The following is a 126,252-nucleotide window of genomic DNA, read 5'->3' as shown; positions in this document are numbered from 1 at the left end:
GTTTACGTTGGTGGAGCCCCAGGCCCCCCAGGTCCCGCGTCCGGATAGTGACGAACGTGACAAATATCACATCCCCTCTCACTCAAGCTACGTGATACAGGCAAACGTCAACACACAACTGTGTTAATACTACTAACAGTGACCGTGTATAACTAAATGAGATAGGCACTCTGCTAAACATCCTAAGTCCTATTTGTATGCCCATCATCCAACCCAAAACCTGGCGTATACTAGATGCCCATTAAATACGTATTAGATGAATGAGTCCTGCTACAGCCCTGCAAGGTGGTTAATGTTACTCCCGTTTATGGATGTGAAGATTATACGGTGGGAGAACCGGGGTCCAGTTTAGCAGTCCTGCCGGTAATCTGAACACCCCTCAGACCCCCGCCCCTCCTTCCACAGAAAGAGAAGGCTGAGGTGTGCAATCTGCTACAGACAGAACTTGCACGAAGAGATTCACCAACACCAGAACATCACTGTTCTAGAATTCGGCCAGAGATGTCACATTTTTCTAGCTTCTTATGTGAAGGAAAAATATTGCCTGCCATATTAACAAACAAAGGATGGTCATTAAGCCATCAGGCACTACCAGCCCCCGAAGTCACCGATAGTTGAGTCCTGAGGGAACTCAGAATGATGACAAAGGGGGCGCCAGCTGCCAAGCTCTCAGCCACTGCAGCCACCCCCAAAGGTGCACCCTGAGGGGACTCAGGATGGGAAAGAAAAGGCCCCTAAATAGCTGGCCCTAGGTAGCTAAGGTGCAAATCAAAGGAATGATTTCAATGAGCCCAGATTCTTGCATCTTCCCATACACAGAAAAGAGCTAAATTCAGTAACTTGAGATGTCTACTTAATCTTTTGATTTTCATTGCAAAACTCCTATATATCGTGGCTCCTCCTCCCGTATCTCTTCAGAGCCGACCCTCAGAGCTACCTGAGAGGTTGTCTTCTGGGTTTAAGTCCTCAGTTTTGTCCGCCAAATAAAACAGAATTCTCAACTTTTAGGTTGTGCTTTATCTTTTTATTTTTTTCGTTGACACTTAGCTTCCCGTGCATCAACACTTGGCTGTCGTAAAACAAAGAGGCAAAATGCCATCTTCCAGGATGAGTAGGTATATGTACAGGTGGTAGTTGTGGGCATGGGCTCTAAAATCAGACAAAGCTGGATTCAAGGATCCCTGAATTCCTGTGTGTACTGGAGTGTGTACTGACTTCCTCAGGGAACTTGCATTCAAATTAGGAGGGGAGATTAAACTATCCAATAATATACAAATAATCGTTTACTTACAAAGGAAGTGAGGGTTACTAAGAAAGTGTTTTAACAAGGAGCACAGACCTGATGTGAGAGGTTAAGAAAAGCTTATCTGAAGAAAGGACATTAAATCTAAGAACTGAGGAGACAGAAGCTAGAAGATGTGAGCTCTGAGCAAAGAGTAAATCACCTGCAAAGGCACATAAGGAGCTTGGCTCTTTCCAGGTGCTCAAAGAGGTGACACTGGCTCATGGCAAAGTGGCAGGATCTTGGGCCTGTTACAAATCTGAGATTTTATCCTGAGGACAATGGGAAGCCACTGAGGGTTTTTAAGCAGTGGATTGATGGGAACAGTTATGTGTATTCCTGCAATCATTCTGCGTGACTGCTTTGTGGAAAAGAGTTTGGAGCAGGGAGGAGGGTTCAGAGTCTATTGCAGAAATTCAGACAAGCGTCATGCTGGCTTTAGATACAGTGCATTGGCGCCCGAGAGGAGCAGACAGATTTGAAAATATTTTGGGAGGGAGAATCAACAGGAAATGGTGTCTGACTATTGACTCCAACACAGGGCAGGAGCTCTTGGAGCAACAGCAAAAGAAGGGGCCCTAAATTATTTTGGAGAGGATTTGATATTCTTTTTAAAAGCATCATAATAGTCACTGTGGGAAAATCAGAATTTAAAAGACTTACTTTAGTTATGATATGCTTTAGTTTTTTTATTTCAAAATATAGTTAAGCACATTTTCCTGCTGAGCACTCCCAGAGGGATTAATGCAACCCTATTCCCAGGTTCCCAAATAAGCAAATAGGTGGACGGTGACCCTGTCTACTGAGATGGGGAACGCAGAGGAAGAAGCAGGAAGGGTTGACGTTAAGTAAGTAGAGGGGAGAGAACTTGACAGTCCAGCCTTGTCCACACTAAGACATCAAAGTGGAGGCACAGAACTGAGTGGGCAATTGGTGAGCAGAAACTCCAGGTGGAGGGATCCATTTGGAGGATGCCTGGGTGTACATAGTGATAGCAGCTTTGGTAAAGACTGCTAGGTGAAAGACGGCAAGGTGACTATAGGATGAGAAGAAAAGAGAGGCTAGGATGAGTTGTGATGAAGACTAAAATTTAATCACCCAGGAACAGGTGATGAAGCTGTAAAGGAGACAGTGACCAGAGGGGAAAAGCCTATAGCATGAGGTTTCAACAGGACAGTGTGGGCAATATTGTCAAGTGATGCTGAGAAATGAAGTAAGGTGAAAACTGTCCACTGAATTTAGCAACACAGAGATCATCACTGGTGTTGAAAATAGCTGTTTGGTAGATTGATGGAGGAAGAACCGTATTGTATGGATAGTAGTTGCAGAGTGGGGAATGCTGAGGGAAAGAAGTGAGGGTGAACACTTTAGAGACAGGAGATAGAGTTGGGACAGGAGAGAGGGAGAGCACAGTTGGAGGAGGAAGGGAGGCAGATGGAAGCCCTTCACAAAGGCTGGAGCGACTTGGGAATGCTCAGGGGCAAACTGAATAGAAGAGGAGAAAACACAGATTCAGGAGAGTGAAGGAATAATCACTAATGTAAAGGAGGAAGAGATGGCATCCAGATCCCATATGGAGGGACTGGCTTTAGCAAGAAGAGACCCTAGGGCTTCCCTGGTGGCGCAGTGGTTGAGAGTCCGCCTGCCGATGCAGGGGACACGGGTTCGTGCCCCGGTCCGGGAGGATCCCACATGCCGCGGAGCGGCTGGGCCCGTGAGCCATGGCCGCTGAGCCTGCATGTCCGGAGCCTGTGCTCCGCAACGGGAGAGGCCCCAACAGTGAGAGGCCCGCGTACCGCAAAAAAAAAAAAAAAGAGACTACTTCCAGCATAACAAGAGGAAAGGAAGAAAGCGTCCTTTCACAATATACTACTGCTATATATATATATACACACACATATACATAGAGACAATAATCTACATATTGTTGATACATACGATATAGCTATCATACATGTCATGTAATATAGGATAATACTATTGTCTATCTCAGAAGGTTGTTGTGAGGTACTAGGTATGGAACAGGGAAGAGCCAAATCGAACTCCACGTTGGATCTGTTCCTTTTACTTTAACCTTTGCTATCCACTGCTTTTGTTCACTAAAAGGATACTGTCTATACATAATGACCTGCCTCGGGGAACCCTGCCCTTCTGCCCGAATGTTAAACCAAAGTGCCTTTGTTCAGGGAAACATCCCGACCCTGCTCCACCTGTGGATGGCTGCAAGAAAGAAGAAATTAGCACATCCCCTCCCCGAGGCTGGCGATTCCAGCGGACATTTGCAAAACTTATGGCCTTTTTACTTTACTTCCTCATCTCCTCCCCATCTCTGTGCTACAAAAGAAACTGACATCCAAACCCCGATAAGATGGTTATTTTGAGACTTTAGTCTGCCATCTTCTCGGTCTGCTGCTAGCTTTCTTAATAAAGTCGTATTCCTTGCCTCAACACCTTGTCTCCGATTTATTGGCCCGTTGTGCAGCGAGCAGAGCAAGCTTGGCTTGGTAACAGGTAGAACTTACTGCTTGGTGCCTGGTATAGAGTAACACGCAACAATGTTAATAAGGCAGAGTCCGCTATGCTTACTGTATCAGTCAGGCTATGCTTACTGTAACCCAGGCTACGCTGCAATGCAAAAAACACCCAAGTCTCAGTGGCTTAGCACCAACAAAAGTTTCTTTCCCACTCATGGGTTGTGTCCAATGTGGGTCAGTGGCCGGGGTGGGGGGTGGTCTGCTCCACCTGGTCATTCAGAGACCCAGGCTACTAATTCAACTATCTTGTAGTTGCACCCTACGTGACTCCTGGCCTCTTCAGTGGCTGTAGCAGGCCAAGAGGGAGCTGAAGCAGGGAATTAAATGTTTCAGACCAGCGGGGACACGTTTCTCCTTCTTACAACCCATTAGCCAGATCTAGTGTTCGGTGCTCCTGACTGCAGGGTGGTAGAGGAATGTGAGAACGCCCCTGACATTCAGTGAGTAGGAAATACCTCTGCCACATCCCTGTAGCCAGAGGGTTTCAGCCTGTGGAGTTACCTCCGTCGTGTTGAAGGCAGGGAAATCGAAAGTAAAATTTTATGACTGCGGTCATGTGCTCTTTGGTGCCCCCTTCATACATGGCCAACCACTCATACGTGCCTCAGGAAATCATTCTGATATACAGAAATCATCACAGTCTGACAACACATACAACTCTTGGCAATTTCCCTATTAATTCTTGTTGTTACTCATTTCTGGAGCATTTTGTGTCAACTAAAAATAGACGCATCTATGAGCAAGGAAGACATTTGATGGATTATGCATCCTAGCTGAACTAGTTCCTTTCTTGACGGCATTCAACAAAATTTCCAAGGCTTTGCATTTTGAATTGTATCATAAAGCGGCCGTCATTGCTGTTTATTTCTCTTTGGAATCAGATAAACAGGTATGTCTCCACTTTGAAAACCTCTCTATGAAATCCCATAAACATCCAAATTTACAAATCAGATTCTAATAGCTTCTTTGATTTCTGAAATTTTGTAGTGCAGCTCCAGGATATATGAATTGAGGACATACAGGTCCAAAGCGGAAGTTTTATTTATTAAGAAGAAGCAGAAGCCAGGTGGGGATTACTGGGCTATTACCCCAGGAAGAAAATTTGCATTTGTCTTGATCATTTAATCTAGTATTTAAAAATCTTTCATGCACATACAAATCATCTACTGGTCTTGTTAAAATTCAGATTCTAATTTAGTGATCTAGACGGGGCCCTATGAATCTGCATTTTTAAAACAAGTTCCCAGATGATACTGATGCTACTGGTCCATGGATCACACTCTGTGTAGCAAGGGATTAACTCATGGAAAAGCATAAGTAGTTTATAGAAGCAGTAAAGGAAAAGACTGGTAAATGTGATTATGGACAATTTAATGGATAAAGGATCTAGTATTCAGGACATGCACAGAATACCAACAAATCAATAAGAAAAAGACAAAAATATAAGAAATAAAAAATGAGCAAAGGGTATTGCATTAACAGAGATAAAAATTCAAATGGCCAGTAAACATAAAAAGATGTTTAAACTTACTGGAAATGAGGAGAATGCAAAATAAGGAATAATGATATAACATTTTATATTCACATTATTGGCAAAAATAATAACATTAATAAGTGTATTTAGGAATACAGGAAACTTGCTACTGAGAGTGTAAATTAGTACAATCACATTAGAAAATAATTTGCCAGGGAGTTTCCTGGCAGTCCAGTGGTTAGGACTTGGTGCTTTCACTGCCGTGGCCCAGGTTCAATCCCTGGTCAGGGAACTAAGATCCCACAAGCCATGCAGTATGGCCAAAAAACAAACAAACAAAAAAAAAACAAAAAAATTGCCAAAACTAAAGTTGAAAAGATAACCTGTCCCAAAGAAAAAAGTGGAAATAACCTACATGTCCATCAGTAGAGGAATGGATAGACTGTTTATTCACACAGAGGAATATCATATAGCAGTTATAATAAATGAACCAGTTTTACATGTATGGACATGAGGAATTCTCAACAACTTCATGTTGAGAAAAATGAAAAATGTACTCTATGATGCTATTTGATCTTAAAAGTTTTAAATACATGATAAATAAAATACTTGTATAAAGACGTACACATATACAATTTGATCATTCATGGGAATGATGAACGTCATATTAGGGAGAGTCATTTCCTCTGGAACAGGAAGGAAGGGTGAGGGATGAACAGTGAAACTTCGTAAGTATCAGTAATGGTTTGCTTCTTTCAAAAGAACAGAGATCTCAAACAAATATGGCAAAAGGTCAACATCTTTTCAATGAGTGGTGGTGCGTGAGTGGCTATTATACTATTTTCTGTACTTTAATACACAATGAAAATGTTTTAATTAGAAACAAAACAATTTTTTTATCTCTAAGTCAACTTGAGTGGGGCATAATTTACATAAACTAGATGCACACATTTTAAGTGTATAGTCTGATGGGCTTTGACAGAGGTATATACCCTTATACCATTTAACCACCGTCTTAAGCCAGATATGTATTTCCCTCCCCCACTTCTACCTTCTAGAAAAATACCACCATTTTGATTTTTCATCGGTCATAGATTAGTATTGTCTTTTGTACAGTTTCTTTTGTGTCTGGTTTCTCTCACTCAGCATCATGTTTTTGAGATTATTTCATGTTGTGTGTATCGGTAATTTGTTCATTTTTATGGATATACCTTTATTTATCCATTTACCTATTGATGGACATTTGGGTCATTTCCAGTTTGGGGTTCTAAAAAACAAAGCTGCTATGGATATTCGTGGGGTTTTTGTGGACAAATGCTCAAACTTCTTTTGGGTAAACATCTAGTGTCCTTTGTCAGTTTATGTATTGCGATATTTTTTCTCCGCCTATGGCTTGCCTTTTTCAAATCTGAAAGATAAGAAAAGGAAAAAAATAAATAAAAAGACCCCCCTCAATGGACAAAAGTAGGGAGCTTGTACAAAAAGAATCCAAATTTTAAACATTTGAAAAGGCAATTTACTATTAAAAGTGCAAATAAAAGAATAAAATTTATTTTGCCTATTAGGTTGGCAAGGATTGAGAAGATCGCCAGTATCTAGTCAGCAGGAGAAAAAAGCACATTTCTTTACAGTCTGTGGGAATTCGAAAAGGTATGACCTTTTCAAAAGGCAATTTGGCAGTATAAATTATGTATATATATATTTAAAAGGCATATAATTCTTACTCATCATAACCACTTCTGTAGATAAGTGCTTCCAGAATTTTTTTACAGAGTTTACAGAAATACACAGATTTGCACCAAAAATATGTACAAGGATGTTTATTGCAGCATTGTTTAAGATAAAATTAAAGACACCTAAATGACTTCAGTAAGCTAACGAATAAGTAAATTATCAGCCTTACATACAACAGAATACTACGCAACCATGAAAATCAGTACAATAGTTTTACGTGTACTTATATTGGAAGATTTCTAAGACCAAATTTTAAGTGATAAAAATAAGTTGCAAAATAATATGCAGAGCATTTTTCTACTATATATAAAAGTAAATTAATAGATCTGAATACATGGATAGGTATGATATACACATAGGTAAAAATACGGACTAACATTTACTGTGCTGTGCAGTAGTAGTTACCTCTGGGCTGTGGAATCTCAGGGGCCTTGTAATTTCTAATTCATACATATCTATATGGCTTTAATTTTTTAATAATAAACACAATTTGCTTTTTCAATCAAAACAAAAAGGTTTGAAATGAAAAATAATAAACAGAAAAACTAATAGAAGCTGACAACCATAATAGCTAATGTATAGTGAGTACGTATGATGTGGCAGGCATATTTCTAAGTACATACAATAACTTACTGAATCCTCACAAAACTCTCTGCGGTATATTTTATTGAGTCTCTCCATTTTACAGATGAAGACACTGAGGTACAGAGAGATTAAGTAACTTGCTTATGGTCAGTTAGTAAGTGGTGGAGTCAAGATTTGAACCCATCCTGTCTGGCTACAAGACCCTAAGACTTGGGACTATGCCATCTGCCTATTTAGGAAAAGTTAAAATATGTTAGGAAGAGTATATGTTAGAAGATCCTAGTTCATAATATTCCTGAACAAACTGGCTATCCGTATAAGTTTTAAGCATAAAGTAGTAATGATTGTGTCTCTTTATTGGTTTTACTGTATACCAGATACCTGATTGAGGCCTTTTACCTACATTATCCCTTTTGGCTATAAAATATATCTGCAAACTCCTCATGTCTCATCACCTCCATTATTACCTCCCTGCTCCAAAACACCATCACCTGTCACCTGGAGTACTTCCATCACTTCTTTTTTTTTTTTTTTTTTTTTTTTTTTGTGGTACGCGGGCCTCTCACTGTTGTGGCCTCTCCCGTTGCAGAGCACAGGCACCGGATGCACAGGCTCAGCGGCCACGGCTCACGGGCCCAGCTGCTCCGCGGCATGTGGGATCCTCCTGGACCGGGGCACAAACCCGTGTCCCCTGCATCGGCAGGTGGACTCTCAACCACTGTGCCACCAGGGAAGCCCTTCCATCACTTCTTAATTGGTGTCCCTGCTTCCATTCTAACAGTTTTCACAACAGAATGATCCTTTTAAGGGCATGATATGCCTTCCCCTTTTCAAGACTCTCCAATGGCTTCCCTTCTCTTTCAAAATAAAAGCAAAAGTCCTAACAACAGCCTACACCATCTGGCTCTCTACCTCACTGAGCTCATCTCCCATCTCAAACCTACAAACAAGGAATCATTAAATCACTTTTTAGATGTTATTGATCTGTAAGTGATTCTATTAGCAAATATTGAACCAGGAATCAAACTTAGTTTTATTTGACACTGGTGACTGGAATCCCTACAATACAATATGTTCTAATAACATGGTTATTTTTGCAGGAATATGAGCATTAATTTGTGAGACAAAACTTTGACATCCAAATGAAATTTCTCCTTCTTTGGGAGGTCACTTAGTCTAGCATTGCTGAAATTGCTGGGAAGGTGCTTTGACTCTTTTGGAAGAGCCTCCAAAGCTTGAGGTATGTTCTTGTAAAAAACCATAGAAGGGAAAATCCTAAATCTTTGTACTTGTATTAGATTTAGAAAATAGATTTGTTCTGAAGAATAATTTGGAACTTAAATTGATGAAAAATATAAAAGAATTTCAAGGAAAAAAATATGCTTTGGGGTGACAAAGAGTTGACTATAAAGACACGGATTTGATGATCTCCGGTGACTCACAAACTAACTCAGGAGACAATTCCAAAAGAAGAGTTGTGAGGGGTATTTGGCAGTATTTGTATGACTAGGTAATTTCCTAGATGGCTACTTTTTTTTTTTGCGGTACGCGGGCCTCTCACTGCTGTGGCCTCTCCCGTTGTGGAGCACAGGCTCTGGGCGCACAGGCCCAGCAGCCATGGCTCACGGGCCCAGCTGCTCCGCGGCATGTGGGATCTTCCCGGACCGGGGCACGAACCCCTGTCCCCTGCATCGGCAGGCGGACTCTCAATCACTGTGCCACCAGGGAAGCCTGCTAGATGACTACTTTTAAGGCTCATGTAATGTGATGATAATGGCTTAGATGATTATACTCTTGTTTGTGCCAGACATTGGTCAAGCATTCTATGTCTTAATTATTTAAACTTTCCTATTACAGAAGAGAAAACTGAGGTACAGAGAAGTTGTTACCCAAAGTTTGCTAAAACGTGTTAGGGCTGAGGTTGGAATACGTGCAGTCTAGTTCCAGAATCTATGCTCCAAATCACTACACTATATTGCCTTTTTTTTTTTTTTTTTCTTTTTGTGGTACGCGGGCCTCTCACTGTTGTGGCCACTCCGGTTGCGGAGCACAGGCTCCGAACGCGCAGGCTCAGGCTCAGCCATGGCTCACGGGCGCAGCCGCTCCGCGGCATGCGGGATCTTCCCGGACCGGAGCACGAACCCGTGTCCCCTGCATCGGCAGGCGGACTCTCAACCACTGCTCCACCAGGGAAGCCCTATACTGCCTTTTGAAAGAGCATGGAGTCTTCAAACTTGTAGATCACATATCCTCATTCATAACCAACCAGAAGCCAGAAAACATAAGAGCTCACTGATGAAGCAGATGCACATCAACTTTCCTGGGTAGATATCTAGCACTTGAAGCTCTCAGCTGGTGACAGAATCAGTGAGAAGCTGGAGGAATGAGTTTCAGAAAAAAATAAAAGGCAGAGATGGAGAAAAGCTGCCCAGCAGAAGCAATATGTGTGTATGTACATGTTTGTATGCATGTACTACTGTACCAGTGTATTATGCATATTGTAAAATATACACAAAAAGAAGATTTAAAATCATGAGATAAAGAATAAACATAACTGACAAGATGGATTGTCTTGAGCATCCCCTGGGGGCGTGTGTCACACACCTCAATTTAGAAAATAGGCTTGGGATAACATGGTTTTGAATTCTGGCTTCACCACTTGTTACCTGAGTCATCTGGGCAAGTTGTTTATTCTTTGCCTCTGATTCTCCATCTGTTAAATCAGGATAATAACCCCTAACTTGCAGGATTGTGCGGTTTAAATGAGATGGTGTGTACAGAACCTGTAGTGCCTGGCTTTCAGCAATCTTTTTCCAGATGATTTACTTTCCCTCATAATTTAAAATTCCCGTTATTTGCTTCATGGTCTGTTTTTTTTTTAATTAAGAAATTAATTAGGCTGCGCCGGGTCTTAGTTGCTGCCTACGGGATCTTTTAGTTGCAGCATGTGGGATCTAGTACCCGAACCAGGGATCGGACCCGGGCCCCCTGCATTGGGAGCGTGGAGTATTAACCACTGGACCACCAGGGAAGTCCCTCGGTCTGTGTTTTAAAAATTTCACTACGTGCTCCTATAATGAAGCTGGAGGCAGCCCTGCAGTTTGACTTGGTGCATCTAGGTGGCGCTAGATTAATAGCTTTTTCATGCTGCATCGTTCCAAACATGGTGCAGCTGTGTGTCTGACAGCAAAGAAAACTGCGCAGGAGACATGGGGAAGAACCAATGTACATTTTCCTTTGTGCAAAACACTATAGGGACTGGGAGGAAGGGAGGACTTAATGACTGTCCAGACACTTAAAAAATGAATGGCCTGACTGTTGAGCAATCGTATGTCTGTGAACAAAAGTTCCCTTTTACATGAGCTGTTTGCCATTGCCCTTTGTGATTGGAATTGGGCTTGACGACTCTACGTGTATTTTGAACTATTTTTATCTGTGCCTTTCCACGGGTAACTTTTTCCTAACAGGGTTCCTTGGCTACGTTCAGCCTCATTTATTGCCAGTGACTGAAAATTTCACCTCTGACCCCAACTGTGGGCTTTTGTTTCTTCTTTCCCCTCCTCTCAGAATGCTAAGACGGTTAGATTTCGTTGGCACAAAGCTAACCAGAAAATAAATGTACTTGAAGGCATATCAGTCAGATTTCTGACAAACAGATGACATCTTCTTATTAGGATAATTTGAAAAGGGTTTGTTTACAAAGGAACAAATTTCAAAGGGTTGGAAGGGGGCTGGGTCACAACCACAAGGCATCGTGCAACGACCCAGGGCTAACAGCAGGGGAACTGTTGCCCTCCCTTGGTCCAAAGAGATGTAGGGTTCATTACAACTTGGAAGGAGAGCTGTGTAAAGTAGGCCATCTTGACAGAAACAGTGAATTTCTATCAAAGAACAGCCAGCCCAAGGCAACCTCATGGGAAACCAGAAGAATAAATCTTCTGACTTCACTCTACTCCCTCCATTCTCCAGCTGGGGTTCCAATGGCCAAATCCAACCAGAAGCTAGAAGACATGGGAGCTCATTGATGAAGCCCATGCACAGCAACTTTCCTGGGTAGATATCTCACACTAGAGGCTATCAGCTGGTGCAGAGAATCAGTGGGAAGATTGGGGAATGAGGCTCATTAAAAAAGGCAGACCTACTAGAGATTGAGGACATGGGGAGGGGGAAGGATAAGCTGGGACAAAGTGAGAGAGTGGCATGGACATATATACACTCCCAAATGTAAAATAGATAGCTAGTGGGAAGCAGCCGCATAGCACAGGGAGATCAGCTTGGTGCTTTGTGACCACCTAGAGGGGTGGGATAGGGAGGGTGGGAGGGAGGGAGACGCAAGAGGGAAGAGATATGGGAACATAGGTATATGTATAACTGATTCACTTTGTTATAAAGCAGAAACTAACACACCATTGTAAAGCAATTATGCTCCAATGAAGATGTTAAAAAAAAAAAAAAAAGGCAGAGATCAAGGAAAGCTACCCAGCAGGAGCAATCTGACTAGGACGCCACTGCTGGATGAAAGCCCTGCTTTCACTATGCTTCTAATCTCATGCCTTCATCTTCTGGTTGCATTCTTTTTTTTTTCTTTTTAACATCTTTATTGGAGTATAATTGCTTAACAATGGTGTGTTAGTTTCTGCCTTATAACAAAGTGAATCAGCTATACATATACATATATCCCGTCTTGCGTCTCCCTCCCCCCACATCCCACCCCTCTAGGTGGTCACAAAGCACCGAGCTGATCTCCCTGTGCTATGTGGCTGCTTCTACTAGCTATCTATTTTACATTTGCTAGTGTATATATGTCCATGCCACATCGGTTACATTCTTGGGAGCAAAGTCCTGGGTGGGAGCATCCAATTGGCTGAGGCTAGTTCACTTACTAGTTTATTCCTCTTTGCCAAGGGGTGGGGACAGGAAATATTGCCTCCTTTGGCTTCCCTGATGGGAACTGGGCTGCTACCTTCTTTTAAGACTCGCACATTTGGGGATTTCTAGATATTCAGAAAGAGCTCAAAAACAAGGCAGTTTGGGCTTCCCTCGTGGCGCAGTGGTTGAGAGTCCGCCTGCCGATGCAGGGGACACAGGTTCGTGTCCTGGTCCAGGAAGATCCCACATGCCGCGGAGCGGCTGGGCCCGTGAGCCATGGCCGGTGGGCCTGCGCGTCCAGAGCCTGTGCTCCACAACGGGAGAGGCCACAACAGTGAGAGGCCCGCGTACCACAAAAAAACAAAACAAACAAACAAAAAACCAGGCAGTTTCACTGCAACGAGAAGCACACCACAACAAAGAGAAGCCCCTGTTCGCCGCAACGTGAGAAAGCCCACGCGCAGCAGCAAGACCCAACGCAGCCAAAAAAACAAATAAATTTAAAAAAAAAGACAAGGCAGTTTTCTGTCTCCTCTAAAAAAAGACAAATCTCCATTAACAAGTAACCTCCTAAATATCCTTTATAATCTGCAACAGCAAGCCCGTCAGACAAGAGTACAGAGATTTGGTTTTTATTTCCAATTCTCTGTCTTTTCTCTCTCATTTCCTTCCTTCCCCATTTCCTGATCTTAGGAAGGTCCCTTTATCTCTCTAGATTTTTTTTTAAGTTTTCTTTTAACTTGTTTATTTATTTATTTTCTTTATATTTTTGGCTGCGTCGGGTCTTAGTTGCAGCACGCGGGCTCTCTCGTTGAGGCGTACGAGCTCAGTAGTTGTGGCACACGGGCTTAGTTGCCCTGAGGCATGTGGGATCTTAGTTCCTCGACCAGGGATCGAACCCGCGCTCCCTGCATTGGAAGGAGGATTCTTTACCACTGGACCACCAAGGAAGTCCCTCTCTAGATCCTTATACAAGAAAGCAGGCCTAAGATTCTCAAATCTAGTCGGGGGTTCAACTGTTGGGCCGCCAAATAATATAATCAGCCCATCCAAGAGAAGGCCCTAATCAATGTCTTCCTGATAGAACCCCTTGGGCTGTTAATACCTAAACTTCATTGAGCATGTATTTCTCTCAATACAATGTTGGGTGTTTTTTTTTGGTTTGTTTTTTTGTTTTGGCAGCTGCTATTTATATAGGAAGTGTTTATATTTATGTCCATAAAATGCAGTGTAGCATTTTTTAATGGATAGATTAATAAATGAGACAGACATAAGAAGCTTCTGCACGCCGTGCTTTTTGGTGTGCATTCACAAAGAACATCAATATTTCCTCTGAGAAGCCCACTCACATTTTTCTCGAAACCTCCTTGTCTCCAGTCTTGAATCTTGTTCCTTCCATGCCCCTAATCATCTGGCCGTACCATTAACTACTGCTCATGCATTGGTATAGACCCACGCCTCAGGGCTTCTCTCCCTCCAGGTCAAATGCCAGGGAGGTGTAAGGCTTGAAGTTTTGCCTCCTGGGAGCATTTCCCTTCTTCACCCCTTGCATTCAGTATAGCTGCTCAATCTACAGTGAATCTTGCATTACTGGATCCAGACCAATCCAAAATTACATTTCTCATCCTCGATCAAGCATCCTCACACACAGATTTCCCAGATTTCTCCAATATAAACTAGAAATCTAGGAGTTCTTTGGCCTTCTCTGGCTTTTGACTTTGTCATTGCCAGCCCCCTCCCAGGGTCATGCTGAAATCTGACAATCTTGGGGATTGGTGGGGAAGGATGAAGAGAACTGGCTTCATCTGGCAAGGCAACTCCCTCAAGTGAAAAAGCATCTTCAATCAAGAAAAGGACCGTTTCATTAGACAAGCTAGGAAAGATTTCTTGAGCTGGCAAGGGAGATTCAATGAGATTTAAGGGTTTAGCATTCTTAGGGTCCTCTAAATCCTCTCACATATTTCCATGGCAATTTTCCAGCATTCAGTCTAACCCAATAATGCCACAATATGCACCTAAAAAATCTGTCAGGGTTGTGAATACCACCGATACTGTAATTCATCAGCACACAGGATCAGACCAAAGTCTGAGTTTATCTTTGACCATCTCAGATCAGCGGAGGCAGGTGACTTTTTTCACCATTAAGCTATTCACTATAAGAAGCAGCCATCTCATTGGCCATCCCTGAACTCTTAATGCCCTTCATACTGTTCTCCTTAAATCATATCCTCAATCAGCATTCGAGGTGACCATAAGCAATGGTTCAAGCATCTGTTTTGCCACTGTATTTCTAAGGGGGAGTTTTAATGTCATTCAACCATTCCCAATTTTATCACTTTTCCTGAGGGTCAGTTGCCTGCAGCTCACTCTGTGGTACCAATTTCTGAATCAGTCAGAGTTCTTGGGGTAAAAGAAAAAGACAGTGGGAAATCATCAGGAAACTCATAGAACTGACAGTCTGGAGAGGAATGCTTGGATAAGGTAGGGAAAGTAGGGAGGCAAGGCAGCCACCGTTGGGCCTAGTCACCATGGCAAGAGTGTACTAGTCCCTGGACACAGCCAGAAATGCTGGTAGATTACAGCACTATAAATCTCACCTCCCAGGCTCTTTTTCTTTAGTCCTTCAAGATTCAAAGCCCCAGGTGAGAGCATCTGCTGGATCATGTGCCCATGACCTGGCTTTTTCAGGGGATGGAGAGAAGGAGGGAAGGTTTTTACACTAAGGCTCTACACTAACACTCACACAATGAGAACTGGAGAGGGTTTGGGATGCTGAGTAGTGAAAATCCCTCCTTGTCTGTCAATCAGTCATGGAAAGAGCTTTCACCAAGAGTCCAGAAGCTATTTTCTATCTCTCACTCCCTCCCTTACCAGATTTTGAGAAAATCAGTGTACCTCTCTGGTCCTGAGACAGTTGGACTAACATATTTACGGTTCATCTATGTCTAACACTCAGTGATCTCAGACCTCTCAAGAATCTAGTAAGAAAGGTATTATGCTTACATTAGAAGTTTAATAAATGAAGAATCCAACATCTTTCCTTTTCTCTGAGTAATTTTAAATGATCATTTTATTATTTATTTATTTATTTATTTTCGCGGTACGCGGGCCTCTCACTGTTGTGGCCTCTCCCGTTGCGGAGCACAGGCTCCGGACGCGCAGGCCCACCGGCCATGGCTCACGGGCCCAGCCGCTCTGCGGCATGTGGGATCTTCCCAGACCGGGGCACGAACCCGCATCCCCTGCATCGGCAGGCGGACTCCCAACCACCGCGCCACCAGGGAAGCCCTGAATGATCATTTTTGACCCAGTTTCTCATTGTACATGAAATTTCTACATATGTCAGCAAATTATAATATTTATGGAATTCCTCCCATAATATTAGATATTGAAGTATTTTGACCTTACTTGCCTTTTGACATTTCATGTTGATTTCAACAGCTCCCTCGGTACCCACGCCCACTAAGTTAAAATGCATATAAAAATCAAGGTGAACCATAGGAAGAACAGTGATAAAGGAAGTTAATATTCCAAGAGGCCTTAGGGTCTTATCAAGGTTGATGCATCAGTTTTACTTTAAATCTCTTATCTATCTAATTATTTCACCAGTTTGATTAAATGAAACTAAAATTGGTATTGATGAAAAGAGAAAGCACAATCAAAGAAGCAGATAAGCAAATAACTGAACGCAAATAACTTTTAATTATCCTCACTTGATAAAGTTAAGGAATAGTGTCAGGTGCCAACATTACTTTGTCAAATCAAAGGGCAGTGTCGGGATAAAAACAAAAAATCACAGAATGTTTTTAAAGTTGCAGTCAATTTCAAAATTGTTAAACAATTTGATATGAATTTGGTTTCAAAACAACCCTGTATCCTGGGTCATGAATATGTTCAGACCCTCTAATGGAAACCCAATTCTTTGAATCACTCCATATGTATTACTCATTTGTAGAATCCTACTAAAGTCCCCAGGCTTCCCCAAACACAAAGAAATAGGTGGGCTTCCAGGTATGGCAGTTATACCTGGCTAGATTAAACTACTATATATAAAATAGGTAACCAACAAGGACCTACTGTAGAGCATAGGGAACTATATTCAATATCTTGTAATAACCTATAATGGAAAAGAATCTGAAAAAGAATCTATATATATGTATATGAATCACTTTGCTGTACACCTGAAACTAACACATTATAAATCGACTATACTTCAATAATTTTTTTTAAAAAAAATGCTGTCCTATATGGAATCATAATAGGAAAACTAGCAAACAGCTTTTTTTTTTTTGGCTGCGTTCGGTCTTCATTGCTGCGTGCAGGCTTTCTCCAGTTGCAGCGAGCGGGGTCTACTCTTCGTTGCGGTGCGCGGGCTTCTCATTGTGGTGGCTTCTCTTGTTGTGGAGCACGGGTTCTAGGCACGCGGGATTCAGTAGACGCAGGGCGCATAGGAACAAACACTGGGTAGTGATATAAAGTAACAAATACATGCAGAAGGGATGTGAACAGCACATTCATTGCAGACAAAGAGCTTGCAGGTGAGGGAAGAGTCAGTAATGTCATTACTAATATCATCATGATCATTAGATGATGATCATGATGTGTTATATTCTCATATGGACTTTGCACAATGGATTTGCTCATGTCTCTGGAGTCATTTTACGTTCAATTGATTAGGGACACCTACTTTAGAAAATGATTGGATTGTTTTCATGTCCCTCGTGGCTTTGAACAAACAGGCTATAGTTGTAAATTTTAACTTGAAAAAAGAGTAGGGACCATAGTAGCAGAGAGATTTTATGATCAATTTTTATTATACTGTTTTGTTATACTGAAAGGCAATAATGACTTTTGGCATTTATAGAGTCCTTTGTAGTTTCAAAGCACTTAGTAATCATTAATTTCTTTATCTCGTTTCCATCTCAAATGAGATAGGTTGGTTAGCATGGCAGGGTTGCAGAAGGAAAATACAATCAGACAATAAAAGATTATAAACTTGAGGGCTTCCCTGGTGGCGCAGTGGTTGAGGGTCCGCCTGCCGATGCAGGGGACACGGGTTCGGGCCCCGGTCCGGGAAGATCCCACATGCCGCGGAGTGGCTGGGCCCGTGAGCCATGGCCGCTGAGCCTGCGCGTCCGGAGCCTGTGCTCCACAACGGGAGAGGCCACAGTAGTGAGAGGCCCGCGTACCGCAAAAAAAAAAAAAAGATTAGAAACTTGAAAAGTTAGGCAGTTGAAGTACTGAGGGTGAATAAGTCCCTGGTTTTTCCATCATTGAGGGGGAAAAGGAAAAGAGAGAAGAAAACACATCATAGGTCTCACTGAGAAACACTGTTTTTGTTTCTTTCTTATTTCAGGGCACCTCAACATTTCTATTTCTAGGAAAGTGACTATAATAAGCCAACAACTGGGACAGGCATGGGGCCTCTCACCACGTGTACTGATGCTAGTAACTAATAAAAGCTAACATTTATTGAACACCGAGCCAGGTACTGTGCTACAGCACTCTATATCCATTACCACGCTTCATCTAAACAACAAAGCCATGAGATAGGGGCTGCTAGTACCACCATTTAAAAGAGGAGGCAACTGAGGCTTAGAGAGGCTGAGGAATTTGCTCACAATCAACGGTAATGGAGTGACTCCCACATCGCTGGATTCATTCTTCTATTGCTTGCCAGGTGATTTGCTTATTCCTTAATAGTAACACACTGTGTAACAATTGAGGATGACCTGGGAATCCATGAACTCCCTGGTTCTCTGGAAGAAAGGATGCCGAACTCCAGTTAAAGAATGCCGGAGGGTGAAATTGGTAATGGTGAGTGCCCAGTCCGCACGACCCAGACTCCAAATACTCAGAAAAGTTCCAGGAAATAGGGCTTGTTTCTCTCTTGTTCTGGAGACAAGATTCCCATAGTTTATCTTCTGGACCCTGAGTAGGTCCCATCTTTATAAGCCATAGAATTGTTACCAGTGGAGCAGCCTTAAGAGAAGAAGGGTGTGTTTTCCTATTTGCTTAAGGTGAGGGCAGAGCCCTTGCTTAGCAGATGTGGTCAAATACAACGATCATAAGCAGGTCACGAGGACTTTCCAAGTAGTATCTAAAGAGAGGCACCCACCACAGAGATGACTGGAGCTTTCACCAAGAACTAGAAACGAGCAGGAAAGGCGTTCACTAAACTGTGATTTTTGAGAACATACAGTATATGTGTCCTAAGCTCAAGGGGAAATTATTATTGGGACAGTGCTTCTAAACCAAGCCCTGGGCAGCCGTAAACAATGTCCACAGCCTCACAGGGCCCTCACGTCACTCAGACTCTAGAAGTATCCGGCAGTCCTAGGGAGCATCAGGGATGATTGTTGAGACAGTGGTGAACTTTGAACCTCTGTGATTTCCCTGTTTGCTTAATGCCTGATAGCCTCTGATCTGCTAATAAATCTCCTTTATGCACAGCTTGACCTCTGTGCTTCCAAAGGGAGGGATTGGAATCAGCCTATGGGGGAAGAGATGGCTGTAGGATTCTGGGTGGGAGCTTGAGCAAACGAAAGTGTACTCAAGAAAGATAACCTCGCCTTTTGCAACTCATCTGTCTCTGACATAAAGGTTGGATCATATTTATTTACCCTTTTTCTACCTCCTAAATTGCGTGTGAATTTCCCAATCTTGTTTTCTAACGCTGACATTTACCAGAACACAAAATAAAAAGCCTCAGGTTTGAAAACTTGAGATTTTTGTCCCTATCTAAGCTCTGAAAAATTCTAGGCTCTGTTTAACATCGACAGCTGCCAGAGTAAATGATTAACAGAAGAATGACTTCGATGGAAACGTGGTTTATATGACAACAGAGAAGAGAGATTACCCTTGAATGTGATGATCAGCATTTCACGCTCTAGTTCCGATTTTGGTCTTCATGTAGGACCCCGTCTACCTTCTTCATATGCCTCAGTTGAAAGGGTAGGGTGGGAAAGGGGGTGGAGAGGGGATCAGAGGTAGTCTTCACTGATTTCACAATTTCCCCTAGGGCCTGAATGTTTGAACAAATACTTAGCAGTTACATAGCAAGAAAACACCCCCGAATCAATATTTTGACAAAGTCCCATCACCATCTGTTAAATAAAAAGTAATGTTCAGATTATCAGGAGTTCTGTAGTTGACATATTTTACAAGTGGAAAGGAATATAATAGTAGCCAGCTGATGGGTGATTTACTTCACTATCATAATTCTAATTTATTTTCTTTTGCCAATTCCCATGCAGATCCAAGCCACATAAGAATACATTCTTACAACAGGATGCAGGTTTATAGCTTATGAAGCACTCCAGGGGCATTAATACAAAAGGATTTTTTTGATTTTTCAGCAAATTAGGTATGACCTAGGACATAGAGAGCTCTTAAGAAAAAGGAAATTGGACATTCTTATGCCCCAACCGCCCCCCCAAAACCTAAACCTAAACCTCATACCTTAGACAGAACTTAACTCAAAATGGATCATAGATCTAAATGTAACTTGTAAGGCTACAAAATTTTCAGAAGACATAGGAGAAACTCTTTGTGACCTTGGGTTAGCAAAGAGTTCATAGATATAACATCAACGGTGTAATCTACAAAAGGAACTTGATCCAAATTTAAAACTTCTACCTTGCAAGAGAATGAAGAGACAAGTTATAGTCTGGGAGAAAATATTTGCAAATCACATATCCAATAAAGGTCTTATATCCAGAACATATAAAGAACTCTCAAAACTAAAAAAATAAGAAAACAAACAATCCACTTAAAAAATAAAGTAGGTCAAATAGGCACATGAAAAGATGCTCATTTCGCTAATTATTAGAGAAATACAAATCAAAACTACCTCACACCAGTCAGAATGGCCATCATTAAAAAGTCTACAAATAATAAATGCTGGAGAGGGTATGGGGAAAAGGGAACCCTCTTACAGTGTTGGTGAGAATGTGAATTGGTGCAGCTACTACAGAAAACAGTATGGAGGTTCCTCAAAAAACTAAAAATAGAGTTGCCATATGATCCAGCAATCCCACTCCTGGGCATATACGCAGACAAAACTCTAATTCGAAAAGATACATGCACCCCAATGTTCATAGCAGCACTATTCACAATAGCCAAGACATGGAAACATCTTAAATGTCCATTAACAGATGAATGGATAAAGAAGATGTGGTACATATATACAATGGGATATTTCTAATCCATTAAAAAGAATGAAGTAATGCCATTTGCAGCAACATGGATGGACCTAGAGATTGTCATACTGAGTGAAGTAAGTCAGACAGAGAAAGAGAAATATCGTATGATATCGCTTATATGCAGAATCTAAAAGAAATGTTACAAACGAACATATTTACAAAATAGAAACAGACTCACAGATACAGAGAACAGACTTTTGGTTGCCAAGGGGGAGGTGGGGTGCGGGAGGAATGGATTGGGAGTTTGGGATTAGCGGATTACATATAGAATGGATAAACAACAAGGTCCTATTATATAGCACAGGGGACTATATTCAGTATCCTGTGATAAGCCATAATGGAAAAGAATATGTATATGTACAATTGAATCACTTTGCCATGCGGCAATTAACAATTGTAAATCAACTATACTTTAATAAAATTTTTTAAATAAATAAATAAATAAATAAAGTAGGCCAAAGTATTAACAGATATTTCACCAAAGAAGATATATGTATGGCACATGGAAAGATGCTCGGCATCATTAGCATTTAGGAAAATGCAAATTAAAACCACAATTAGAAACCACTACATACCCATCTGGGTGGCAACTATGAAAAATACAGACAATACCAAGTGCTGACAAGGCTGCAGAGTAACTGGAGCTCTCATGCATTCCTGGCGGAACTGCAAAATGGCACAGCAACTCTGGAAGATATTTTGGCAGTTTTTTCAAAAGTTAAACATGTACTTACCATATAATCCAGCCATTCTACTCCTAAATATTTACCCTAGAAATAAAATTTATGTTCACACAAAAACCCATACTTAAATGCTTGTAGCAACTCTGTGTATAAGTTCCAAAACCAGGAAACAACCCAAATGTCCCTTAATGGGGAATGGATAAACAAACTGATATATCCACACAATGAAATACTAGTCAGCAATAAAAAGGAACAAACCAATGATAAACACAGCAATACAGATGACTCTCAAAGGCATTATGCTGAATGAAAGAAACCAGTCTCAAAAGATTACATAATGTACGATCCCATTCATGTTACATTCTTGAAATGGCAAAAGTATAAGGAGAAAGATCAATGTGCCAGGAATTAGGGGTGAGAGGAGGGTGTGACTACAAAAGGATTTAAGGGAGAGTTCTGGGGGGACATGGAACTGTTTTTTTTTTTTTTTTTTTTGTGGTACGCGGGCCTCTCACCGTTGTGGCCTCTCCCGTTGCGGAGCACAGGTTCCGGACGCGCGGGCTCAGCGGCCATGGCTCACGGGCCCAGCCGCTCCGTGGCATGTGGGATCTTCCCGGACCGGGGCACGAACCCGTGTCCCCTGCATCCGCAGGCGGGCTCTCAACCACTGCGCCACCAGGGAAGCCCGGATGGAACTGTTTTGTATCCTGATTGTGGTGGTGGTTACACGAACCTATACATGTGTTATAACTCATAGCACCATACACAACAAAAAGGTATTTACTGTATGCTAATTTAAAAAATTAAAAAACAACAAAGCATATCATATGTATTCATTTAACCAAAAAAAAAAGAAAGAAGAGAAAAAGAATATTGTTTTCATTTGCAGATAAGGAAACTGACTTGCCCAAGGTCATTCAACCAATAAATGATAGGTTCTGAAGTAGAATCCACACCTTTGAAATACATCATTCTTTCCCTGTTGTTACAGGAGAAATAGACCTTCAAAAACCTAAGCCAAATTTTTATTAGTTAGCATGCATTTGGTTGCAAGTAACAAAAATCCCAATTCAGAGTGACTTAAACAAAAAGAACATTTAGTATTTTACATAACAAGGTGTCCAGTGGTAGGGAGAGTCATGAGGTTCGTTGATTTTACAACTCAATGATGTAATAAATGACCAACATTCCTTTCTTCTTTCACTCTGCCAAACCCCAGTTCCATTCTAAGGCTGCTTCTCCTCATGGTCACAGGATGGCTACTGTTCTCAGACAGAGATACATGCTTCTTTATTCATATCCAGTGGAAGATAGACTACCGGCAACAATCCCACAGAGCTTGTGACTAATGTGTGTACTGCATGCAAATGCTGTGGTTTCTTAGGATCTTAAAGACTCCAGACAACCAGCTATAAAAAGTATTTATGTAATTAGCAACACTCTGAAATAAACAGAGCTTCTCACTGCAGTAACAGCCATATGTCTTATTTGTACAGAGCTCAAATTTGCATTAGATCCTTGGCAATAGCTATGTCAAGGCTCTTAGACACTGTACCTCATGTTTGGTTAGCATGTTAAAGTTTCCCAAGCAGTGTAATAGCCCAAATTTTTAAAACCTTTAGTTGGACAGATGAGGACTCTGAGGGTCTTAGAGGAGTCAAGTCACTTGGCCAATTCACCATCAGTTAGCGACTCAGCCGGAGATCCCATTTGATCTTCAAACGTCCTTCCCATTTCCTTTACATAACATTGATTCCCTCTTCAGTGCTTAGATTTCACTAGGGAACCACAGTAGCAATTTCAAAGAAATATTGCAAGTTCATATATGATGTTTACAAGCTCTAAATGTCAGAAAACGAACATTTTTCTATATCCCCAATGGTGACATTTGGCTATTTGGAATTTTAGACTTAAGTGTGATAGAATAAACTTGAAATCATTAACTTTTCCATCTCCCTTCCCTCACCATCCAACCAATTGTCCCAATAGGTGGATTCTAATTCCTAGATCTCTCTTGCATCCATCCCTACTTTTCTATTTCCACAGCCCCAGTATGCTCTCAGGCCCTTATTATAACACAGTAACTTCTGCCTCTTTGCCTCCATTTTCTCCCCACTGCACTTCTTACACAGTGGTGCTGGATTAAGGTTTTAAAGACACAATGCAGATAATGACATATGTCCCTTTGTCTGCCCCAGCTCTAAAACTTTAATAATCTTCCTTTGACTATAGATTAAATTCTTAACTCCATAATCTGGATTTCAAGGCCCTCAACAATCTGGTTCCATTATTCATTTCCATCCTTGAGAGAATCCTCCTTTCTGGGTGAGAGTCGTTGGCAGTGGTGTACCTGAGCCAGCTCACAATGGCTTGCAAGAGCCAATCTTACGCCTCTCTTCCCAACTCTGTGCTCAGCGATGTCACTTTGGTAGCTTGAAGCTGTCCATGGTGGGAGCATTTATACCACACAAATTGGTCAATGCCACAAATCAGAGCTTTTTTCTCTTTTTGAAGAGCTGGTCATTAAATATTTACCAGAACACGACCAGTTGCAGGGTAACCAGGACCAAATCTAAGAGTGAGTGTTCGATATGGTATACAGGATACAAAGATGTTGACACTAAAAGCCCAAATCAGAGATGGGAGGGCCTGGGAGAAACGAATAAGAAGCAGAGCATTGAAAAATATTTGAGAAGGTAGACCTGGGCAAAGATTGGGTTCCCACAGAAGCAGACACTGAGAAAGGTATTTGGGTTCAAGTGGTATATTTGGGAGATGATCCCAGGAAGCACTGGTAGGGGTGTGAGGGAAGTGAGACAGGGAAGGGAAGGCAGCTAATAGAGGGTGAATTGACAGACAGTTTACTACCGTGGGCAATCGAGGCTTAGTCCCACTGGGGACCTTCGGAGGAGCGTGTAAAACATGCCTCATGGTCGCCCACACAGGAGTGAGGAGTTTACCCTCAGCCAGACAGCTGTGGGCACGGGCATTAAGAAGTAGCAGGGGGCTTCCCTGGTGGCGCAGTGGTTGAGAGTCCGCCTGCCGATGCAGGGGACACGGGCTCGTGCCCCGGTCCGGGAAGATCCCACATGCCGCGGAGCGGCTGCGCCCGTGAGCCATGGCCGCTGAGCCTGTGCGTCTGGAGCCTGTGCTCCGCAATGGAAGAGGCCACAACAGTGAGAGGCCCACATACCGCAAAAAAAAAAAAAAAAAAAAAAAAAAAAAGAAGTAGCAGGTATGCTTCCCCAACAACAAAAGTCATTACCCTCTCACCATGATTTCTGTCCTAGGAAACACTGAAAAATGATCTGTTAAATTTATTTCTATGCCAGTATTATTGCGAATCCTAGCCAGTTGCTGTTTTATGTATTTTACATAATAAATTTCATCTGAAATAATGCTTAATTCCAAACAATGATACTACGGATGAAACTTTTAGGTAGAAGAAAATCTTTTTGGGCAGGAAGGATTTTGTACCTAAAATCACACCATAATAATAATCACTTACTGTATGTAAATGTAATAAAAAATAATAATCATTATTTATGGGATAAAAAGCAAAACAAAAACATCATATTCCAATTGTAGACTTATTTTGAATAAAGTGTTATGTCAGGAAATTAAAAAAAAATATTTATTGGGCTTCCCTGGTGGCGCAGTGGTTGAGAATATGCCTGCTAATGCAGGGGACACGGGTTCGAGCCCTGGTCTCGGAGGATCCCACATGCCGCGGAGCAACTAGGCCCATGAGCCACAACTACTGAGCCTGCGCGTCTGGAGCCTGTGCTCCGCAACAGGAGAGGCCGTGATAGTGAGAGGCCTGCGCACCGCGATGAAGAGTGGCCCCCGCTTGCCACAACTAGAGAAAGCCCTCGCACAGAAACGAAGACCCAACACAGCAAAAATAAATAAATTAATTAATAAACTCCTATGCCCAACATCTAAAAAAAAAATTATTTATTTATTATTTATTTTTGGCTGTGTTGGGTCTTCGTTGCTGCGCGTGGGCTTTCTCTAGTTGCGGCGAGTGGCTACTCTTCATTGCGGTGCGCGGGCTTCTCATTGCGGTGGCTTCTCTTGTTGTGGAGCACAGGCTCTAGGCGCGCGGGCTTCAGTAGTTGTGGCACACAGGCTCAGTAGTTGTGGCTCGCAGGCTCTAGAGCGCAGGCTCAGTAGTTGTGGCGCACGGGCTTAGTTGCTCGGCGGCATGTGGGATCTTCCCAGACCAGGGCTTAAGCCTGTGTCCCCTGCGTTGGCAGGTGGATTCTTAACCACTGCACCACCCGGGAAGTCTCTTACGTAGGAAATTTAAAAAAAAAGTGGCAGGTATGTAGGTGAAGACAGAATGCCAAGGGGATACAGACAGGACATGGACACTCATGGTTTTGTGCTTTTCATATTGGTCTTGGTGGTGGCAGGGCTTCATTTAAATGGTCAATGATAGAGTGAATCCACCCCTCCAAATGTTGTTACCCCACACACCCTATTTGTTCCTTCCTCTGGGTCTACTCACAGCTTCCATCCTTTGCTGTAATATCGTTTGTAACCCCCTCCAGTTTTGACAATTCCCTAATTCTTCCCAATTCATCAAGGACCAGTGCCACTTCCTTCAGGAACCCCATCTAATCCCCAACCCCCATTGATGGAAGCTGGATGATGGACACTCCAAGCTGGAGGTCCCATAGGGCCTGAAGCAAGGGAGCAGGGAACAACCCCTACCCTCTTGGTTAGAACGCACAGGGTCAGGGGACAGAGACAGAAGTTGTGCTCTGGAGTCATTCCAAATGGTGAACTCCATGTGAGAAAGGACTCACCATTCCTGGTTATCACTCTATCCGTCACAGCCAAAGCAGGCAGTTGAAGTGGAATTAAAGGAGTCAGGGGGCGGGTCCATAAGAGCACCTGTACAAATTCTGAGGACGAATGGAAAACCCTGTATGGTGTTTTTCCACCTGTAACACAGATGTCTGTTGAGATAGTTTGTCTTTTGAGATTTAGTGAAATTACCTTTAAGCTCATCCCACTTGTGGTACGGTGCCTCTCTTGCAATCTCTCTGGGGGTTATGGGGGGGGTAAGTTTTTCTTAGTCCCTTCTGGGGAACTGAGCTCTCACCTCCATAGAATGACGAGGGTTTATGAGTCACTTTGGAATCTCAGCAGTGCTGCCCACATTCCCCGCCACACCACGGCAAACACTTCTTGATTTTTCCCCGAGTGTCGTTCAGGTGAGTTGTTTGTGTGGGTAGCACATTCGACTGAAGATGTGGGCTTTATACTAGCGTTCAGTTGAATGCAGTTTATCGTCTTCTCTTCCAGTCTCCCTGCAAACATCCAGTTTCCTTCCCTGTATTAGGTAGAGTGGATTTACTCTCTAAAACCTATCCAACAACTGGCCCGTTCTGCCTCTTCAACGATGCTTTAAGGTGATCTTCTCAAACAAAGCTGCCTTCTCTTCTCCCACGTGGAGCATTCATTCTCTACCTTCTCACCTCTGCACCTCTGCAAGCAGTCTGCCTGGAATAGTCTTTCCAGAACAGATTTGCCAGAGGTTTGGAAATCGCAGTCTTTCCCTCTCTTTATCCCACCTCATCCTCTGTGAGTACAAGGGAATCGTGTCAATAAATTTCCCTGCTGATATTAATTATGACATCACGACCATCCCTGCCCCTGAAGTGGCCATAGTTGGCTTTTAAATGACACACTTTTTTTGCATTCCACAAACATCTAGCAAGTGCTTACCTTGCCCTCCCACCCTCCCCACTTAGAGTTCTCTCCCTTCCCTGTGATGTGGAGGCACTTTATCTGGACCTCCCCATGGGCTTGTATTATGGATATTTATTTACAGATATATGACCCTTACTGAACTGTAAACTCTGCAAAGGTGAGATCATCTTCCTTCCCTGAAATTCCAGTCTAGCCCAGTATCCGATGCAGAACAGATTTTGAAAATAACTGATTTCTAACTGTGGATGAATGAATGAGTGTGAAGCTTTGGATGGCCCCTTAGTGATCCGGAGAGGCTGCCAGGGGAGGAATATTTGGTACCCCACCTCCCTGCTTCTGCTGAGTATGGGTTTCTGCTGGAATTATTAGGCAACCCCTTATTTATTGAAGACCTACTATGTGCAAGGCACAGTGGGAGCTCCAGGACAGAGATCTTTTTACTCCATCTCCATCCTCACTCCAGCTTTTTGCCACACACACACACACACACACACACACACACACACACACACAAGTACCTTCCAGGGCACATCTTTCTATTTCTTTTTGTAGAAAGGCTGGGACTTGGAGGAAAGTGATATCACTGGAAATACTCAGGGATGTCATGTCTACATCTGGGGTTTTGCACTGCCAATTCCCATTTCTGGAATGAGTTATTTCTATGTTCCTTCACAGCAGCCAGCACTGCAATGTCTTGCATATATTATATACCCAACGAGTACTTGTCAATTGATTTTGTACAAGTATGTGACAGCATAAATATATTATGAAAAATGAGGAGTCTGTGCACCAAAAGAGTCAGGATTCCTTCTCCAAGAAAAATAAAACAAAACCCAAAACAAACAAAAAACCCCCACAGTGGTGGATTGGAGCTTGGCTTAAAGTTCAAAGGCTCCTGGACCCTGCCCTGCAGTATCTCTAACCAGGGGAATTTGATAAGGTAGTTGAAGGGTGATATTACCTTTGCTCTCTCACTGTAATCAAAAGGACTCTTAGCTTTCAGGTGGACCCCACTGGCTACCTTGGTGCGGCGTTTTCAAGAGCACAGAATCATCCTTTTCACTATCGAAAGAATATGCTGTTTAATTTGAGGATCCTGTTGAACAAGGCAGCTCTTAGAAACGGTCACAGTTTCGCGGTTCGAAATTATCGGTAAGTGATGGCCAGAGATTTGAGTCTGACTTAGGAACCGTGGTGATAAATGAAACTCTATTCTGCAGAGAAGTGCAGCCTCCTAAGGCCTCTTTCTGCAGGGTATAGTGCCAGGTTCTACCCTTGTTGGAGACAACTGTCTCTAATTCCAGCTGAGCTTTCATTTCTCGGTCCTCTGTAATCAGATTTCATGGGGCACTGGGAGGTGACGGCGGGGTGGGGGGGCAACTAACCGTGGCACGTATGACAGACTAAATGTTCTGGACATCTTCCATTTGTGTACATACTAAAGGAGTAACTGGCTGAAGGAAATGAGAGGAACTAATCTCCACAGGGCCTTCAGCTTGTATTTGGGTTTGCCTGAAAACAATATATCATTCTGGGGCATGGTGATTGATTCGATCTTTAAAAAAACAGACCCCAAAAGAACGACTACATAAATATTTACAAAGTTGCATCCTCCTCACAGCCAACTGGCCATGGCTGCGGTCGAAGGTGGTGTGGAGTGTGTCCCTGGGGAAGAGGACAAGGGTGATGGGTTAATCGGGGAAGCAAGGCCATCAAATCTGGACATTGTTGCCAGTGTCTTCCCAGTGCCTCTTGACAACCGAAACCAACCTCAAAATGACCTCAATGACTCTTAAAGTTAGAAGCTTCTAGTCTGAAGGTTTCTCCCACTGTTAGGAAGTGGCCCTGTGATTTGTGGCCCTGGGCCTCCCTTCTCTGGGCCACCTGACAGCTCTGGACTCTCTGGACTCTACCATTAGCACCACTCAGAAGCCAGAACAACATTGTAAATGATATTGTAAAGTTGGGACCTCAGAGCCACAGAATAATGCCTTCTCCTATTTTACAGATAAGGTAAATGAGGCCCAGAGAGATTATGGGGTCTACTAGTTAGTGCCAGAGTTAGACTATATAAACCAAGCATCTGGAGGAAAGCTCAGGTTTAGAGTCTAAAGAACTGGGTTCAAGGCCTGGCACTGCCGCTTGCTGGCTATATAACCTTGAGCAAGTCACTAAACTTTTCTGTGATGTTGCTTCACTTATAAAATGGGAGAAAGAGTAATACCTGTTCTGCCTACATCACGGGGTGCTTCAATCATTTATTTAATAAACACCTATTGAGCACCTACTTTGTGCCACGCCCTAAGCAAGGTGTTGGAGATACGGTGGTAAATAAGGTAAATAAGTTATTTCATTCCAGACACATGAAATCACAGTCTAGCAATAATCAGTGAGATAATGTGCGTGAAAACTGTCAAGTGACAGGCAAATGTTCATTATTTTATCATTCCATCCCGCTGAGTTACATCAGATAAAAGTGCGATGAAATTTCATTCCACGGTTTTTAACAAAGACTCATCACTGAGCTGGAAATAATCAACTGAATGAATAACCAAAGCTTGGAGCTTAAACTTACACTCTTCTTTGAAAATCACAGTGATGACTGATTTTTTTTTTTTTTTACCATTATTACAGGCTACATTTTTGCAAGTAAAAACCTCTTCCAAATATTTAGGCATTTTGGGGCACTTACTAAGATTCTATTTTCTCTATCCAGTAGCTAGACTATGATCCTGAAAATCCCGGCTAGCCATCTCTCACAGTGAATGGGGACTGAGGCAAAAGCATGGCTAAATCAGCCCAAATCCATACCTGCTATTTGAAAATATGAAAGCCTCAAATTACCCATGTCATTAGAAACTACAGAGCATGAGTCTCTATTGAAAAATGGCATAACACTGAAATGGTGTCCTCTTCAGGTGGCGTGAGTATTTTTCTTTCCTGCTCTTTTTGTTAGCCACCCTGCCTGCCAGCTAGATGATTTCAGAATTGCTGATCTCCAATAAGACCTATAATCTTTGACGACCCCTTAACAATAGAGAAAATCTCCCCATTATCTCTGCCTGTATGGTACTTTTACTTTGATTTTCAGCTTTCTGCAGAGATTTGGGTTCTTCTGCATCCCCCCACTCCCCCATTCTCCCCTCCCCACCCCTGTCTCTCTTGGGAAAGGCGGAGGGCGCTTGTTACATACCATGTGAGTGTAGCGCTAGAGAGTAGTAGGAAATATGTGGTTAGGGTTTGGCAGTGCCACAAAATAGGGACTGCACAGTTTTGAAGCGAGCAGCCATATCACATGGGCATGATAAAATGACTGCTCAAGTGAGGCTGAAGCCATCTACACAGGCTCCCGGATCAATCATTTTTAGTCAGTAATTTTTTCTTTTCTTTTTTTTTTACAAAATCAATAGGATCAGACACCAAGACTGCCGAGAACACCCAATCCATAGGCTTTTCATCTCACAAACAAGGCTCTAGAGCCTGGCTGTGTTTGGATAATAGACAGTGTCCTATGATTTGTTCCTATTAAGGAAACCACTTATAGCTTTTAAAGAAACCACTAAAATAATATCTTTCTTTATCAGAGAAGACCAACTTGTAAGTGCAGTTCAATTTCATCTCACAAATAGAAATTTCTTCAGAGAATATTGAGCTAAGCCACCCAATTCTGTGGAGGTTATGGATTGGAGCTGGAGGTGACTGGTTTTCAGGTATTTCATTCCAGGCCTCTCTAAGGGCTTACAGAACTCATTAAGTTCCCTTCATCCCACACACATGCCAATCTATACATACGTGGACATGCAGACGAAGCAATTACAGGCCATCCACGCTCTTGTGTAGAGGAGAGAAAACAGTCCTCTTTGATTATTCACATTTTCCATCATAATTGAAAATGAGTGCCTTTTAAAAAACATATTTCTTGGGGCTTCCCTGGCGGCACAGTGGTTAAGAATCCACCTGTCAATGCAGGGGACATGGGTTCAAGCCCTGGTCTGGGAAGATCCCACATACCGCGGAGCAACTAAGCCCGTGCGCCACAACTACTGAGCCTGCGCTCTAGAGCCCGCGAGCCACAACTAGTGAAGCCCACGTGGCACAACTACTGAAGCCTGCCCGCCTAGAGCCCATGCTCCGCAACAAGAGAAGCCACTGCAATGAGAAGCCCGCGCACCGCAACGAAGAGTAGCCCCCGTTCACCGCAACTAGAGAAAGCCTGTGCGCAGCAACGAAGACCCAATGCAGCCAAAAATAAATTAATTAAAACAAAACAACAACAACAACAAAACATATTTCTTCACTTCAGAAAATTATACAAGGCATGAGATCAGGAATGCAATGGGGTCATTATGTTTCCCTTGGCCAACAGCAGAATTGGGGTTTTATTTCTAGTTTGTTATTTTTAGTAATTTAATAATTTAACTAAGATAAAAGAAGTAGAGGCGGCCACAGTTTTTCGACAGTTTCGCGTTTCCAGCCCTTTAATAATAGGTCTGCACGAATCCTCATCCCCCTCTTCAATTTTCAGATGAGGGCAAAGTTTTACAGTTTTAGAATACTGACTATCTAAGGTATCCTAGAAACCATCTAGTCACCCAGTTATCAATAGTAATTTATACCACATATGAGCATGTGGCAACAGTGACAAATGTTGCAGGTATATTTTTATTAATAATTATTATTGTTAATAATAGAGAAATTTGGAAATGATTTGTGCTTTTATTTTCCAAATCAATAGGATCATATTCAAGTGTTTTGTGAAAAGAGGGTCACTCTCCCTGCCATGCGTTGCAATATACCTTTCTGAGATGGAAAGAAAGGGATGAAATTAAATTTAGGTCATTGAGAATTCAGATGGCTCCAGTATGGCCTGTGGGAAATCTTGTATTTATGAACTTCATGAATGTTGTGGAAGACAAAGACATGAAGGATCACTGATTTGTAGTTCATTTTCTTACCTTTTCAGATGAGGAATTAATGCCAAAAATGGAAAATGATCTTCCCAAGGTCATAGTTGAACTAGGACTCGAATTTGAATATTTAAAACCACTGCTCTTTTCATTCCACTGCTTTGATGACTTCGATCCTTCCAAATTGATCAAATTGGCCAATCTCCCCTTGCTCAATATCCCCCCATCCTCTCCCCCACCTTGTTTAAAAGATATAGCCAAAATCTCAGTAAAGAAGAAAAAAACACCAAGAAAATATGCCTTTTGTATCAGTCTGCAATGTTAAAGAAACACCAAAATCTCTGCCCTAAGGCCCACTGGCCCTCTCTTATGCCTCCAGAAGCTAAAGTCTTTATCGCAAGCTCTCCATGGGGATCAAAATATCATTTAACACTGAATTTTTTCCTACTCTGGCAAAGTCAGTTTCTGACTGACCGCATTTTACTCGAATTAAGCACTTTCTCTTCCAACAAAATACAATTATACAAGGGAACACATCCAGGTTGCCCCCGCTACTCCAAACAATTTACTAGAGTTGGAAAAGGCAGACTGTAGCAATGAAAGGTTTCATTCTGCCAATAGAGAATACTCTTCCATTTTCTAGCTAGGAAGATATTTGGGTGAAGCTAACACAAGGGTCTACTATTACCTTGGCCTAACTTCTTAGCATTCAGTGGTTTGGGGTGAAGAAATCTCTGTAATTATTTTTTCAAGGGATAAAATTAATGTAACGAACGAGTCTTGCCTTTTTCAAAAGCTCTGCTATAACCGACTGCCATGACAGTTTTGACAGAAAATCTGCATGTGGTTCCCATTGTTTTCTCCAATATTGTATTCTCCCCGTTATGTGTTGGCTGAAGAATGATAATGTGGTTTAGGTCTGGTTTACCAAGGAGACACACTTGAGTACAAAGAGACCAAGCATTTTATGGGAACACTAAAATAGTGATTCTGGCCTTGGTCTGGCTCATGAACTAGAGTAGGCTGCTTCCAACTGAAGCACTGGGTCTCTGTGAGAACTTAATAGCCCTTTAGGCCAGCGGTTTTACCTAGCTAACTCGCGTGTGAGTTTATCACCAGAAAGCAAGAAATGCTTGATACGGACAGGAAAAAAGGGGTCTGTGGAGGAGGCATTTCAACATGGTACAATTGTGGAGGCTTTTTACTTTTCTCTAATTTTTAAGTAGCTTAGGAAAGAGGTGTGGCAACTCCATTTTGGAGCAGAGGGGAGGAGACAGTAAACAGGATAGGAATTTAAACTGGAACCATTGTGTTTGCTTTCCTTCCAGTGATAAATTTTCCTGGTTAGCTCTTGATATCTATGAAAAACAACTCTTTTTCCCAAGACAACATTTCCTGCCCCGCCTCCTGGACAGAATTGAGAAAGGTGGTGGCTGCTCTAATTATTTTTCAATGGTGTAAACAGTACAACCCCCTTCACCAGGTGAGATACAGTTTTTAAAAAATTTTCCAGTTAATTACTCCAACTCTCACAGGCTAGTATGACAGATTTACAAGATCTACCTTTCCACTCTTTTTGTCCCCAAGAACCCAGGGGACTTACTCTGTCCAAAAGGGGTTCACGGAAAGAGGTAACCAAAATATTGGTATAGTTCATTATTAATGTACTTTGGATTTGGCCCTCATAGTGCTATGGGTAAAAACTTATCCCACCAGGTCCTCTCACCAGTTTTCCAGGTTTTTGCACTTGACACAGGCTGCTATGCATAGGATCCAAGGTTATAATGCTTTTGTTTCACATGCATATGTCCAACCATTGTTCCTAGTAGTGCAAATACAATACTGGAGGGGTTGAGCCCTAGAGGATTTCAGCTTTAGCAACATACTAGACCACAGTCAAGTATCCTCCATGACTCTTAGGTCTTGTGTTCAGCTTAGGCCACAGGCCATACTTGCTCTTGCCTCAACATTAATTCTGTTTGGGGGGGCTCTTGGTATCTTTTTTGTCTTCAGACTTTAGTCATGGCATTGAAAATCCATCATGGTGGATCTCTCTAAATTTATTCTCAGAAATCTGCTGAATTTCTTTTTAAAAAAATTTTATTTATTTATTTTATTTTTGGCTGCATTGGGTCTTCGTTGCTGGGCACAGGCTTTTCTCTAGTTGCGGCGAACGGGGGCTACTCTTCGTTGAGGTGCATGGGCTTCTCATTGTGGTGGCTTCTCTTGTTGTGGAGCATGGGCTCTAGGTGCGCGGGCTTCAGTAGTTGTGGCACGAGGGCTCAGTGGCTGTGGTGCGTGGGCTCAGTAGTTGTGGCGCACAGGCTCAGTAGTTGTGGCTCGCGGGCTCTAGAGCGCAGGCTCAGTAGTTGTGGTGTACGGGCTTAGTTGCTCCGCGGCATGTGGGATCTTCCCGGACCAGGGCTCGAACCCGTGTCCCCTGCACTGGCAGGTGGATTTTTAACCACTGTGCCACCAGGGAAGCCCTGCAGTACATTTCTTAAAGTTAAAAAAAAATTCATTGTTATTATTACACATGCTTTTACTGAGACTCTTTGAGGGCATAAAATAAGCAGAGGACTTTTTTCCCCCTAAAAGTTAATAGAAAAGCCACAGGGTCCATTGTATCTGACCAGGGACAATAAAGAACAAATCTTCAAGAATAGATCTGAAGGGCAGTAGAGGGAAAAGAATGAAATTGTTTTCTATTATATGTACATAACAAATTCTGTTTGTACCACTGAATGATTTCAATGATAATAGCTAAAATTTATCAAATACTTATTATATGCCAGACACTGTCTGATTTCCATGTATTAAATCATTTCATCCTTACAACAACCCTATAAGATTATTATACTCATTTTCTAGGTGAGAAATTTAGGTGCAGAGAGAGTTTAGGTAACTTGCCTAACTAATACATAACAAAGCCACTCATATGGTTATTTCCAGCAGAGAAGAATTCAGCCTCTTTCCTCAAATTTTTCTTTTCTCTCAACATTCAGGATACTGGCTATCTAAAATGTAAACCACAGCCATATCAATTTTAAGGCATTAGGACTTTGCAGAGACACATGAGGCTACACATTTGCAATGTTGCTATGTGTTTGCTATGTTTTGTGTCAAGAATTAAACAATGAATTACCATAGGACATAGATTTTGTTTTCTTAAATGTATAGTTCTTTTTCTTTTTTGTAGATGTGGACAACCACTACAAAATAAAGTACAGCTAAAGGGTCGTGACCTCCTCACTCTAAAGAACTTTACAGGAGAAGAAATTAAGTATATGCTATGGCTATCAGCAGATCTGAAATACAGGATAAAGCAGAAAGGAGAGGTATGTAGCATTTCCACATTACTTCCACTGCTACCAATCAGCCTTTTTAATGACAGCCTTTCCAGAGAAAGAGGGAAAAGAAAATACATTAAAATTCCTAAACAGTAGCAAAGTAATGAAACTACACAGGCAAGGTAATTGATTATCACTGAGTGTACAGGCATATAAAAAGCATAAAAATCAGTTATTCAATGATAATTCATTGCATTTCTTTCATGTGGAATGTTGAAAGTCATTATTAACTGAATCAGGACCTAAGGAATCATTTCTCTGGAAGGATTTTATTTTTATACCTTTTTTCTTTTCTCTTGTGTGTTTTCTATCAAATGAAAAATAAGGATGATACATTTTTTCTAGCAACAAATTTCAATTGTGGATGAATATCAGATATACCATCATTAGGATAATTTCAAAAAATTCAGGATGATGTGACAGTGCTAAAAAATTTAGATTAGCAAAGAAACAATTAAATGGTAACCAAGTAGGAGAAGAGATGGGATATGGTGCCCGCGGGAAGCATTATTCTGCATTTTAAGCAATTCATGTTTGAAACACGCTTAATTAATGCAGCAGCTTCATTTAGACTGCTTAATTGTGAAAGTGTTTTCGTATTCCAAGCTTGTTCAGAAGCATTTGAAAGAGCTGGTTTCAGGTTGAGAAAGTTTTACACAACCTAGATTTTCTTATCTAGTTCACTAGCTCTCCAAGTTCCTAAGAACGAACTGAAAATAGGAGTGACTCCAACTGCTATGGGTTCCTATAGAAGACCTTGAAATAAGGAGAAAATGTCCCCCAAGATCCCAGGCTTTTTGTTCTTCACACTTCGTGGTGAGGAAGGTTAGCTGGCAGGAATGTGTTTGTTCTGGAACTCATCCTACCGGAAAGTCCATCTACAGAAGAGGAAGGAGGTAGAGCTCCACTCCACACCCAAACTCTCCAGATTGTTTCCACATGACTTCTAGGAACAAAGTCTTTGCACTCTCACAAGGATGCGTGATGAAAGTGTAGCTGAAACTCTGGAGCTTCATCTTTAGGAGTCTGAGTACCCCACGTTGTGACAGAGAAGCACATTCCTAGCTGAGAAAACACTTCTGAACCAAGCATCTTCAAGGGCATTGAACACTGGTAGAGGTGTTCACGGATTTAAGTAAGAAGATGGCTCCAGTATGAAATATTAATAAACTTTGGAACAAATGTTCAGGTTGAACCCAGAGCAACTAATACTACTTTCTCATTACGTGTCAGTGAGCTGTGGAAGTTCCTGTTCCCTTCCCCCATTTGTATACAACATGAAAAAAAACACTTTAAATTCACTGTTTAAATAACATCTGAACACTTGTTTGGGAACAGTGTTAATTATTCTACATTTTCTGATAATGTAAAGAATAAGTTTTGAAACGTAATCCCTGCTACTGGATATAAAATGTACATTTCATTTTAATTGTATTCTTGTCCTTGACTTTCAGTATTTGCCTTTACTGCAAGGAAAGTCCTTAGGCATGATTTTTGAAAAAAGAAGTACTCGAACAAGATTGTCCACAGAAACAGGTGAGTCCATAGACAAACTTGGACTTGTGTTGAAGAGGGGGCCAGAGGGTGAGGACCTGGGAGGAGTAGCCCAGTGGGGGGATTTGTTTGTCTCTTTGGCAACACACAGGATCTGAGCTATCTCTTGGTTTGGCTCTCTCAACCTCTTGGCAGCTCTGCACGCCACAGTGGGCACAGAGATATTGCAAGGCTCTCTCTACTCTATCGTTCCTTCCTCTTTCTGGGTGCTAGGCAGTTCTAGAACATTTGCTCCCTCCTAGAACGCTGTCTTAAAAGCAAGACACAGGTGATCTCAGCTCTGGGGTTCCCCAAACTCATCTGAAATTTCCATCATGCTCCCCACCCTTCACTCCTTGGCTTGGGGGACCGACAGCAGGGTACAGTGTCAAAAGTCTATTTCTGTTGCTTCTTCGCTCTTGCAGCTTTTCTTCCCCTTCCAGTTCCCAGGTGATAAAGCAAGAGGAAAAACTGGCTCTGACTATCCATGTATTCTTTCAAGTCTGTTGTTTGTGCCTGAAATCCTAAGCTGTTGAAACTCAAAATTTCTTTTTTCTCAAACTATGATCTCTGTAATGAGTTTCAAAAAGTCTGTTTTGAAACTCATAAGCCATACATCACCTCTTGTTTCTCTCTGCATTTCTGCTCCATCAGACCTCCCTTGAATCAATAATATGACTGCCCAAATGGGCAAATGGATAGGACTGAGGAAAAGGTGCCACAAATAAAAACATATTGGTTGATCCTTTGCATATCTTATCCTACTTACAAGCATCAGAGCTTTCTAGGGTTCAGAAGCAAGCAACTACTTCATGCAATTCTTGCCTTGTAATGATCAGCAATGAGGTGCCTCAAATACATAACAAAATGGAGTTTAGAGTGATCAAGTGACTTGCTAAGTTCATGCAATTAATACAAATTGGCACCAGGATTCAGATCTCATGTTTACTGTTCTTACTAATGCACTCCCCTTGCCCTTTGAGAGAAGGAAGGAGGAAGAAAGGAAACATATAAGGTGTCATCTAATCTTTAAAGTCCTAGGAAGAAAACTGCTGAGAACATTTTGCTCTTTAAAGCTGGGTTGTTCTTTAAAAGGTCACAATGACATCTGACGTTTAGTAAAGGAAAAATGAATATCGCATAAGCCAGTCAGTAATTCTGAAATTCTGCTCCTTTTCAACATTGGTTATCACCTTTTAAAATCATTAGTACTTAAGAGAGGTGTTGTTTTTTGAAGTCATCAAAAGAATCGATTAATATGGGCTTCCCTGGTGGCGCAGTGGTTGAGGGTCCGCCTGCTGATGCAGGGGACACGGGTTCGTGCCCCGGTCCAGGAAGATCCCACATGCCGCGGAGCGGCTGGGCCCGTGAGCCATGGCCGCTGAGCCTGCGCGTCCGGAGCCTGTGCTCCGCAACGGGAGAGACCACAACGGTGAGAGGCCCACGTACCACAAAAACAAACAAACAAAAAAAAAGAATCGATTAATATATAGAAATTTCTCAATTTTAAGTTTCTTTCAGATTATTTTTTCTTGGTTCTTAGTGTTGTCTACCAGGTTTCTCTGTTCAAATGGTATTTTCGATTTAAATACCCCTGAATAAGCGATCAGTTTTACCATGCACATATCACGTGGTAGTTAAGCTACTAATAAAACCAAGAGTGAAGATTTAATAAGCTTTTGGGTGCAGACCCTGTGCTAAGTGCTCTACATTAATTACATGGATTATCTCACTTAGTCCTCATGACAACTCCATGAGGGTGAGACCACTGAGGAAAACAGGCTGAAATAGGTTCAGCAAAAGGCCCACAGACATATAGCTAATAAATGGCAGACCCAGGATTAGAAGCTATTATTAAATGTATTTTTAAGTGTCTAATTTAATTCAGACATTTATTAGTCATGTTTTATTCCAATAAAGCTGTTTCTACAGGTGGCATTAAGCATTTTGTTAAATGATGGTTTTCTATAGAGAAATGCTCTGGGACTTCCTTGGCGGTCCAGTGGTTAAGGCTCCACGCTTCCACTGCAGGGGGCACAGGTCTGACCCCTGCTCGGGGGACTAAGATGCTGCATGCCGTGCGGCAAGGCCAAAAAAAAAAATGCTCTGAAATCTGCACAAAATTACAAACTATAACAAATATATGAGAAAAGGAACATATGACCATAAAAAGTTATGGTTCACAGGATACTCATCACTATCCTCAATAAATACCCATGGGGCCCACTGCATATGGCAGCCTGCCAAACTCAACAGTAGGAGGATCAGTCAGAGTAAGGAGCTGATTTAAATGCGTACAGAAATGGTAAACCTCAACCCCCAACATGGCAGAGCATTTCTACTGTGTACATGTGCATCTTAATGGTTGTCGGTTAACACAATTTTTCATCAAAACCTGTTACCTTGGTATTTAGAATGAAAATAGGATGTAATTAAAACTGTCAATTGCTACCCCAGATTTGTGTCAGCCTCTGGGATGGGGTGATCCTCAGAGGACAGTCCTTGAGGCTTCCATCCCAGGCCTGAGTTGCAAAGATACAGCAGCATTTATACTTATCTCGGGGGACAAAATAAAATTCTCCACCCAATAAAATAGATAACTAATAAGAATCTACTGTATAGCATGGGGAACTCTACTCAATACTCTGTAATGGCCTGTATGGGAACAGAATCTAAAAAAGAGTGGATATACGTATATGTATAACTGATTCACTTTAGTGTAGAGCAGAAACTAACAACATTGTAACTACTCTCCAATAAAAATTAATTAAAAACAATAATTAAAAAAATTCTTCACCCAAATCAAGCCATATTAATTGCCCATGTAATATTTTTATTAAAATGTAAGACAGCTAGAGAAAAGTGTGCAAATCATTAAGTGTCCAGTTCAATGAATTATTACAGTAAACACATCCTTGTAACTAATACCCAGATAGAGAAATAGGATGTGAATAGCACCCAGAAGCCCTCCCTTGTATCTTCTTCCAGTTGCTACTCCCCCCGCCCAACCCCTGCTCTGCCCCCAAAGGGTAACCATTATCCTGGCTTCTAACCTCACAGATTAGTTTTGCTGTTTTCGAACTTTATAGAAATGGAGTCATTCAGCATATGCTCTTTTGTGTCTGGCTTCTTTTGCTCAGCACTATGTTTGGGAGCTGTATCGATGTTGCTGTGTGTGTAGTTGTAGCTTATTCATTCCTCACCCACTGTTTGTGTACAATTCTCCTGTGTGTCTACTGATGACTATACTCTTTTATTGCAAATTAATTGAGCAGATAGGTGGATACATTTATTAATCTTGGTAAGTGCGGCAGTTGATGGAAAAATGCACAGGGCATCCTACGAGATGGTTCTTTTCATTATTTAACACTGGTATTTGACTTTCAAGGTGAAATGGAAGCTAGTGCTTTCCAAGCTGTTTCAAATTCATCATCTTTACAGAGGTGGCAATATAAAAAACGTGATACTATGCTGCAGGAATGAAAGTGAAGCACAGAGAGAGGTTAATAGCTGCCTTAGTTCTACCAGCAAGAGCTCTCAGAGCCTTTACATTTCCAGAGCGTGAATTCTATTTATACCCCTTCCTCCAAAGCTTGCAGAGATCCGTGAGGAAAAGAAACAGTAAAATAAGATGTACTTTTATTTTCCCAGACAGAAATTAAGATATTAACAGGTGAAATCCTTTGTTCAAAAATATCTGATGTGTACGCATAAACAAGTGAAACAGATAAAAACAAACTCCTCTGGATGAAGAGTGAAGAGAGAGTAGAGACCCGTCCAGCTGTCCTCCTCTCCTCAGCAATGGCAGCTCCTGGTGGCTTCTCAGAACCTCTGACACCTTCCAGAACCACTTAATGCCATCCACGTCTGATGAACTGGTGAATGCTCAACCTGTACTTTTGGACTGGGGTCTGAGGCTTCTTTTCGATCGGTGACCAAAAATTGCAGAGGCAATTCCTTCTTAGAAGCAATGTCCTCCCATTTAATCTTCTTCAAGAACTGCTGAAGGCTTTGTCGACTGAAAAAAATTGCACAACCTAAAAGCTGAGAATTACGTTTTATTCAGTGGACTTGCTGAGGACTTAAGCCTGGAAGGCAGCCTCTCAGGTAGCTCTGAGGGACTGTTCTGAAGAGGTGAGGGAGGAACCAGGATACACAGGAGTGTTTGCAACAAAATCTAGGTAGTCGGAACATCAAAAAATTACCGTTAATGAAAGAAAACCAGACATCTTTTTTATGTATGGGAAGAAGCAAGAATCTGGGCTCATGGAAATCATTCCTTTGATATGCACCTTAATTATCTAGGGCCAGTATCCCATTCTTTCCCATCCTGAGTCCCCTCAGGGTGCACTGCTGGGGTGGCTGTAGTGACTGAGGGCTTGGCAGTGGGCAGCCCTTTTGTCTCCATTCGGAGTTCCCTCAGGACTCACCCTCGGGGTGGTGGTAGTGGCCGATAATAGCCCACAGCATCATTTGTGTGCTGACAGGGCAGGCAACATTCTTCATTCACAGCTTCCACTCCTATTTCTTAACACTTTCTGTAACCTCTCTTCCTACCCCTACCTCATAAGTCCAGGCTTGACGGGGATCTTCGTTATAGCACAAAGAGAAAAATGAAAAGGCAACAAACAAATCCTGGGTTGTCACAGCAAAATGACTTCTAGTCAAAGTAAGAGTATGACTTCAAGCAGACTTGCCAGGAGGCCTTAAACTTTCTCTGAAATCTTCCTCCACAGTCCCCAACCCTCAATGGCATTCATCCCTGTGCCAGGCACATCGTAGGTGCACCGTAAATGCTTTCTTGATGAATGGGCAGTATTCATTTTTGTTTAGGTGACTTTCCCTGTTTAGAAATAGATTAAGGGCTCAAGAGTGATTAGTGATTATAATCGTCACTAAATCGCATTAGCTCACTTCACACGTAATAGAAAATTCCATTAACAAAATTAGGAGATGTTTGCAAGTGAAAAGAATGGGTCCTCTCTCCAGAGTCAAAATCCTTCCTGCATTTGTTCAGTAAGTATTTGTTGAATACTTACTATGTACCAGTGTTTATTCTAGGTTCCTGAGATTGATATATCAGTGAAAAAAAGAGAGGTAACTCCCTGCCTTCATGAAGCTGACATTCTAGTTGGTACACAGACGAAAAACAATAGACATAATACATTTTAAGTGGATGATATATCACGTTGGAAGGTGATAAGCGCTCTCGGCAAGGAGAAGACTGCCTGGAAGTGAGGGAGAAACATGTACTCCATTATTTGGACTTTGCCTTTTACTCTGAGTACAATAGGGAAATCTTTGGAGGGTTTTGAACAGAGGAGGAATGTGACCTAACTTGCATTTTAAATGGATCTCTCTGACTGCTCTGTTGAAAATAAACTTCGGGGCTGGGGGTGCAGATGAGATAGAAGCAGGGAAGGCTGTCAGTAGGTTGCTATAGTACATAGAGGCTGGGGCCAGGGTGGTGGCAGAGGAAGGGGTAGGAGGGTCAGATTCGGGATATGTTTCGAAGGGAGAGCCAACAAGATTCCTGATGTATCAGGTAAGAGAGAGGCATCAAGGACGACTTCAAGGTTTCTGTCTGAGCAACTGTGGGCAGGATGGAGCAGGATAGAGCAGGTCAGGCAGGATGGAGGGGAAAATCAAGAGTTCAGTTTTGGAAGTATTGAGTTTGAGATGTCTTTTAGACACACAAGCAAAGATGTTGAAGAGGCAGCTGGGTATTAGTTTGGAGTAGGGGAGTGAAATTTGACCTAGAATACTTGGGAGTCATCAGCATACAGATGGTATTTAAGGCTATGGGACCAGATACAATTATAAAGGAAATAAGTGTAGATGGAGAGAAGAGGACCAAGGACTAGCCCTGGGGAACATCGACATTAAGAGGTAAAGGAAAAGAGAAAGAACCAGCAATGGCGATTGAGAAGAAGCAACTACCAAGGTAGACGTAAAAGCAAGAGCGTGTGGTGTCCTGGATGGTGTGCGAAGAAAGTTTATCAAGGACAAGGCGGTGAACAACTTTGTTAATTGCTCCAAGGTCAAGAAAAATAAGAACTGAAATGGCCACTAGATGTAGCAATGTGAAAGTCATTGGTAACCTTGGTGAGGGGAGTTTTGGTGCCATGTTGGGGGGCCAAAGACTTATGGGAATAGATTTGAAGGAAATGAGATGAGGAACTGGAGAGAGAAAGAAAAAACAAGAGTTTGGCTGCGAAGAGAGCAAAGAATTAAATGGATACCTGGCAAGGGAAATAAGGACAAGAGAAAGTTTGCATTTTTAAAATTAATGAGTGAAAAAATTAGAATAGCCTATTCACGATGCAGGTAATGTAAGAGAGAAAGGGAAGAGTTGGTAGAGCAACATTCTTGAGTAGGTGAGGGGGCATGGCTTCTAGTTCATACATGGGGTATGGAAAGTTCATCTGTGCTGAACAGGAAGGGAAGCAGAACATATGGGTACAGATGCTGACAAGTATGGAAATGGGGTGATGGAATCTGGAAGTTCTCTGTTACCATTTTTTTCATTGAGGTGGGAAATAAGGTTATCAACTGAGTGCTGGCTCTACTCTCAAAATATATCAAGAATCCAACCATTTTCTCATTGCTTCAGTGGTTACTATGCTGGTCCAAGCTATCGATTCTCAGCCAGATTTTTGCAAGTGTCCTGACTGGTCTCCCTGCTCCTGCCCTTGCCCCACTATGGATGTTCTATTAAAACATATGTCCAATCATGTCATCCTCTGCTCCAACCCTCTCATGGCTTCCCGTCTTACTCAGACAAAAGTCAAAGCTGTTGCTTCCTCCCCACCTTCCTTCTGCAGCCTCACCAACTATTACTCTCCTCCTCACACACTCTATACCTTCCATACTAACTTTGTTGTTGTGCCGTGAATCCACCAGTCATGACCCTTCCTCAGGCCCTCAAGACATGCTCTTCCCACTGTCTTGTATGTTTCAATGCGGCTTCCTTGACCACGTTAAAATTATAACTCCTATTCCTTACATTGCCTATCCTCCCTCCCTGCTCTATTTTTCATGTAGCACTTGTCAACATCTAACATACAAGATATTTAATTTACTCATTCAGTTTATTACCTATCTCTCCCCCATTAGAATGAAAGTTCCAGGTAGGCAGGGACTTGTACCTTGCTGTTTACAATGCTTTTCACAGTGCCTAGAACAGCACCAGGCACATACTTTTAGAATGAATGAATAAATTTTAGAACCATGCCATGAGGCTAGGACCTGTTGTGGTCACTCCACAGAGACAAGATGTGCCTCCCACCAAAATTTGGTTTGATTGTTGACAGTGAGGATAACATACTTGCACCAAGAGGGTATGAAAAGGTTTACTATTCACATAATGTGGCTCTCTGGGGAGAGTAGGGCTAGCTCCAAAATTGGTCCCAAAGTGGCGTTAGAGAGCAGGAAAATTATATGGCTTGTGCTTTTATTGTGGTTGTGGGGTGAGGCTGGGGTGAAGATGCCCGTGCACAGGGCGGGAGGAGAAGGGAGAGTGATGGTGGGTAGCAATCAAACATCATAAATTGAGTCAGATTCTTTATTACAAGGCCCATAGCAAGTAGGACCGTTTGTGTGTTTCATGTTCTCTCATTCTACCTGGGATGTAGCACATCAGATCTGCAAGGGATCTTAGGGCTCTAGGCAAACTGCCTGATTTTCAGATGAAGACTGAATCCAGTTCCACTATGTTGTCCTGTCTCTGTAGATCCCAATGTAAGTTGGCTTAGGGGCTGGCTCTCCTAGGAGAAAGCTCTAGGTTCTTAAAAACAATCTTGAACAAGTTTTTAGACTCTTTGACTCTCAAAACTCCTGTCTATAAAATTCTTATAATAATATCTAATATGCTCTTTGTCAGAGTGAAGGATTCAATGGAAGAAAGTTTCTGAAGTGCCATCACCTGGTAGTGCTCTGTGACTAGTCATTGCTAGAGTCAGAACATAGTGACCTGTAGCTAAAAAACCATTTGGTCGGGGCATTTATAAGAGAATACTTTTAAGTATGAAATAGGTAGAATATAATTATTTTTTAAATGTAGTAACAGAAATGAGAATTGTTTTGTCGTGGATTTTTTGTTGTTGTTTTACTTAGGAAAGTTTTCAAGTGAACAGAAAGTAGAGAGATAAGCATAATGAGCACCCCAATACCCCTTACATCAATCAACTGTTAATATGTTGCCTTCTTTGATTTATCTGTTCATTTTTCTTAGTGAAATTTTTTTTTTTTTTTGGCCACGCAGCATGGCATGCGGGATCTTAGTTCCCCAACCAGGGATCGAACCCGTGCCCCCTGCAGTGGAAGCATGGAGTCTTAATCACTGGACTGCCAGGGAAGTCCCAGTTAGTGAAATACTTTAAAGTAAATTAAAGCTACAATGAAATTTTACCTCAAAATATATCAGTATGCATATTTCAAATAAATAAGAATATTTTCTGTACAGCTACAATATCATTATCATACCTAATAAAAATGATTTGTTAATATCACCTATCCACATTCAAATTGCATTAGGGTTTCAGTGGGCTGTTTCATGAGACTTTGGGTCAAATTCCCCTTCATGAGTCTAAAACTCTTTGTCCCCCAACTCACCATGAGATTAATGATTTCCTCCTTTCTCATGGGAAACAAGTAGGATTAGAAAATTGTGACTGTTGCATATTTTCCAAAAGACAAAGTAGGTATATTACAATAAGGAGGAAAAAAGTAATGTTTGCAAAATTCCTCAGACAAGTCTCTATCTTGTAATTATACTTATTTGCCTTTACATTGTATATCTAAGAAAGCCTGCCTATTGAACCTGTCTCAAATGAGAAAGTAAAGTTCTGATTGGATGTCACCATTTCCCATAATTTTGCCTCAGGGTATGTGGTAAAAGGGCTCTCCTTGTTACCACAGAGCTTAGCTATGGCTTGGGGCAGGCCCCTCTCTGTGTCACCCTCCCCAGACCAATGGAATGTGTTATGAGGGTGGGGAAGGAGCCTTCCTCATCCGCTCAGATGTCTGCAATAATCTCACATCCCATGGAGGGCTGAAAAGTGGTGAGGGCAATATGTGAGTGGTGCTTAGCCCTGTCTTGGTTGGAGGATCAATACAGCAGTTGAATGACCTTCTGATCTTGCTGACTTTTAGTGACCTGAAATTGCCATTTCAATACTCACTTTATTTTCAATTTTTAAAAAATTAAGGGCTTGGGCTTCCCTGGTGGTGCAGTGGTTAAGAATCTGCCTGCCAATGCAGGGGACACGGGTTCAAGCACTGGTCCAGGAAGATCCCACATGCCATGGAGCAGCTAAGCCCGTGTGCCACAACTACTGAGCCTGCGCTCTAGAGCCCACGAGTCACAACTACTGAGCCCACGTGCTATAAGTACTGAAGCCCATGCAACTAGAGCCTGTGCTCCACAACAAGAGAAGCCACTGCAATGAGAAGCCCCCGCTCACCACAACTAGAGAAAGCCCGCGTGCAGCAACGAAGACCCAATGCAGCCAAAAATAAATAAACAAAATAAATTTATTTGAAAAAATTAACCTATAATCTATATACTGGAAGATGCACAGATCTTAAGTGTACAGTTCAATAAGTGTTGAGGAATACATATACTCACGTATACGGGTTTGTAACGTACAAACTATCAAGGTATAAAGTATTCCTGTAATCCCAGAAAGTTCACCAATGCTCCTTCCCAGCCAATCAGCCTCTCCAGAAGCAACTAGTGTTTTAATTTCAGCCACTCTATGTTAGTTTTGCCCATTCTAGAACTTCAGATAAATGGAATTATACATTATGTACTCTTTTGTGTCTAGCTTCTTTCATTCAGCATAATGTTTGTCAGATTCATCCATGCTGTATGTATAGTAGTGCGTTCCTTTTTATTACTGAATAGTATTCCATTGTAATCCATGATATCCCATACTACAGTTTATTTTCCCATTTTCCTGGTGGACATCATTATATATTTTAAAGAATAAAAATGAGGTATAGTCTCCACATGAGAACATGCCCCATATTGCCAAGATCTGAACAAGAGGGTGGAGAAATGGGCACACATCTGAAGGAGAGTTAAGCGCTGGTACAGAAAATTTCATCAGCTTCTCTCCGTTCCTCATCATGCTTTCCCTGGGAATTCCCTATCAGAGAGGCTGGTGAGATTGAAAGATTTTGACTTTTCAATTGAGATGGTGCTGATTGCTCACAATTTGGTTGGCTACTTTCTTTTTTTCAAAATGTCTTTTTTCTCTCTCGTTTACTGTAGGCTTTGCACTTCTGGGAGGACACCCTTGTTTTCTTACCACACAAGATATTCATTTGGGTGTGAATGAAAGTCTCATGGACACAGCACGGTTTGTAAATCTTCTCTTTGAAGCTTATTTCAGAATTGATGGATAAATGTCAAAAAGAAAATATGCTTCTCTTTAAATAGTGGTTTTCCCTCTCGGCATCCTCTGGACTGTTCTCTGTTTTCCTTCTTTCCCTCTGTATCTGATGTTCTGAATGCCTCTCCCTCATCCTCTGGCCACTTTCCATGGGTTAAGATAATATTTTTTCTTAGCAATTTGAAGAGGTTTCTGATTATAAAATTTCAAACTTTGGGAAATATGGTCATCAAACATGACATTTTAAAAAATTAATTAATTAATCAATTAATTATTTATTTATGGCTGTGTTGGGTCTTCGTTGCTGCACGCAGGCTTTCTCTAGTTGCGGTGAGCGGGGGCTACTCTTCATTACGGTGTGCGGCCTTCTAACTGCGGTGGCTTCTCTTGCTGCGGAGCACGGGCTCTAGGCACGCGGGCTTCAGTAGTTGTGGCATGCAGGCTCAGTAGTTGTGGCTCGCGGGCTCTAGAGCGCAGGCTCAGTAGTTGTGGCGCACGGGCTTAGTTGCTCCGGGCATGTGGGATCTTCCCGGACCAGGGCTCGAACCCGTGTCCCCTGCATTGGCAGGCGGATTCTTAACCACTGAGCCACCAGGGAAGTCCAAGCATGACTCTTATGCTTTACAGTTGAAGAAATGGAGGTCCAGGGAAACTGACATGTTCAATGACCCATAACCTGCTAGCATCAGAGCAGGTAGTGATATTAATAGCTAACATTTATTGAACATTTATTCTGTGTCAGGCATTGTTCTAACTCATTTAATCCTTATAACAACCCAAACATATTGGCATAAAGAAGTGAAACAACTTAATTAGGGACATACTAGCTTCTATAACACAAAAATCTCAAAATGTCAATGGCTTAACATAGTGCAAAGGTTCCTGATTGATAAGATGGAAGGACTGATTATTTGTGTGGCCATTCAGGAACTCTGGATGAGAATGGCTCTATCATCTTCAACATGTGGCCTCCAAGGTTATCCTGGGTGTCAGCATCCAGCCAGGAGCTAGGGGAAGATAGCATGGAGACAGGATGCTTGCTTTAAAGCCACATTAGCAGGAAAGTGGCACAATCACTTCCACTCACATTCTATTGGCAAGTACTATTAGCTCAGCCCTACCTAGATGAAAGTGGAGGTGGGAAAAGGCTCTTAACCACTTAACTATAGCTAGAGACTGAAACATAGGCCCCCTGACTCCCCATGCAGTGCCCTCACTATTGTATCATGTCTGATTGAGAAATACAGAGCAAATGTCTTTGTTTAAATATTTCGCCCTTGATATCTAAGACTAATGATTATTTTCTGAAAACGATGTGCCATAAAGCAACTCCTTGCAGACACTGGCTGCTTTTTATGGCAGCTACCCTAGTATATACTAAAAATCCACCTCATTTGAATTGCTGAAGAGATTTGAAATAACTCATCTTTAAACCTTTTAGTTACAGTATTTCAGATGGGACAATGTTAGTATTAAGAAGTGTTGTGTTCATCTTCTGGATACAAGGGACAAAAAGAATAAATAAACATAAATGAGTTTTTCTTCCAAATATGCTGCCACTGACTGGAATTATATTTGCCTAATAACTGTCTCCACAAAAGTGAAATATACTTTATTCAAGAGCAAATATTACAAGCTGGTTAGGGGTTGAAGCCGGGGCCACAGTCAGGAAAGAAGTCTCAGTGGGGATCCTCTATATGGGACCAAGTGAATGATGGTGAATGAGTCATGTGTGAACTCGTGGTTGGAAGGTGCAGCTGGAGGAACAGATGAACATCCAACAAAGAGCTAAGGAGTGCGCACTGGCAGCAAGAAAGAGGTCAGGGCCCAGAAATCAGTGGAGTAGGCAGGACCCCAAAAGCAAGAGATGAATAGCCAAGCATGGGTTGAAAGCCGAGGATGAGTAAAAACATATTTTTTCCGTGCTTGCTCTCCACACAATTTGCACTGCAAGTCCTTAGTTAGAGGAGCTCTACACAGACCCTAGGAAGAATAATCTGCTCACAAGTCCCAATATGATTGGGACTTTTTTTTTTTTTTTTTGCGGTACGCGGGCCCCTCACTGTTGTGGCCTCTCCCATTGCGGAGCACAGGCTCCGGACGCGCAGGCTCAGTGGCCATGGCTCATGGGCCCAGCCACTCCGCGGCATGCGGGATCTTCCTGGACCGGGGCACGAACCCGTGTCCCCTGCATCGGCAGGCGGACTCTCAACCACTGCGCCACCAGGGAAGCCGTGACTGGGACTTTTTAGTCCATACAATTAATTCCATTGCTACATGGATACACAAAATTGGATCCATAGAATTCCTTCTGGTCATTCCATCTTATCCAAAAGACTCGAAGGAAAATAATCATAGCTCCTTCTTAAAGGGTGTATACTATGGACCTCTTGTACTATTATCGCTAAATCTTTGTAAAAACCTTACAGGGACTTCCCTGGGGGTCCAGAGGTTAAGATTCTGCGCTTCCACTGCAGGGGGCACAGGCTCAACCCCTGGTAGGGGAATTAAGATCCCACAAGCCATGCAGCGCAGCCAAAAACAAAAAAGAAAACTTACAAAGTAAGTATTATCGGCCCAGTTATTTTATAGATGATGAAACCATGACTCAGAGAAGTGATGGAGCTTAGCAGCTAAGTCAGCATTTAAATCATGCTGGTTTTTTAAGGCCATGCTGTTTTGGTTTACTCCTACTGTCTCTTTTATACAGTCAATGAGAGTGGCAGTGAAATGAGTTACGGAAAACATTGGCTTGTGCGCTGCAAGGTCCCCAAGACCACCCCCATGTTTGATGATTCACTAGGAGGGTTCACAGGACTCAGCATATAGTCAGACGTGTGGCTATGATTTATTACAGTGAAAGTATACAAAGCACAATCAACAAAGGGAAAAGGCACGTGAGGAGAAATCTGAAGGAAACCAGGTACAAGCTCCCAGGAGTCCTCTCCCAGTGGAGTCACTCAGGATGCGCTTAACTCCCTTAGTAAGGAGTTGTGACAACATGTGTAAAATGTTATCCATCAGGGATGCTCCTTAGAGACTCAGTACCCAGGGTTTTTATTGGGGAATGGTCACATAGCATGCTCTGTTTGACATGTACCCAAATTCCAGACTCCCAGAAGGAAAGCAGGTGTTCATTCTAAACCATATTGTTTACAAAAAAACATTTTAGGCACAGGGAGTTACTCTTATCAGTCCTGGGAATGGTGGAAACCCTCCCCAAACTGAAGCTCCCAGACGCCATCCAAGGGCCAATCTTACACTCAGGCCTTTCAAAGGACAACGGACAGGACTGCTATGTTAACTCTTTTCTGCGTGGCTTGGAAATCAAAAGACTTGAGATCTAGTCCAAGCTTTGCCACTTACCTACTCTGTGACCTCCATGGGTGAAAATTTCTCTGGATCTTAGTTTCCTTTTCTATAAAATGAGGGCGTTCCGATGTCGAAGGCCCACTTTATACTCTCAAATGTAAGCAAACGTATTAAAGTCATAGTCCTTAAACAGAGGTGTGTCCCAGTGTAAACTATGTATAGACAGATGCAGAGTAATTTGGATCTGGGTAGAGATAGGAGGTAGAGAGAGAATTCCAAGGGTTCTAAAGCTAGTTTGAGAATTATGTTGGGGAACCTGTTAAAATGCAAAATTCTACGCCCCACACTCAGGAATTCTAATTTTGTAGGTTAGGGTTCAGTTGGTGTGTGGGAGTCTATATTTTAACAAGCTCCCCAAGTGATTCTGCTGCAAGCGGGGCTGGACCACACTTTGAGAGACCCCGAATTGGGAGGTTGTGTAGTAATCCTGGCTGTTGTGCTGTCAATCTATGCTAGTGTGTTAGCAAAGAAGGGACAGCTAGTAAGATACGTATATGGTTTCATGCTAACTGAATGTGTGAAGGGTACACTGATAGTGCAGGCAAACTGGTTTCAGATTTGTTATTCTTAAAATATATATGTATATATTAGCAGAAGCAGGAAAATGAAAGGAGTTTCTGCTTCGGGAAGAAGGTGAGATACTAGGTATCGGACATATTGCATTAAACGTCGAACCTCCACGTACAAATGTCCACGAGCCACTGGAGATAAAGAATTTGGGTAAAGTTGACAGCTGGAGAAATAGAAGTATAAACTCAGTGGTAGAAAATGAGCTGCAGAGTCTCACTGTGTGAGAATTCCAGAAGGCTGAACCTTGAGGACAGGTGCAGTTAGGGAGGGACAGGAGGAAATCGTTAGGGTCCAAAGTAAATAAGGTTAGTACAATATCAGAGGAGGCTGGAATGGTAGATGGGGATGGCAGAAAAGGGGTTAGAGTAGCTATTGTGGAAACATGACTTTCTTTTGTGCATCCCATTCCTGCTTAATCTGCCAAAATCTCTGACAGACAAGATATGGCTGAGATTCAGAAATTCAGTCAATCTAAACTGAAGAAGACAAGAGAAATCCACTGCCTTGCACAGAAGTAATTGAACAGGAGAAGCAAGGAGGTGAAGCTTAATGACATCTACTCTGCCGATATGTACGGTACAATCCATAGCAATTGCCCCCTTGCTTTCTGTAGACCTTAAACTCTGTAAGATGCAAAGAGATTGGATGATGTTTAAATGGTAGTGCTGGCCTTTTTGTTGTTTTGTTTTGTTTTGTTGCGGTACGCGGGCCTCTCCCCGCTGTGGCCTCTCCCGTTGCGGAGCACAGGCTCCGGACACGCAGGCTCAGCAGCCATGGCTCACGGGCCTAGCCACCCCGTGGCATGTGGGATCTTCCTGGACCGGGGCCCGAACCCGCGTCCCCTGCATCGGCAGGTGGACTCTCAACCACTGCGCCACCAGGGAAGCCCAGTGCTGGCCCTTTTGAATCAAGAGAAAAGCGCACACTTGACACTGATTGATGGCGTTGCTTCTCTGTCTGCCTGTCTCACTGCTTTGGGGGCCTGGTGGAAAAAAAAAAAGTGACTACCCAGGGCTTCCCTGGTGGTCCAGTGGTTAAGATGCCATGCTTCCAATGCAGGGGGCATGGGTTCGATCCGTGGTTGGAGAACTAAGATCTCACATGCTGCGTGGCATTGCCAAAATAAATAAATAAATAAATAATTTTTAAAAGTCACTACCCATTGGTGAAAAAAGAACCGGATGGGGAACACACTGAATGCGGCAACAGGAAAAGAAAAAAAAAGAAAGAAAGAAAATTGGGCCATTCTCCTGAAACCTGTTAAATGCAGTTTCCAAAATGTCACTTATTTAGTCTAATGACTTAATTATTCATTTATTCAAAAATATTTACTGAATGCCTAGCTCTTCTTCCAGGATTTTAGCACTGAGAATAAAACGATGATCAAATCAAACAAAACACTTTTTCAAGTGGAAATTACACTCTAGAGGGAGGAGACTTTGACTAAACAAAATATAAAGCATGAATACAATAGGAGGTTGAAATAAGTGCTATGATGAAGTCAAAGCAGGGTGATCTGTGGGTGGAGTTGGGGGCGCCTTTAGATTGGGTGGTCAGGGAAGGCCTCTCTGAGGAGGTGACAGTGAAGTGGAGAGCTCACTGAAAAGACAGAGCCAGGGATGCCAAGCTGTGGGAAAGGCACCTCAGACAAAAAGAGCTGCTGGTACAAAAGCTTAAGGTGGGCTTCCCCGGTAGTGCAGTGGTTAAGAATCCGCCTGCCAATGAAGGGGACACGGGTTCGAGCCCTGGTCCAGGAAGATCCCACATGCCGCGAAGCAACTAAGCCCGTGTGCCACAACTACTGAGCCTGCGCTCTAGAGCCCATGAGCCACAACTACTGAGCCCATGTGCCACAACTACTGAAGCCCGTGTGCCTAGAGCCCGTGCTCCGCAACAAGAGAAGCCACTGCAGTGAGAGGCCAATGTACCGCAACGAAGAGTAGCCCCCGCTCGCCGCAACTAGAGAAAGCCCGCACACATCAACGAAGACCCAACGCAGCCAAAAATAAAAAATAAATAAATTTATTTTAAAAAAGAAAAAAAAGCTTAAGGCAAGAGCAAACTTGATGCACTCAGGAGTAGAAGGACAGCCGGCACTGTTTTTACATCTGCAAAGAAACATACTTTAAACTTGAAAGTTTAAAAAAAATGTACTCTTACAAGTTGGTCCTGTCTTGGCCACCAAAGGAAGGAAAAACCAGATCAAGGAGTAAAAGACCTAAACACACATTCAAAATAAAAGGTATTTCGCTTTTCTTACTTGATTACAATAATAAAACCTGTTCACTCTTCAAAATATAGTAGGGGAATTCTCCTTAGCTAAGTCTCAGTTGAGTATCATGTAATCTGAGGGTACTGGTGGGGAGTGAAGGGGAGCATTGAGATGGAGCTGTCGACTGATATTGTGGAGGAGTTGGTATGTCAGGGCCCCCAAGACCACCCCCGGGTTCAATGATTCATTAGGAGGATTCACAGGACTCAGCATATGGTCATGGCTAAGATTCATTATAAAAAAAGGATACAAAGCAAAACCAGCAAAGAGAAAAGGAACGTGGGGCCAAGTCCAGGGGAGACCAGGCACAAGCTTGCAAGGGTCTTCTCCCTGTGGGATCACACAGGACATGCTTAATTCCTCCAGCAATCAGTTGTGGCAACATGTGTGAAATGTTGTCTTCCAGGAAGCCCATTAGAGACTCAGCGCATAATATATATATATATATTTTTTAGTGCATAAGATTTTTACTGGGAGCTGCTCACATAGGCACCCTCTGCCTAGCGTGAAGCCAAATTCTAGGCTCGCAGAAGGAAAGCAGGTGTTCAGCATAATCCGTAGTGTTTATAAAAACAGTTTAGGTAGTGAGCCATCCTTATTATTTCTAGGAGCGGTGGAGACCCTCCCAAAGTCCAAACGCCAGCTAAGGGCCAACCTTGTAAGCAGGCCTTTTGAAGATAGCCATCTCAGGACTGCTATGTTAGCTCTTTTTTTGCACAACTGGGCTATCATCTCTCTTCTGGATTTTGCTAGATATAATGTAACTAGTAAGGGAGTGTATCCTACACTCATGGGAAGACAGCCCTAAGATTTGAATTGTTTCCTCAGTTCACTGTGGATCCCTGTAGGGCCAGGCTCCCATTGGAGAAAATGAACCATTGCTCACTTCCCTCTTTAGAAAAGTCTCTCTCGGCGACTCTTGTCCACCCCCTAACATATCAGAAGACACAAAAGACACATATATATTCAGTTAAATTTACTTCAGATTTGAGGGTGTTTTCAGATTTTGTCAATTCTCTGGTGCTCTACTGGGGTTAAGAGTTGGATATTCTATTCTTTTCCTCACTCTGGGCTTGTCTTTTTAGATGTGACACCAGAAGTGACAGTTTAGCATGACTCAGATCACTTATTCTTTGGAAGTTTAAAAACGGATGTATGCTAACACATATATACAGAATCTAAAAAAAAAATGTGATGAAGAACCTAGGGGCAAGACGGGAATAAAGACGCAGACCTACTAGAGAATGGACTTGAGGATATGGGGAGGGGGAAGGGTAAGCTGGGATGAAGTGAGAGAGTGGCATGGACATATATACACTACCAAATGTAAAATAGATAGCTAGTGGGAAGCAGCCGCATCGTACAGGGAGATCAGCTCGTGCTTTGTGACCACCTAGAGGGGTGGGATAGGGAGGGTGGGAGGGAGACTCAAGAGGGAGGGGATATGGGGATATATGTATATGTATAGCTGATTCACTTTGTTATAAAGCAGAAACTAACACACCATTGTAAAGCAATTATACTCCAATAAAGATGTAAAAAAAAAGTATTACCATTAAAAAAAAAAAGGATGAAACTTAGCAACAGTAGTGGGACATTTTCACTCCAGTTTCAAGGCTTTCTGTTTCTTCCATAATGACAGCTGTTCATGCCTAATGCTCTGAGTCCACTATTGAAAGGTGCATAATACCTTCACAGTCGTTTTCACTTTAATACAGTACTCAGTAAAACAGCTTCAGGAACCATGTGTATGAAAGGCACCATATAAAACCAAATAATGTAACACTGTTCTACTCTAATTAGGTCCCCTATAGATGTAACTCACTTATGGTACTGATCGCTGAAGTTTTCTGCCAGTGTAAAACCAGTAGAAAGGAAAATCAGCATAAGCCACTGTTAGTTTCCTAGGGCTGCCATACATATTACCACAAACTTGGTAGCTTAAAAACAACACAGATCTATACTCTCAAAGTTCTGGAGGCTAGAAGCCCCAAATCCACGTGTCAGCAAGGCCATGCTCTCCCTGAAGGCTCTAGGAAAGAATCCTTCCTTGTTCCTTCCTAGCTTCTGGTGGCTCTCAGCAATCTTTGGCATTCCTTGGTCTCTAGCTACATCACTCCAATCTCTGCTTCCACCTTTACCTTCTCTGTATATCTCTGTGTATCCTCTCCTCTTCTAAGAAGAACAACAGTCATTGGATTAGGGGCCCACCCTACTCCAGTATGACCTCATCTTAACTGATTACATCTTCAAAGACCCTACTTCCAAACAAGGCCTCATCCTGAGTTTCCTGGTAGATAAGAATTTGGGGGACACCATTCAACCCACTACACAAGCACATATCCACATGCCCCTGCAGCAACATGGAAGGGTTTCAAATCATTGTCATTCTGATAGCTCAAATAATGGAAGTTATAAAGGGATTTTTGGATGAGACATATTTCTTTTTTTTTTTTTTTTGCGATACGCGGGCCTCTCACTGCCGTGGCCTCTCCCGCTGCGGAGCACAGGTTCCGGACGCGCAGGCCCAGGAGACATATTTCTTAAGAGTAGCAGTGGGAAAAAAAAAAAGACTAGGAGTGAACTATTGTTATATTGAAAGGAATGTTTTGAAAAGCTGGAATACTGTTCTTAAGATATTTATACCAATGATATTAAGACCAAAAAAGGTAATCTTACTTAGGTTTCTTGGTAAAATGTTGTAAAATATTGGCACCTAATGGGAAATACGTACCTGATTAGGTACTAATAAATTTGTATCTAATAGGAAATACGATATCTCCAAGAATCTTTACAGAGGCCACCAAGAAACTAGCAGCATGGCAGTTGTAGGTCCTTGGGTAAGTGGTAACAAAAGCTAGTTGTTCACAACATGAAATATGATATAGCCATAGTTCAGAGGCAGTTTGCCACAGCGTAGAGAGTAGGGGCTTTGAAGCAGGGTTGGGCTTCAGTTCAAGTCACAGCTCATACCACATTGGCCCTGTGGTTTGGACCAGTTGCTTCTGAAACTTAGGTTTCTCAGTTGTAAAACGGAGATACAAATACGTATCTCAATGAGTTTATATGAGGATAAATCAGATAGCGCTTTTAAAGGACAGGCCCACAGAAGAAATTCAAGTACTGTTGGTTGAATCAAGGTATGGCCTAACTCAATCTCAGGACAAGCTCTGATTCAATTCTGGCCATCTTTGTGATCTCCTAGTCAGCTTATGCTGACCCAACACTGAGATTCCTATGGCACATTTTGAGGAGGTCATTCTGAATGCCATTATGCCCTACCCATTTATCTCTGAGGTCTTCAAAACTAGGAACTAACATATAAGTCAAAAGGCTTCTGCCTTCCTAAATAAATTGCATATGGCAATTTCATTCAACATCCCTGGGCTTCTTCCAACCTTAGCCCATTTGAGAGGAGCCCACCTAGGTGTGCTGAAGGTATTATCTTGTTTCCTCATCATTCTTATATTGATATAACTAAAATTATAACCTGTGTAGAGATATCAGAGCACTGGAATATTCTCCCTCCCAGAGGGAGACTCAGTCAGCAAGTTTATTCCTTGGCCAATTTACATTGGGGATAAAGTCCATGTCTTCTCTAGGACCTTGGCCTGCTTCCATAAAAAGTAAAAATAGGAAATGCCCATTTTTAAATGATTACAGAGTTCTCAATGGTGCCGTTGTGCACAACCAGAAATTCCTCCCACTGTTTGCCAATTAGCTATTCAACTGGTTGGAGATGTCATTGATAACCAACTGGAATTTAGGGGACACACAGTGACTCAAGGCAGGATGGGGACAAAAGGAAGAATGAATGGGAGGACCCTATGAGAATACAACTTCTGTTTGCTTTTGGCTTTTGCAACACATCTACCATATTCCAATATTTTAGGAACTACTCGACTCTTTCTAAGATTATCAGGATTGTTTTGTGATTGCCCATCTCATCAATATCCATGTTTGCTCTTAAGATCTGGCCCAGCACACTATTGGGGTTTTGGGTTTTGGGTTTTGTTTGTTTCTTTGTTTTTAGTATCTGTTTACCCAACCACAGACTCTGCACCAGACCTTCCTGGAGCCATGGGAGACTTTGTTTATGGTATTTATTGTTATGTTTTGCTTTGTTTTCTTTTGGCTTTCTGGGTGTTTTAGTTAATTCCTAAACAAGTTGTGATTTCATACCAAAGGGAAAAAATATTAAAGAATAATAGAAACTTGAGGTTTGAAAGATCTTTATGAGCTATTTAGATCAACCATCCTTTTCATGCCTCTTCCACACCATTCCTTCAAAATCATTCTTGAGCCTGCATGAAAATATCCAGTATCAGGGTGCTCTTTATATACAGAGCTATCTTGTTCCATTTTTTTAACATCTTTATTACAGTATAATTGCTTTACAATGGTATGTTAGTTTCTGCTGTATAACAAAGTGAATGAGCTATACATAAACATATATCTCCATATCTTCTTCCTCTTGCATCTCCCTCCCACCCTCCCTATCCCACCCTTCTAGGTGGACACAAAGCACCAAGCTGATCTCCCTGTGCTATGTGGCTGCTTCCCACTAGCTATCCATTTAACTTTTGGTAGTGTATATATGTCCATGCCGCTCTCTCACTTCGTTCCAGCTTCCCCTTCCCCTTCCCCGTGTCCTCAAGTCCGTTCTCTAAAACGTCTGTGTTTTTATTCCCGTCCTGCCCCTAGGTTCTTCAGAACCATATATTTTTTTTAGATTCCATATATATGTGTTAGCATATGGTATTTGTTTTTCTCTTTCTGACTTACTTCACTCTGTATGACAGTCTCTAGGTCCATCCACCTCACTACAAATAACTCAATTTTGTTTCTTTTTATGCCTGAGTAATATTCCATTGTATGTTCATTGCAGTTCTTGTTCCAGTTTTATACAGTCTGGCTTTTCTGACCAGAGTTCACTGAAACTGACTGAAAGTTCTCTTTTATACTGAGTTAAAATTGATCTTGCTATGACTCTTCTCAATGTCCTGTTTTGTAGTATCTTCATAAACTCATGCATTTTAATATATTTGAAGGTTTCAATTAATTGCAGTTATTACTCTTATTGGTGCTCAAATTGTCCCATTTGGCCAATGTGATCTGTCTTCAAGTTGGCTACTGGGTCATTTTGACATAACTTTATTAGTCTTTAATAACTCCATTGCTTTTTGACATGGCAAGATGTTCCGGGCTCATCTTACACATTTCTTCATTAAGGCCAAGAATTAGCCATTACTCTAAGAAGCCCTATTTCATTTTCAATTACTTTCCAAATCATGTTTGGGAGAAATTTCCTTTTTTGAATGATATGGTTTTTTTCTGGTTATTACATTCATATTCCTTTTGGTAGAAAATACTAAAAGAGATTTAAAAAATAGCTAGAACCACCAATACTGCCATCATCCAGAAATAATCAATGTTAACATTTTATCTCTTGAACTATCTTTCCATTTAAAGTCCTACGTCATGCTTCTCCTTTTTCTAAACAGTAGGAAAAGACATGATGGGGGAAAAATAGATGACATTTTAAACACTTAGGCGAAATCAAGTTGAATAAATATTTTAACTTGTTAACTATTTTTTTTTAAATCCTCATATTGGTAATGAAACATCCAGAGCAAATTGATATGTGTGAGAAACTTTAAATTTGGGTACTTTGGATTTTGCAAAAGCTGTTTTGCTACCATTGTTGACAGATGCCTAAGATTATCTGCAAAGCTGCAGAAATCCACCGGAAGGCAAACAGAACTCTATATATTCAATGGAAATGAAAAGAGACCAAAATGAAAAGTCATTACAGAGCCAGAGAGTATTTTTAACTTGTCAACCTTTCATTTGTAACACATATAACACAGCTCTTACAATGTTTAAAGCGGGGGTGTCAAATTGCTGGAGAACTATAGAAAGCCCAGATTACTGTTAATGGGCCTGTAAATCCAGCCGGAGTTACAGGTCTGTCATTGTTTCTAGTGAAAAGTCATTGTTTTTTAAGATCTTTAGTAGACTGGAAGAAGAAAAATAAGAATGGTGATTTCTCTATGACTTATAAACATAAAGCAGAAAGCAACATTATTGACAAAATAATATTGTCTATTTAAAGGTCTTTAATATCTTTGTTTCCCCAAGTGATTCCAATGTGAAAACAGCTTAGGAGTTGTTCCTTCCCCCATATCGATTCATTTCACCTGCAGCTTCTGTGGCTGAATGACTGAAGTGACATTTTCTATCAAGCTTTGTCATACTCCCCTTTGCTCATAGATGCTTTAATGTCCAAGAGGCTTTTTGTGCTATAGAAATACTCCCTACTCGTTGTACTTTGTTTACAGTCCAATATCTTAATCTTATGAATTTAGTATTTCTATAAACATAAAAGAGCAAACATAAAAAAAAAGAGCAAACATTTCTCAGTGGTTCTCAAAGTGTGGTCCCCAAATCAGCAGCATAAGCAGTACCCGACAGCTTGTTAGAAATGCAAATCCTTCTGGGCCCCAACCCAGACTTACTGAATCAGAAACGCAACTGGCTGTGTTCTAATAAGCCCTCCTGGTGATTCTGATGCGTGTTTAAGTTTCAGAATGATTGCCTTAAACATTCACACGCTACTTATACAACCACTAAATCACATACATATTAAATGAACAAAACAAGTCTCGTCAACCATTTAAACATTGATTGCAATTTAATCAAATGCTTTAAAACACTTAATCACAAGCCTAGCATTTCAGATTTTCTTGAATGCTCTAAATATTTTAAAAAGGAAAATATATACCTAAAACACCACACTGATTAGAGAGCTGATTAATATTTTAACAATAAAACTGAGCACAGCGCTATTAATATCATAGATTTAATTTTGTTTACATTCTTACCCCTACTTTTATTCTTATCCTTACATGGTCCTGGAATTTAAATGTGTGTGTGTAATTTTACCAGACTGGAAAGAAGAAAAATCATCTCAAGAGGCTAGGAATGTAGGTTTAGTGGATTGCTGACCACTTAATTTTGGTTGGGTTTGGGAACTGCTTGCTAAGTTCAAGGTGAATTAAATTCAAGCTGCCATCCACTAGCTTGAATATATTTTTATAACCTAATTTTCACGTTTAATCGTGGGATCTGATATTGGTTTCCTATTGCTGCTTTAACAAATTACCATAAATTTAGTGACTTAAAAACAACACAAATTTATTATCTTACACTTCTGCAAGTCAGAGGTCTAAAATGAGCCCATAGAGCTGTGCCCCTTCTGGAGGCTCCGGTATTAAAGACTCCTTGGCCTTTCCAGCCTCCAGAGGCTGGCTACATCCTTTGGCACATGGTTCCCTTCCTCCATCTTCAAAGCCAGCAACATAGCCAGCATCTTCTCTCACTTCTGACCTGCCTCGCTCGCTCCTTTGTGTTTTTTTTTTGGCCGCACCGTACAGCTTGTGAGATCTTAGTTCCCTGACCAAGGATTGAACCTGTGCCACCTTCAGTGGAAGCACGGAGCCCTAACCACTAGACCACCAGGGAATCTCCCCTCCTGCGGCTCTCTTATAAGGATCCTCTCTCTTAGATTGGACCCAGCTCAGGATAATCTCCCCATCTCAAGATCCTTAATGTAATCACATCTGCAAAATTTCCTTTGCCACGTAAGGAAGTACACAGGTTTTGGATATTAGGACATGAACATCCTTGGGGGAGGGGCATTATTCTGTCTACCATAGGATCCTTGTTTCTGTTTTTCATATGGATTTTGATTTATTAAAGAAGTTAAAAGATGGGGTATCCTTCAATTTTTATTTGTTTTCAATCTCTGGCAGTACATGACCCATTGTAATATTTTTATGATATATTAACCTGGCCTGGTTTCCATATTTTGAAATATATGCCTTTCTGACTGGCATTGTTTTATAATTAGTTGGGTCACCAAGAGGTTTCACTACTAGAGCGACAGGAACGTGAGTTTGAAAATTTAGATTTCTTCTTCAGGACAGTTAACTTATTGTTTTAGAATAAATGGTCGTATCATCTGATTGGAAATTGTGTGTGGCAACGGGTGCTAGTTAGCTGCAGGATTCCTCTTCTACTTCACTTTACATAAGACCACAAATGCTGATGGGGCCTGTCCATTCATGTTATAGTTTCTACTATTTCTAGGACTATTTGGTATCTAAGTTGTGTTAATTATTTGTGGCTTACACACATTAAAAATGGCACATTATCTATACTTTATGAACAGAAATACACTTAACAAAATCCCACGAAATATCTATCTGTATCTATACAGTTATATATAAGCACTTTCCTACTTAAGTAAATAAATTTAAATGTACATGGTAATATTCATATTTCTTTGATATTACAATTAAATTTTTGTACATTTTCTTTATATTAACTCTTTTCTTATGAGCATCATGGCCTTTTATAAGCACAACATGTTTTACTTAATGATTTTTACTATAAATGATCACAACCTGACAAATGGTTAAGCTAGTTCTTTTTCCTTTTAGCACTGCCTCTACTATTTTTAAAATCATTTTTGCTTCCTAGCAACAACAGGGTGTTACAGACCTATACTGATTTTATCCTGCCCAAGGACATGGAATTAACTATCCTCTAATAGTTTCTGGTTACTTTTTTAGGTATAGAACAATATTAAGACCAAAATTTGGGCACTAGGGATGCTTACAAGTGTTGAGGGGAGAGAAGATTATAGCTACTGCTGCTGCCACAGGACTGCTCTTGGTAGTGACTGAGCTGAAAGGAAAATACAGTTGACCCTTGAACAACACAGGGGTTAATCCACATATAACTTACAGTCCACCCTCCGTAACTGCAGTTCCTCAGCATCCATGGATTCAACCAACCATGGACCATGTGGTACTGTAGTATTTACTATTGAAATATATCCACGTTTAGGTAGACCTGTGCAGTTCAAATCCACATTGTTCGCGGGTCAACTGTGCTTCTTTTATAAGTGTATGAAATCTTGTTCTTTCCAGTACAACATATCGTGTTGTTATCCCTCACTTTTCCTATAGTATGAGATTTCAGCAACTACTAAGACTTTCCTCCTCTACACTGATCTATTGCTCCACCCAGCAGCAGAGTATCCCACCCTCCTCCCACCTCCTCACTCTATTTTCTAGGATAAGAGTTCTCAGCCTTGTCTTCAGATTGGGATAACCGGGGGAGCTTTAAAAATATTGATGTGATCACTAATTATTAGAGAAATGCAAATCAAAACTACAAAGAGATATCACCTCACACCAGTCAGAATGGCCATCATCAAAAAATCCACAAACAATAAATGCTGGAGAGGATGTGGAGAGAAGGGAACCCTCCTACACTGTTGGTGGGAATGGAAATTGGTACAGCCACTGTGGAGAACAGTATGGAGGTTCCTTAAAAACTAAAAAAGAGCTACCATATGATCCTGCAACCCCACTCCTGGGCATATATCCAGAGAAAAACATGGTCTGAAAGGATACACGCACCCCAATGTTCATTGTAGCACTGTTTGCAATAGCCAGGACATGTAAGCAACCTAAGTATATCCATGGATAGATGAATGGATAAAGAAGATGTGGTACATATATACAATGGAATATTACTAAGCCATTAAAAAGAATGAACTAATGCCATTTGCAGCAACATGGATGGACCTAGAGATTATCATACTGAGTGAAGTAAGTCAGACAGAGAAAGAGAAATATCGTATGCTATCACATATGCAGGATCTAAAAAAAATGTTACAAATGAACTTATTTACAAAACAGAAACAGACTCACGGACTTAGAGAACGAAGTTACGGTTACCAGCGGGGAAGGGTGGTGGGGAGGGATAGTTAGGGAGTCTGGGATTGACATGTACACACTGCTATATTTAAAGTGGATAACCAACAAGGACCTACTGGGTATAGCACAGGGAACTCTGCTCAATATTATGTTTTAACAACCTAAATGGGAAAAGAATTTGAAAAAGAATAGACACATGTATATGTAAAAAAAAAAGTATGTATACTTAACCTTTAAAATTATCATGATGATTAAATCTTATAAAGTATGTAAAGCAATTATAAAAAAATATTGATGTGACTCCCCCACCATAGCTTCTAATTTAAACTTCCAAAGGGCAGAATATGGCAACAGGGTTTTTACAGCTTCATAGGTGATACTAATGTGCAGCCAAGGTCAAGAACCTCTGTTCTAGGAGGTGTTGGGCAACCTCAGTAAAGCAGACCAGTCACTATTCCATGAGATTATACCATAGAGGTTCCAGGGTTACCAACTCCACATTATAAACAGGGCAAGTAAATGCATGCTTGCCTTTTGGCTGCTTTGTTCCAGAGCTCTTGGGATTGTTCAAGGGAGGGAATGACGACAACTGCCCTTTTTCAATATTCTTGAAAAACTCAAGTGTATCAGGCATTGACTTCTCCAGTTGCTCTCCTAGTGTCTCCCTCTTTCAGCCTCATCCTTTTTTATTCTTTCCTAACCTTGCTCTAATTACTTCAAGGCTTTCAAAAGCTTTGGTTTTCTCATCTATGAGGTTGATAACATTTATCTGTGACATACATAGCAAAACTTAACAACACATCATAAAGTTCATAAAAACCATAAGAGGTTGGCAGCCCATGGTCCTAGCTCCCTAAAATTATTTGAGAGGCTACAACTGAAGTCAGATCTGTTTTTCTGACTGGGAGATTCCAGAAAGTCAACTGTAATGGTTAATCCAGATTTTTTTAATTCTGTCTCTACACACTGTAGGAAGTGATGCATATTTAAAGAAATCCTTTGGGGTCAAACACCCCTCTACCTCTCTCTTCTGAATTCTTCTGAAATAGGAAATTGATTATAATTATAGATCTTATTGGGATATCTACTGTCATCTAACTAACTTTCTCAAGGTGGAGTTAAAAGCCTGCATTCTGTAGTATGAAACATCAGTATATCTGTACGGTGAAGGGAATCTGTATTGTGTATTTTGAAAAAAGGGGAGAAGATCTAAAATTCTTTTAACATAATAGCCTATGTCTAAGGACAGTGGTTCTCAAATTTTGGAAGGTTATCTGAGTTATTTGGGAAACTTGGTAAAAGTACAAAGACCCAGTCTACCCTATTTCAGGAGCTTGGACCTCTGTTGTTTATTAGTTATTCACTTAGTTCTGATATACACCCAAGTTTGGGACCCATTGCCTTAGGACACCAGATAGGTCAGGCTAGCTGGTTACTGTAAAGATGCGGGCCTTAATGGAAGGGAGTAAATTATTCATTTTTCAGGATTTGAGATGCCTTTTTCTTTCAACTGAACTAGAAAGCACTCCTTGCCAACGAGACTGTGGACAAAGTCCTTTGTCTTTGTGGGCTGCCATCTCTTGATCTCTTGATTTTTGCGGGGGAGGGGAGGGGGCTGGTTAGGTTTTGAAGAAAAGAATGGATGATACTTTCAAAAATATGGTGGCGTCAATTTTCACTTTATTAGGAGTCTCAAACTTTAATATGCAAATAAATCACCTGGAAACCTTGTCAAAATACAGATTCTGATTCAGTAAATCTGGGTGGGGCCTGTGATTCTGCAGTTCTAATAAGCTCCCAGGTGATGCTGATGCTGTTGATTTGAGGAGTGAGGTTCTAGCTTTGGTTCTCAACCTTGGCTGCACACTGGAATTTCCTGAAAGGTTTTTTAAAATGTTGATCTCTAGGTCGCACCCCTAGAGATTCTATTTTCCTGATGAAATTGATAGAGATTATGGCCTGGGCCTCCAGAGTTTTAAAAATTCTCCAGGTGACTTTCATATGCAGCAAAAATTGAAAACCCCGGTCTTAGTCAACCATCAAACGTCACCTGTTTTACAAGAGAAACTCTAAAGCGGCTCTTTTATTCACCTCTTTCAAACTACAATGTACAATGTGCTTAGACAGTTGAGAGCACTGGTTTCCAAATTTGGACCCCTCCACTGATGCCCTGCCATGGGAAGTTTTCATCAGAAGTTGTAAAATAAGAAAAATAAAGACAATATAGTGAATTTCAAAAAGCTAAATTAATTCAAGGATCATTTTTGAGATTAGGTCATTCACACCTTTTTTGTTGTTAAAATGTCCTCTCTTACTAAATGAAGATATTAACATATTACATGTGTTTATTTGCTTGTTTCTCATGCCCTTAATCTTCTAAACAAAAAGTTGGGAATCACATGTTGATCTCCATATGTTTTTAGAAATTTTGCTGATCCATGAAATCTGAAAATCTGGGAACTATGGGTATGAGAAATCTGTGAAAATTTGAAAAAAACCCTGAGTCTAGAAAATATTGTTACAGGAATATGGTTTTCAATCTTTGCTTCTCTAATCCCTGGCAGCAAGGAATTTTTTTAGCGGTCATTGAATTTTATAAGCAGCAACAGTTTTCTACAGACTGAGTAAATAATATGTCTCAGACATATAAGAAGGACTAATTTTCCAAATATATGATGATTAAAATACAAATCTATGAAATCCTTACTAGATACTACCTCTAGTTTTTATACATTTTCTTTTGACATGGTAATATCATCTATTGCTTTTGATCTTCTACTATGAACAAGCCATCATTCTGTACATCTTATATAGGTTATCTCACGAGTCCTCACAATAACGCAATGGGATAGATATTGTTATTATGGTTTTACAGATGAAGAAACTAAGTCATAGAGAAATTAAATAACATGTCCAAGGTCACACAGCTAGTAAGTTACAGAACCAAAATTACAAAGGCTAACTGGATACCTTATAATAATGACTCTATTTAATATAACTACTATTATGGGAGGCTTTCCAATTTTTTTTTTTTTTTTGCCATTAAAAAGAGTTCCTGAAAACTAAAATGGTTAGAAGCCTCTGCTGTGGGGCTTCCCTTTAAATAAGAAGAAACCAAGGTTTTAAACAAAAGGCCATCCCTGTTATTTTTGTAAGGCTGAAGCTTTAGCTGAGGGACCACCATCACTCTGACATATAGAGAGAGCTTAAAATCTGGATCCCAGTTTCTCAATCCAGGTTTTTATCATCTGCAAATTTGAGGCAATGTGTTGTGATGGTAAGAACGTGGTCTTTTGAGTTAAACTGACTTTGGTTTGAATATGAGCTCCTCCAACTTACTTAGCTGTGTGATCTGGGGCAAGTTACTAAACTTCTTTGTGTCTCAGGTCCTTCAGCTATAAAATGAGAATAGTTATATCCATCTTTGCTGCCCATCAGAGATGTCCCGTGTCAGGCAGAATGGCCCAGCTCTGGGGCCCTCCTGTGCTCCGTCCCTGGTGGGAACAGCCTGGGGAGGGTGTGGCCTCAGCAGGAATGCTGCAGCAGACTCCAAAGGTGCAGCAGCTGGGGGCTGTCAGCTAATAGCACTCCTCCCAGAAGGTTCTCTCTTGCAAAACAACCTTTGTATGCACCTCTTTGGCTGCCACACTGCTACCTTCAATTTTACAGTGAAACTGTATATTTGTGAGATGATGTCCCCCTCACAAAATGCCGCAATCCAGTTCATTAATTTTTCTCTGTATATCTTGTATTTTGGTCTTGTCTCTCTTTTTTTTTTTTTTTTTTGCGGTACGCGGGCCTCTCACTGTTGTGTCCTCTCCCGTTGCGGAGCACAGGCTCCGGACGCGCAGGCTCAGCGGCCATGGCTCACGGGCCCAGCCGCTCCGCGGCATGTGGGATCCTCCCGGACCGGGGCACGAACCCGTGTCCCCTGCATCGACAGGCGGACTCTCAACCACTGTGCCACCAGGGAAGCCCCTGGTCTTGTCTCTTTTAACTTTACCAACTGCCATATATCAATTATAATTCATTATCACAACTGCTAGGCTCACAATTGGTTTCTTATCTCCGTAAAAAATAGTAAAATCAGCGGTCATTGGCTAAGACATCAGTGGAACAACATCTGGCTTCTGGAATGATTACATGTTTATTATTAGCTTTTAAATCCGTCATGTTGATAGGTAGTTGTAACAGTAAAAATTCTAATGTATTAGCATTTCTTATTACTGTCTAAGACCCTATACTTAGAAGGAATTATTAAGCATAATCAACTTAGATGATTTTTTCTTGGTTTGTCACAGTGTGTTGTCTAGCATGACAGATGCAGTGTTGGCGCGAGTGTATAAGCAATCAGATCTGGACATCCTGGCTAAAGAAGCATCCATCCCAATCATCAATGGGCTGTCAGATTTGTACCATCCTATCCAGATCCTGGCTGATTACCTCACTCTCCAGGTTGGCTTATTTCTTTGCCTCACACAAGAGCAGAATCAATAATTCCTAACCAGCTCTAAACGGAAGCATTTAAATTGTGGTATTGGTGTTTTGTTTTCAAATAATATCCTGGCAAAGAATTATGGCATATGTGTACAACTAGATATCCAAGGAAGACAGGGCATTGCTAAAAACAGATTATAGATACTTCTGTTCTCAAACCTTTGCTTTTTTGGTGCCATATTTAACACAGTGGATGAACAGGGAATGCTGGAGCACAGAAAATAGAAGAATCGTTATGTAATCCATATATATCAGGCTCTGTGACTTGGCAGTGAAGACTGGTGGAGTGTGCTTTGAACATTCAAAATGGTCAATTACTAAATGACTTTCTGAGAAGGAGGCCATTTTCTATCATTTTAATAAACTGCTTAAGACTGGAGTTAAGAGCATGCAGAATTTATACAATTGAGGCTCAAATTTAGCCATGTTCCTTCAAATTAAAAACCTGAATAACTTTGAAAGATTCATCCCATTGGGTTTGCCGCAGCCAATCTACAGAGTCTTGCCACTGGGAATCCTAACAACCATGGTTTCTGCATCTATGGACTACTCTGGGGAGACAGGGCAAACTGGATAGGTAGGTCTATCTTCCTCCTCATTTGAATAAGCTACACACATGTACATGTGAGGTTAAACTCAAAATGAAACCCTTTGGTGATGAAGGTAAGATTAATGCAGAGAGGATGACACAACGATGTTAGATACCAAGTGGCTGTTTGTAGTTGTGGCTTTATGTATACGTCAGATAATTTAATGCTTCCCCTTGGGGCTTTATCGTTACTAGATTATACATTCATCAGGTATAGTGAAATGTTCTACTCATATTGTCCCCTGCAGGACCTGGTGCAATGCCTTCGTAAAGGAAATTCTCAAAGTAGGAGCCGAATGAATACATAGCAGCTTATTAAGGGCGTGGAATCTAAATCAGATGAACCTGGATTTACATCCAAGCTTAGCCACCCAGTAGTTCTGTGATCTTCAAATTAGTTAGCCTTTCTGTTTTTAAAATCTTATCTTTATAAATATATAAACGTATAAAATATACGAAACCTACAGACACTTCAAGGAAAGTAAAACAAATATCCATGTGCCCATTATACAGCTTTGCCAAATCTTGCTTTAGAATTTTTTGTTGTTTTTAAATAAAATGTTACAGATAAGAGTTGAAGTCCATTTCCTCGAACCCCGCAAAGAAATTTTTATCCTGGTGTTCGTATTTATAATTTCCAAGTACGTTTTTATACTTTAACTGTACATGTCAATATCTATAAACAACCAGATGTATTAATGGTTTTTAAACTTTATATAAACGGGAACTTACTCAACTACCATGCTACACTGTTCTAGGTGCATTGTATTTCCCCTTTCTTATACCAACAAGTGTAAGATTCATAAGGGCAGTGATTTTTGTCTCCTTTGTTCATTGTTATATCTCCAGGGTCAAGGACAGTGTCTGGACATTGATGGTTCTCAATTTGTTGAATGAAAGAATAAATACAACAAAAATTCAGATTTGAAATATATGAAAATGAGTCTCCATATGAGTTCATATGATGTCTTGGCTTAAGATATTAGGACATATTGCTATTTTTTTGTGATTGTACCTTCATGTTACTGAATCGCTCTGTATAATGCAAAAAAAAATTTAGTAGCTTATTCTTTCCAAGAAACCATTTAAAATTGAGATGTAGATTGTTTCCTTTATTGTAACCCTAATAACTGTTTCACATGAGTGGATTTCCTCCCAGATGTAATCTCCTCCATCCCTTGCCTTTCAGGAACACTACGGCTCTCTGAAAGGCCTTACCCTCAGCTGGATTGGGGATGGGAATAACATCCTGCACTCCATCATGATGAGTGCAGCGAAATTCGGGATGCACCTTCAGGTGGCTACTCCAAAGGTAGGGAAACTTTCTGCCTTGAAACTAACCCCCTTTGAAATCATTCCCAGATGCAATTACCTAGTGAAAGACAAACCTCTCTTCCATTCAAGGAGAGGACAGGTGAGGCCACAAAATTTAGGTTATGTTACTAGCCCTACTATTATAGCTACCCGGCCTCTTGAGTTTCCAATTTCCCATCTCTACAAAAAGAGATAGTCTTGCCTGATGCCTTTTACCCTGTAAGTCTGTGTTAAAAGCATGTCTGAATTATCCCTTTGAGTACCCTGAAACCAGCCATTATGATGACTGGCATTCTTGTGCATTGCTACCACAAAGGCTGAAGAAAGGAATGAAATCCAGACAGCGTAGAAATCCCAAAAGGCATGGGGAAGATGCTGTCATTTTTTGAGTACTACGATTTGGTTAAAAAAAAAAAAAATTCACTCTAATGTAAAGGACACAGCAATGGCATGTACACCAGCTTAGTGTTTCAAAACTCAAATCCAGGGGCCCTTCAGCCTTTTAAATCTGAATCCTGGCTGTGAAGCTACCCCCACTTACTTCCTACCCTGCTATTAATCTCTCACAGGATGTATGGGAAGCGTGACTTCTTTTATAGGTCCAAAGTAACCCTTTATGATACACAAGAAACTGGTAATAATTGTTGTCTGTGAGAAGTGAAACTGGGAGATTCAAGGATAGAGGTAGGAGGGAGACTTTATTTCCACAGTATATCCTTTTATGTGGTTTGAATTTCTTAACATGTAAATGTTCTACCTACATATTAAGTCCGTAAATAAATACACCAAAATAAAAAAGTGCAGGGCTTCCCTGGTGGCGCAGTGGTTGAGAGTCCGCCTGCCGATGCAGGGGACACGGGTTCGTGCCCAAGTCCGGGAAGATCCCACATGCTGCGGAGCGGCTGGGCCCATGAGTCATGGCCCCTGAACCATGGCAGCTGAGCCTGCACGTCCGGAGCCTGTGCCCCGGAGACGGAGAGGCCACAACAGTGAGAGGCCCGCATACCTCAAAAAAAAAAAAAAAAAAAAAAGTGCAGATCCCCCTAGGAGAAGCCCTATGTTAAGATACTCCCAGCCTCGAGTTTGGGATTAACAGATGCAAACTATTATATACAGGATGGATAAACAACAAGGTCCTACTGCATAGCACAGGGAACTATATTCAATATCCTGTGATAAACTATAAGGGAAAAGAATATGAAAAAGAATGTATCAATATATATGTATAACTGAGTCACTTTGCTGTACAGCTGAAATTAACACAACATTGTAAATCAACTATACTTCAATAAAACTTAAAAAAAAAAGATACTCCCAGCCTCATACAAAATAAGTAGGCCTTTTAGAGGATAAAAACTAATTCTACAAGAGACTCATACACAAATCAGTCCTGAAGGATCTCCACCGAACCTTTTACATACCCCCTCTCTACTGAATTATTTTCACCATTATGTTTCTCATTAGTTACAATTTCCTATCGGGAGTCTTTTGAAGGGAAAGCTCCCCTAAATAGAAGCCATTTCAGAAACGAAGTAAAAGATAGAACCGATCTTCTCATTAAGGGATGATGATTCACAAAATTGTCCACCAGTGTTTCTGACCGGGCATGTGTTTGCTGTTATCTCAGTAGTCACTGCTGTGGTTCACTCTGATAAGCTAAGACATTCAGAGGTGAATATGTGAGGCCTAAAAATTCCTCCTTGCTTCTGCTTCCTGAGTTTAAGGGGGACCCAGGGCTTTCTGGGGACATGGGACTATCAGTGCTAAAACTGGGAGGGTCCCAGGCAAGCTAGGGTTATTGGGTCAACCAAGTGCCATGTCAGGCACTGTCCCACAGAAGGGGGCTTCAGCCTGATCCAACAAGTGAGCTCTGGAGTGTAGGTTATACCCCAGAGTTGTCCCAACCCAAGGCAAGGAAGATGGGCTGTTATCCTTGGAACCCAGTCATTGGCCAAGGGCAGCGTGGGAGGTAGGGTGGTGAATCCCCTGGCACGTTTGGCAGGAAAAGCAGTCGGTGGCCAGAGGGCCATCTTCTGAAGAAGGGCTGTGACTGTAAGGTGTTAAAAGCACGCTGAAATGGGGAGAGGGGGCAAAAGATGGAAAACGGGGTCCTCTGAGGGCATCTGGGTAGAGCACTAGCATTGCTGCATCCTTCCAAAACCAAATAAAACAAATAAGAGAAAACAAAATGCTTTTCCCTAGTGTTCTTGCTGAACCAGTTTGAGTCAATGCACCTGCTGCCTTAGTTTCCCAGGACTGCCATAACAAATTCCTACTGGGTGGCTTAAAACAACAGAAATGTATTATCCCACAGCTCTGGAGACTAGAAGTCCAAAGTCAAGGTGCTGGCAAGGCCACACCCCCTCCAAAGCCTCTAGGGGGGGATCCGTCCTTGTCTCTTCCTACTTCTGGTCGCCCCAGGCATTCCTTGGCTTGTGGCGGCATCACTCCAATCTCTGCCTCCATCTTCTTCCCTTTATGTCTGTGTTTCTTGTCCAAATGTTCCTCTTCTTAGGAGGATAGCAGTCATATTAAATTTAGGCCAACCCTAATCCAGTATGACCTCCTTTTAACTAATTATATCTGCAAAAACCCTACTTCTAAAAAAGGTCACATTCTGAGGTTCTGGTGGGGAAGGAATTTTTGGAGGACACTGTTCTACCTAATACACTTGCCACAGAAGAAATGTCAGGCATAGGCAGCAGCATATATTGGAAGCCACCCTATTATAGTAAACTTTGGGGATGCAGAGAGCTAACCCTTACAACAGGTAATCCTCTTTCATTCAGCATGAACTGGAATAAAGGGTCGGATCTGACGTGTGAATAAGGTAGCTCTTCTTCATTTTATGGGAAGAGTTAGCACACTCTCACTACAAATCTAGCTTGAAGAAGGGCTTTATATTAATGCAAACTCTTACTGCATTTGGGTTTTACAGATAAAACATACGTTGACAATAGCTGTTCCCTGCCATAAGGTGTTTTTGGAAAGGTTTTATTCTGTTGGAGAAATACATGATTTAAACATTTTATTGCACGTCAAAGATGTTTTATTAACATCAAAGGAAAAAAATCCCAATATTATAATTTCAGTATTGTTCTTATGCAGAAACTCATTTAAATGATAAAGAGTACTAAAAGCTGGTTAAATTTTGGTGGGAGTAACAGTTTTAAAAAGTCTTCTGGAAAGTCTGAAGTGTAGAAGTTGTTCCATCAATTTATAAGTAGACCTATTTCCTTTAAAGATAAACCTAGGAGACTTAGTGTAAACTTAAGAAGCACTGAAAAGTTTCCAAGGCCATAGTTAATCTATTTCTCCATTCTTCAACCAATAACTTACATATTCAAGAAAACATAATTTTGTCCTTGATTGTAAAATTGTTCCATAAACTATTGATGGTAATGATTTTAACATTGTTCTAAGTGAATATTTAGACTGAACTGGGTCTGTTAATCACCTTCTTCGTCTGGTTTTAAGATTTATGTAAAAGCCACTGAGTGATTTAGTATTGAAAGCTGAGCTGTGAGTAAAGAGTTCCTCTTTGTATTCTCAGTCATGGCCCAGCGCATGCAAGGTTGGGTGATTTTCTAATTTCCAAACCTCTCTGTTGGTTCTCTAAGTGCTTATTGATTCCTTCTCTAAGAATGATTATACTTAGGGAGTATAAAACCTGCTTTCCAAAGGGAAAGCTAAATTTTCAGGGCAGGAGGTACATGGGGTAATAGCCAAGCCTCTGCATTTATGTTTACCAGTATGAATGGTCACAACATTAGTTACTAAATTAGCAAGCCTTACTAAATTAATGACCGTCCCCAAATTTCAGTAAACAAAGCTCCAGAATTTATGGCTATTTGAGGATGATAAAGCTGCTAAAATGTCTGCAGGTATCATCGTCATCTGATAGTTCCTTTCCTCAAGAATTTTTTAATGAGAGAAGGAACTATTATAGATAATTATGTGCAAATAAACACAATTTCAAATGAATAAATCTGAACGCGCCTGTTGTGGGTCAAGTTTCCTGGGAAGCAGATTCTGAGAGTTTGGCATGCAGGATGTGCAGGATGTTTATGACACCGTGCCCTTGAGAAGGGAGGCGAAGGAAGCAGGAGTGGGCAGAGGGAGAAACCGAACTGCGATGCAGGCCCAAAAGCAAACTCAGCCGACCTTATGGAGAATTCTAGATCTGAGATGGCCATTTAGGGCTGTCCCAAGTTGGGAGGATGGAGTCAGGTTTTTATGTCCTCCTGTCAATCAGTCACTGGATGCAGGTGGCCTTGGAAGGGTACGTGACCCTGGGTGAGTCGGCTTCTGTGCAGCTGAGGCAGTGCCCGAAGAGGGCTGACAGCTGAAAGCCGTCGTCTGGCGCACACGCAGCAGCTGGGACAGTAAGTCTCTAATTCATGAAGGGGGATCTGGGTGACACATCACAGCACCCATCGCAACGTCCTACTGAGAATTTATAAAACCGAGTCAAAAATAAATTCTAAGAATTCAGAAAAACAAGAAGGATGGAGGATGATGAGAATAATTATGGTGTTTGGACTGACAAGCCTTCCACATGGAGGGTCCAGAGGTGAGGCAGGCCTAGAGTTTTGATAAAGGAGGAGCTGACATGTTCCAATGAAGACGCCCGGAAGGGGACAAAGGGGGAGGTGTGCAAGGGTGAAAGGCTGTGATGGCAGAAAAGGGCAAGACGTGTACAAGGGTGACAATGAGATTGGCTTTCCTGCAGCAAGATGTTGAGCAAAATTAAAAGAGACAGAAGCAGGAGATGTCGGCGGGGAGCCTTGATACTCTTAATCGGCTTCGACTTAAGAAACAAGTAGTAAACATTGAAGGCTTCGGAGAAAACAATTCTTTCTGCTGCGTATAGAGCAGATTGGAAGGTGAGGATGGAGGCAGAGGGGTTACCTGTGGGGTCTGGAATAGCTTGGGGGACTTCAGCTCTTCCCACAGTGTCGCCCCCCACCTAGGGTTCAGACCAGACTGAGCAAGTGAGGTACCCAGGGTGCAAAATTTGTGTTTGCACGCCTGACAGTGAGCGCTTGCCTCACCCAAGTCCCGACCCTGCCCTCACCAAACCAACCCAAACGAATATATTTCAACAAAAACTGTATACTTGCTGTGCAAAGGCCATTTCAAAGCAAGCTCCCTGCACACAGAACCCTGGCCGGTGAGCGCACAAGAGTAAGATGTGTGCATGTGGGCTCTGAGTATTTAGCTCACGTGGTGAGGGAAGGTTTCTCTGAGGAGGAAACATTTGAGCTGCGACCCGAAAGCATTATCCACGCGGCGTGGGTGGGAAAAAGCATTTCAGACAAAAATAGCATTAAAAAAAAAAACAGCTTGTGGAGAGACTCTGCAACAAAAATGCATTAAGTTGTAGAATTATGTATATAATCCTCTTAAACTATTAGAGGACAAGAAGAGGTGCTACCGAGAGCTGGAAAGCACCACACCCCATTTGTCTTTATGACGAAAGAGGTCAAAGATAATAAAAGACAAATGGGGCAATTGATTACCTTTTAAAATTCCCCCAAAGCACCATTAAGGTTTGAAATTCTAGATGTCAACATCATATTCTACTGAACATGGTTGAGCTACAACTTAGAGCAAAAACAGGAAGGAGAGCAGGGATATTGTTGAAAGGAAAATAATGCATGTATAAGAAGGCATTCATAAGAAAACTACCTAAATCACAGTTCATTCTTCCCCCTGCAGGGTTATGAGCCTGATCCCAGCATAACCAAGTTGGCAGAGCAGTATACCAAGGAGGTATGCTCCTTATATGTAAAGGTGTAACTGTCTTTCCCTGTCCTGTGAAGTTCTTTAACCGGCTTGCTCGTGTATGCCAGAATGGTACCAAGCTGTCACTGATGAACGATCCATTGGAAGCGGCTCGTGGAGGCAATGTATTAATTACAGACACTTGGATAAGTATGGGGCAAGAAGAGGAGAAGAAAAAGCGGCTCCAGGCTTTCCAGGGTTACCAGGTTACAATGAAGGTACAAACTGATGCCTCTCTTAAGGTTCATTAATTCCATTCATAAAGGCCAGAATCATCTAATCACTCATTCACTTTGGGGAGAACAGACTGTCCCTTCATTCCCTATAAAGGACTCACTGACTGTATCCCCCAGTGATTTCTCTCCTCCTGAAGATTAGCTCTGTCTTTTGGAAAGACACTTTTGTCTGGGATGAAGGAATTGAAACCCAGGCAGAAGAGAGAAGCAAGCTTTTCCCTCTCACAATGGTGGAGGCATCAGAATTCTTTGCCCTTTGTGTCTCTTTGCAGACCTTTTCTGTGTATTTACATAGTCCTACAAACACACACACACACACACACACACACACCCCTCCACCCCTAATGATTTATCATAAATGGTAGATTAGACATATTATTGTGACTTATTTTTTCCACCTAACAAATCTTAGATTTTCTTGTCCATTCATTCAGATATTTTTCATTCTTTTTAATGGCTGCATAGAATTCCAAAGTATGAGTGGAACATATTTTACCTAAAATGTTTCCTGTCGAAAAATTAGGCTATTTCCAATTATCCCAATTACAAACAATACTGCAATGAAGATCATTTTATATGTATTTCTTTGTGCAGGTATTACTAGAGAATAGAATCCTCCTTCTGGGGAGAATTTCTGCGTGAAGTGGTATATACTTTTGAAAATATGAGAAATGCTGCTAAACTGCCCATCCAAAAAGGATTGACAATTTATAATCCCTCCACACTCTCTCCGTTCTTAGTTGCAATTTACATTTTTAACTTTTAAAAATCTGTATCTCATGCTTTTTAAAATTTGTATTTCTCTGATTACTAATGAAGTTAAACATCTTTTCATGTTTATTGGCGATTTCCATATCTTTTTCTATAAACTATAATATTCTTTCATATTATATCACATTGTCCTTTGCCTATTTTCTATTGTTTCTTTAACAAAAACAAAAAAAATTTAGTACAAAGGCAGTAATTTTGAGGTAATAATTTATGAGGGAATGTAGTTTTGAATCTGTAAGTGAACGATGAAAATGGATGGGAAAATGTAATTTTCAGGAATTAACTGTTAGAGAAAATTAAAATTACTAGGACATTTGCATGAAGAATGAACCACCTAGTGCATAGTGCCCATAATCCTGTTTAATGCACTCCTATCTCAGAGCTCTTTTTCAAAATTGTTTTAACTAGTAATGAAGTATGCTTCAAGTGCTAAAGACCATAATTTTGAGATAACCTAAAAATATAACACTATCACGTAAACGCAACCTTTAAAATACATTGGGGTATAACTGGTGACTTTTGCTATCAGCCACATATTACCCTAGTAGAGTTCCTTACTGAAGTGTCCATTAACTCACTAGACAGAGTACCAGAAAACTGAGTTAGTGGTTTAATTTGGAGTGGTGATCTCCCAAATCAAAAAAAATGACTAGAAAGTTCCATAAGTTGAAAGTACCATATACATTTCCGATGGGTGCCTTGAGCTTAAACCCTCACTCTGCCCCTTTATCTCTCCCTTTGCATTGACCTTTGACCCCGGGTCAGAGTCAGAGACTCTGACTGTGAAGAAGACAAATGTGATAGCCACATATAAGAGTCAAAACACAGTCTTAACCCCATCTCTTCTTTAGATGGCTAAAGTTGCTGCTTCAGACTGGACATTTTTACACTGCTTGCCCAGAAAGCCAGAAGAAGTGGACGATGAAGTGTTTTATTCTCCACGATCACTTGTATTCCCAGAGGCCGAAAACAGAAAGTGGACAATCATGGTAAGCAAGAAATGGTGACTGGAGGAGAGGGAATTCTCTGTGTGGCCTCCTACTTGGTCATTCATGCCTTTTGGTAAATAATAAGCAGCTGGGATTACCCACATACATTACTTGCTCAGATAGCATCTACTTTTTTTTCAGAAAGTTCATAATAGATTATTATTGCTTAAAGCATTTATAGTATATTTTCAATGGGGTAAAACTGACCCCCATCGAAATATATCTATTTTAGTCAAAATTCTTACTGTTCTTGATCAGTGTGAGCACCAGCCACCATTGCCTGCCAACCATGATAAGTTGTATAATTCTTATACAATAATTTTAATATCCCCTTGTTAATGTTTATAGAAGCCCCTAATTCAGTGCCTGGCACAAAGTGGGCATTCAAAGAAATCTTATTTCCTTTCTCCTCTCTTTCTTCCTTTCATTCCTTGCCTAGATAATTGTTTTGGTTCTCTATTGGCTTTAGCCCCACAGACACGTTTGTTTTTAGGTATAGAACATTTCCAAAATTGCAGCAAGACTAATCTTAAAAATTATTGGTCCCTTTAACAAAATGCCACTAGTTTCATCTTCATCACCACTATTCTAGGAAATATTAACCTCACACCTCTGCTTTACAGTATCCCAAACACCATTGTCTTTTCTGGAAAACGGAATACTCCAGTGCCATAATTTAGTACCACCATCTTTTAGCGATTTAACTGATCTCAATTACTATACCAGCCAGGGTCTTACTGGCAAACAATAGAGTCCCCTTCAGGTAGAGAAATAAAAAGGAATTTGCTAAAAGATATTAGGCACCTCCCAGAATCTCTGGGGAAAGAGGGTGCAGCGAATCCTTCTTGTATACCACATATTCAGAAACAACACAGGCAGGAAAATTGCCGAGAAACACTGTGGTTCTTTTGTAACCAAAACACCACTGACACAGGCACCCATAGCCTGGTACCTAATGCCCTGGAAACTAAATGCCAGATAGTCCATTATAGTTTCCCCCACTTGCATATGAACTAGAAGATCCAATCTCCCAGAGGTGGCTTCCACTGCACGTTGTTCACTCATGGCTGCAAGATGCAGCTGAGTGGCATGCCTGCATCCCAGCTACAAGGGAGTCTGGGAAATGTAGTTTATAGCTTTCAGTATACGGAGTAGATAAAAACAAGCTGGAAAGGACTATCTGCTAATTATTTATGTCATCTATAAATGGATATAGATAGGGTTATTGTGAGCATTAAATAATGCATGTAAAACATTTAGCATGTCATCTAATGCACTGCAAATGTTGTTATTATAATTATCATCACCATTATCATCTTCATTGTTGATCTAATGCAGTGACCAGCAGAGATTTGAGCTCTACTATAGCTGACTAGAAGCCAATCATGACTCCCTTTGCAATGAAAAGTTGTGTATCAGGCCTAAATTTGTCATATCTAACAAGAGGGATGATTTTTTTTTTTTTTTACTGTACCTTCCAGCTTGCCACCTCAGGACACTAACTTTGGCCAAAATGGCAATTGTCATGTCATTTAGACCAGTGCCTCTGAAGCTTTAATGTCTATTTGAATCATCTAGGGATCTTGTTAAAGTGCAGGTTTGGATTTGGTCTGAGATGGGGCCCAAGATTCAGCATTTCTAACAAGCAACCAGGTAATGCAGATGCTGCTGTCCTGTGGACCACATTTTGAGGAGCAAAGATCCAGATGACGAAAAAAGAAATGTGAGCTCTCCAACCCGTATACCTCAGGAAGAAACATAGCAAAGAATTGGCCTCAGGCTCTATTCTTTATCAGAGGATGACTGAAGTTACAAAGATAAATTGTTTTCAACCCAAATCTGTTAAAATAGGTCCTTTGTTGGAATTCAGAGGGGGAAACTAAAAGTAAGCTTTCTAAAATATCATTTATGAAGAGTCTCTGCACATCTGAATTTTTAAAGAGCTTATTATGCACATCTTTCAATTGAATTTACTTTAAAAATTAAGTACTTAATGCATTCACATAATTGAAATGTTTGGAGTGTATATATTATACATACACACAGTGAAATGTTATGCCCACCCATTTTCCACCATCTAAGTCCTACCACCATCTCTCCATCTCCCATCTTCCTTTCCCTAATGGGAAAACATATTTTAAAGAAAACAAGAGGCACAGTCATATTAAAATGAAAGTAGAGACTCTAAAATAGAAAGAATACTCGACTGGGAGCGAGGACACTTGAATTCTATAACTGTCTTTGATGCCACAACTGTCAGCTGTGTCATATTGCATAAGTGTTACCTCTCTGGGTCCCAGTTTCCTCACATATAAAATAAGCAGATCAAGCCATATAGATGGCAAGTGATTTTAATTCTTAGGTCCTCAATCTCATTAACAGGCTACTTAGAGTCCTATGTTCAGAAGGTTCTAAGCCTGCCTGTGGTCTTGGAAGGAAAGAGTGGCATAACTGACTAGTGAGACCTGACATGGATTCTGGAAGGGGGTTGGTGACACACGTGCTGTCCTCTTTATGTCTCTGAGCCAGATGATTTGGCAGTCCCATTGAATTAAGTTCACTTCAGCAATCATATACTGAACATCTACTGTGTGCCAGGCCCTCTGGCAGGCACTGGAGATAAAAAAATGAACACCGTGCAGTCCCCACATAGCCTGTACAATTCCTAGAAGCATGGCATTTCCAAGAGGGATGAGACCTTAGAGATTGTCTAGTCTAAATTCCTATTTCATAGGCAAAGAAATTATTCTTAGACAGCTTATTTAGAATGGCATTTAGGCTCAGCATTGCTGTGATAGAGTCTTCTGGGATGTTCTAAAGGCACAATACTTGTTTTCCTCTAGAATTTCCCTATCCAATACAGTAGCCACGAGGCGCATGTGGGTATTGAATTTTTTTTTTTTTTTTGGCTGTGCCGTGCAGCATGTGTGATCTTGGTTCCCTGACCAGGGATCGAACCGGCGCCCCCTGCAGTGGAAGCGTGGAGTCTTAACCACTGCACCGCCAGGGTAGTCCCTAAATTTAGACTTAAGCTAATTAAAAGATAATAAAGTATAAGATTCAATTCCTCAGACATACTAACCACATTTTAAGTGCTCAAAAGCCACATATGGCTGGTGGCTACACTATTTGTATTGGACAGCACAGACATAGAACATTTCCATCATGGCAGAAAGTCCTATCGGATAGCACTACTCTCTAGAGAATGATTTCCACACACACAATTTCATTTACAATCAGGATAGAAGAAGGAAGGAAAGATACAATCTATCCTCAAGTTCTGAGGTGCCCATAATGACTAATGTAATAACTAAATAAGGTGAAGGGCTTGTTCTAAAAGCATATAACATTTTTAAAGCAAAAGTGTACTCTTTCAGCAGTCACAGTAGCTTTTTAAGGACTTCATGCTGGGCGATTTCCAGCAGTGCTGTTCAGAACACTCCAGTAATCACATCATTCTCTCCATAGGGCACAGGCCTTTTGATCTCTTTGTTTAACACACACACACACACACACACACACACACGGACATGCATGCTCTCCTTCCCACAAAGCTACCTTTTGTATTTTTCAATAATTACTAAGGCTGTAGGACTCATGAAGAGTCAGGTGGGTTTCTTCCTCTACCTACAAATTTTACTGTGGAGCTGAAGTAACCTAAAGGGATCCTGCAAAAAATCTGCCACTTCAAAGCACTGCTATTGTGATGACCCTTAGATACACAAGACTATTGCGAACGTAGTTCATAGTATTTTATTGTCTCTTCTCTCCAAGTTAGAGGTGCCAGATAAAATACAGGATACCCAGCTAAATTGGAGTTTCAAATAAACAATAAATAATTGTTTAGTATAGACGTGTCCCATGCAATATTTGGAACATATTTATAGTTTAAGAAAAATCATTGTTTATCTGAAATGCCTATTTATTTATTTATATATGTATATATGTATGTATGTGTCTAACTAAATCTGGCAACTCCATTCCTAACTGACTTTCTAAGATTTAATATTTGAAAATAAATTTGACATATGCAGTGACCATTAAAAACAAAACCAAACCTGAGATGTGATCCCAGGAACCCATAAAAAAGCTTAAAATATCTTCCTGGAACATGTTCTTATCCCAGTGTTTGACCTTTCTATTTTCTCCTTGCCATTCAGATCTCAACTTAAATGTCATTCTTTAACAAGATCTTTCCTGGCCACCCTCTCTTAAATGGTTCCCCAGCCTCCTTTATCCTGTTTTTTATTTTCTAATGACATTTATCACTCCTTGATATTTTCTTTTTTGTTTCTTGCCTGTCCCCTCCCTATAATGAAAACTCCTTCATAAGAGCATTGATCTTGTCTGTAATGTCCTTCATTATACCTAGAAGGGTACCTGACAAATACCCTAAATATGTGCTCAATACATTTTTGTAGCCTGAAGGCAATACAGAGTACTGGTTGGTTCTAGAACATAGGCTTTGGAAATCAGGTTAATATTCTGGCTCTCTGTGTGATCTTGGGAAAGTACCATAACTCCTCTAAGCCCAGTTTATTCATATGAAAATGGTGGTCAAGGTCCAGGACAGGCAAGTCCAGATCCACCCCTTACTACCACCACTCAGGAAAATACCTATGCTTCAGTTTCCTCATCTGTATTTTATATCTCTTCCTACCTCACATAGTAGGAATGGATCATAAATAGTACGATGCACATAAAGCAGTCAGCACAGGGCCCAGCACATGGTAACTCTTCAATAAATACTTTCAATGGGCACATCTGAAAGACAAGACCTGCTCTTGCTTGGTCAAAAAGCAAGAGCAAGTACCTGAAAGGCAGTAAAACTACCTCTTAAGAGTGGAGTCAGAGAAACCTGGGTCCAGACCCAATTCTGTACTCTGTGTTGTTTCCAGGATTGAGTTTCTCATCTATAAGTGATAATAACACAAGCTGCCTTAGAAGGTTGTTGCGTTACATGAGACAATGCACAAACAGTTCTCTCTGCCTCACTGTAGCACCTAGCACACTGCCTGGCAAATACTTCTTAACCGACTAACACATGATAAGGCACTTCGTCTGGTACATAGTAAGCACTCAATCAACATTTGTCATCACTGTTTCTGATCTTATTACTATTGGCATTACTGTGGAAGTTGGGAAGAGTAAAGGTGAAAATTCCCATTTGTAGCTGCCAGCCTAATGGGAAGCTGCACTCTTGGTTATAAATACTCTTTCATGAGGACCCAGATTCGGAAAGACATTATTCATTAACCTAAATGATTTACCTTAACTACTCTACATCTGATTTATTCTAACCTTCTCTAGGTTACAAGTAGCCAAACCACAGTGTAAACACAAGGATGGGAGGGATTCTATTTCTCTAAAACCAGCCAATACCTAGGTTTCACTATGACTAGAAAATCCAATCATGGCTACCACCTTGGAATCTCACTTCAGCTCTCTCCCCCACTAGTCCTGGAATGAGGCCTAAATAAGCATGGTGTTTGTGTATGTATTTGGGTCACCCTGATCCCTCCTGACCTCCCTTTATCCAAATAAAAATAAATATTAGTTCAGAACCGTCCCCTTATCATTTCCTCGGGAAAACACATTTCAACCATAGGCCTTCAAAGCTGCAACCTGGATCCTCTTCCGTAGGTCCCTAAACAGACTCTTGCTAATGTTTACCCATTTCTTTCTTTCTCTTTCTCTGTGTGTCATCCCAGGCTGTCATGGTGTCCCTGCTGACAGATTACTCGCCTCAGCTCCAGAAGCCAAAGTTTTAATGCCGTGATGCTTCTCAAGAGAGAAACCATCTTCTTCAGTAACAGAATGAGTCAGTTTATGAGGGAAGGAGAAGAGAATCTAAGAAATAAACAAATCTTGATACAGGGTATAGGTGAATGATACAGTGCTTTGCCATTGTGAAACCTTCCTGAAGCCCTTAATTTAAGTGCTGATGCACTGTAACACGTGGCTTAACTTCGTTTAAACTTTCTAATTCACAATTTCTGAGTTACATTTGGGTACCATATTCGTAGTCATATACATTTGCTTCAACTAAACATAAAATACTGTGTTCATAACACATAATGCCTAAGCCATTAAATGTAATCTACACTTATTACCTTAATAAATTATCACCCACACTAATTTATAAGTAAACATTTACCAGACAGTCAGCTGCTGGTAGATTTGTGGGCTGTGTTCATATCCCCTAGGACCAACAAAGGAGCCAGATGATCCGTCTTGCTTATGTAATACAATTTTCAGGCAAATGAGGTAGACAGACATTCACTTATGGAGGCAAATGATGAAATTCTTAGAAAAACAGCTATAATTATGTCCAAACTCTGGAGTTTTTTCTAGTCATTTGTGGAAGGAGGGTCCCTCAAGAGCACACATCTCTTTTCTATAATAAATACTTAATGTTACAAGCCTACAGAAGCCTTTGGGAACAAGTGGTAAAACCATGAATACCTAGCTAGGAATATAACATCCATTAGTGACATTTTAGTAGGTTCAAATTCTCCAGCAGGCCCAATTTAATTTTTTCATGTTTGTGCTTGTCACAAATCTAATCACACCACACACTGGGTAGTTCCATAATTCTACTACTTGCTACATTTAGTCCATTTTTTTCCTCTAATTTTTCTTCAAGATAATAAAATTTTTCATTACTGGATTATTATGTAATTAAAGCTAGATGTCTCTTGTGGGTGAACACAATGTGTATTGTTGAATTATTATGATATAATTTAAAATCTTTAGTTCAAATGTTAAATAACTGAAACTTTAAAAAAGTAACATATTTTACAGAGGACAAGAAAAGTAATTACCTTTATATTCCATTTCTACTATTGGAAGAATGTTTCCAGGCTGGCTGACTGCTATTCTTCAGCAGATAGCTATGACTTAAATGAGGGAGTATGAGATGAATTACAAATCACATGTGCAATGAAGATGCAATAAAACATATTTAGTAGGGAGATGGAGGAAGGCTCGTAATATTACAGGAAAAAATCAATTTTTCCAGTAAATATCAAAGGTGACTTTCATGTTTATGGTAATTTATTGGGAGCACTTAAGAAAGAAAGTGTGGAGTTTCATGAACTATCTTCTTTCGGCAGAGGGTGTAAGAACAATTTAACTAGGAGGTGCCATGAGTCTACACACAAAGGACATAATCCTGAGTATCACTCCACTTTCTAAATAGTCTCCTATGGTAACGAGCTCTCATCTCTTTGCTGGCTATTCTCTGAACCAAACAGAATGGTATAATCTTCCCTCAGTCAGAAAGAACTTGTATCATTTTCTTGCCAAAATGTAGTTACCTTACCTCAAAACGGCCCAAATCTTTCTTTTTTATGAACACACAAATTAACACTGTTCTCAACCTTAAGCCTGTAGGAAGTTATTTGCTTTCTTAACTTTTCATCTTAAGAAGACATTATTTATATTGTCAGGAATAAAGAAAACCGGGAAGGAAGATTTAGTATTGATATTAATTTTTCCAAAGGTATGTTATCTCCTGTTTCTTTTTACCCCTTTCTCCCTCACTCCCTTTCCTGTGTAACTACTGTAATGACACAGATTAACAAAAACTCCAGCAATGACCCTTGGGCTGCTGGTGTAGTAGATGCTATCGACTTAATTAATATAACTAGTCAAAGAGTTCCTTTCTTCCAGGCTTTCTCCACTGTAACAATGGAAGTAAAAACACCACGTAATTACACTGCAATGATTTCCATGTAGGGGAAGAATTATCAGTTGTTTTCTTTTTTCCCTGCAGTGATGTTTCTAGGAACTTTAGAAAAATAATTCAATGTCAGATATTCGAACAAACATTGTGCTAACAATTTGACTATTGTAACACCCCCAGGCAGAAAGATCTGCATAGATTAGCATGGCAATGCCACCTTAGAGCTCCTACACAAATAAGCGACCCTAGAACTTCAGTTAAAATGGTGAGGGCCTCTTGGTCCAATGACAAAGTTCCAAGGCAAATCTTCTCATATGATAAAAAGGAATGAAGAATACATACAGAGAGGGTGTCCAGAACACATTCTTTTTTGGGCATTTTTGTCTTGGACAGTCTCATCAATGGAGATGAGCTGCGCATGTCTTCAGACGTGGTGCTACTCAGCAATTTTGTAGGATTGATGACAAATACGAAAGGTCATATCAAAGAATGGAAAACCGCTCAAGTCACAATGATTGGACACCTACAACCAGGAACACTATATACTGACATGCAAGATGTACTCTGTGCAAAGGTCTCAGGTAAAAGGTGTGAGTAAGGGTTAAAACCCGGTCTGTACTTCAGATACCAAGGCTTGTGCCTCCTTATAGGCCTTACAGCCAGAAGGAAGGAATGACATTTTTGTAAGTTGTCCAGCAAGAGGGGACACTTTTCAGTGTTTTATAAACCTGAATAGGTGCTTTGTTTTAAGTCACACAAAGGGCCAGTATCTCGTCGGGGTAGACCTACTTTCACTTATTTACATCAGGAATTTTTTTCAATATCAGCTTGTACTTGATTAAAAGGAGACACATAGGGACACTTCACTGATACTTTTGCAGTTTTGCCTCAGTTTCTGCCACAGTTTCAACGATACATTGCTTTGCCATTGTGAAACCTTCCTGAAGCCCTTAATTTAAGTGCTGACGCACTGTAATATTGGGAATGGGAATGATAGTATCTGTGCATTTTTGTGTGGCAAACACATGATACAGATCATTGAGGCAGGAATTTGCAATCAACTCTGCAGTTCTCTAATATTTTAAAGTCATTCATCCCTCATAATTATCCACTAAATTTAATATCAATTATTGATAAAAGAATCGTGGTCAGAACAAGTGGAAGTGCACTCCTTTATATGGACTAAATCTTTTCACAGTTTGAACAGTGCCTGACTTGTATCAATGACACTGGACTTAGTTTCTTATCCATGTTTTTGTGAAACTCATTCCCAGAGGCAATGCAGGTACAACAGCTGCCTTCTGCAGCAAAATCGTTAGGCAAGTGAATTTGTAAACTGGAATGAGGCTTAGAAATGATCCAGATCATCCCTTCATTTTAAAAAAGAAGGAAACAGGAAATAACAATAAAATGTTCCTAGGATAGAAAGATATTCTACAGGGAGGGATAATGCATGTGTTCAACACCCTCTGCAAACTATCTGGGATCCTACAAATGTAGCCACTTGATTTGACTTACTTCAATGGCTGAATGGGGAATAGGAAACTGGCCGGTCCAGGACTTGGATTCTATGAGGCCAACAGATGAGAGGAGAGTTCACACCTAAGCAGAGATCGATACAGATTTCAGGGATGTGAACAGTGATCCAAAAAGCATTCATGTAGTAGATGCTGTTGGTGTCTCAACCAGATGTCTATTAACCTGGGTTCGCCCACCCCCCAGCTGCTGTCAGGGTTGGATACTAATGGCTCACAGCTGCCCCTTTTGCTACCCTCAGCCATCAGGAACCACTTATCCCAGGAGGTTACACTCTCACCCTCATCCCACTACTGGCAGTCCACAGTCAGTGAGTAACTGATAGAGAGGTGTGCAAAAACTTGGCTCTCATCCTTCTAGGCAGGACCAACCCTGTGGTTAAATTCATGCTCCAGAGCTTCCCTGGGGATTAGGCTGAAGCCAGTATCTGTCTGAGACCACATCCTTGGTTAGCTTTCCCTGAGGCTTAACCTCCTTCCCTTGCTTCTCTTCTCCTGAGAGTGCTTCCTCAATAAATCATTTGCACAGGAATCCCCAACTCAGGCTCTGCTTCCAGGGAATCTGATCTAAGAAGATCCATGAATAAGATTTTTCAGAGGTCTGTACCGTACTGCTGATCCTTCAGGCATCAAGGGAGGAGCAGGAAGATAAGAGGCCATTAGACAAATGGTGAAGAGCTCGTGCTTAAGCAAGCAAAAATTTTTCTGGTTACCAGGATCAGTCTTCCTTAAGAAGGAAGCAGAACATTATAAATAACAAATATTATTTTCCTGTCACATGTTGAAATTCATAATGAGGAATTTATTAGCTGCATGGAATAGGAGACCAATTTGCTCTCCCCGGAGAAGAGCACACTTGAGTTAACTGACAATATTGCAGGTTTATTTCTGTCACAGTTAAACACTAGAGGTCGGCAACTCTGACAGCTGGTCTGCCCTTTGCATTGCCTTCCTCACTTCCCCCAAAGCTTCCTATTCAGCAGGTCTGGATTGGTGCCTGAGAATCTGCATTTTTACCATGTTCCCACGTATGCCAATGCTGCCAGTCCAGGGACCACACTTTGAGAATCATCATTGGTATGAGGTAATTAATTCTAAAGAATTATTTGAGGTGTCTTTATCCCCACATCCATAAAGCACCACCATAAAGCATTTGACATAACCCAGATCCTCTATTAATCTGTCTTTGGAGCCACTGAGGCCTGGGTTTTATCCCTCCTCTGCTATATAACAGCCATCTAATCCTACTTTCCTTATCTGTAAAATGAGAATAATAATGCCCATCTCATAGTGTTGCTGAAAGGATTAAATGAATTAACATATATAAGAGTATTTGGCTTAAAGCAAGCACTAAATAAATATTAGCCCCCTTTTATTTGATTGATTGTTTTTAATACTTTATATTTTTTCTTTGGCCCTTAATAACAAAATTATATCCCACCATCAGAAACACTGAGTAGAATAGCTTTTTGCCTAAAAAAAGGCAAAGAATGAGTTTGTCTTCTGAAGTTGGCAGAAGCCAGCAGCTTCGCTTGAGTCATCTCCTTCTGGAAGCTGCTTTGTGAATGCCTATGCTACCCAGGTGAGCGGCCTGGCTCTTTGCCAAACCGAAACATGGAAGCCAACAAGTGCAAAAATCTAATCAAAGTGACAACTCTTTTTTTTTAATTTATTTTTTATGCAGCAGGTTCTTTTTTTTAAAGTTTATTTCTTTTTGGCTGCATTGGGTCTTTGTTGCTGCGCGCAGGCTTTCTCTAGCTGTGGTGAGCAGGGGCTACTCTTCGTTGTGGTGCGCGGGCTTCTCATTGCGGTGGCTTCTCTTGTTGCGGAGCACGGGCTCTAGGCATGCAGGCTTCAGTAGCTGTGGCACACGGGCTCAGTAGTTGTGGCTTGCGGGTTCTAGAACATGGGCTCAGTGTTGTGACGCATGGGATTAGTTACTCTGTGGCATGTGGGATCTTCCCGGACCTGGGCTCAAACCCATGTCCCCTGCATTGGCAGGCAGATTCTTAACCACTGTGCCACCAGGGAAGTCCCTGCAGGTTCTTATTAGTTATCTATTTTACACATATTACTGTATATATACATAAAGATGTATAGTTATCTATTTTACACATATTACTGTATATATGTATATATATACTGTATATATGTCAATCCCAATCTCCCAATTCGTCCCCCCTCCCCCTCCCCCTTTCCCCCTTTGGTGTTCATACGTTTGTTCTCTCCATCTGTGTCTCTATTTCTGCCTTGCAAACCAGTTCATCTGTACCATTTTTCTAGATTCTACGTCTTGTTTATAGTTTCCTTTGCTGTGCAAAAGCTTTTAAGTTCCATTAGGTCCCATTGGTTTATTTCTGTTCTTATTTCCATTACTCCAGAAGGTGGGTCAAAAAAGATCTTGCTGTGATTTATGTCAAAGAGTGTTCTTTCTATGTTTTCCTCTAAGAGTTTTATAGTGTCTGGTCTTACATTTAGGTCTTTAATCCGTTTTGAGTTTATTTTTGTGTATGGTGTTAGGAAGTGTTCTAATTTCATTCTTTTACATGTAGCTGTCCAGTTTTCCCAGCACCACTTACTGAAGAGACTGTCTTTTCTCCATTGTATATCCTTGCCTCCTTTGTCATAGATTAGTTGACCATAAGTGCGTGGGTTTATCCCTGAGCTTTCTATCCTGTCCCATTGATCTATATTTCTGTTTTTGTGCCAGTACCATATTGTCTTGATTAATGTAGCTTTGTAGTATAGTCTGAAGTCAGGGAGTCTGATTCCTCCAGCTCCGTTTTTTTCCGTCCAGATTGCCCTGGCTATTTGGGGTCTTTTGTGTCTCCATATAAATTTTAAGATTTTTTGTTTTAGTTCTGTTAAAAAATGTCATTGGTTATTTGACAGGAATTGCATTGAATCTGTAGATTGCTCTGGGTAGTATAGTCACTTTCACGATATTGATTCTTCTAATCCACAAACATGGTGTATCTCTCCATCTGTTTGTGTCATATTTGATTTCTTTCACCAGTGTCTTATAGTTTTCTACGTACAGGTCTTTTAACCTCCTTAGGTAGGTTTATCCCTAGGTATTTTATTCTTTTTGTTGCAATGGTGAATGGGATTGTTTCCTTAATTTCTCTTTCTGATATTTCATTGTCAGTGTATAGGAATGCAAGAGATTTCTGTGCATTAATTTTGTATCCTGCAACTTTACCAGATTCATTGATTAGCTCTATTAGCTTTCTGGTGGCATCTTTAGGATTATCTATGTATGGTATCATGTCATCTGCAAACAGTGACAGTTTTACTTCTTTTCCAATTTGTATTCCTTTTATTTCTTTTTCTTCTCTGATTGCTGTGGCTAGGATTTCAAAACTATGTTGAATAATAGTGGTGAGAGTGGACATCCTTGTCTTATTCCTGATCTTAGAGGAAATGCTTTCAGTTTTTCACCACTGAAAATGTTTCCTGTGGGTTTGTCGTATATGGCCTTTATTATGTTGAGGTAGGTTCCCTCTATGCCCACTTTCTGTAGAGTTTTTAATCATAAATGGGTGTTGAATTTTGTCAAAAGCTTTTTCTGCATCTATTGAGATGATCATATGGTTTTTATTCTTCAATTTGTTAATATGGTGAATCACATTGATTGATTTGCATATATTGAAGAATCCTTGCATCCCTAAAGTGACAACTCTTTTGCTTAGGAAAGCATGACGGGAATGTACATTTATGTGAAATAAATCTGAGGCACTTGGCAATTGTCAGGCTTGGGGTCTAGCTGATAAAAGGGGAAAGGGATTAGGAACAACTCATCAGGGTTTATTTATCTTTGGGGCTAGAACTGCTTAAAGGAAGAAGTTTTCAAATTGTTCTTAAGGCAGCAGTTCTTAAATGTTTTGTTCTCAGGACCTCTTTATACTCTCATAAATTATAAAGATCTCAAAGATGTTTGTTTATATGGTATATATCTATCAGTATATATCACATTAGAAATTAAAACTGAGAAATTTTCAAAATATTTATATATTATTTAAAGCTAATAATAGTAAACCTATAATATTTTATGAAAATAACTATATTTTCCAAAACAAAGTTAATGAATAGAGTAGATGACATTGATTTGTATTTTTGCATGCCTGCCTTAATAGAAGACAGCTGTATTCTCATATCTGTTTCTGCTTTCCATCCGTGGTACAATGTTGGTTTGAAGTATAGGAAGACTATTCAGCCTCACAGATATAAGTAGTTAAAAAGGGGAGTAGCTTTTTCAAATAATCATGAATATTCTTGGATGTTACACTGAAACTCTACAAGTGATAGCTCCTTAAAGATTAGTTGCAGTGTGGAATCCGAAACCACATCAAGAACTTTTCTACACTGTTACATAAAACTTCACTTTGAATAAATCTTTTGCCCATGTGTGATTCTACATTGGTCATTTGGAAAATATTAGTTCACTGAGTTATGCAGATCTTCCAAATGATGGCACATTACATTATGTAAAATTTAAAAATCGCATTTGTTAATACCACCACTGCTACGGTCTGAATGTCTGTGTGCCCCCAAAATGCATATGTTAAAATCCTAGAACCCAAAGATTATGGTATTAGGACATGGGATTTTTGGTAAGCACTTAAGTCATGAGGGTGCACTTAAGTCATGAGGGTAAGCACTTAAGTCATGAATGAGATTAGCACCTTATAAAAGGGACTGCCCAGAGTTCCCTAGCTCCTTGCACCTGGTAAGGACACAGCTAGAAGGCGCTATGAACCAGGAATAGGGTCCTCACCAGAACACAGCTGTACTGGCACCTTTATCTTGAACTTCCCAACCTCCAGGACTGTGGGAAGTAAATGTTTGCTGTTTATAAGTCATCCAGTCTATGGTATTTTGTTTACGGCAGCCCAAATGGGCTAAGACAACCACCTACCTCATTAGAAAAATCTTTAAGTATTGCCAAGAAGATAAAAATTTTACACAATTCTAATTTTCTCTTGAAAGCTCAAATTTTATCTTTGGTAACAAATTCTGTCAGTTACTTTGCTTGAAGTGAAAGGTTCACCTCGTTCATTTTCAAAATGTCTGCCAAATACCCAAGTCCAAATGACCATAGTTTGTCAGTTTTTTTTAAAATTAAAACTTGTGTACCATGCAAGGGGCTTCCCTGGTGGTGCAGTGGTTAAGAATCCGCCTGCCAATGCAGGGGACACAGGTTCGAGCCCTGGTCCGGGAAGATTCCACATGCCGCGGAGCAACCAAGCCTGTGCGCCACAATTACTGAGCCTGTACTCTAGAGCCTGCAAACCACAACTACTGAGCCCACGTGCTGCAGCTACTGAAGCCCACGCGCCTAGAGCCCATGCTCCACAAGAGAAGCTACCACAATGAGAAGCCCACGTACCACAACGAAGAGTAGCCCCCACTCACCGCAACTAGAGAAAGACCGCGCAGCAACAAAGACCCAACACAGCCAAAAATAAATAAAATAAATAAATGTAAACAAACAAAAAACTTGTATACCATGCAAAAGGCAGCTAGTTCAACACACAACTCAAAGAATTGCATATGTTCTTATCTTCAACATATCTTATCATCATATTTTGTTATGCAACAGAAAGGCTTAATGCTTACTTCTCATGTCATCACACAGAATATTAAAGAGACATGTACTCAAGGGTTGAAATTTAATATTAATAATTTTTACTGCTTCATCAAGGACATTAGTAAGTGAATCTGGCTTTTTAAAAAAAACTGCCTGGGCCTTCCCTGGTGGCGCAGTGGTTGAGAGTCCACCTGCCGATGCAGGGGACACGGGTTTGTGCCCCGGTCCGGGAAGATCCCACATGCCGCGGAGCGGCTGGGCCCGTGAGCCACGGCCGCTGAGCCTGCACGTCCGGAGCCTGTGCTCCGCAACGGGAGAGGCCACAACAGTGAGAGGCCCACGTACTGCAAAAAAAACCAAAAACAAACAAAAAACAACAACGAAAAATTTTAAACTGCCTGGATGTGATAGTGAAGAATAAAATGACTTTTGGTTCTACTGCCTTGATTTGTGCTATGGTGTCAGCAGTCTTACCCACCATTCCTTTTGTACCATTTACTGATGCTGCTGGTCCAAGTACCACCCATTGTGAAGCAAGGTCCTATACTTCCTTCAGGGATACAAGGGAGGCCAGGTGGGAAGAACTCTGGAACATCCATTTCTGATTTAACCAGAACAGCTGACTCTACTCTGATTTCATCTGTAATACTTAGTAGTATCCCCCAAAAAGATTCTCATGAAAAATAAAAAGTTTATGACTCACTTCTATAAAGCAAGTCTTGGGTGCACTATGAACAAAAGTCCATTTCATTCATCCTATGCATACTGAGCCATCTATTGTTTTGACCCCCAGTTTTGTGCCAGGCACTGTGTTGTATGCTGGGGATATAGTAATTGACAAGACATGATCCCTGCCCTCACAGTGTTTATAGTCTAGTAGGGGAGACGGACAACCACATGTAAATAGATATTGTGATAGGAGCTGGGAGGGAAACAAACAGGACGCTCTAATAGAGAATAAAGGGACAAAAGGAAGAGTACACATTTGGATCAGTAGTTCTCAAACTTCAGTGAGCATCAGAATCACCTGGAGAGCTAATAAAGAATACAGAGGCCCTGGCTTATGGAAATAGGGCGGGGCCGGGTATCTGTAGTTTTACCAAGTGATTTTCCAAAATTTAAGTAGTGCTGCTATAAATACAGTGCCCAGAGAAAGCCTTTCAGAGAAGGTGACCTTAAAACTGAATCCTAAGTGATGAGAATAATTGGGGGGGGGCGCCCAGGCTTTTCACTGGATTTGGAGCAGATTTGTCTGAGGTGATGGCAGTTCTTCTACAGGTATAGGTTGAGCCATAGGGCTGGTAGGTACATTTACGGTTTAAGTGAGCCCATTCCATTTATTATTATGAAATTATTTTATCCCTGAAGTGAGTAACTACAAGTTCCTATAACAAACCTGTTTTATGAGCAGAAGTGATTTCACTAGACATTTTGTGCTTACAAGTCTTATCATAGAACATCTCTCTGAAGATCTCATCTCACTAACAAGGAACAGAGCACATATCTTAATGTTTAAAAACTTATGTTCTTACTGGCTATTTTTCCAACAGTGCCTTTTCACATGGTCACTAGAATTTCAACGTCCTCTGAGTTCTCTTCGTTATCTTCCTGAGAGTTGTACAAATATGACATTTTGAATTAATTCTCAAAGTGCTCATGCTAATAAGATTAGCTCCCCTCAAGACTTTTCATTAAATATAACTGTAAAAATTACATTTCTTTAACTAAGGTCAGTAAAAGAAATTAAGGTATTTAATTTCTGAGCCCCATATAATTAAGTGAAGAATGGAGAAGGTTATTCCAGCTAGAGGGAGTAGCATACAGGTTGGTCCTGAGGTGAAAAAGTGCTTGGCTTCTTCAAGGAACTGGAAGAAGGTGAATATAGCTAGAGTTTAGTGAGCAAGGGAGAGAGGAGCACAAGACAAGTCTGGAAAGTTCAACCGGGGTTAGCTCATGTAGGCCTTTGAGGCCAAAGCAAGAATTTTGGTTTTTATTCTAAGCACGATGGGAAGCCACTGATAGGACATATCCATTAGGAGTGTTCTGTGAAGACAGCTATGAGTCGACTGTATGTAAAATAGTGTCATTGTACATGAATATACTGTTAGCTGGTTTATTCATCAATCTCTTAGATATTTGGTTGGTATGAGCTGGTCCTCAAAGTCTTAGCAACTGCTGACAAACTAGTAAAATGGCATTTCCACAGCTTTAAAGCTGAGAACCAAATGGCTGACTGAATTGGAGCCATTTAAGAATCTACAAATCTTCAACTGGTTTATAAAAGGAGTACCCTGGAAGACAAATGTTGACAGAGCTAGCTCCAGAATCCTAAGCTCCATTTTATTGGCTCAAGTTTCAGTCCATCTTTTTATTTCTCTTCTGTTAACTCTTGCCCTCCTCTGTTTCTCTGTATTCACCTTCCTACTAGTCTTCCAATGTCTTACATTCCCTCAATCTCCCTGTCTTCTTCCTGGAGCAAGTGGAACTTGAGATCACATCTTAAGTGCACTATACCCTAAGGGATAAGATGTTAAAAAAAAAAAAGAAAGAATATGGGTGGTTCAAATGCTCCCTCTCCCCTTATTAGTTGGATGATCTTGGCTACATCCTATAACATACCTGAGCCTCAGATTCCTCAACAGTAAATGGAGGATAATAACAGTGCCTACTTATAGAAATAAATGTGCAAGTCCAGGGAAAATAGTGCATGGCCTACTACATAGAACATGCTCAGAAATGCTACTAACATATCTTTAAGTTCCTAATTAAATTTTCCATTTATATTGTCATCTCACATTTTGAGCTCTTTCAGTTCAAGGAGTATATAATTTATTTTCAAATCTACCGTGCCACTTTTCATCCTGTTGTTACTCTACAGGTAATTTGCCGTCTCCTTAATACAACTATGAAGTGCCACAGGAGTTGAGAGATGGGAGAAAATACCTGATAAGGATACCCCTCAGGTCAGTGGATGGATGTCTATCATTGAAGGCCTGGCAACATTTGACTAGGCGAAGAAAAAGGAGAAGGGCGTTCAGGTTGGCAGGTCTGTGAGCAAATGTGTGAGATTGCAATTCTTATTTGATGGTCAGTAAGTAGTCTGTATTGTTTGAAATGGAGGATTTTGTGTGAAAGTATTTGGAAAAGTATGTTGGTGTATAACTGAGGAGCGCCTTCACCAAAAAGCTACTAAGTTTGGAATTTTCCCTGAAGGCTTTGGGGAGCCATTGAATAGTGTGGCAGGAGAGAGGGACATAATGAAAGCAGTGTTTCATCAAGATTGATATGGTGATACTGTGTAGATTTATTTGGGAAACAGTCTTGTGGCTATTCTGTTCCCTGAACAAGAGCAGCAGTTGTGGAAATGGAAGCCTTCATCCAAGAGAAAACTGACAGGACTTGGCAACTTGAATCTAAAAGTGAAAGAAAGAGAATAAGCTCTTTGAACTTGAAATTATAATGAAACATACAAAAGCAGGTCATTTCACCTCTTTGCCTTAATAGTTTTATCTTTAAAGCAGTGTTAATAAAATATAATCTCTTAGCTTCACAGGGGTGAGAAGAACTTAAGCGAGATACTTGGTGTGAAGCATAAATGATAATAGGTGCAAGGACCCCTAGCCATTTACCTAGCACAAGGAAAGCAATTAATAAACATTTGTTCATTTTTAATTATTGTGAATTAAAATAAATTAGAAATAGAGCCCCACAGACAAATCAAGGCAGTTTTATAGGGTAAGAATAGTTAAGGGAAAGGATTAAAGGAGATGATGAATCTACAATTCTTGTCTTCAAATCCTGATTTACAGATTAATAGATCAAACGGACATATTTCCTGTCCATGGATCTGAGAGTAGAATAAAGTAGGGAAACTACTTAGTTATAATAATTAATGGCTTTCTTGTCCTTCCTCTTTCATCATTAAAAGCTCAAAAACAGCAGAACCTTATCGATGTGAACACCGCTGTTTCTCTGACCTAACAAAGTCCAAGTTGTTTGATAATTATTAACCCTTTAAATACCACTGAGAAGTTATACACATTTAAGTAAGAACGGACAGTTATTCTCAGTAATAAAATGCATGATCCATTCCTTTCTCTGGAGCTAACCTCTTCTCTGGTCCCTGAAGAGGCCATTTCCCTCTTTGTACCACTTCAATTTGGGCCATAGACTAGACTTTCAGTTTCCCAGAATCATCTCCAGTGCCTTTTCTAAGGGCCTTTATAATTATAAAACTTCTTTTGTTATTTCCATAGGTGTGCTTCCAAAGAACCAAGAATGCTGTAATAAATAGTCAGTAAAAAGAAATCGACATCACAACCTTGTGTATCCAGTGGGGTAAAACTGTCCTAAGCTCTTTAAGAAGTTCTGAGAGCACTGACGTGCCTTTTCCCTGACTGATAATGGCTCAGTCAGTCTTACTTAAAAGTGGAAAATGCCCACCAGAATGACCAAAATTTAAAGGAATTACGATACCTACTGTCTGTGAGGCCAGGATAGGATAGGGAACAGCTAGAACTCTGACACCTTACTGATGGGAGTGAAAACTGGTAGTGCAGCCACATTACAGAACTATTGGGCAATATCTAGCAAAGCTGAACACACATATTTCACTGACCCAGCCGTTTCACTCCTGGATATGCACTAATGAGAAATGAGTACTTATGTCCATTAAAAGACATCTTCAAGAATCCACAGCAGCTTTTTTCATAATAGTCCCAACCTGGCAACAACTCTAATATCCATCAACAGTAGAATGGGCCAGTAAATGATAAGGTAACCATGCAATGGAATACTACACAACACTGAAAATAAATGAAGTACAGTCACCCAAAAAAACATGGATGAGTCTCAGACATAATGCAGAGTGGAAGAAACTGGACACAAAGGAGCTCATGAAGTTTAAGGACAGGCAAAATTAATCTATGGTTATAGAAGTCAGAATAGTGGTTACTTTTATGTGCAGGGGTGGGGTGCTGACTGGGAAGGAATACGAGGGAGCCTTCTGGGAGTCCTGGAAATGTTCTATATCTTGACCTGATTGGTGGTCACATGGGTGAAAACTTATTGAGCTGTTCTTTCAAAATTTGTGCACTTTGAACTATGTAAATTTCATCTCAATTAAAATTATAAATAAAGTATTTATATTTTTAAACACTAAAAAAGGTAGAGGATGGGCTTCCCTGGTGGCGCAGTGGTTGAGAGTCCGCCTGCTGATGCAGGGGACACGGGTTCGTGCCCTGGTCTGGGAAGATCCCACATGCCGCAGAGCGGCTGGGCCCGTGAGCCATGGCCGCTGAGCCTGTGCTCTGCAATGGGAAAGGCCACAACAGTGAGAGGCCTGCGTACCGCCAAAAAAAAAAGGTAGGGGAATCCAACACACCGGGATCAAATGAGTTGTGCAAGATCATCCTTTGCCTTGTATTTGTAAATGTATTCCACTACCCTGCTTCAACTGCACTGCTTACCAAGGAGGAATAACATATTGAAAACATTTTATTTGATTAAAGAAATTGGGCATCTTCTTTATTAGAACAAAGTTCTGAGCCTTCTGAAATTGGTGGATTCACCAGACTTCTGCTCTGCTAAACTATGAGACAAGAGAGAGAGTTTCAAGATTGAAAAGCCTTTGTTGCTTCCCAATCCTACTGTTAAAACTCCCCCCAAAATGGGACTATTTTGGCTGGGATCCTTATTGTATACCCATCCAAGATATTCAGATTATCTACAATGTATATAGTACTGTACATGATATTAAGAGGATATAGGCCCCCCTTTTAATGAAGAGACTATACATCCTTAAGGAATTTATGTGTCTTTTGAAGATGTGTTGTTTGTCTTTCTGATAAAAACCCACAGCAGTCTATTCTTGTTAAATGACATCAGCAGTAAATTCTGAAAACAGGTGTTCTTAACCACCCATGCCATCCAGCGAGTGGACTTGAGAGGGTCCACGAGGGTCCATGAACCCTATGAAATTACACACATTTTTACATGGCACATTAGTATTCTTTTTTGTGAAGGGAAACAAACCTTCCTGGCAGCCGTGAAAATAGACCTCTCCGATCCCCTACTGCAAGGACCGTAAGTGACTGATGGTCCCAGCTGCTGCACTCTGAACTGTATCATTGTGTAGATACCAAGGCCATGCTTCCCAGAGCCTGCTCCAAGCCAATGATGCAGGACTTCTCTGATGGCACCTCTGGCTCAAGGACTCCCTGATGGTCTTGTAGACTCCTTCAGAACTGTGTTGCAGTCTAAGATGCTTCCACCCAACCTTCCTACTTTCTTCCTCCCTTCTCTCTCTCCTTCACCCAGAGTCAGACCTGCTTTGAAGTATCCAGCCTCCCCCAATTCCCTCCCCATTTTCTGTCTTAGGCACTGTCCCTAAGAAATCTCTTGCATGGCTAGTTCTGTTGTGGCACCTACTTCTTAGAGGACCTGGACTACATAAGTGGCACCAGGAGTGGTCTCAGAATATAGGCAGTAAGATGTGGAGTCGGAACTTGATCATTCACTTCCCTGCAGGTGAAGATGACACTATCCTGGTTGGTAGGTGAGACAAAGATAGTCCTTGGAACAAAGTAACAACTTACCTGCTAAAGATTTCATCGGTGGTGACCCCAGTGGAGGAGTCCAGGGGTCAGGGGCATGCTGGAATACCCCTCCAAAGTAAAAAACCAGGCCTGAATCTCACATGCCCTAGCACAGAGAGGAAGCACAGCATCTTGTAGGCCTCTTTGGGTCCTAGAGGCAGCCCATTCTACTCCTGGAATATTACTCTGGCATGGAAGACTCCCAGCTTTAAGTAGGGGCCAGAGTAGGAAAGGGTTCTGCAGCAGGTCCAGGTTATGGTACAAGCAACATTGCCATGTGGGCCATACAATCCAGCTGACCTTCTGGATACAATCCAAGGTGTTACAAGAATCAGTGGTGGAAAATGATACAGTGTGGAGCTTATGGCAAGCTCCAGTGGGAGAAAAACAATGTAGGCCCTCGGAATCTGGAGCAAGGGCATGCCATCCACAGCAGAAAATAATATGCCCTTTAAGAAACAGGTCCTGGTTGCTTAGTGGGCCCTGGTAGAGACAAATGTTTGATCATGAGCATCAGCGTGCAGCTGGAGCTACACATTATGAGTTGGGTTCTTTCTGAACTGTCAAGTCATAAAGTAAGACAGGCTTAGCATCAGTCCATAACAACATGGAAATGTTACATCCAGGATGGGGCTCAAGCAAGACCAGAGGACACAAGTTAACTGCATGAGCAGGTAGCCCGGATCCCCATGTCACCCATAAGAGTTGTACCAGTGTCCCACCAAGGCTTGAACCTGTAGACACATGGGGGAGGGTTCTCATGCAAACAGCTGAAGGAGGAAAATAACGCTCTTGCTCAGTGTGTGAGGGAAAGCTGAAAATGGATGGTGGTTACATTACACCACATTCGAGAGTGGCCCTGAATGAAAATGGGAGGGATAATCTTCCCAATGGGTGGCGCTGAAGTGGTGCATCTGGTCATCCACTTTGTGTGGAAGGAACAGTGGTCTGAGGTAAGAATATTTAGATTCCTGGGCAGTGGCCAATGGCCTGGAAGGGAAGACTAGAAGATCAGATACAAGGAGTTCTGGGGTAGAGGCATGTGGATGGAAATATGGGAGTGGGTATAAAATGTGAAGATCTTTGTAACACACACAAATGTCCACCAGAAATCATCCATCACAGAAGAGGCACCTAACAACGAAGTAGACAAAAATGACTCAGCCAGTTGACATCAGCTAGCCTTTGTCATCAGCCACCCCAGAATTGGCACAATGGGCATATTCATGTAGTGGCCATGGTTGCCAAGATGGCCACAATAACATGGACTCCCACTTACCAAAGCTGATCTAGTTTACTGGTGCCTCCAAATGTCCAACATGTTGGCAGGAGAGACCAAAACTGAGCTCCCAGACCTGGCACTATCTCTTGGTCACTTGGTATCAAGTTAACAGCAATGAGTCCCTTCCATCTGAGAAGCATCAGTAGTTTGTCCTTGCAGGTATAGATACTTATTCTAGACTTGGGTTTACCCTTCCTGCCTGTAGAGCCTCAGCAAGTACCACAATCCAGGGGATTACGGAAGGCCTGATCTACAAGCATGGAATCCCATGCAACATGGCATCTGACCAGGGGACCCATTTTACAGCAAAGGAGGTGAGGGAGTGGGCCCATGACCATGGGCTCCACTGGCTGTATCAGGCACCACACCATCCAGAGGCATCCAGCCTCATAGAACACTGGAATGGCTTTTTTTTTTTTTTTTTGTGGTATGCGGGCCTCTCACTGCTGTGGCCTCTCCCGTTGCAGTGCACAGGCTCCGGACGCGCAGGCCCAGCAGCCATGGCTCACGGGCCCAGCCGCTCCGCGGCACGTGGGATCCTCCCGGACCGGGGCACGAACCCGTGTCCTCTGCATCGGCAGGCGGACTCCCAACCACTGCGCCACCAGGGAAGCCCTTGGAATGGCTTTTGAAAGGAATAATTAAAGTGCCAGTTTGGGGGCAACACTCTGAAAGAAGGGGGTGCTCTTCAGAACACAGTGTATATATTAAATCAGAGACCTGTATCTGGTGCTGTGTATCCTAGTAGAAAGCATACATGGATCCAGAGACCAAGGGGTGGAACATGAGTGGCCCCACTCACCACTGGAGGACTCTGTGCTTCCAGTCCCATCAACTCCGGGCATGACAAGGATGGTGGTCATGGTCCTCAAAGAGGGCACACTCTTGCCAGAGGATGCAGGAAAGGGTCCCATTGAACTACAAGCTCTGGCTACCACCAGGACACTTTGGACTACTTGAGCCCAGGGACCAGCAGGCAAGAAGATGGGTCAATTGGGACAAGAGTAATTGGCGCTGATCATCAGGAGGTAGCGTGGAGAATGTGTGTGCTACCCAGGTGATACACCTGGGCACCTCTTGGTACTCTTACCCAATTATGACTGTGCGTGGGCAAGTGTAGCCACCCCAGCCTCAGAAGGGTATGACTCCCAAGGGCTCAGACCTCTCAGGAATGAAGGTTTGGGTTATATAACACCATCAGGTCAAGCCAGCAAGACCTACAGAGGTGATATCTGAAGGTGAGAGAAATCTAGAATGAATAGGAGAGGAAAGAGAGGATGAGCACCAATTGTAGCTCCAAGAGCAACTGCAGCAACAGGGGTTGTAATTCATCCCACTAACTCCTCTTTTGTGAGTTTTCCCCTCAGGAAGAGTGGCCCATGGGAACCACAGAGGATCTATTCCCTGAATTTGTGTCAAGTAGCTCTGTGCAGTGCAAGGAATAGACTGGTGGCCATGAAAATGTCCCTCTGAGACCTCTGACTTTTGGGAGTGTAATTGACCAGTAGCCCCAGTGGCTTCCAGCCAGTGAGCGAGTAATTCAGGGAAACTAAGGCAGGCGTGTTCCTAGGAGACGTGGGACTCTTCCGATGGGCGACTTTTTTTCTTTTAATTTTATTTTGATTCTTTTCTCTTTTTTTAAAATTAATTAATTAATTAATTTTTGGCTGCGTTGGGTCTTCACCACTGCGCGCGGGCTCTCTCCAGTTGCAGATAGCGGGGCCCACTCTTCATTGTGGTGCGCGGGCCTCTCACTGTGGTGGCCTCTCTTGTTGTGGTGCACGGGCTCCAGGCGTGCGGGCTCAGCGGTTGTGGCTCGCGGGCTCCAGAGCGCAGGCTCAGTAGCTGCGGCGCACAGGCCCAGTTGCTCCACGACATGTGGGATCCTCCCGGAGGGCTTGAACCCGTGTCTCCTGCATTGGCAGGCAGATTCTTAACCGTTGTGCCACCAGGGAAGCCCTGATGGGCGACTTTGGCTCGAGGACTCCCTGAGAGCCTGACTGAACTCTTAAAACAGCGCTGGAGTCTAAGATGCTTCCACCTAACCTTCCTTCTTTCCCTCTCTCCTCTACAGGGAGTCAGATCAGATATCCTTCTCAGTCTGAGGGCTCCCCAGTTCCACACTCCCCTCATTTTTCCTCACAAGCTTTCAATAAATCTCTTGCATGGCTAATCCCATCTTAGACGACCTGGATCAACACAGCTTTCATCAGATACTCAAAAGGTCTGTGACCTAAAAAAGGTTATGACCCATTTGCGAGATGCTGAGTTTGCATTCCTGCCTTAGAAGAACAAGAACAGAATTTGGAAGAGTTCTTGACTCGGATCAATGGTCTCATTCTTGCCCTATCCTTGATCGAGGCAAATAAGATTGTGCTAATGCATCTGGGAAGACGTGTCAAGCCTGGGAATAAGTTTAGGCCCAACAATGATTTCTCTTCCCTCTGGCCAGGCAGGTCACCCTTCTAACAGAATCAGCCTTATTATGTAAACGACAGGGACTCAGTGGGAATGTCACAAAAGCAATTAGGCTGGAAAAACAGTTTGCTTTAAATTTACTTACTAAAATAATAAATTAAAGAGAATTAAAAATCCTTCTGAATCATCCAAGTTGCAGTGCTATCATTCACTCCAAGGACTTGACGTGTACCACAAACACAAAGGCTTTCTCTATCAGGAAAAATGCGGTGATGAGGGAAGATGATTGCAAAGCATTTCTGGAGAAAATGAAATACATACATTTCAGGCTTTAGACAGTTAGGCTTTTTTATAAAATGTGAATTTCCCAGCCACCGTGGAGCTTTCTCCATGACATTAACCGTGTTCTGCTGGCAAGGAGCGGGACAGTATCTACCTAATAGATCTGTTACCCATGGGGGAGTGTTTCAGAGGCTGGTGACATCCTTCTCTCTTATTGGTGACAGGACTGATTCAGAGCACTCCTCCTTGACCCATTTATTCATGGGTATGTTATCAAGAATAATCTTTTTTTTTTTAAACATCTTTATTGGAGTATAATTGCTTTACAATGGTGTCTTAGTTTCTGCTTTATAACAAAGTGAACCAGCTCTACATATACATATGTTCCTATATCTCTTCCCTCTTGCGTCTCCCTCCCTCCCACCCTCCCTATCCCACCCCTCTAGGTGGTCACAAAGCACCGAGCTGATCTCCCTGTGCTATGCGGCTGCTTCCCACTAGCTATCTACCTTACGTTTGGTAGTGTATATATGTCCATGCCACTCTCTCACTTAAGCTTTCTATTTCACAGCTTAGAATAAACTGAAGCTAAATTCATACTCTGTCCTCTTCTGTCCCACTCTCGTCCTGGTAATATTTCCTGGGTCTTTGTTCCTCCAAACAGCAAAATAAAAACCTTATTTTCTAAAATTTCAATGTCTGAAATCCCACCAGATGTCAGCCTAACTTAAAGTAACTGAAGGTATGACTGTCCTATGCGTGGGGAGAGGAGAGGCTGGAGGTGGAGCCCAGGATATAGGTGGCAGTGAAGCCTTTTTAAAAGCACAGAAAGTCGGGCTTCCCTGGTGGCGCAGTGGTTGAGAGTCCGCCTGCCGATGCAGGGGACACGGGTTTGTGCCCCGGTCCGGGAAGGTCCCACCTGCCGTGGAGCGGCTGGGCCCCTGAGCCATGGCCGCTGAGCCTGCGCGTCCGGAGCCTGTGCTCCGCAACGGGACAGGCCACAACAGTGAGAGGCCCGCGTACCGCAAAAAAAAAAACAAAAAGCACAGGAAGTCCAAATTATCCTTCCTTGAGAGTGAGGTCTCTGGGGAGCACTCTGGTATTCACACAGGATAGTGTAACCAAGCAGGACCCTACGGAGCCTTCCCAGAGCTCCATGTCCTCCAGCTGCCTTTTTTTTTGTTTTTCCCAGCTGCCTTTTGTCTGTAGAAAAGCTTTAGGCAAAGAATAAGTTTAATCACTAACACAACATTGTAAATCAACTATACGCCAATGAAAATTAATTTAAAATTAAAAAAAGAATAAGTTTAATCAGAGAAGTGAGAAAATGCAGAAAGAAAGGAAGACAATAAAGCAAGACATAAGAATAACAGTTTGGCCATTAAACAAAGTCAAGGACCTTTAGTTCCTCCCCAAGGGCTATAGATAATCTTCGGAGACAAATCCTTTGAGCTGTTTTGCAGACACTGAAGCCCCCACCAGGTGGAAGAAGTTAACTGTCTGCTGCCCACAGGCACGCAGACCCCAGACCAGCTGGAACCAGAAGGTTGATGTTGACTCCTGATTACCTCACCCCCAACCAATCAGAAGAATGTCCACCAGCTGATCACATACCACACAACCCCCACCCCTCCCTCACCCTGTCTTTAAAAACCTTTCCCCGAAAGCCTTTCAGGGAGTTTGGGGAGTTGGGGTCTTTTAAACAATAGCTGCCCTGGACTCCTTGCTTGGCGCCCTGCAATACACACTGCACTTTCCTTCACCACAACCTGGTATCAATAGACTGGCTTTACTGCACACAGGCAACTGGACCCAAGTTTGGTTCGGTAACAGTATTAAGATGAAGAAACTGCTGGAACATCAGTAGGGTGATCAGATATTCCCCTCATTCTTATATCCGTAGCTGATCCATGTGCCAAAATCATCTGGGCATTCTTTTAAGCACAAAAATGTACTGGACGTCCATGCCAACTCTGCCATTTAATGGATCAGGAGACCCAATTCACCAAGTGACCCTAGAGCAAGCATCTAATCTCTTGCACCTAAATTCATCCATTTGTAAAACTAAGATAATATTACTTATCTCTTCCTCATTCCATAGGCTCTGATGAAGGGGAAAGATGATCCAATTTTAATTGAATCAGGTTATAATGGTCAAGATAAAGTGTCAAACGTGTGATTCATGGCAATCTTTCAACATTAGCCATGTTAGTTTTGCGTTCACCAAAAGAAAACTTAGTAGCTCTGACAGACTCTGAAGGTGCAGGTTCAAACATCCTTTGAGTACCTTGACCGGGAAAGGCACAAAATGTCACTACAGTAGTTAATATTACTAGTTCAAACACAACAATATTAATATTATAAAACCATTCCTCACATGGTGTTGTTTTTGAAAGAATGTATTTCATACAACTAAAGGTATGTTTTAAATAGCTTAATTATTTTCTTATGTTTCAGCAACTCCATGAAGGGAAACACAGCGCTCAGCGATAAGCCTTAAAACGCCCTCTTTTAGTCCTCTCCCATACACTCCCATCACACGCCACGGGCGCTGCTTTATTCCTCTCCTTCCAGTCAACACGTGGACATTAGCAACCCGTGCTTACATGGATGTCTTGTCCACATCTAACAACCCCTGATCCCATGAAACCCTCGTCCACACATTCTGCTTCACCATTTTCTTCTGACTCTCTAGCACAGAAGCTCTCAAAGCAGCTTGTCATCAGAAGTCCCTCCTCGGAGGGCAGAAAAAGGAAAGAGAAAGAAAACAGTTCATTTTAAAGCACATGGGGAGGGTAATGGCCAGAAACTCTCAAGTGTCAAGAAGTTTTACTCCATCACACTATGATCCGACTCTCATCAACCATCTTATGTATTTATACATCTTAAAGTATTTCCGAAATGGTTTTCACTACTAGCTTATAAAGAGTAATGGTTCTGGTGGTGGCCCACACCCCCCAGCACCCGAATTACCCGAAGGCAGCCCAACCACACACCTGCCGGCCCTCCTGGACCCTCCAGCAACCCTTTCATTAATGGCAAAGAAACCCAGAGGAGCAGCAAGAGATAGCAAGACATTCTTCCTCCCCGCCACCAGCCATAACCCAGGTGTCTGCTAGAGAACACAGCTTTCTACTGGGCTGCTGGCTTTGGGGGGCAGGGGCTGTGTAGGAGTATTTTAGCCACTAAACTTCACTGGAGGGGTGGTGAGCAGGGGCCTTATCCGTCCTCAGCCCATACTCCCCCCCTTGTTCAGCTGAAGCGGCCTGACCCCTGGGAGTCCAGGCCCTCTGCCTCTCCTCCTTCCTCTTTAGAAACGACGGTTACAGTCTGTTTCTTGTGTGTGTGATGTGGAAGTCTAATTGAATCCCTCCTTCCTAATAAACATTACCACTGTGAAAAACAAAAAAACTGGAGAGATAAGTAAACTATTTGACATTGGAAAAAAACCTGACGTTTTCTTTTCTTTCAAGTGTCCATACGTACTTTATTCACACAAAGAAAGTGTTGTCATCTCTAGAGTCCGTGCGTCAGAGTGAGAGTCTGTGGCCAGGCCTCCCCTACCCTGGCCCCGAGACCACTGGACTGAGGATGCTCCCCCAGGGGACACTGGGCCTCGGCAGGGCTGCGCTTTTTTGTTTTTAATAATAAATAAAAACTCAACTCTAAAAAATATATATATAAAAAGCCGGGGAGAAATTGGAGAGAGAAGCAAACTATTTAACATGCAAATAACAATAGCCTCTAGCACAACATTGTAAAGCCACTATACTCCAATAAAAATGAAAAAAATATATATATAAAACAAAAAAATAAATTAACAAAAGAAATAACAATAGCCTCTGTCTCCAGTTGATCAGCCCCAGCTATAGCAGTAAATGAGTTGGATGCTAAGTCTTCATTCACCAATTGTTCATATCGATGTCTATGAGAGGACCTCTGTCCTCTAAATTTCACAGAGTACCTTTCAAAACAAAGGTAGAAAAATCTTGTATATATACTTATATACACACACATATATGTACATATATGTGTGTGTATATATACATATATACACATACACACACAGATTATTATCAGATAAAAAGGTTTTAATAATGGTTGCTATGCATTAAATAATTTCTTTGGATGTGGAGTATCTATATCTGTATACCTCAAGCACAAGTGGCCATTTCAGATAGATAGGTCAAGTCTGGGAAAAGTATGTTCATGTGCTATGAACTAGTTTTTGTATTAGAGCACATATTGCATTCTACCTTGTATTATTGTTATTTGTTAACAGGTCTGTCTCCATTAGCTCATAAACCTCTTGAATACAATGGCAGTATCTTTTTTTTTTTGTATTCTCTAAAGTAGTGCTACTCAAAATGTGGTTGGTCCCTGGTCTGTGAACTGTTTGTCGCCAGTCCGCAACAAGATAAGTACATAAAGTGGGAGTATGTATTTATAATCTTTTCTAGAAATGTAACTGACATTACTGTATTGTTCAAGTGCATGCTCACTGTACTCATGTTGTCGAGCAAGGCATAGGTCAGGCTGGCGGTTGCTGAACTCGCTGGGATGAGTTGCATATGGCGTGAGCTGTATACTTGTCCTGGGCAGGAATAAACCAAAACAAAAAACTGGTGCTTTCCAACAGATAGTTTGAGAAACATTTGCTCTAAATCAGGAGTTGGCAGACTATGGCCTGTGAGTCAAATCCTACACGCCATCCACCTGTTTCTGTGTATGAAGTTTTATTGGAACAAGCCAGATCCATTCATTTTCTTATTATCTATGCTGCTTTCACCCTACACAGGCAGAGCTGAGTAGTTGTAGCAGAGACCATGTGGTCTTCAAAGTGTAACAAACTTCCTATCTGACCCTTAAAAGGTTTGCTAATCCTTGCTCTAAAAGCTATGTTTTTTTTTAAAACTTTGACTGTAGTCAACAGTAAGAAATGCATTTCACTTTGCAAACATATATAGACATATATGTATCTATCTATCCGAGATGAAAGTTTTACAAACAATATTTACTCATATTACATGTGATGCATTCTGATATTTCTGTTCTATTCTGCTTTGTTCAATTTTATTAAAAAATAACATTGGATGCAACATAATAGATTAATAACATAACTTTTTATAAATTTTTACCCATAGTTTGAAAATTACTGCTTGAAATCCCCTAGTACAGTGAATGGCACATAGGAAATATTTATTGAATAGTTTATTGGTATTTACTAATATCAGAGTTATTTTCCTTCCATGTCATATAGGGTTTACTGATATTCAGTATCATCTCCACCTTTGAAGCCTGGATACTATACTTTCTAGAGTCCTTCATCATCAAGGTTCCAGGTAGATTTTGCTATGAGAGAAATTAAAGACGGAATGAAGGAAGAGGCAGTAAGCATAGGATTTTGCCACACACCTCTGGTCATCCACCTAAGAATTATTTTCTCCAGGGCTACAGTTAGCTGAGGTAATTGGTGACAGCTTCACTGTGATTCCTGTACTTCAACAAAAGGAATTTAAGGGGAAAATCACAGAAATGAAGGGTTATAGTCAGCGGTGTGCTGGTAAATGTTTAACAACTGGCTCTTTGATTCGTAGGATTTACCAATTTCCATGTGTAAATTTCAAGCTATTGATGTGGCATCGATGAATGTGGAGTTAGGAAGAGATGCACAGGGTCAGCTCTGCAAGCTAGTGGGGGCTGGCTGCAACACACTATAGTATTATGAGTCCCGATTTTCACCTGTTGTCTAGGCATTCCATCTTTCTTTTTTATTATTATTTTTATTGAGGTATAGTTGATTTACAGTGTTAATTTCTGCCGTACAGCAGTGATTCAGATATATATATATATATATACATTCTCTTTCATATTCTTTTCCATTATGGTTTATCCCAGGAGATTGAATATAGTTTCCTGTGCTATACAGTAGGACCTTGTTGTTTATCTATCCTATATACACTAGTTTGCATCTGCTAATCCCAAACTCCCAGTCCATCCTTTCCCCACCCTCCACCCCCTTGGAAACAAGTCTGTTCTCTATAGGCATTCCATCTTCCACTTCCTAAAGTATTTTATTTACTACAGTTCTATTCTTGCTATTCATAGTAGTTACGTTCTATAAAGTCAGTGCAAACACTGAATTACCAAATATTGAACCGGTGCTCTCAGCGAAAATACAGGATTAGGTTCCTGCAAGCTTTTAGTCATAGCATCTTCATAAATCTATCAATATACAACTTTGTTTTATCTGCGTTTCTGTTTCAAGATACCTGATTTCATATACACTGTTGGTTCATTAACATTAAGCTGACAGCCCAAAGCATTATAATTCATGCCTGAATGAAGCTTACCTAATACAGGTGTTTTCTCCATGTAGCACATCACAGCCTTCATGTGCTTAGGAATGCTGGGCAGCACTCCAGTGCTACATGTTTGGGGGCCATTTTAAACAGAAAAATCACCAACAAAAAGCACAAAAGTTGGGAAAATGTGGCACTAAATAGACCACAGAAAGGACACTTGTTTACAGTATGAGAGCTGAAGCAAGAAGGCAGAGCATCGCCACGTTCAACCTCAGGTGGGAACATACACATGCATGAGTAACTCAAGTCTTTTTTTACCACTCTGCACATGTATGTGTATGACAGCAAAAGCACCACGAGTATTGATTTTCGTGTTACAAATAAATTTTAGTGAGTAGGCAAATTCACAAATATGGTATCTGTGAACCATGACATCAACTGTATATTATGGTCACCCTAGTTACGAAGTGACAAAAATCATTAGGTCTTTTCATGGATAGAAAGAGTAGGAGCTCTGGAAGAATTAGTGGGAGAGGAAGGAAGATTTGGAGTTTTGACAAGATTTTGTTGAAGCAAATTAATGTGTAAAATCAACTTCAAGAAACTGCAAGCGGCCAGAGAGACTGGATTTGTTGCAGATTTTTTCTTTCTCTAGAGTCGCTGGAGCCCAAACCAAATCTTGAATCTCACTATGGATGTTTTAGTCTGCCAGCTGGCAAATGGGATGAACAAATAGGGTCACCGCAGCCTCCATCCTGAGGACTCTGTTGGAACATCAGCCTGCTTCTCGTTGGTTTTCAACATCAGGGAGAAACTGAGAAATTCTGAATGCTGGGCACATCCTTATGAAGTCTGGTCTTTTGTTCAGGTCTGTTAAAAGAATTAGACTGGTGCTGAAAGGATGTATTGCTTGTGTGTCAGATATTCCCTATTTGTCTCCCCAATTCTATCTCCACTCTTCTCTGTCCTGCTCTCTGCTCCAGGAGCTGACTTTTATAGACTCCATCAACAGACTTCTTTGTCCTGTGGCTCCTGGCTTTCCAATGATAGCCACCCATAGATCATAGAATGGGTAGAGAGTAAAGTTGAGGTATATATCCCCGTGGTTGCTTCCCTGCTGAGTTGTCACAGGTTGGCAGTGGTTACGCTTCTCTAACAGAGGCCACAGACCCCATTGTGTGACCTTCTTTTAAAGCTACAGTTCTCTTTTAAGGTTATGGTAACTGCTCTTTCTCTTTACCCCTTCAGGCCTAGAGTTAATGCCCCCGGCTCATGTGAGTCCTAGGGTGCTTCATCATTCCATGTTGGTTTTCCTTAACCATGCCCACACTTTGGTAAATAGTCCTTTAATTAAACTGTCCTAAATTATCTTATTTGGCTTATATGACAACAAGGTCATACTGTTTCCTTTTGTGGCTTGACTGATGACATGGGTTTCAGGTGTCGTCAGAGTGACCCTTCCATTATAAAGGTCCCCGTTGACATCCACCTAATGATTTTGACAACTAATGATGATTTCTGCTAGAAATGCTGTGCATCAACTATGTAGTTACCTGAAAATATACTTTGTACAAGAAACAATAAATATTGGATTCTTTCTCTTTAGTCAATTTTTAGAATAATGAATTGACGTTCTAGTAACTTCCAAAGAAGCTCACTTCTTTTCAAATATTGTAAAATCATGGATATTTATATATTTGGTGTGCTGCCTTTTTCTTTTTGATGCTCAAATTGTCCCATCTTTCACCAGCAGGAACCTTTCTGTCATGACCCCAACAGACTTTGATAGCTTCCTTGTTTTCTAGAATAACATGATGTCTCAGATTTCTTTTATATACTCCCTGCTCCAACTTGGAACTAAACATTACTCTAAGGACTTCTGATTCCTTTTTTAGCAAATACTATTTAGAAACCATAATTGGGATGTTACGGTCCTCACTCTTACTGGGCTTTCATCGATTCTATAGTTTTTCAGTGAACAGAATTAGGAAATATGTATATTTTTATTGACTTTTTTATAAAAAATATTTATTTATTTATTTAGGCTGCACCAGGTCTTAGTTGTGGCACACAGGACCTTCTTTGCCACGTGTGGGATCTTCATTGTGGCACACAGGATCTTCTTTTTTTAATTTTTGGTTGCGACATGCGGGATCTTTTTTTTTTACCTGCGGCATGCAGGATCTTCGTTGCCACATGCGGGATCTTTAGTTGCGGCATGCAGGATCTTTTAGTTGTGGCATGCAAGCTCTTAGTTGCGGCATGCGGGATCTATTTCCCTGACCAGGGATTGAATCCAGGCCCTGTGCAGTGGGAGCGTGGGGTCTTAAACACTGGACCACCAGGGAAGTCCCAGAAATATGTATATTTTTAGAAAGTACAAAAGAAATCATGCGTTTATACTCAGATTCCCAAGGCAAATTTAAGTTTATAGAGCTCTTAGCTTACTTGACCTTATATTTGTATCCCTTTCCTCTTACAGTGAAAAAATTTATTCTTTATTATATTAACATAATTAATAATTTGATTTATCCTACTTCGCATACCATAGTCTCAAAAATAACAATATTATTATTAAGAATAAGACTATGAAGTTAGTCACTGAGTTCCAATAGCTCTGTAATGAGGGTGCCTGTTTCCCCACAGCCTCACCAATGGAGTATGTTGTTAAACCTTGAAAATTTTTGCCCCTCTGATAGGTGAGAAGTAGTATCTCAGTGTAGTTTTAATTTTCATTTCTCTTATCATAACCAAGGTAGAGCATCTGTGCATATGCTTAAGAGCCATTTGCATGTCTATTTGTATAAACCTCTGTCTTTATGAGGCAGGAGAGATTTAGATGTTCTTCAAATTACGTAACATTGAGTGTCTTAGGTTAGGTTGCCCAGAGGCAGATCTTGAGACAAGGATTCATGTGAAAGTGAATTATTAGGAGGTATTTCTAGGAAAAAGCAGTAGGCAAAAGAAGAAATGGGACAAGAAAGAAAGGAGGCCAAGCCAGGGTGCGACAGAAAGCAAAGTTCCAAGGAATATTGCTTTGATTCAATCTCAAAGGGGAGTTATGGAGACAGTGGAAAACACATCTAAGAATTGTCCCCATCAGGGGGCAAGGGAGCTGGAATATCAGTTCTCTTCACTGTCAATCACTGGTTAAGGGCTGCTCTCAGGGGATATAGACTCCCAAGCACTTCCAGCTTTCCATGTCTCTAGGCAAATCAGGCTCCAACTGCCTGAGGGTAGTCAGCGGACTAAGATGTAGGTGCTGGCTGTTGGGAATGAAAACGCACATAGAGCCAAGACGCATGGAAATGGTAAAGGGAAGGGGGGTGTGGTTTGGGGAAGAACAATGGCAGCATCGACTTCAGTGAGTGACTATCCATCCCATACTCATGGGGGGTGGGTGGTAAGCGCTGTACAAATGGGACGTTTATCAGGCATGATTTCAAAAGCAACACTGGTGTCTACGATAAATGAGAGAGCGTCACTGGCATTTTATTTACTTGATTTGACTTCATAAATATTTTCTAATCACACATGGTAAAAGAAAATTACGGTGTATTTTGTACACCCAGTTTTCCCTAGTCACACTGTGTTGAGTCAGATGGCTCCTAGGAGACTGCCTTAGAACTTTCACAGGCGCCTAAGCTAATCCCTTTATGTGAAATCAACACCTAGACCTGTGCTGGAATTAAACCAGGATCCCCTTGACACTAGCATGAGGAATAAACAGAGGGTTGTTTTCCCAATTAATGAGAGCAAACAGCTCTATCCCAGGTGGCTTTCCTTAGAGGTTTTGCAACTGTAGGATAATCACATGCAGGCCAGAGGTGCAGTTCAACAATCCTGAATGAGAAACCAGGAAAGGAATAGAAAATGCCTTGCTTGAGACTATCAAATGTATTAACCCTGTGGCAAGCAGTTTACAGACAAAGCAAAAAGATTTTACCTCTTAGACCTTTCACTCTGGACTCCATGTCTTGAGTCACAGGAGGACCTAAAGAGATGTAAGATTTCAACATCTCACAGAACAGAGACATGTTCGACATTTCATTTATTTTCTTAATGCTTAAAATTAGTGAGTGGAAGCACAGACTATAAAAGAAGAGCTAACATTAACAGACATCTAACCAGAGTATAATTTCCTCATACTCTTATTTTTTTTCTCTTCAATTCTAAAGTTGAAGTTTGGTCAATTTTAGAGTGACCAATGCATCTTGATTTGCCTGGGACTTTTTTGGCTTTAGCACTGAATGTCCTAAATCCAGAGTAATCTCTCGGTCCAGGGAAAATTTGGAGAGTTGGCCACCTTAGCAATATCTTGAATAATTCTAGCAGTAGTGATGGGTTAGGATAGGGCTTCTCAAACTCAAGTGCAGCCAAATTCCCTGACATTTTGTTAACATGTTAATTCTGATTCAAGAGGTCTGGGGTGGAACATGCAAGTCTGCATTTCTAGTTCACAGGTGATACTGATGCAGCTGGTCTACCCATGTAACACACTTTGAGGGGCAAGGGTCAAGGCCAGGCATAATACTGATGTCATAGTTTTACTGCAGATCTCCAACACTTGAAACTTAACTGTAGTTCATCTCTTCTTTTAACTTAAGGAAGGAAAAGTATTTGTGTAATAATATTATTCCTTTACGAGTGTTCATAATGAAGAGAAAGAGATTAATTGCCAATAGTTCAATTGTGTTTATGAAAAACAGTTTAAAGGAAGGGTGCTCAACTTACAACAGAGCAAATTTTTTTTAAAAAATTTATTTATTTGGTTGCACCAGGTCTTAGTTGCGACTCACCAGCTCCTTAGTTGTGGCACGTGGGCTCCTTAGTTATGGCATGTGAACTCTTAGTTGCGGCATGCATGTGGGATCTAGTTCCCTGACCAGGGATCGAACTTGGGTCCCCTGCATTGGGAGCGTAGAGTCTTACCCACTGCACCACCAGGGAAGTCCCACAACAAAGCAAATTTTAATTGATACAAAAATTACAGATGATGGTTGTTGCTCTACTTTTTATACTGTACTATTCACCTTTTATTTAGTTTTGTTTTTTGGATTTTGAACAAATTTTAAACTTGATATTTTTAGATAATTTAAAAGTCATTGACATATCTGCATCGCCCATTCCTATCACAATCACATACAGGTACCATCTGTACGTACAAATGGAGTTATGTGTTTTTTAGCCTGATTTCCTTATTCCTACTTTATAGGAACATATTTCTTTATAAATGTTGTATATTCCATATATAAGACATGAAAGTGCTTAATAAGGCTTCTTTGTAGATTTATTTCATCAATTCCTTATCTAAAGCTTCATTTATTTACTTTTCTTTGGGCACATTTCCCAATGGCAAACCTCCTTTGAACAACACGCTTCATCCATGCCACGAGATAGCTTTGATTTTAGGAAAGAAAAGCTGATTTTGAGTATTCCAAAATACCACAGCAAGGCTATTAATCTCCATTGCCACCATTAACATGATAAACAATATCTAAATCCACACCATGCTTTTCCAATAGATTGTCTAGAATTATTTCTTGCCAACTTTCTCAACTACAGGGTGTCCACTATTAGTCATATTTGGTCAAGGTTCTATCTATTTTAGGAGAGGATTCATAGAAACAACAAACATTTCATTTATTAGTCCTAACACAGTTAAGGACTATCCTCTCAAATCCACCAACTTTACTGGATTTCTAAATCTATTCATGGTTAGTAATTGTGTGCATGTGTGTTTGTGTATACTAGTAAGTGTATAAGTATAGTGAGGAGAAAGCATACATTATTTTTGTCTATAATTAAAGAAACCCAAATACGTTTATTTTATTTTTTAAAAAAATTATATTCTACCTTGTACTAGAAAGGATTTCACATAACTTGCATGGGTGCATCTCAACATAAAAAAAATAGCAAGCATTAAAAATGGGGTGAAGAAATAAATCAGAGGATAAAGTGGAACTAGGAGAAAAAAATAGAAGTATATACAACAATAATATTTATATCTAGAGTTTAAGCTTCTAGTATTCGATATAATGTCCAAGAGATAAAAGCATGTCAACTGATCTATATCTTGAATGGGACTAGTTCAATGTAATATTTCATCTTGTTCCACCAGCATCAGTGCCAAGAACAAACTGTTTGTCCTAAGAAAATGAAACTTTTAAAATAAACTAAATTGACATGTTGTTGACCTACACTAAAATTAATCTATTTTAAGTGTATATTTTGATGAGTTTTGATGAATTTATAAAACTGTGTAACCACCACCACCACAATCAAGATGCAAAACATTTCCAAAACCTCAAAATGTGCCCTTGAACATGGTTCTAGTCAATCCTCCCTACCTCCAGCCCCAGGCAACTGCTGATCTGCTTTCTGCTACTATAGATTAGATTTGTCTTTTCTGAAAGCCACAGAGTATATGATCTTTTGCGTTGGGCTCCTTTACTTGAATGTGATGTTGAGATTCAGCCATGCTTTTGTGTGTATCAAAAGTCCATCTCTTTTTATTACTGAATAATATTCCACTGTGTGGATATACCACCATTTGCCTCTCCATACACCAATTGATGGATAAATGGTTGTAAAAGAAGGAAATCTGAAACCAACAGAATTGTAGACCTGCCACTTTGACTTTATGAATAACAGAAGATATAAAGAGAGTGAGATTCTTGCGAAAATATTCTTTACCTCGACAACTAAATTTCTGCCTCCTTTTTTCTCTCTGGGCCTGTTGCTTTTAAAATAATTAGTAATAATTTTATTATACAAATCTAAAATACTTTAGATTTATGTAAATTGTCATTGGCAGAAATCAAAGCATGTCATATTTATCACCTTTGGCTCACATATCATTCCTGAGTGGCAGGCAGATGGCAGAATCAATTATCCTCCCTCAAATATAAAGGAAACGTCTGGAAGTAAACTATTATCTTGAGCTGTAGCAGAAATCCGGGACTGAAATTGGGAACACAATATAGATTTCCCAAGCCCGAAGTTCCTCCTCTATTCTCTTGTTGCTCCCTTATTCTGAAAGGGTGGGGATAGGGGTGCGGACTGAACAGGCAAACACAGGCCCTGTGCCCTCATCCTCACCCCAATCACCTCTCCTCACCTCAACCAAAGCAGCTGGTCTTTTGCTTGTTTTATCTATTGAATTTCCACATAAGATTTCATTTGCTAAAATTGTTCTGAGCTTAAAAAAGAAAACTGAAAACCCACTGAATCAAATCATCCCAGGAAAATGAGGATTCCCTCTGTTTTATTTATTTATTATTATTTTTTTTTGGCTGCGTTGGGTCTTCATTGCTGCGCGCGGGCTTTTCTCTGGTTGCGGCGAGTGGCGGCTACTCTTCATTGCCGTGCGCGGGCTTCTCATTGCGGTGGCTTCTCTTGTTGCGGAGCGCGGGCTCTAGGTGTGCAGGCTTCAGTAGCTGTGGCACGCGGGCTCAGTAGTTGTGGCTCACGGGCTCTAGAGCGCAGGCTCAGTAGTTGTAGCGCACCGGCTTAGTTGCTCCACGGCATGTGGTATCTTCCCAGGCCAGGGCTGGAACCCATGTCCCCTGCATTGGCAGGAGGATTCTTAACCACCACACCACCAGGGAAGCCCCTCCTCCCCGTTTTAAAATACAAACTTTCCGTGATAAAATAATGTCTTCCTCTTATAAGACACTTCTTTTGTTGTTGTTGTTTTTTGTGGTATGCGGGCCTCTCACTGTTGTGGCCTCTCCCGTTCTGGAGCACAGGCTCCGGATGCGCAGGCTCAGCGGCCATGGCTCACGGGCCCAGCCGCTCCATGGCATGTGGGATCCTCCCGGACCGGGGCACGAACCCATGTCCCCTGCATCGGCAGGCGGACTCTCAACCACTGCGCCACCAGGGAAGCCCGACGCTTCTTTATAGAGCTTTCACAGACATTTCATTTGGCCAGAAGAACAAACTTAATCAATAAAGGCAATTAATTAAGACTATGCATTCACAAATGTGTTAAATTCAGTTAACATTTAATTATCCTTGTTAATGGGAAATGGACCCAGTATGTGTGTGCAAAATCCACACACAACTAAAAACTTAATTAGAACAAGTAGTTTCTAACTTCTTGCTCATTAAACTTTGGTGGAGGCCCTAAAAAGTATCCACAATGGGGGAAATAAATGCAATGTATGTGGGTTTCCTTTCCTGCCTCATCGTGCAAGAGAGTGGTGGTGAAGAAGTGATATAAGAATCTTGGGAAAGTAGACTTTTTTAACCCCCCCCCCAAAAAAAATGACCTTCCAAAAACCAGTTGCCAAAATTTCACATGATAAAAGCACATTTTGAAAAAGTGACTTAAAAGTCTTCCAATGGGCAAATATTAACACATCAGCAACAGCATAGCTTAACTCTGGGCCATTACTGAGACCAAGAGGAGAGGCAGGCCACAGCTACAAGCAGAGTGGCAACTGGTCCCAGTTTGCCTGGACAGTTACAGTTAACAACTGTTGTCCTGGCATAATTGTGAATAGCTCCCTCTTTCACTTTCACAAGTGTCCTGATTTCGATGATAAACTATATGGTTATCCTAGCTATAAGGAAACAGCATTAAAGCACAAATGACCAAAATGGGAAAATTTCCTACCTTTTTTCCATTTTTCCTTCTCCCAAAGATGCTCAAACTGACATCTTGCAGAATCTACACTGTACATATAATGAGACTTCCATTCTCTTCTATTCATTTCGACCAGTGCTTTGCAACCCTGTGTGCTCATTAGAATCACTGAAAAGCCTAAAAATACTGATGCCTGAGAAACACTTTGGAACAATTAAATCAGTGTCTCGGGAAGTGGCGCCTAGTCATCGGTACTGTCTCAAAGCCTCTAGGGTAGTTCTAATGCGCAGTCAGGGTTGAGAATCACTGATTCTGACAGTAATCAAGTGATTATTTCTATTATAAGGCACCTGATATTCTGAGTGATAAACGAAACTTAAAATCTCCTTGGGGAAGAATGATACCCCTGCCCCCCACCCTGAACCAAGGACCATGGCATTATCCCTTTTGCTCCATCCTCTGGGTGGTCAAAGGTCCTGCTCATTCTTGTTATCCTCTGTTCACACAAGGATAAATCATTCTACTATTTCCTCTGAAAACTTCAATGCCTGCAGTGATAATATAACAAAGCTTGAACTATAATAGTCCAAATGAAGAGCGCCTTTGTCCTGGGATAAAGGCACTTGAAGTGATAAGTGATAAAGGCATTTGAAGGGAACTTCAAGTTGGCCGCTCATTATTTGATGGAAGCTCTGACATTCTGAAAGCTAAGCAACTGAAGCTAGGTGGCAGTCCTGCTTAGGCAATTAAAGGAGACACCAGAGAGACAATTCTAAAGAAGATCCACACAGAAGAAAACCAAAAAGACATTACCATTGATTTAACACCAGCATGGGATCAACAGGGCAAAACTAACTTGTTAATGTCATGCCTTTAAATACAGTCTTCCTTATCAAAGTTGGGGAATTTCTCTAAAATTATGGGCAACTTCTGAATTTTTGGATGCTTCTCAATATTTTCTATAGTTTCTTCACATTCCCGGCTTCTGGAGATTGCCCCTATTACCACCCTTCAGGAGTGTCTATAAATGGACACTGGCTAGTCATTTATCTTACTTCTATAAAATGAAAGAATGTCAAGGGGTTATGGAGACTACTGAGAAGCATCTGAAATAGTAATGTGTGTTATAGTTACCCAAAACACTGACAATGTGATTCCTTCAAAAGGCAAGCATCTATATGTCTATAAGGTTGTTTACCAAAATATTAATAGCGTTTATCTCTAAGTCAGGGGATTTGTAGAGATTTTTATCTCTTCTGTTTTATTTAACTTGTTTTACAATAAGCATATGTCCCTTTATTTTAAAATTCCACTGTTTTTATGAGAGCCATAATGTCCTTCAATTCACTAATGTCCATTAGTGATTAGACAATTAGCAGATCATGCATGTTTTCTGTCATGTTTATTCTCAGCCCAAGGCCTGCTTTACTTTAATTGATGGCTCCCCTAATTAGAGCTGTTAATGGATGATGCCAGTGTGTCTTCATCCCAGACAATCAATAGACTGTGCTTGTACATAGTCTAATTTGGAAAGCTAACCAGAAGTTGATGTTTTGGTTTGCTATTGTTTAGGGGAAAACCCAAGATGAGGCTAGGGTGTACTGAATTGTGTAAACTTCACGCATTCTGAAGTATTTGACAAACTATTCCTTAGAGCAGATGCAATTTTAGAAATTACAAGTAAATTACTGTATCAAAACTAAGACTGCAGAAAGATACTGTGATTCTTCTAAACACATATTCATTTAGTTATCTGAGTTAAACGCAGTAAATTAAGAAGTACAGTTGGAAATACAACTGACAGTAACAGGTGAGTAGCTTAATGCTTTGATGTATAACCAGATATTGAGTGGGTTTTTCTGTTACCCTGGAGTTACAGTAAGGCCCAAAGTTGATAACAAAAGACTAATTACTCTAAATCTAAGTTCATCAAGCATTTAGAGTTGAGGCTAGCCAACCCCCTGCAAGGAGTATGAAGTGGAGAGCAAAAAAACAGACACTACCACATCCACCCTACGCCATCCTCCTCCTAGTTAATACAGAGGGAGAACTAAGGGAGAGCCCACTGCCCTTTAGTATCTGTGAAGTGAGCAGTTTTAACCCGTCACCATTACCATACAACCTTTCTCTGATTGGGTTGAGCAAGGATGCTCCCCTTTTTCAAAGCCAAGATGGGGGTTTCAAGAGAATTACTCATAAAGTTATGGATGCCTACTAGAAAAGGTGACTGGAATTCCACTCTCTCATTGGCTGCCTCCTTAGCCAGAGACTTCCTGGACTGTCCCTGTACTACTGGAGGAGGAGAACAAAAATTGGGAACAGATGGCAAGGTGAGGGACTACCAACCAGAGACGGTTCCAGGAACAAACCCCAATTAATTTCGTTTCCTAAGAGGGACAGAAGATGAATCCCACATGAACAGAGAGAAGATGCAACTGGGAGTTCCAGTCCCGCTGCACCACTGCAGCATGGGAGGAAACAGGCTTAGCCATCAGAAGAATATGTTGTAGCAGCAACAGGCGGGAGACCTAAAGGAACTCCCTAGAATGTAGCCCAGAAACAGGAGATAAAAACTATAAAAGAAAGATTAAATGACATGGAGGAAAGGAACTATTTAAAGAGATCACAGGTGAGATTTTTCCAGAATAGGTGACAGACACTAAATCTCATTATGAAGTCTTAATGAATCCCAAACAGGATAACTAAAAAGAAATCCACACCTTCATATATCCTAGTGAAACTGTGGATTAACAAAGAGAAAATATCAAAATTAGCCATAGAGAAAAGACTAATAGTCACTTATAAGGAATGGCTTTTAGATCAATAGCCACAAGTGGAGGCAGAAAGCAGTGGAATAATATCTTTAATATTCTGAGATTCAATGACTGTCAGATTAGAATTCTGTACCCACAGAAACTACACTTCAAGCATGAAAATGAAATAAAAAACTTTTTCAGAAAAACAAAAATTAAAACAGCTGGATCAACAGATCCTCAGTAAAGTCAAGTCTAAAGGACTGTCATTCAAGTAGGAGAAAATAATCTCAGATGTAAGATCTGAAATGCAAGAAGGAAAGATAATGGATAAAATCCAAATTGGGTATATAAAACAGTAAAACAAGTGAATATATAGAGAGTGATGTCTAATATTTAAAATGAAAAATAAGATAGAACTAAAGTACTGGACAGGGACTTCCCTGGTGGCACAGTGGTTAAGAATCTGCCTGCCAGAAGACCTAAATAGACATTTCTCCAAAGAAGATATACAGATTGCCAACAAACACATGAAAGGATGCTCAACATCACTAATCATTAGACAAATGCAAATCAAAACTACAATGAGGTATCACCTCACACCGGTCAGAATGGCCATCATCAAAAAATCTACAAACAGTAAATGCTGGAGAGGGTGTGGAGAAAAGCGAACCCTCTTGCACTGCCGGTGGGAATGTAAATTGATACAGCCACTATGGAGGACAGTATAGAGGTTCCTTAAAAAACTAAAAATAGAACTACCATATGACCCAGCAATACCACTACTGGGCATATACCCTAAGAAAACCATAATTCAAAAAGAGTCATGTACCACAATGTTCACTGCAGCTCTATTTACAATAGCCAGGACATGGAAGCAACCTAAGTGTCCATCGACAGATGAATGGATAAAGAAGATGTGGTACATATATACAATGGAATATTACTCAGCCATAAAAAGAAACGAAATTGAGTTATTTGTAGTGAGGTGGATGGACCCACAGTCTATCATACAGAGTGAAGTAAATCAGAAAGAGAAAAACAAATACTGTATGCTAACACATATATATGGAATCTAAAAAAGAAAAAATGGTTCTGATGAACCTAGGGGCAGGACAGGAATAAAGATGCAGATGTAGAGAATGGACTTGAGGACACGGGGAGGGGGAAGGGTAAGCTGTGATGAAGTGAGAGAGTAGCATTGACATATATACACTACCAAACGTAAAATAGATAGCTAGTGGGAAGCAGCCGCACGGCACAGGGAGGTCAGCTCGGTGCTTCATGTCCACCTAGAGGGGTGGGATAGGGAGGGTGGGAGGGAGACGCAAGAGGGAGGAGATATGGAGACATATGTATACATATAGCTGATTCACTTTGTTATATAGTAGAAGCTAACACAACACTGTAAAGCAATTATACTCCAATAAAGATGTTAAAAAAAAGAAAAAAGAATCCACCTGCCAATGCAGGGGATATGGGTTCGAGCCCTGGTCCAGGAAGATCCCACATGCCACGGAGCAACTAAGCCCATGTGCCACAACTACTGAGCCTGTGCTCTAGAGCCCGCAAGCCACAACTACTGAAGCCCACACACCTAGAGTCCGTGCTCCACAAGAAGAGAAGCCACCGCAATGAGAAGCCTGCACACCGCAATGAAGAGTAGCCCTCCCTCGCCACAACTAGAGAAAGCCTGCGCACAGCAACGAAGACCCAACGCAGCCAAAAATAAATAAATAAATTTAAAAAATACTGGACAAACATGTAAGCATGAAGAGTGGCAATCAGAGATAATATTAAGGTCCTTGTGTTGTTCAGGAGGAGGGTATCATCAAGATAGTATAAACCTTCTAAATTTATATGTACCTAATATACGTAAGAATATGAAACAAGGTGAAATAAAGAAATCCACTACATTGATGGGGAAATTTTAACACATCTTTCTCAGGAATTGACAAATTAAGCAGAAAAATCAGTACTGATATGGAAGATTTTAATGTGACAATCAGGAAGCTTGGTCCAGTGGACATTCATGGAACACTGCAGGCCCAAACTGGAGAAAGCACATTTTTTTCATGCACATAGAGAACACTTATAAAAACTTATTATATGGTAGACCATAAGATAAGCAGAGAAAGAGGGGATGCACCTCAACTCGTTTGATGAGGCTAGCACAACCTTGACTCCAAACACAAATCAAGGATAGTACAAGAAAGGAAAATTACAGGCTGTTCTCAATGAAGAATATAGACATAGGAACTCCAAACACTATATTAACAAATTGAATTTAGTAAGGTTTAAAAAGATGACCATGTTTAATTTACTCCATAAATGCAAGATTAATTTAATATTAGAAAATTAATCAATGTAATTCACCACATTGACAATTTAAAGGTGAAAAACCACATGGATACAGAAAATCGGTCTGAAAATAAAGTTAATACGTACTCATGATCATAACAGTCAGCAAATCAGAAATAAAAGGGACCTTCTCTTACCTGATAAAAGACATCTATCAATACTGATAGCAATTATTGCACTTAATGGTGACAAAATGAAAGGGTTACCATTAAGATCCAAAAAAAAAAAGACAAAGGGGCCTTCTATCACCACTTCTATTCAATTGTACTGGACATCCTAGCCGGTGCAACCAAACAAGAAAAAAATTTTAATGTATAAGTATTGAAAAAAGGAAAAGCTGTCATTATAGCACATGATGTGATTATGTAGAAAATCTGACAGAATTTATAATTTACAAGAGTTAAAAGTTTGGCAGGTTCCCTGAATTTAAAAAAATGTATAAGTCTACTGCATTTCTACAAACAGTTGACAATTTGTTAGAAAATGTATCTCCTCTACTTCTTGAGTTTCGTTAGTAAATTTCTGGCTTATTGTCATATTTTACATTTGTAGTCTACATATATATATATATTTTAACATGTTTATTGGAGTACAATTGCTTTACAATGGTGTGTTTCTGAGGGATATATTTAAGAGAAGTTAATGCCTGTTGCCAGTTCATTTGTCATAGACTCTCCATCTTTTGTTTGAGAAAATTCCTTATTTTAGTTTCATCAAGAATATTTTAAAGGAGTATATTTCCTGAATTCTCGCATGTCTGAAAATATTTATCTGTTGGCTCTACACCTGAACAACATTTTTGATGGTTATAATCTTCTTAGGGCTCTTTTTTCCCTTAGAAGCTTATAGGCATTGCTGTATTTACTATCTTCTAGGGTTGAATATTACTGAGCAGAAGTCAAAAGTCAACCTTGTTTTTTTTTTTCCCTTGTAGGTGGTTTTATGTTTTACTGCCCACAGGACTTTGTTTTTGAAGTCTAGGAAATTTACTGGGATATGCTTTGTTCTTGCTCATTCTATCAGTCAGGGTACAGTCATTAAAACAGACATCATGCTAGGTATTTCAACAGAGGGTATTTAATATAGGGAACTTTGCATGGGTGTAAGAGGGCTGAAAGAACAAAAGGAGAACACTGAGGGAACCCAGAGGTTATACCTGTGGAAAACAGCGATCACTTCTAAGACTTGGAAAATAAAGGGAGGAGGTGATCAGAACCCAGAAGCTTGGAGGAGGGGGCTCCAGTCCCCAAGAATGGGGTGCTGCCTGGCTGGTTGGCTGGTGTTGTTACTTCAGGAGCTTGAAGAGACCCTGCAGAATTGAACCTCCGACCTCTGAAGAGTGTACACTTCTGGCTGCTGCTGTTATCTTAAAGGGGCAAGACCAGTCAGTAATGGAAATACCAAAAGAAGCTGGAGACAGGAACCAATAAAGTACCTTTGCTGGTTCTATGCTGATGGGGAGTATCATACAAAGAGAAGGAAGGATGCTCCTTCCTCCTGCCTTCCAATACTGGTAGAGCCTAACAAGAAACCATCGGGCAAATGAAAAATGTAATTTCCAGAGTCTCAGCCACAGCATCACCAAGTGGAATATAAAAGAAGGGTATATTTGGAGCTGAGAGATTAGTAACTAGCATGCTCATTCAGTATCAAATTTTCCTGGGATATATCATGCCATTCCCATCTGTATATTCAAAGGCTTTTTAATTTCAGCAATGTTTTCTCAATTTATGTGTGTGGATTTTTTTTTCCTGTTGCATTGTTTGGTCCTTAGGTTATTTTCCTTATAGGCTACAGATTGGTGAAAAGAAACTACCTCATGCACATACGATACGACTAAATTAATTCCAAGTTTTTAACCATGGCACATACAAATTTAGCAGCAGGAAAGTGACTACACAGTGCAGCATGGCTCTGCACAGCTTTCAGAGGTCACTATCACCACCACCACTACTAATCCCTTAACAGGGGAAGACAGCTGCCACTGTCACTGTGTGCACGAGGCAGAGCCTTGCTTCATCTTAGAAGCTTAATTTCATGTTTGTAATTCAGGATGATACTCTGGGAAAACTGTAATAATGTCACAGAGGTAGCTTTACTTTTCTTCATTCCCAGGCTCACTTTAGAACCCCAAATCCCTTCTCCTAGTATCTGAGAAAAGAAACACAAACAACAACAAAAATATACTGAAGATCATATGGTGACTGCTTTTAAGATTCTTTCAGTTTTGATTCTATTTAGAACCTTTGACTAATAAACTTGTCCCCAGATCTTTACCTTTAGAGTTATCTCGAGTGACTGGGCATATGAAGTTCAACTGAAGGATATTTTATCTGTGTGCTGGTGTAACCTTTAGCTAACACAGAAACCAAAAATTAGACGTGGAAATTGCATTTTGTTCTAGGGTAATTGCTCTCCTCCATAATGATGAGTGTGGTGGGTGGATCTGTGAGCTTTCAGTGCTAGTCACGCATCCGCTATTCCTCACCCTGCTATAGTCATCTTTTGCAAATTACTCTCTCAAATGGCAAACTTCATCTGAAATTAGACACTTTACTAGAGACACTACTTGAGTAAAAATTTGAAAGATTCGAAGTTTAAAGGGAATGAGATGGGGGCAGGGGATGACAACTACGTCAACCACAGGAAGCTGTAATGGGTTATTTACCTGACCAGTGCTGGCAAGGACAGCAAGAACACATATATTCTCTTGACCTCAGTCTCTTCTGGTGACACTTTAGATCTGGCTCCATCAATCTATATTTTAATTACTCCTGTTTTATTGTCCCTTCCCCTTGCTTACATTTTTAGGTTTATCCTGTATGAAAAATATTTACACCCTACCTCTCACAAGCTGCCAAACCCACTGCCATCAGACTCCTTGAAAACATTCTCATAACCTGCTCATTGCTTATCCCTTTGAAGTGTGGATTCCATTTTTGCTGCCCCACTGAAACCACTCACCAAATGTCATAGATGAACTGCTAATTGTCAATCCCACTGCTGTCTCCTTCTCCCTATTCCTCTCCATCTCTCCATTTTTTTTATGTTGTTCTCTTTGAGGCCATCTCTTCTCCTGACTTTTTTTTTTTTTTTTTTTTGTAGTACGCGGGCCTCTCACTGTTGTGGCCTCTCCCGTTGCGGAGCACAGGCTCCGGACGCGCAGGCTCAGCGGCCATGGCTCACGGGCCCAGCCACTCCGCGGCATGTGGAATCTTCCCGGACTGGGGCATGAACCTGCGTCCCCTGCATCGGCAGGAGGACTCTCAACCACTGCGCCACCAGGGAAGCCCATCTTCTCCTGACTGTTACGACATTGAAGCCTCTTCACTCTACTTCTGCATATGCTCCTTCTCTGTGTTCTGAACTGATTTTCTTCCTCCTCT

General features: G+C 41.1%; 1 protein-coding gene and 1 pseudogene across 1 annotated transcript; both read left to right on the top strand.

Moving 5' to 3' along the window:
• The first annotated feature begins 28,046 nt into the window (after positions 1-28,046).
• Positions 28,047-84,170, top strand: OTC (ornithine transcarbamylase). Its single transcript, XM_022565605.3, has 10 exons — positions 28,047-28,241; positions 35,196-35,334; positions 36,801-36,882; positions 47,156-47,243; positions 67,583-67,736; positions 69,557-69,679; positions 75,403-75,456; positions 75,537-75,686; positions 77,327-77,464; positions 83,176-84,170. Exons 1-10 carry the CDS (start codon positions 28,165-28,167, stop codon positions 83,233-83,235), a joined length of 1,065 nt encoding a protein of 354 aa, XP_022421313.1. The 5' UTR covers positions 28,047-28,164; the 3' UTR covers positions 83,236-84,170.
• LOC111170454 (thymosin beta-4-like) lies at positions 51,650-51,821 on the top strand (annotated as a pseudogene).
• Positions 84,171-126,252: the final 42,082 nt, after the last annotated feature.

The sequence above is a fragment of the Delphinapterus leucas genome, chromosome X (assembly GCF_059928025.1).
Source record: "Delphinapterus leucas isolate spDelLeu-1000000601 "Yukka" chromosome X, BTC_Dleu_Yukka2, whole genome shotgun sequence".
Taxonomy (NCBI): Eukaryota; Metazoa; Chordata; class Mammalia; order Artiodactyla; family Monodontidae; genus Delphinapterus; species Delphinapterus leucas.
This window is presented reverse-complemented; position numbering and strand designations above follow the sequence as displayed.

What these genes read in the sequence shown, in the direction of transcription:
- OTC (XM_022565605.3), top strand. Translation starts at nt 28,165, where the DNA reads ATGCTGTTTAATTTGAGGATCCTGTTGAACAAGGCAGCTCTTAGAAAC. An exon ending in GGATAAAGCAGAAAGGAGAG is followed by an intron (nt 35,335 to 36,800) that starts GTATGTAGCATT and finishes CTTGACTTTCAG; the next exon opens with TATTTGCCTTTACTGCAAGG. An exon ending in CAGAGCAGTATACCAAGGAG is followed by an intron (nt 75,457 to 75,536) that starts GTATGCTCCTTA and finishes CGTGTATGCCAG; the next exon opens with AATGGTACCAAGCTGTCACT.